This window comes from Telopea speciosissima, chromosome 3 (genome assembly GCF_018873765.1).
Source record: "Telopea speciosissima isolate NSW1024214 ecotype Mountain lineage chromosome 3, Tspe_v1, whole genome shotgun sequence".
NCBI classification, from domain to species: Eukaryota; Viridiplantae; Streptophyta; class Magnoliopsida; order Proteales; family Proteaceae; genus Telopea; species Telopea speciosissima.
The window spans coordinates 72,068,884-72,197,488 of record NC_057918.1 but is presented as its reverse complement, the minus strand read 5'-3'; the positions used below and the strand labels follow the sequence as shown (position 1 = coordinate 72,197,488).

Genomic DNA, 128,605 nt, shown 5'->3' with positions numbered 1-128,605 from the left:
CATGCCAGGAATACCACGTTCCATAGCAGAGCACCGACTACATGTCGACCCAACCAGGAAGCCCATTCAACAGAAGTGGCGTAACTTCACCCTCGACCGACAAGCAGCAATCAAGGAAGAGGTCGAGAAGTTAAGCCAGTCAGGGTTCATCAGAAAGGAAAAGTTCCCAACCTGGCTTGCAAACGTGGTCATGGTACCAAAGCCAAGTGGGAAGTGGACGATGTGTGTCGACTACACCGACCTGAACAAGGCATGCCCAAAAGATGAGTACCCACTGCCCAGAATCGACCTACTGATCGATGCCACCGCCAGCCATGAGATGCTGAGTTTCATGGATGCCTACTCCGGGTACAACCAGATCCTCATGCATGAGGGTGATGAGTCCTACGCCGCATTCTAGACAGACAAAGAGAACTACTGCTACAACGTCATACCGTTCGGGTTGAAGAATGTAGGGGCCACCTATCAGAGGATGGTCAACAAGATGTTCAAGGAGCAGATCGGGCGCAACATGGAGGTATATGTGGATGACATGCTCGTGAAAAGCATCCACGCCAACCAACACCTGACTGACTTAGAGGAAGCATTCACAATACTGAGGAGGAACTAGATGAAGGTAAACCCTACAAAGTATACCTTCGGTGTAACGTCAGGAAAATTCCTAGGGTTCATGGTCTTAGTACACGGAATAGAAGCCAACCCATCCAAGATCAAGGCCATCCAAGAGATGGCACCTCCTCAAACAGTCAGGGAAGTGCAGAGGTTGAATCGAAGGGTCGCCGCCCTATCCAGGCTCGTGTCACGATCAGGTGATAAGTGCTTACCATTCTTCAAAACATTGAAGAACCTCCGAAGCCCTAAAGATTTCACATGGACAGAAGAGTGCCAGAAGGCATTCGAATAATTGAAGGAGTACCTAAAGAGCCCACCACTGCTTGGGCGACCAGAACCTAACGAAGAGTTGCAGCTCTACCTGGCCGCCACCCCTGTCGCGGTCAGCGCAGCACTGCTGAAGGAAGAAGACAAAATCCAGAGGCCTATCTACTACATCAGCCATGTTCTGATCGATGCAGAGACCAGGTACACTAGGATCGAGAAGGTAGCCTATGCATTGGTAATCGCAACTAGGAAGCTACGACCATACTTCCAAGCTCATACCATCACGGTCCTCACAGACCTACCTCTAAAGAAGATACTCCACAAGCCAGACGTCTCCGGACGATTAATAGTATGGGCGGTGGAGTTAAGTGAGCATGACATCAGGTTCTAACCAAGGACAGCCATCAAAGGCCAGGCTCTTGCAGATTTTATTATAGAGTGTACCCTGTCTGAGATCGAACCCGAGATAGGGGAGCCCGAGGAGAAGGATCATGGATCGTGGGACATATTCATGGACGGGTCAAGTAACGCAGCGGGAATCGACGCTAGCCTCATATTAACCAGCCCCGAAGGATTCTGTATCCAATATGCTCTCCGATTCACCTTCCAAGCATCCAATAATGAAGCAGAATACGAAGCACTACTAGCTGGACTCCAGGTGGCCAGAGCTATCCAAGTCACACACCTATCCACCCGCAGCGACTCCCAGCTTGTGGTGAATCAGGTGAATGGAGAGTACGAGGCGAAAGATGATAGGATGGCATCATACCTAGCACATGCCCAAGCATTGATCGAGGGTTTCGTGAAGTTTGAGATGGTTCGAGTTCCCAGGGACGAGAATGCCGCCGCCGACGCCCTATCCAGGCTAGCCAATGAGGAACTCCAAAATTTGGCTAGTGCAGTCTATGTTGAGATCCTGCATGAGCCAACGTATAAGGAAAAGCAGGTTAACGAAATCGAGGAGGGACCTAGCTGGATGGACCCTCTACTCAACTACCTCCAGAACGACGTCTTACCAGAAGACAAGGCAGAGGCAAGGAAGATCAGGATGAGAGCTGTAAAGTACACCGTCCTAGATGGGGTACTGTACAAGCAGAGGGCAACAACACCACTACTCCGGTGCCTAGGACCCAAGGGGGCAGAGTACGCCCTAGTAGAAGTCCATGAGGGGATATGTGGAAGCCACAAGGGGGGATGAGCCCTAGCCTACAAAATCCTCCGCCAGGGACTATACTGGCCACGAATGCAAGAGGAGGCCATCCAATATGCCAAGAAGTGCGAGCAATGTCAGTTGTTCGCCCCAGTACCCCATCTATCGGCCACCAAGCTGACATCAATCCTCAACCCCATACCTTTTGCCATGTGGGGACTGGACATCTTAGGCAACTTCACTGCACCACCAGGAAACAGAAAGTACCTGGTCGTCGCGATTGACTACTTCACCAAGTGGGTCAAAGCTAAACCCTTGGCCAAGATAACAGAGACAGAGATGGAGAAGTTTGTCTGCGATGACGTCATCTACAGGTTTGGGGTACCAAAGATCCTCGTCTCAGACAAAATGGCAAACAATTCAACAACCCCAAATTCTAAGCATTCTATCACAGCTACAACATCGACTATCGGCTTGTATCGGTAGCATACCCATAGGCCAATGGTCAGGTGGAGGTCACCAACAGAATACTACTGGAAGGAGTTAAGAACAGGCTAGAGGGAGCCAAAGGAAAATGGGTCGAAGAGCTACCAAGCATTCTGTGGGCGCACCGAACTACAGTACGGACACCCACAGGAGAGAGCCCATTCCGCCTAGCATATGACACTGAAGCATTGGCGCCAGTAGAGGTCTGCGCCATGTCCCATAGGGTTCTGCACTTCAACGAATGTACCTATATCGACGGACCACGGGCAAACCTAGACTTTATAGATGAGGTCCGTGAGAGAGCACTACTAAGGAACATCTCCTACCAACAACGTACTGCCAGGTACTATAATGCCAGGGTCATGGAAAGGCTATTCCACCAGGGAGATCTAGTCCTACGGAGGGCAAGTGCATCACAACCACAGAAGGCAGGGAAGCTGTCAGCCAACTGGGAAGGACCCTACATAGTCTCCAAGCAGATACGTCCAGGGACCTACCGCTTGAAGACTCCGGGGGGCAAGAAGGTAGACCGTACCTGGAACTCAGAACACCTGAAGAAGTATTACCAGTAGAAGCAAACAGCTCCATCAATAGTAGCAGTCAAGTAGTAGCAGTAGTGGTAGTGGTAACAGCAGTAGTAGCAGTAGACGACATCACTGTTTCAAGGGCAATTTGAAAATTTTTGTTCAAAATAAAGAGGTGTTTCAGGAATACTTGTCTTCTTCTACCACTCAATCGAATCACTGCCACTACACCAAGGCATTACGCCACCATTGAGGCTTTATGCCTAAGGTGTCATGCCACCACTGAGGCTTTATGCCTAAGGCGTCATGCCACCACTGAGGCTTTATGCCTAAGGCGTCATGTCACCACTGAGGCTTTATGCCTAAGGCGTCATGCCACTATCGAGGCTTTATGCCTAAGGCGTCATGCCACCATCGAGGCTTTATGCCTAAGGCGTCATGCCACCACTGAGGCTCCATGCCTAAGGTGTTATGCCACCACTGAGGCTTCATGCCTAAGGCGTCATTCCACCACTGAGGCTTTATGCCTAAGGCGTCATGCCACCACTGAGGCTTTATGCCTAAGGCATCATGCCACCATCGAGGCTTTATGCCTAAGGCGTTATGCCACCACTGAGGCTTCATGCCTAAGGCGTCATGCCACCACTGAGGTTTCATGCCTAAGGCGCCATGCCACCACTGAGGCTTTATGCCTAAGGCGTCATGCCACCACCGAGGCTTTATGCCTAAGGCGTTATGCCACCAAGGTCCGATGACCGCCCAGGCGTAAGGCCACCAAGGTCCGATGACCACCAAGGTGCAACGCCACTACCAAAATCCCATGACTATCAAGGGTCATAGGGCACCAATACGCAATCAACCACCAAGAGATAATGCAATCAAAGAAAAGCAACATCGATCACATAGAGAAGTCATAATAGTTACAACTCAAGTTCAAAAAGGAAAAAGTTCAAGGCGTCTACAAGATCGGTACGGCCATAGGGTCAAGGGACCACGGAGGGGTGGGTCACCTCTGACCCAGCAGGAGACATCATGTCCTCCTCGAGAAGGCGCGCAGCAGCACCCCCCTCAGGCAAGGCAGCCTCCACCTCTGACACTGGAACGCTCTCCACCACCGCTACACCAGGAAGTGCCGTAGTAAACTCAGAGAACCCCAAGACAGAGAAGTCATAATCAAGGGTCACCTCCAGGACACAAGCGGCTAAGTCCCGGACCCCTCCCTCATAGGCAGGCTGAAGCTGTGCCTGATACAGCGCCGAGAACGTCGAGGATGTCTGGAACTCAGCCACAGCTCGCTCGCCTGCAGATGCCAGCTCCGCCTCATGACTCCCCCTCAATGAATGAAGCTCCTCCTCCAAGGCAAGAACCCTGGCCGAGCTCTCGGTCACACCAGCAGAGGTCACACGAAGCTCCTCGGACGCCTCCAGGAGCTTCCCGGACGCCACCGCGAGCTCCTTCGACGCCCTCTGCTCATCGGCCTTGGCCCTCTCACGGGCATCGATCTGTTCCTGGAGCTCCCTCTTCACATCACACAGGGTACGCTGTATCTGCACCTCGCGAGAAGCGTGACCCTCCAGTCGAAGCACCGCCTCAGCAACACGGTGGCGGACCTATAAACAGCATGGCAAGCGATAAACACTCTAAGTATAAGTGGAGCCGCGAACATGACAAAATAAAAAGGAATAACTTACCGAAGCCATATCATGGTAGAGAGTCTGGGCCAGACAAGCATCGCCAAGCCTCTACAAGGCCACCCTCGTGGTAGGAAGCCTACCCTTATCCACCCATTCTGGCGACACGCCGGCTCTGACTAAGGTCAAACCCTCCGGCACGCCCAAGGTAATCACCAGGGACTCATCCATCGCGGGAAGATCAGTGGCAGTACCACCAGAGGAACTCACCCCTTTCCCCTTGGAGAGGGGTAATGCAGAAGACCCGAAAGGGGCGACAGATGGAGGCCAAGGCACAGAGCCCGAAACACCATCATCATCAGGAGAAGTACGAGGAAGGAGGACACGCATACCAGAGCTCGTCACATGGGCATGTCCTGGACCACCCTTTCGCTTCGCTCCAAGAACCACAGGCGCAGAAGGACCACCAACATCTGTCACTCCAGCAGATGGACCACCCTGAGAAGCGGCCTTCCTCCACAGATTGCCATGGAGCAAACTGAAGTTCGGACGCATATCCATTGCATAGACCGCCCAACCAGTCAGATGGCATATATATTCAAATATAAATATGCCAATCAAGTACAAAAGACAGTGCTCTTACCAGGACTCAACTTCCAGAGGGACAGGAAGGCCTCCGAGTCCAACTCCTGGACATGGAACGGATCGCGACCCAGGCACAGCTTGAGGGAGTCACCCTCAAAATCACTCAGCTCAAGTCCCTGGTTGACCCTTTTGAGGTCAATGACTTCCCTAACAGTCCGTAGTGGGCATTGGGGGACCATGGCAAAAAAGAAGCGATCCCTCAAATACTTCACATTGCTAGTGATCCCCGTGAGAAGCTCCACAGAGGCATAGGGCCCCTTGAGCACGCGGCGAGCAAAGTGATAACATCCATGATTCCCTTTCTTCAACAGATAAAAGTGGGAGAATAAGGGAACGGTGGCGGCACGCCCCAGGCGGGCGAAAAAGACATAGAAACCCAAGATCACCCTCCAAGAATTGGGCAACACCTGCTCAGGGGTGAGGTGCCAATGCTCTAACACCAACTCGACAAAGCGAGGGATAGGAAGGCGAAGGCCCTGGAGAAAAAAGGAATGGTAGAGACAAATCTCATCCGCACGGTGAGAGAAGGCATACTCGCCAGGTCCAGGAGTACGTAACATGACCTCAACGGAAATATGGAACTCCTCACGGAGGGAGACCAAGTTAGAAGGGGACAAGATGCTAGCAACATGACCCAACCTATCAGCAGGACCGGCGACTGAGGACGCCGCCCCAGAGGGCCTACGATCCCTACTGGGACCAGAGACACTAGAAGGTCCCACACCCCCATCAATAGCACTGGGGGAGGGTATAGAGGATGGAGTACCCACAGAAGAAGGCGATCCTGGGGAACGCTCCTCTGAAGATCCAACCCCGACTGAAGCAGGGCCAAGGTCACCCAGAAACGATATGAACGACAAGAGAGGAATGGACTACTTACTCGAGAAAGCGATCTCCCAGATAAGAAGCTAACAAGAAAAATGAAATGAAGGCCACCTGCAAAGTATAAACAGCAGATCCATCACAGACAAGAAGAAGAAAAGTGGAGAAGCATGAGGGTCCATCACACCCATGCCGCGGTCACCTTAGGCGCGGCGTCATGCAGGCGCAGTAACCCAGCGGCGTCATGCCCACAGGCGCGGCTCACGCCCTACAAGCGCGGTGACCCAGGTGCGGCCACCTCACGCCCCACAGACGTGGCCACCCAGGCCCGGCCACCCTAGGCGCAACCACACCCGCAGGCGCGGCCTCACCTAGGTGCAGCCCTGTATAAAATAAAAATAAATAAATAAATAAAAAAAGAAAAAGAAAAAGCAAGAGAAGGGGTTGAACTTACCTCAGGGGGAAGGCGATCGCACGGGGAGGCAGGAACACGATGACGCGGCCACACCACTAGCACGATCAAGTGACAGAGACCACCAGAGGTAAGGCACTCAAGCCAAGCACCACTCAATCCCTCCAAGTAAACAAGGCACCAAGTGAGCACCAAGCAAACACAAGGACCCAAAATCAAGCAAAATGGATACTAGTCTAGGTGACCCAAAGACAAGCATATAGTGGGCACCAAAAAGGGGACAAAAGACAAAAGTGCAATGCAAAGGAGAAATTCAAGAAGAGCAAAAGGGGAGACAAAAAGTAAGAAAGAGAAATGAGAAGTGAAAAAAGAGAAAGTGAAGGAGAGGAACATATATCTACAAAAAACAAAAGAAAAAAAAGCGTAGGAGGAAAGGTTTGAACCCCCAACCTCTCCTACCTCACTAATAGATTTACAGGCAAGCCTCACAAAGAAAGCTTATTCGCAGTGGACCCCTCACTATGTAAAGGCATCTACTCTCTTGGACATCCTATCTCAAGAGAGTGGGGGGCAAATGATACATCCAAGATTCACCGGACCAATCAGCGACTGCCATGCGTCACAGAATGACCCACTCCAGAACCAAGGAGAACCAACCGGGGGTCCCACCCGGGCGCGGCCTCACCCAGGCGTGGCCTCACCCAGGCGCGGCCACACCCAGGCGTGGCCTGTACCCAGGCGCGGCCTCTCACTCAGGCGTGGCATCATGGACGCAGACGTGATGTACACGGACACTGGGGCTACTCGTCTATAACCCAATCGTGTCACTACAGACTCATGTCACCACCAGGACTCTAGGCTACCGCTTATAAGTCATGTCACCCAGACGGATTCAAGCACCAATGACGTTATCACCACACCCGGGTATCTATCCACCAAGGATCTTGATACCACTAGGACACTCCCTCCCGTGGGGAGATGGCCAACCAGGATAGAGCCCCATTACCCAGGGCCTCTATCCACTCAACGGCACAATCGCCATCAAACTGGGACTCTCCACACCGCCATACACTACTATAAAAGGCAAGGCACACAACCCCATTGGGGGACATCAAAACTCATATTGAATAATCACTATTCATCTATTTGCTCAGGAGATCTAAGTTTGGCATCGGAGAGCCCTAGGCAGGAACCACACCGGTTCTCTCTGTTGACCCCTTGGTCCACTTGCAGGTGACGGCACTAGCAGGACCGCTCGACAATTTCTTGACGCAACACAACCCTTCCAGGTTTAAAAACTCTGGCTATAATATTTAGTAAGAGTTTAAAGTAGTCAAACAACCATAATTACAAAAAAAAATCTAAGAAAAATGTTGTATTCAGTATACACGATCTCTTATATAAATGCCTTCTCACACATTATCACTTCTCTTTCATCATTAATACATGTGGGCCCTCTATTGTATAGATAGACACTTATCGAAAATGACTTATCCCTCTAATGCGTGTATGATTCTATTACATGTGGGCAGCGTGCCCATACCTCTCCCAAAAAATTATTTTCTTTTATAAAATATAAACTAAAAATAAGGAAAAAGTTTTCATACACGGTCGTGTAAACCATGTATGTGAGAGGGTGGAGTGTATGTGTGTGTGTGTGTGTGTGTGTGTGTGTGTGTGAGAGAGAGAGAGAGAGAGAGAGAGAGAGAGAGAGAGAGAGAGAGAGAGAGAGAGAATCGTTATCCCCTCCAATTCGCTGCCCCCTCCAATTCCTCACATGGGGGTGGAAATGACCACCTTACCCCCTACCCGAAAACACTGCTCAAGGTGGGGTCCATTCCCCCCCTATTAGAGGAATTGGAGGAATTGGAAGTGCCCGCGAATTGAAGGTGATAATTATTCGAGAGAGTAGTGTACATCTTTTTGTTTTCTTTACTTGCAACTAGGTCATGGTATTAGTGATGGTATTGGTCACCGCTGATACCAATACCAATATAGATAATATCGGAGTATATCGGGACATTACAATGACTCAGGACACCTTTTTGGTCTTGTTCATTTTATCAACCAAAAAAATTTTTAAAATATAATTTTTTTAGTCATCGCATGATGACACGTGTTCATCACGCATGTAGCGGATGAAACATACCCATCAAAGAGTGGGTGCATCAATTGGTATCAGCCGATTTGTATCAATAACCAATACCCAATTCTTGATCTAATCAACATAACCCATAGCGACCAAGTATCGAAATACACTTGATACGATAACAATCCCTCAATCCATGATTCATCTTGCAAGATGAAACCTTTGATAATTTTATGGGGAAAAAATGTTGGTTGGTCGTGCACCCCTATGTCTAAACACAGGGTTGGCAAAATGACCACCCCGACCCCATGTTAGATGTCTGAGTGCATGCTTCCATTGGCCCTCTGCTGGTGCAGGGGCTATGTGATCAAGCAACATTTTCTTTTTCTAATTTAGGGAAAGAGAATACTACTTGGGTGCATGCGGTGCGTTGCCCCTATGACCAGACAGGGGTGTGCGATATGACCACCACATCCCCAATGAAAAGGCGGAAAATCACGGGGGTGCAGTGATCATTTTGTGCACCTCTGTGTCTTGGCGTAGGGGCGGTGCACTGGACGCGGCCAGGTAGTATCCAGTCTCCCCCTAATTTTATTTACTTTTGACGGAGAGAAACTTAACATTAATTAATGAGTGATGACTCATGAGTTGGCTTTTCTTTTGGGTACTGTTTGGATAGTTTAAGGAAGAGAATCGAAAGAGGGCGATGTTGTCGTGCTGGTGTTTGGTTGGCGGGATGTTATCCGAAGACCTTAAATGGCAGGAGCCCTATCCAATCACTACCTCGTCGGTGCTTGGAAGCTTAGCTTACCCCTCTCTCTCTCTCTCGTCGTATCTCTTTCTCCTTCCTACCCACCAAATGAGCCTACTAATCATTTGACCACCCCATTTTCCATATCTAGCCGTAGATTTTCCAAATTTCCCAACTTATTCCCTCACCTCTGAGTTGTATGTAATTGGACTCAATTTTTTACCCAAAAAATAAAGGACTCAATTTACTAAAATGTCAATAATAGCCTCCTATTTTATAAGATACACACAAATTTACTACTCTTATTTATATTTCCATTCATAATTTAGGCTACTGTTTTTTTTTTTGGATTAAGAGCTTGTATAATAGGGGGGGGGGAGGAATTAGGGGATGGGGATAGGCCCCAACATGATTTGAACTCATGACCTCTTATTTGAGGAGTTAGTCTTTTGCCAACTGAGTTGACCCCTTGGGGTTTCAGGCTACTGTTTGTATTATACGTAACAACAATGGTTCTATATATATTGAAATTGGTAAAGTTTGTGTTTGTAGTATAATTTTTGAAATTAAATTAAAAGTTACGACATAGCCATCCTATGCTGGATTGGTCAAATCTAATTAAGAACTTTTTTTATTGGTCAAACACGATTAGTTTATTCATAACATAGAAGAAACTAACAATTAGCTTTGTGTTTATGTGTTAAACTTCCAGTTGAGCACAATTGGGTTGAGATAAAAAAAAAAAAGGTACAAGACAAACAAATACCTCACTCATTAATTCGAAATAGAAATCAACTTTTTTAGGTCCACACATAATTAATTTTATTAGATAAATATATTTAAAATAATTTGTATTTATGTTTGATCAATTGGACTGCACATTGGATACACGTTTTATCCATTTAATAGTCATGCACTTCAACATTTTAGGAGACTTGAAGTTTCCTCAAGTGTATAAATTCTTTTTAAATGATTATCATTTGGGATTGAATTAATTTCCTTCATCCCTGGTGAAAAAGGAAATCTTTCATCATGTGCATCGGTAATATTATGTATTTTTGTTCTACTTACATAGTTGTCATGATGTTTAGACGATCCAAAGCATTGAAGGGAATACAAATGCAAAATGACACCAACAAGACGTCCAAAACGCTTCGACGCCTTAGAACTTTGCCTAATAATGATAAGTAAGAGACTTGCTTAGAATAAGAAAAAGTTTCAATAATGGAAACAAACAAAGAGGGGTCAAGGTCAGGGGTATTTTAGTACATAAAAGTATGTGAAGACAACATATCTGCCATATCTTCCTTTTTTGGGCAATAACTTATCTGCCATATATTCAATTTAAAAGAAGGAAGGAGGGTATTTTTGACATTCAACGTAGTGTTAGATACATAAAATCATACGTTCTCCAGCCCAGTTCAACCCGGCTCCTCTCTCTCTCTTTAAAACGCCACCACCACCTCCACCACCACCATCACCACCTTACACAATGAAGGACAAAAGGTGGTAGATGTATAAACCACCACCTCCTTAAGTCCCTTTGCTCACAACCCTCACCACCTTCTGCTTCTATACTCTCCATCTCCTCCGATTTCCTGAGATTTTTCCGATTTACCCCACCTTTTACGCTTCCACCTTGGTCTTCTCTGTTTCTCAGGTATGAACAAGACACCCCTTTGTCTTAGGATCGGTAATTTTGCTTGTTTTCTTGAGCTTATCAAAGTGTGACTCAATGTTTTTTGTCTTTGGGTGATCATGGTACTCTGTGTTGGGTTGGTTGGTTATGGGTGTGTTTGGGGTGGTGGGTAGGGAGAAAGACAGCTTTTTGTCTCATGTGGGTCTATGGGTTTCGATTGATTCTCTGTTTTGAGCCTGTGGAAGTGTTAACTGTTCTTTGTTTGCAGAGTTGGGTCTTTTTTATCTTTGTCGCTTACCATCAGAGGTGGTTGGTTGGTGGGGTTGACTCGTAATTTGAAGGGGATTGGGAATTCTTTCGTATGATGGGTTTGGCTTTATTTATCGCTTCTTCTGATTCCAGATTGTAGTTTAGGGGTTTTAGGCATTCAAGGAGTTATTCGTTTAACTTGTTTGTGCCGTATGGAAGCATCCATGCTATCATCTCTCAGCTCTTTGGACTTCTTCGTGGGGTTTAAGGTGTCTTGTCACCCTTTCCGCTCTGGATAAGAGATTAAATTATGAATACTTGTGAATTGAGTGTTTAATGTTTGTTATCGAATCCAAGTAGCAAATGGGTTTCAGCAAGACCTTGTTGGGCTTGATAATTGAATTTTAAAAATATAATTTGTACTGTAAGCCTGGATGTGAAAACTTACAATCATAAATATCCATCCGTGGTCATCATCTTTAACTCCTTAAGGTCATCTTTTGGTTGGCAGGAGTTCATGCTGGGTCTTTATTCTTTTTTGTTTTTTTTTCTTGTTCTTTTTCTTTTTCTGGTATTGAAACATTGATTTTTGTTGAACTATGTTATCTGTAATAGCTGTATATGAAGTACCCTCAGTTTATACAATTGTGACAATGTTTTAGCATTTGTAGAAGGATACCTTATTTGAATCGCAAGATGGTATTCTTTTTATAATGGTGACCCCAATATCTGAGCTATCGTATATTGGGGCCTTGGCTCTTCTATATCTGTTTTATAGTCAAGCCTGTGAAACTTACCACATAAGTTGGTTTGGGCATGGTTTTCTATCTCTGATTTCTGAACATTAGGCTGGAGCTCCCTGAAAGAGATCGGTGGTGTTCAAATCATAGTTTTCAGAGTGTCTAGGTGATCCTAGGCGTGTGAAGAAGGAAAAATCAAAGTGACACCAACAAGGCGTAGCCTAGACGACCAAGCGCCCTTTGCCTCGGTGACTCCTTGAAAACTATGGTTCAAACTTTTTTGGCCCTATGCAGTAGAACTAAATATGTGCTCTGTATCAGTTGATGGTTTTCCTGTAGTCAATGTGTGTTTCTGTTTATGTTTTTCTTATGTTTTTAAGTTCTGTGACTTCTTGAAGCCATGGTTACGTTCTATTTAAAATTTCAAACTATCTTTGCAGATCTGCTGCAATGTGGCATACTTTGTAATGTTTATAACCAGTAGAGATAGTTATGAATCATTTGATTTGTTGAACTCTGTTGGAGCACCTACCAGGAATTGAGTAGCTTCACTTATATCGAGATTGTAATTTTTCAGTTTTATGATTCAGTGTGGAGGCATTGATTCTTGAGATCATCAACTGAACCATTGCCAGCAGAACCAACCATGGTTAGCATAAGAAGGCGCAGACTCCTTGGATTTTCTACTGGTATACTCAACTTAAAAAATTATTATTTTCCCTAAAAAACAGAATAACATGTTAATATCAGATGATAGAGGACAGTTGTCAGATTTGACTCCTTGTAGGAGGTCTTGTAGGCCTGCTACTGGGGTCTCTCTTACTAGATTCTGTGTTATAGTATCTGTGCTACTATTTTCTCACTCAAACTTTTATTACCCCATAAATATGCTGATTTTTGAGATTAGTTCATCAAAGTCTACATTATGCTTGAATCAGTAGATCATCAGTTTAGTGGGCTTTGCAGGGATATGTCCTTTTATGGTTGAGCTTCCTAAGTATAGTGACAACGGAAATGATTCTGAAAATGCTATCCAGAATACCAGAACAGTTGACGTACATCAAATGCCTTCACAGGATGTGAACCAGCCAAAGGAGGTAAGCTTGGATCTCATCTATCCATGTTCTGTTTATTTCCTTTTGGAATTCTTTGTCCCCCCCCCCCCCCCCCCAAAAAAAAAAAGTATCTGTTCATTGTTTGATGGAAATGCTCTAATTGTTGGTTCCGTCATGTTTGAAGTGCTTTGCTAATCCAAGTATCTATTGATCTGGTCTGAGTGTAAACTTCTTAAACTCACAACCCCTGAAACCAATTCATGTAGTTTAATGTTAAATAAATAGAGGCCCTTGATAAGTCTGAGAACTCAGATTATCTGTACAATTGTCTTCTTTGAAGGAACCAAATGGTAAAGGGCCAATGATGATCTTACTTAAGTTCTTTAGTAGTCCAGTACTAATTCTTGGCTCCAGAATTCATTTCAAGGCAATGATTAAGTGTAACAGCCTAGTAATCATCTATACATACCAACAGCTGAGCATCTCTATTTCCTACTTACAAACTCCCAAAATTAGAAATGCATAAATCAAAATATTGGCATGATCTACGAAAGCTTTAAAATATTGGTCCAAAGAATCCCATTTTAACCACTGATTTGCTTTGTATCTCCACTGGTTGAATGGTTTTGCCAGGGTGGCCACCTATTGTTGTGTGGCTCATGACCAAGAACCCAGTTATTTCCCCCATATTCTTGTTCTGAATTCCTTTCCTGACTCATCCATCTGTTCCAGTGTATAAGACAACTATATTTCACTAATTGACTGATCTCTGGCCCAATCTGACCAGATTGATTTGGATTGGATCTTTGGGTTTCAGTTGTCAAGATATTTAAATTTCGTACCCAGGTGTTTAGAATTTTGTCCGTATCGGAGCTGTCTTTTGACTAGATAATTTTTCTAGTTGCAACACCTACTTCTGTGTCCTCTAGCATATTTGATAAGCTTTAATATGCTCTCGGCATTAAATGCAAAATGAATACCCTAAATGCCTCACATATGCACAACTAAAAGACTAGTTAGGGTGCATTTTTTGTTAATGCAGAATAGTAGAGTCTTTTTTCATTAGTTCTCTCTTAAAATCCTACATTTAACACATTACCTAATTGGTAATGTATTCCTTAATTTTCCCAAATATTGTCAAATTCAGAATTGCACCTTTCTCGAGTTTAACGTCTAATGGTAAAGTGCTCTGAAGAGCAGTCGTATTGCCAGTATGGATACAGAAGAGATTAAGTCATGATTGAGTTCCATGTTCTTGTGAAAGGGTTTGCTCTTCTAGATTTTTAGCGTTCTGTTGTTCTGCTGATATCTTCTTTGTCAACTTTCCTTTGGAACTAACACAATTTAAAGTACAATTCAAAAAAATTAAATTCTTTAGTCACCATTCCTCTGAAGTGATCGGTTAGAACATTTTTTTTCCCAATCCCTGACGTTGCTATTAATAATTACACGTGTATATCTTTACTGAGCGAATATTTTTTCAGCATCTATGTTGATCAACTCTCTTCCGGTATACTATCTACATTCCTAACGCAATTTCATTTATTGAGAGCACACAAGAATAAAAGTATATGTTTAGCCATTCAATTCCCTTCTCTAAGACCAACTTAGACATATGTCTGATTTTCTGTGTCAGGAAAGTCACATGAAACATAACATGGAAGTCAAACTAAACTTAAATTTAAGTTTATTGACTGTAATGGCATAAAATATATTGAACGATATAGCTTATAAGTAAATTGGTCAATCTATAGATTAACAAGCTTGATACATCTGGATTATCTTTAAAATGTATTATACTACAAAGCAACACATGCTTATAGTGGGTCTGCAAAATTTTATTTCTCTGATAAGCCCAGCAGTCTCACCTGGCTTGTACTCTGTGTTGGGCTGGGTCTCAATTCCTATCCTGGATTTACCGACCTGGTTGGCCCTGGCCTGCTTAAACTCTCTAGTAAGCTGTTCAGTGCGGTCCGAATATTATTGTAGTTGCTTGTGTGTTCTTCTGGTTCTAATCATAACCAATAGGAATTTGGACCTTCACATCAAATTATGGAGTTTCAATTCTAATGAGACATCGGAAATATATGGTGGTGGAATCCACCCAATAGCTGATGTTCAACCTCTTCTTAAATTTTCAGAATCCATCCTAAACTGATAGTTGCTTTAGCTCCCACAATCCAAGCAGATTGTAAAGGCATACATATAAACCCTCTCTCTCTCTCTCCCCATACACCTAGACAACTGAGTGCTGTGTTGTTATTTTGGTGTCAGTATTTGTGTCCACTGGTGTTCTTTGGACATTGCTGCAGCTCCTGTTTGAAAGTGTTTACAGATGTATATAAATGTAAATTTTGGATGTCAAAACATACTTCCATGTTTGGTAAGCCGGATTTCTCTTGCCTGTTGACTGGACATGACAAAACCCTGCCATATCTCTGTTGGATGGGAGGTGTATTTGCTTTATTTGCTACTCAATGAGTTGTCAAATATGAAATCTGTCTGTCCTAAATATAGTAGATGGTTGTCTGGGGAGTATGTTTTTCTAGTGTCACTGCTTGGATGCAGCAGGATTGGGGGTTGTGCACATAGTACATTCTTTAAATGTAATGTTCACCATATTTTCTGATGTGCCATCATTAAAGCGGGATCTGTGATATTTATATGATAGTTTGGATTGTTTTATTTGTGCATATATGTTCTTATTGGTTAAGTTGCGCTATTGCAACCTGTTGGTTGCAGGTTCGAAACTTGGAAACAGCCTCTCCTGCGAAATGGGGGGTAAGGCTGCGTACATTCACCCCTCCCAGACCCTGCAATTGCGGGAACCTCGTGCACTGGGACACTCTTTATATGTTCTTATTGTTTAATTTGTTGATGAAGCATATTGGATGGTACATGGTATCAAAATGTAGAACCCATGGGTAGTAAGGCTGCGTACATTCGCCCCTCCCAGACCCTGCAATTGTGGGAACCTCGTGCACTGGGACACTCTTTTTATGCTCTTATTGGTTAATTTGTTGATGAAGCATATTGGATGGTATCAAAATGTAGAACCCATGGGTAGTACATTTACATCTTTCAAACATTCTCGATTTCACAATACCTATCCTCTATGAATTTATAGTGTCTCTCAATAAGTGAGTGGAAGACATTGGTTGTGATTGACATACCTGTTCTTAGAAATGAAATAACTGGAGACTATATTTTAAGCGTTTTCGTTTCCTTGGTTTCCATAGATGTGTATTCTTGGCATGATAATGCATACATTTAATTTCTTGAATTATGATCTTTAAAGTTCAGGCATACTACATTGTTTTTTTTTTTTAATTTAATTTATTAGTATGATGTACATTTGGTTCATCTTATGATTGAGATTGTATTTATGGTACACAATTATGTCTCCCAGATAAATGTATCTGTTTCTAGCTCGTCAAAAGAAGATCAACATCAACAATTTTCAGGTTTGTCTTTATAGAAGAATTATATATAATAGCAATTGTTGTTAGCTGAATTTAAAGTTCTCTTGGCAACTGATGAGTGAAAAGGATTTTTTTTAGTATGAAAAAGGAAGAAAAGCACATGATATCCTTTCTCCTGTTTATTCTTTAAATTATTTCTGTAAATAATAACGAACTGTGTTTCCTCTTTGGAACTAGGTAGCTTGATTATGTGCAAAGGTGTAGGGCTTAAAATATGTGAAATTCGAGTTTCTAGTAATTATTTTGTACTTGCTTGAAAAAAATAAATTGAAAGCTCAGCTGTGGCAGTTATTGTTCCAATGCTGGACTGAGGTTCAATGTCATTTAAGATCTGACTCAAAAAGAAATTTAAAGTTTGACTGACAGCACTAATGGCATATATCCTTATTATTTATATTAAAAAATTTAGAAGTATGTGAGTACTGCAAAAATTAAGGAAAGCCAAAGGATTCAATTAAAAAAAATAAGAAAGAGGGGGTAGAGGGAATAACTTTCACCAAATCTCACCACAGACCCAACATAGACCTTCGTCATCTACTCCACCCCCCCTACCTGATGCTTCAGTTGTTATCCCAAATGCAAAGAAGAATCTGAATAATAGATGGCTAACTTAAAATCATAAATTGAGCTTTGATCTTATCTGTAGCTCCTCTGCCTCAAACTGCATCTTCTTTTTTTCGCTTCAAGCTTTTAAGAAAATACCTGATTGTGAATTTCAAATCATAGGGAGAGAAACATTTGGAAACATGTTTTGTGTAAGTAATTATTAAAATTCATGAAGAAAAATTCAAAAGAAAATGATTTCTTGTATGATATATAAATTGGATAGAACTGTTTGACATACTTTATTATTCACGGGTTTGCAGCCAACATCCAACAAGCTGCCTTCTGTACAGTTGATAATATGTACAGAGTGGGATCTCTCTCTCTCTCTCTCTCTCTCAAAAGGCTTCTCAAAATGGTTATTAGTTTAAAATGTTATAAAAAGGGGTCCTTTTTCACTGGAAATTTTCTCTTTATACCTGTCTGGTTGATGGGTAGTCACCATTTTTTCCTTGTTGCTAATCTGGATCTTACTTAATGCAGTCCCTCTTTCTCTGGATATTTGCTTGGATATCATTTGGAAAATGTTTGTTCCCTTTTTTGTTAAATTTTAATTTAAGTTGATGTGGACTGAGATCCGCCTTCATTTCAGATTTCAAGCTTTTCAGCTTCTTATTCTAATTGTGAGCTTGACCATGGTTGAAGCCACTGCCTTGTGTCCGCAAGATCTTATGTTGTGGCTAAAGGAGTGCTTGGTGGACCCCTCTTGACTGTGGGTGAAGGGCTTAGGCCATCTGCAGTGATTCTGTAGTGTCTACTTGTTACCTTCTAACTTGTTGATCTTGATACATTAAGAATTTAGATGCCATAGATTATTAAGTCAATGTTAGTTCTGGCATGAGGAATGGTGCATATTTCCGAATCGGAGTGATATAGTGATTGAAAGATGTGCATTCCTTGTAACTTATACATAACAGGAAAGGGGGAAAGGAAAAAATAAATAAATGATAACTAAATACACCTTGGGGTTTGGTTTGGAAGTTCTGTCTGACCTCAGTTTACTCGTCAATTAAGCACATGATACTTGATTAAATAGGTTCTGAGTATATCTGTGTCTTTCTCTTCGCTTACACATGCACACTTGCACACATACCTTCCTTGTAAATATATGTGATTTATATGTGAATGTAAACTCAAAAGTGGTGTATTATAAGCTCTTGTGTCTTTGTGTTGCTATCTGGCTGTGCAACTAACCTGCAGTGCTGCTATTTGTAGGGCAAGCAATCAAATGCAGAAAGCGACACCGGAGGAGAAAGCATTTTGAAAATCAAGAGCCATGTATGATGAGAGGTGTATATTTCAAAAATATGAAATGGCAGGCAGCAATAAAAGTTGACAAAAAGCAAATCCACTTGGGAACTGTTGGTTCACAAGAGGAAGCTGCACGTTTATATGACCGGTACTTACATCCTTTTCTGAAGTTACTGTGACTGATAATTTAGCATAAAATTGTTCACTATGTTCCTTTTGAGATTCTCAAGGTCCTAGCTTATTTAGTAATTTTAGCAGTAAATATGCAGATAAATACGATTCTTTATCCCAATTAGCTCTAGATGATCCTGGTTTCCATAGAAGGTGATTATCCTCTTCTGTTGATATATGCCAATGTAGAACTTTTGCAAACATGTTCTTTGTTTTATATATATATATATATATATATATATATATATATATATATATAGATAGATAGATAGATAGATAGATAGATAGGCAGCGGGGCTCGGCACACTCTCACCTGGAAGTAGAACTGCACCTCCTCCAAAAAAAAATGCCACGTGGCAGTTCAGTTGGGGTTGAAATTCTATGTACAGGTGGATCTCAAGGCTCTATGTCAAATTTCAGCCCAATCCGATTTTGCCAAATGGCAAAGCAAGGTCTTGAAAAAATCAGGTGATACCGAGAGATGATTCCAGGGTGCATGGACATACACGGTAGGGTATGCATGTATATGAGAGGATATACTGAATCTCGGATGAATTTGACGTGTGACCAATCCACATCATTTCCTAAACATCCAGCAGTCAGAATTGCCATATCACTTGAACGTGGCAAAAAACACAGGGCATGCTGATATGCTTCCGGGTGAGGGCGTGTTGGAATATTTTTTTCATATATATATATATATATATATATATATATAGAGAGAGAGAGAGAGAGAGAGAGAGAGAGAAAAGAAATTACATATTTATCATACACATCCTTCACAGATCCACTAGTGTCTTCTAAATGAATGCTCGTCACTTCAGAAGGATAATAACAGCAAAAAATGGTCTCTTCATCTATCAGAGATTACAAATACACACAAGAAAGTTGATTTGGCTGGTTTCTTTAGAGGTGTTGAGCAGAAGCATCTAGAAACAGCGCCCCCCAACCCCCCCCCCCCCCGGCGGAGTGAAGGTTGGAGTAAAGGACTCTTCTTGATTTTGATGGGGCATCATCAATTTTTTTATTTTTTTTATCAGACCCTACCCTACGCCCATAGGCCACTAGGGGGTGACAGCCCAAGAGGTTGGCCAGGGTGGCATCCCTGCTCCAAGAGGAGAAGGTGGCCAGGGGGGGGGGAATAAGGATTTTTAACATCCGATGCGGGGGAGAGTCAAACCACCGACTTCTCCCTTGGATTTAGTCCAGCGCCCTGCTGCACTGGCAGCCACCACCATGCCAAGAGGCACTTCCATGCATCATCAAATTTGAAGATACAGAACACCCCCAGCGGGGAATCTGTAGTCACTCTGACCTTCCCGAGGCTTTCAGAAACACCATGTCTGTATCAAAAAAGGAAAAAGTTAGGGGGGGGGTGTGAAGGAACATTTTGGATGGCTTGTAGTTCGGGCTGAATCATTGAGCTTTGGTTCATTCAAGTGTAAAAAATGAGAAGATGTTTCTCTTCATTAAATCTCACCTTTACAAACCTCCAGTTTCATTAAGCAAGGACCCATTGCTAGCAATCATAAATTTAATAACCTACTAGGAGAATCTTCACATGGTTTGGGATTTCATGACAGAACCAAACATCTGCTCCGTGTTTAGAGAACTTCCTGTTAGAAGCATTGTGAGCAGGGAACTGCAGTCAAATACTATTGACAATCTTTTTGGTCAATCTTTCCTACCATACCCTGTAAATGTGGCATGAAGAAGTACCTTTTAATATCGGGAACAACATCAGAACCTCTGAAGTCCTTAAGAACCTATGCAAGCTCCATATCCTTTTTCCTTTTTCATATCTTAGTTCAACATTAGAGACCAGATTTCACTATAGAAACCATGAAAAGTGGTTAGTCATGCGTCTAAGTAGTGAATTTGAATTTGTGTATGGTACCTAAAATTTGCTTATTTTTTAAGAGTGTGAAATGCCAAACAGTCAGAACATTGCAGCCAACTTTGCAGTTTTTGTTTTCAAGAAAACATCGAGTGCAAAAAATACTATGGTTTTAAATTTTCAGGATAAAAACATATATATCAATGTGCCAAATTTTGGCTTTTGAGTTTCTAATGTATATCACATAAATTTGTTATGCATGTCCTCCCTTTCCACCTAGGTGGCTAGGTAACAAGTTAATGCCTCATTCTCATTTTCTTGCTGTGTCATGTGTCTGACACTGACATGCACATCCACAGTAGCAGACAAGAATTAGTGAAAGGAGAGGGCTTGCCTTACATATAATGGTATGCAGAGCAAAATCATAGTTGCTTTTAGGTGATTGCCTAGGGGAAGAAGACAGGTATTAGACATATGTTGAAGTATCCCCATGGCTAGTTCCCGTCCATCCTCTCATTAAAGTGCAATTATCCAAAAAAAATAGTTTCAAATAGTTTGGATGCATGACAGTATGTTACATATTAGTTTTTTGTATCTTTACAGGGCGGCTTTTATGTGCGGGAGAGAACCCAACTTTGAGCTCCCAGAGGAAGAGAAGCAAGAGCTAAGGCAATTCAATTGGGATGAGTTCTTGAGTTATACTCGCAGTGCAATTACTAGTAAAAGTATTCTCTTCTTAGACTTCCTCTATTTAATGTGCTTTTACATGCAGTTTCTTCATTTGAGATATTCAGAAGTAGATTTAACTGGATCTATTGTTTGTTCCCAGAACACCAGAGAAGGGTTGGTCCAGTGCCTGTGAAGAAGTCTGAAATTCCAGTGAAGAACGAAGATTCAGATGGTGAGCGAGGAGCTGAGGGGTTTTCGGCTTCCGAGGATGTGGAGCAAGACACATCAGTGTCTTGATTCTGGTAATGTTAGGGGTGCACATGGAAGGTTCCATAAACCCGTCTTTAGCAATCAGGTTTTAGTCATTTGGCCTCCTTATTTTTTGTATATAAAGGCCCCTATTAGGGCAGTTTATTGTTGACTTTATATCTTTCAGCAGATCTTGATACCTTAATTGAAATAAACAATTATGATTTCTTGCACCATTATCATCAACACATCTTCCATATTTGCATTAAGCTATAGTTTCACTTCCGTTTTCAAATCGCATATACGTTGGTAGAAAATGTCCACACACTGCATTCATAAAATTTTAAACTTAAGCAGTGTTACTTTACTGCCATTTTGTTAGGCAAGGACCATTAGGAAGTGTGGGTTGATTTGTGGTGTTTGGGGTCGGTATGTGCTTAATTTGCATTCTTTAGTTCTTTGTGGCACAGCATGGTGCTAGTGGACAAAGAAGCCATTGATGAGCTAACTGTGACCAAGCTTTATTTTCCTGAAGAGCCATTAGAACGCACCTCTTTTGGCTTGGGCATGCATCCTTTGGAACATTGTTGGATTGTGGATGATGGTGAATGCTGTCCTTGTGTGTGTTTGAATACTTTGAAGGTTTGGGATGGTATTTGCTACTAACAAAAGCATCAATTACAGTATGGTCATAGCAATGTAAGCTAAGCTATCTTGAGACACATTGGTCGATCAGGCGTGGTTGTATGATGCTGTGTGCACAGGGGAACATGAGGTGATCTGGTTGCCACCGTATTTTTAATGAATAAGCACATGTTTCTCTGGATGGACGAGGGCACATCTAGGTGGTATCTCCTAATTATGTGGCCGATTGAACTGTTGGATAGACAGAGCACCCTTGGATTGTCTACATCTTAGTTTGTTGTGGCTCATTTCAACCATTTTTGATCGACTCATCATTTGGTGGCAGCTGCATGCTCATATGATGGGATACATTGAATCTTGGTTTGAAATTTGACATGTGGTGTGATCTTATGAACAAATATTGGGTGATTTGAACATTATGAACTACAAAGAGATGATCATATATATGAACAAATGGACAACACCTTTAATCTAAAGGAACCATGGATTCTTATGCAATGTAGATGCCTTCACATATCATAGGGGGAAAGGGTTCCAAACCTCTGTGTATGTTCATGTGAAGACCAAAAAAAGGTAATCATAATAAATACCTGATGTGGGAACGGTTAAGCTCAGCATTTGCAAGCAAGAGGGTAATTCAGTGAGGCTCCCATGAAAGAACGAACAGGGGGGGGGGGGGTTTGCAGTGCTCTATAGCTTTGTGAGAAGCCAAGAGCATAGTCAATGAACACAATGTTGGCAGTGGGGGATGCCCGATAAAAAATTTGCATTCCGCACCATGGAACGTGTAATATGTTGGACTTATGTGTCCATCAAACCTGGTTTGGTCCGGTTCGGTCATGTTTGCTTTGTATTGAACCTTTTATACATTTTGGTTTAATATTATCACATGCGATATAAACTTTTTGAGCATTATGTGTCCGTAAGTATTACTTAAAATGGTAGTCATGATTAGGGTCTGGGCTAGGCACCCTTATCACATGGTCGTTGCATTGGGTATGCCTAGACATGTGATGTCAGGATACGAATGCGAGTACTCATATGTTTGATGTGTGTATTGGCGAAGAATCTACTTTGTCGATTCCCTCATGTGTTACTGCCAATTGTAGGATGGGATAGACATGAGTCATTGAGACTCTGTACCTAAGAGGACCCTGTCACTACAAAATGTAACCGCATTCTTTGGTTCATCAATGACTCAGACTCAAGTGAGTCAAAGCCAGTGTTCTGGGAATGTGTAAACATTTGATGAGTGAAGGAGTTACTCAACATGGTCACCACTGCCCGATTGGGGAACACCAAGATTGAGGTTGTCTGTGAATGGTCAGATCGAAATCTGGATCCAGTGTTGTTTTGGAAATGGTTTTTGCAAAACCTATTTTACATAAAATGATAGATTATATATAGTTATTTAATTAAAATATTTTATCGAGTTTTGCGAGACCCCACAGACACTCTTATCCAGACATATGTTATGGAATGGGGTTTGACAGTACTAGTGTACATGCCCTAGATTCCATAAATTTATTGGATATGGTGCCTTTTGATTTATCCATTAAATATTAAAAAAATAATTAATTAACTATTCCCCATTGGATTCTGCTTGTTCACCAATTAGAAGCCCATCAGGTTTAAACAGGTTCAAACTAATGAGGAGAGAGAGTGTCAGACTCTCACAGGGACTTTCCAATCAAGGTTTTAGAAACCGTGTCTTTATAAACGCCAAAAAATGCAGAGGGGGGCCAGTGCTCCACGTTTTTGGCAGTGCCCCCCCTCCCACGTTTTTGGCTCTCCCTCTCTCTCTCTCTTGTGATCTCTTCTCTCTCCTTCTTCTTGATCTCTAGTCTTTGAGAGTTAGGGTTTTGGAAACCCAGATTTGTGTTTGAAGAATTGAAGAGACTCTTGGATTGGCTTGGAGAACCTTGGCTGCACCATTGGAGGTTCAGATCTGTTTACCTGACGTGCTCGTTGGAGGAAGAACCACAATCTATTTGAGGAGCAACACTTGAGGCTCATCAGGTTAGCAAGTTCTTGTTAATTCCCCTTGTTATTGATTATTGATTATTCATGGGATACGAAAGAAACTTGAATTGATCTCTTTCCACTGCGCATTTGAGTATGGGATGGATCCCTCTTTCCATGGGATGGAATAGAGATGTGTTTTTCTCTTTGTCATGGATCCCATAATTTTATGGGACAAAGAGAAGGATTTGCATTGGTTTTTTGTACCAATCCCTAATTGAATCACAGTAGGGCACCCATGGGCGACCATGGGAAACCCTAAAATTTAAATAGGGTGCCCTAGGACAACCTGAACTTTCCAATATTTGTGAGCTTAGCTTGATACATGAGTACAATGATCCCATGGACCGTAGCTTGACCTACACAATATAGGTTTAAAGGAATACTTACAATGAGGTTTAGAGTTACCTCAAAGCCCATATATGTTGGTTCTCCAAAGGATTTCAGCATTTTAACTGGCTACTATGAACAGACGACAGAGATCAATGCAGTGATGATGTTCTTCTCAAATTAGGGTTTTACAAACCTTAGGTTTCAAACCTGAAGGGAAAAGAGAGAGAGAGAGATTACTCTCTCTCTGTCTCTCTCTCTCTCTCCCCCTCCCTAGCTATATATTTATAGATTGTCATCTAACCGTCTCTCATACTGAATGTGTCAGGCAAATGGTGTGACCCTATAGGGTCTTTCTACTGAGGTTGTATAAGGTGAATCTTACTCATCTACCGTAATTAGTATTATTTACTTAGTAAATAACACTAATTAACAATAAGTACAACAATAGTTGAAAATTATGTGTAAACCGTACAATAATAGAAAACATTACATTTAAGTCCCTCCACTTTAACAATATCGCATAACGGAATTTCGAGCATGAAAAATACAATCGCAAAAAATCCTAATATGTCGAAATAGTTAGTATAGAGAATCTCGACCATTGGTTGGACATTAAACAAATAGGTTTAAAATATAATTATTTAATAATAATATTTAGGAGAAAAGTTCTCTGTGGGGGAGTGTACCGCCCATGCCTAGACACAGTGGGGGCGGTGACTGCCCCATCCCATATGAAAGGTGGAAATTTAGCCCCCAATGATGTTTTTGCGCGTACTATCATTGGCTCCCACACTTGCGTAGGGGCCACGCTCCCCTTAATATTTAAATGTGTTTGCAAACTCTTTACAAAACTACCATTGAGTTAGGATTTCGTCCAATCATTATTTGTAAATTCTCTCGAATTGGGATATTCTCTCTTATCAGGAAGTATCTTCCATGTTGAGTATCTCTCCACCCGTAGGTACCCATCATGAATTTGGCCTATCAATATATAACTAGTATAGGCATTAACCATTGGCACACCAAGACGTACAAAGTATACTTGCAGTAGTAGGGACCTCTCAGGTATGGGGACAAAACAACTCACTACTCTTAGAGAGTCTTGTTGCATAAACAACTAATGGTGATCCCATACAAGATTCTCATAATGATAATGTTCAATACACATACAATATAAATATTTACGTTTATATTCTTGAATAACATTCCGAGAAATATACAACGTGGTAACGCTGTGAACAGTATGCCCAATATTGTCTCTAGTTGTGAACACTAAGTTATAACTTTAGGACAACACATCACACTTAAAATGATAATGCAAATTAAGAAGCTTAATTAGGGTTTGATGGATAGATATATCCAATAATCTCCCACTTATATATCAAAGCCAATATCTAACTAACTTAATATCTAGGTTCTCAACATGTTTTTAAAATACAATATGTGCTAGTTCATTTGTCAAGATATCTGACAAATTGTCCACAACGTCAACTTTGGTAATACAACTATCACTACATTGTATGATCTCCCTAATGAGATGATACTACAACTCCATGCATTGTGGAGTCAACTGTTGACTTTTGGTTGGCTAGTTTTCATATGACTGTATTCTTTCTAAGCATCCTAAATCCTTTACTGAGAAATTTGAGGGCAGCCACATCTTGACAGATGAAAGCATACCCACATCATTCTTAATCAATTATATGTTATTTACATATAGGACCGGAAAAAGTATTGCACTTCTACTTACTTTCTTATAAATGCATGGTTCATCCATATTTTTCTCAAAGACACATTTTTACTGTCTGATAAAAGCGAATGATCTAACTCCTTGAAGCTTGCTTGAGACCGTATATGGATCTCTATAGCTTCATTCCATTGGTTTGCGTCTACATCCTTTAAGTCCTCAGAGTAATTATTGTTATCCAAATACGAGGATTCGGATACTATTGGCCATTCATTTTGTCACCATGGAGTAGTCTAGGCAATGATGAAACCGATATGTCCCGAAGTTACGTGGGACCTATTATTTATAGTTCGGGAGGTTCCCAGGCCAGCTTCCCAACAACATTCCAAATCCTCATAAAAGTTTAAGATTTTAAAATGTCTAAAGAATGCTTGTTTTTTTTTTTTTTTTTAAATCATGGAAAATGACTTTGTCATGCATAGAAAAGACCTAGCCCAAACCCTCAAGAACCAAGCCCCTTTTGGTTCAGGCTTGAACTAGGACCAGCCTCCAATGTCAGTATTGGGCAGTTATTGAGCTGACTGAGGCTGACGCCAACCAGGCCTCATTGAGTGTTGGCCAGAACACATTTTGTGTTGGATTTTTGGTATTTCCATATTCATGGACTCTTTGACTCAGTGTTTGCAATGGCTCATCTCACCTTCGCCGACCTTAAAACTTACATAGGCACTTCTAGAGACCTTAGAGGATGTGGTGGAGGTTTCCATGAGTGTTGGAGTCCACCACAATCCTTATCTAAGTTGTTTGATGGAGTTTGAATCCATGTCCACCCAAAAACCAACTAATCCCTTTAGAGCCAATGAGTTCTCTAAGAGTTGGGATAAGGAATGCTTGCTTTGGAAGTGGGTAAGAACCATTGGCTATAAATAAGAAACCTCTCAGATGTCTTGAGAGGTTCCCAACAGTTCTAAGAGCTCTCACAAAACCTTAAATAGTCTGAGAAAAGTTCCCGCAAGAGATAGAGAGAGAGATGATTTTTTGCAAGTCTTGCAACAGTCCCGAGTTGAGCTCCTCCAAACCTGAGCCTAGGCTGCTCCAACCCTGTATTATACTTCAGGGAAGGTAACTACAGATGGGTCTTCTTTCTTTTGCCTTTGATTCATTCGATTCCATAAACTATACAGTAAATATCCTCTAATTACTGAGGATGCGTCGCTACTGCCTTTAATGGGGCAACAATGACGTGCCATGTTTCAAAGACTGTTTTCTAGATTAGGGTCTAGAACCCACTAATAAAAACTATTGACTCCACTAAAAACTGATCCAATCAAAGGTCAGGATCGTGTTTGGTTGCGGTTCGAGGAAGGTGTCAGGCACCTCAGCCAACCTGGTTAAACCGGACTTCAACCATAGGTATGCTAAATAAATATAAGCCATCTGCATAATTAATAAAGCTAAGGAAGGGAAAAGAGAGAAGGAACTCACCTTTATCCAGTTACATTGCAAGGTTTGTACTGAAAGTAAAACAAATATATGCAAAACCTTAATATCTAAACCATATGGTAACCCTAAACAAAGGTTAGAAACATACTTAAAATTATGAAAATGCCACTACATATGTGAAATGATTTATTGGCATAGGAAATATGAAGGTTATACTAAAACATGGATTGAAAATATATGCAATAATGAATAGAGAAAAAATATGATAAAAATATAAATAAAACCTTTAAAATTTGTGTACATACAAAAAGACTAAGATACCCCTACGTGTAACACTAACCTAGACATGAGAAAACAAAGGGGAAAGACCCTATATGGAAAACTAACGGCAAAAACCATGAAAACATGATGAAAGGTAGGATAAAAATCGATAGAATGTCAACAAACCAAATCAAACAATGAAAACGAAAGATTGAAAACGAAGAACGTGTGACATGAAAATCGTTGACTAATTAGAGAAACTAAAGGAAAAATAGGAAAAGACCATGGGATATTCCAAAATATTCATGGTTGAAAGATAAGAGAACAATCCAAAATATGGTACAAAAAGCCCTGAATAAAACTAAGGAGACATGCTCTGAATCATGGCACATATCCGTTGCCCTACTATAGGCAACAATAACATATCCGTAGTAAATATAGGATATCTCACAATACTGTTAATGAAATTAAATGAACTAAATTCCAAATGAAGTAAGACTCACCTAGCTTCAACTTTTATGAAGAGGGTAAGGGAGTTGGAGCAGCCCAAGCTCAGGATTGGAGGAGATCAAATGGGGACTTTTGCAAGCGACTTATAGAAAAGCAATGAGACTCTCTCTCTCTTCTTTCATAGGGACGGGTTTTTAGAAGTTCTTTCGATGTTGTGGATCCTTAAAATGCATGAGAAATCTCTTATTTATCGCCTAGGGGTTTGACCACGTCCAAGGTAAATGTTCCTCATCCAAAGTCTTTAAAGATCTCCTTGACTTTAAGGGAATCAAATGGTTATAGGCTAAAAAGGGAGATAGACTCCATTAAGCAACTTGGGACAAGGATGTGGTAGATGCCAACACTTATGGCAGTACCTATCATATCCTCTAGGGTCTTTAGATAGTTAAGACCAAAAAAGGTGTGGTAGAGCCATGGGTCCCACAGACTCAATGAATCCACAATTCTGGAAAAACCTAGAATCTGGTACCAGATAGAATTTTGTTGGCACTCAATAAGGGCTGGTCAGCAACGACCAAAGGAACGACGACACCGGTGGAGGCCCATTAGGTGTCAGCCCAAGTCAATTTATTTGCTGACTTGGGCTGGCACAAAGAGTTGGGTCTAGTTCAAGTTTGACCATGAACCAAAGATGGTCTTGGTTCTTGGGATTTGTACTAGACCTTTTTTATGGATGACAAATTCGTTTTACCATGATTTGTGAACACACACTTTTAGCTGATTTTAATCATAAACCATTATGGGAATTCGGAACACTGTTGGAGGCATGGAGAGCATCTAGGGTTATCAATAATGGATCCTGCAACATTTCAAGACATTTTGATTCATCATGACTTAGATTGCTCCTGGTTACAAAAGGAGGTATCTAAACACACCTTTGGGACAACAAATTCCCATGAACAACCAATCTCCATCCCTCGCCTATGGTGTTAGTTTCACCATCATTATCGATCTCCAAGGGTGCTCCCAAGATGAAACCATTATGGGAATTTGGAACACTGTTGGGGGCATGGAGAGCATCTAGGGTTATCAATAATGGATCCCGCAACATTGTAGGGCATTTTGATTCATCATGGCCTAGATTGCTCCCGGTGACAAAAGGAGGTATCTACACACCTTTGGGACAACAAATTCCCATGAAAAACCAATCTCCATCCCTCGCCTATGGTGTTAGTTTCACCATCATTATCGATCTCCAAGGGTGCTCCCAAGATGAGTTCTCCCCCACCCCCTCCCCGATGGTGGTAAGTCTGGATCATCTAACTTCTAAAGGAGGGAAAAGAAGACTCAGCTACTTTCGCATGTGCTACCATCCTAATTGCTACTAGCTGAGGGTATTGAAAATGAGACCCGATTGAATCAACTAAATCGGATTGACTGAACTCCTTATCAGTTTGGTATGAGTTTTAGTTTTTAGAAAATTGTTAAAAGACCAAAATCAACAAATAAGATCAATTGACACTAAACAATCCCAAGTAGGAAAAAAATTTGATAAATTCAATATGTTTTCACACGCACTAAAAAACTTAAGAGAAAAATAACGCTAATTGGTCGTGTGGTTAGCGTAGTTCCTGCGTCTAGACACAAACCCAATGCCTTTGTGCATGAAAAGACCATTCAGTCCCAATGAAATTGAAAATCACATCCAAACCAATGCCTTTATGCGTACTTTCATTGGTTACCGCATTGGTGCAGGGGCTACATGACTAGTTAGCATTCTCATGCCCATAACTTAAATAAAACATTAAATAATTTTTGGGAATAAAAGAAGGAAAAAAATAAAAAAAGGTTATAATTTTATTATGATTGCATTAAATAATTTTCAATGTTTTGAACACCCCTTTTTACTCCTACATTAAATAACTTTTTCAAATAAGACAAGGGACAAAAAAAATAAGATTATACTCTTATCGTAATTAACCTTAGTGACAACAAGATTTTCCATATACCAACAAGGGGCCGACAAGACAAACAGTTGACAAACTAAAACTGATCGAATCTATAGTTATCGGTTTCGATTTGGCTATTGTACAGCAAACAATTTATCAATCAAGTTTCAGTATGACCTGATATATGAAAAAAATACTGAAAAACCGACTATAATCGAACCAAACCGAACCAACCCTTTAGTACCTCTACCAACTGCCCAAGAGCTCTTCATCTGGGCATAGTAGGAAAGAGGAGAAGAGGGACATACACAACTAGGATAACGAAACTTGTACAGCTTGTCAATTCCATGAAGCGCGAAATTGGATGGGCTGATCCGTATCGATCTAGATCGAATCGTCTAATCCAAAATATACTTTGCATGAATGTTTATAATAGGATTAGGACCACTAATTTTGCATGGGCAATTTTCCCAATCTGGTTTTGATTCCTTAATAGATGGTCGGTTGAGATTTATCATATTAACTAATGCCCCCGCTTTGTTTTGCTTGGAAAGTAGTTTGTAAGGTTTTTAATACAAATGGGGAAGGTATTGGTATACGGTAGATTCCGTGCATCAATGCATTTGAATAGGGGATCGGGGGTATAATGGTCTTTTCAGACGGTACTTCATACAGGCTGTGTACATGCACGATCATGAGCTGAAAATATCCTTCCAGTGAGCTGCAGGGATTAAAATCTTCTGTATTTCAGACATCTTGCGTTGCCTTGTAGTTTGGGGCTGAGAGTTAGACACGTGGAAGATGCTTCATCCAATCATGCGAGCTCAATTGATCCATTTTTATTTTTTTTTATCGAGTTTGGCACCATTGGATGTCGCATCTTTCACGTGCCGAGCTCTTAGGCCCGAACTGCAAGGCACCGCAAGATGCCCACACTACGGATGATTTTTTTCCCTTATTACCCTCCGAAACATTTTTAAGACTTTCTTTTTTTTTTTTTGGGTAAATTATAGATCACCCCTTGGTTTTCAATTGAAACTCAAATCACCCCCTGGTTTAGACCCCAAAATGCCAAATTAGTCCATGACGTTAGTTTTATACTGTTAAGTGATGATGTCACCCAGTTAAATAAATTTAAATCCCTAAACTACCCTTGACTAGTGTAGAGTTACTTTTTTACCCTTGAATCTAAAAATCCTTAAATTATATGTGAGGTCTTATTATTATTTTTTTTAAATTAAAACAAGGAATCGGAGAGGGAATATTCCTTCTCCTTCTTCCCCAAATTGCTAAACCGAGAAGGGAGAACATTAGGGCTGCTAAAGTGATGCATAAAGAGGTTAGGGATCTACAGAGGTATGCGAATTTGGTTTCGGGGCTGGGTAATTGGAAATGGGTTGTGGAGGATTTCGCTGTTATCTCTGAGTCCAGGGAGGTTGCTGGAGATAGGCAGACAATCACCTGAAGACTCATGAAAACTAAGAACAAATGCCCCAAACAGCGAAATTACCTGCGACCCATTAACCAGTTCCGGCTGAAAAATTGATTTCGGCAGCTACCCAGAGGAGATTGTTGCCCCAACCGTCCTAAAAAGGAAAAAGTCATAATCAATCGAAGCACAGTAGTAAAGAACGAGGTCCTTGCAGGAACAGTGAAAGAAGGATGAGGAATAAGAGCGGTTTAATCGGTAATCGGAATAAGAAAGGATTGAAGAGAAGAACGAAAATAAAGGAGGAGATAGAAAAGAAACAGCAGACTCAGATTGCATGGAAGAAACAGGAATTTTTAATTAAAAAAAAAATTTAACGAAACGTTCAGCTTCTCTCTATTAAAAGAGACATGAAGTTGGGAATCACCGGTTCGTCTCTATCTGGAGATGGTTAGTAGAAATCAGATTGTCTCTTCCTCTCTAAAGAACTCTTATTCAATTTCAAGTTTTCTCTAAAACGGAATGAAAAGAGTTAGCAGGTTCGGCAAACGGAAGCTCGAAGACGGAGAAGATGAAGACCGAGTAACCCGACCAACCGTGTGTTTCGAAAACAGTAGGCACGAGGCGCTGCAACAACACGCCTAAACGCTTAAGTTTCTGCAACTGCTTTCTGCTTTGGTTCTTGCGGAACAGGAGTCCGAAGAAGAAGACGAGAGAGAAGAAGATGGAAGAGAGGTTAAATATGTCATTTCACCTTTTGGTTTGATTTAAATTAACAATATTACTTTGAGTTTTTAAAAAAAATAAAAAAGTGATCAAGGGATGATCTGTAGTTTACCCCTTTTTGTTTTAATGTTTAAACTTTAAAAACGATCCGTACATTACAGCTGAAAGGACGAGAAGAGCGGTAGTGTGGCAAAATCCTTTTTTTTTTTGGGTTATTTTCAAATGCCTTTTTTAAAATGGCCAAAACTTATAGTTGTTTCTCTAAACTTTCACTAATTTCATATGCAATTCTATTTTTCAAACTAAGTATCACTATAGTCCCTGCCGTTAGGCAGAGATGTTATAACATAATGGATCCCGATTTTTGAATTTCGATGGACCATTCTACCCTTAAATAGGATAAAATGATCAAAATAACTTTACCGAAAAAATAAAAATAAAAACCTGCAACTCATCTTCCCCAAATCGTTTAGACTTCTTTGGGGAAGATGAGTTCTTGAACAATGGTACTTATCATTCAAGTTAAAGCAATTTAATTCCTATAACCGTCCTCCCCAACTTAACGTGCCACCGCCATTAACATTTAGCAGACCACCACCAACCACCAAAATCCAATACCGTATTTGGTATCAGCTTTCAAGTTTCAATCTTTCTTTTGCAATTTTCAAGATAAAGATTTCCACGGTGGGGGACCCTTCACCCCTTCATGCTTTGTCTCCATTACAACACGACACCTTCCCTTCTTCAGATTATTTCTCTCTCTCACTCTCTGGATTCTCGATAATCGCCAAATTCAAACCCTATAGATGCCATAACAGAAACTCTCTAGTCTCTACCCTTCTTTGATAGGTACTCTTGTTTGCTAACCATTAGTCATTGCCCATTGGGTATTACCATAGCAGATTTTTGAGGCACCCGAACTCTGGAGGAGTATTTGGACGGAACTTTATTTTGGGGATTTACAGAGCAATAGAAAATATTAGAATTTCTTGGGAAGTTGAAAAAGAACAGTTTTTCTATTCTTCTATCAGTTTTTTTTAAGTCATATTAAATCAGAGCTCGAAGAAGAAGTTTCAAAGAAGATGGAACATTGCAGAACCAGAGTTATAAGGTAAGAAACTTCTTAATCTTTTATAAATGGTTTTTGTGGATTCTGCTTTTTCAGAATAATAATCGTTTAGGGTTTGATTCAAAAACTCATCTTCCCCAAACCCTAAATGATTTGGGGAAGATGAATTGCAGGGTTTTTTGTTTTTTTTTTTTCAAGTAAGGTCATTTTGGTCATTTTACCCTATTTAGGGGTAGAATGATCCATCAAAGTTAAAAAATTGGGATCTATTATATTATATGTCTAACGACAGGGACTATAGTGGTACTTAATTTGGAAAACAAGAGTGCACGTGGAATTAGTGAAAATTTAAGGGGGCAACTGTAAGTTTGGCCATTTTTAGGGGCATTTGAAAATAATCCTTTGTTTTTTGAGTAAAATGCACGTAACTCTGAATACACCCAATATTCCCCGTACTCCCTAAGCTTCTGATAAGTCCACGTATCACCCTCAATATTTCATGTACCACCCCTACTTTACCCCCTAAAGCCATTTAAGTCCAAAATGCTAAAATATAACCAAACTATCCTTTTTTCTATCTTTTTTTAAAATTTGAAAAGACATAATTGCCTTGAACTATTTATTAAAATTTGAAAAGACTAAAATGCCCTCATCTTTTCCAAATCATCATTTTCTTTTACGTATCCAATACTACCACCACCCACCATTAACACATCACCACCGTGAAGCCCCACCTCCAACTCCTCCACCTCTACCATTGGAACCACCGATCACCACCACCACTACCACCGTGAAGCCCCACGATGTAATGGTGATTCCATCGTTCAAAATTTGCTAACAAAAAAAAAACCCTAAATCCAGACTTAGAAAACGAACGTCAATCACCAGAATTTCACGGTTCTTCAATCAACAAAACCAACAACCCTCGAAGAAGGGGACAATCAGTAGAACATCGAGGACATCATAGACACAATAAGCGAAACCCAAAACCCTTTCTCCCAAAGTCCAAATTTTGCAATCAATCGAACTTGACAAAAACGAAATTACAAGAAAATATATAACCCAACATCAAGTAACTTCTTAACAAAATCCCAAATTACAAGTTACGAAGAAGAAACAGGAACCAAACACAATAGGACAGGCGATAATCCGGAGAAAAAAATAGAGTAAACCTTGATTGGACAGACAATTTAGTTGTAGTAGAGTTCGGGGCCCATGCCGTCATAAATCTCAGTCTTTTAGGGTGATGTGATCCTTATAGATGTTGTACCACTTTTGAATCCTGATCTTCTCAGCTCTCGTTCCCGTATGAGCAGCAACGAGCTTCTTCAAGTCTCCGATGGTGTCATCGTCGTTGCACTTCACTCTAACTTTCTTTCCCAGACTATCGTTCAACACCACTTCAATCATCTTTCCTGCTCTTCCTTCGCCTCTCTCTCTTCCTCTGCAATTCACCTTGGGAAGCAAGCAATTAGAATTACTCAATCAGACCAAAAGACTAGGTGGGCGCCTAAGGACTTCTTTGGTTCTTATAGGAGTTGGTCAACCAAAACCCGCGTGTGGTGGGTGGTGGTGGTCGTAGGTTCCTGTGGTAGAGGTGGAGGAGTTGGAGGTGGGGCTTCACGGTGGTGATGGTGTTAATGGTGGGTGGTGTTGGTGGTGGTAGTATTGGGTATGTAAAAGAAGACGATGATTTGGGGAAGATGAGGGCATTTTGATCTTTTCAAATTTAGCAAATAGTTCAGGGCAATTATGTCTTTTCAAATTTTAGAAAAGATAGAAGAAAGGGTAGTTTGGTCATATTTTAGTATTTTGGACTTAAATAGCTTTAGGGGGTAAAATAGGGGTGGTACGTGGAATATTGAAGGATGATATGTGGACTTATCAGAAGCTTAGGGGGGTACGATGAATATTGGGTGCATTACAAGGTACGTGTATTTTACCCTTTTTTTTTTTTGGGTAATGGTCTCTCAAAATCTAGAACAGGAAACCAGAATATGGATGTCTTCAACGGAAAATTATCTCCTCTAGTTTGCTGACCGGCCCAGTTCCCTAGTTCTTCCAATAGAGGATGGTGGACTCCACTCGGGCAAAGTGTTTGGGCATGGGTAGAGAGGTCATTTCAGCCCCCTTTGTTAGAGGAACTGGGGAACCGGGCCGGGCAACCAACTGCAAAAATCTCCGCTCCTTGCGTGTGCCTTCCCTAATCTACGTCCCTCTCCTCGTCCACTCCCTGCTTAACCTAAATCTCCTCTGTTTCCCTTCCTCCGCTGAGTATGGCAACCCCCAAGCAGAGTCGTAGCGTGAAAGTCTTCTTCAATTACTACTTCCTTCTTCGAATCTGATGGCGAAAAGTTAAACGAAGGAAAAACCCTTCAACATGGTTCAATTCAAGTCTTCTTCAACTACTACTCCCTTCTTCGAATTTGATGTTCGAAGTCTGAACTTCTGAATCGTGACGGTGGAGGAGGACCAAGATGGAGGATCCTTACAGCAAATGGGTTGAAGATTGCCAATATTCATCCTCTCAAGAAGAAATTTTTGAGAGTATATTGGGTTTACTTCCTGTTAACATTTCATGGTACAATGTACAGGGTTTATCTTCATCCTTGGAGAATCAATCTGGGATGAGTTCAAATTACAAATCTACAACGGACAAGGGTTTGTCATCGCCTAGAATGGATTTTGTCGGTGATGAAGTAGATACTGCTGTTATTGCTGTTGATTCTCTTAGCAAGGTTTCCGAGAGTGAACCAATTGATCATGCTCCAAGAGGGAAGACAAATGCAAAGGACGTTTCATGCTCTGTTCTTCATTGTGCTCAGAATCCTCAAGAAGTTATTCCTGGAGAAATTCCTCCAGACGACTCAGCGAAGAGAGGAGAGCGTTTCGGTCCAGGTAACCCCTCCTCCAATCATCACTTTAATGAGATTTTCAAAACGAGTAGCACCAGTGATCCAAAAAATGTGGATATTTTGAAAATAAGGCAGCAACGGGGTATGAAATTCCCTCGACCCGATGGTTGGTGAATTTGTATGGAGAACTAAACTAACTTCTTTTAATCCATAGCTGCAATTTTTTGTCAAAAGGAATTGAAATGTGAACAGGAGGGTTTGGAACCTAGCTAAAGCCCTAGAAAATAGGAATAGATGATGTTACGAAGGAATTTGGAATCAGGTATAAAGAGGTTCAATTTGAATTTGAAAGCCATTCCCTAGAATATATATGGATGGTTTCATCAAAGCTAAAAGGTTTGAAGTAAGTACAAAGTGGTTTTTTGTATATAAGGGTTCAAAGCAGAAACAAACACAAATTGTTATTTTGTATGAAGCCTAGCTTCTACTTTGTATTTATGGGTTCCAAGCAGAAATATATATGATGTTACACAATCTGTTCTTGTTTGTATCTGTTCTTGCTGTTTATGATGTTACACAATCTGTTCTTGTTTGTATTTGTGGCTTTAAAAGTACTTAGAAAAAGAAAGCAAAACTTAATAATCAAATAAGTTCCTCAATTCTCATAAAAAAAAAAAAAACAAGTTCCGCAATTCTAGTCAATTCTCTTTCTAATACTTAATACTTAAAAAAAAGGTCATACCTAGTGCACGAGGCTCCCGCCACTGCGGAGGTCTGGAGAGGGTCATAATGTACACAGCCTTACCCCTGCTTTCGCAAAGAGAGGCTGTTTTCAGACTTGAACCCGTGACCACTTGGTCGGAATGGAGCATACCGTTGCACCAAGGCCCACACTCCAAGCTATAAGACTGCAAGAACCAAATTCATTGCAAAAAATGACACTACATCAAGCAAGAATTGAAACTCCCACCCATCTGGAGATAGCTAATCACTATAGCCTTGTCTTTAAAAGGATTGATGATGGCAGCTATGAGTTTGATGAAGCCTACTGCTTTGTTCCTCTTTCATTTTGGGGGATGGGGTGGGGTGGGATGGGGGGCTTGGTGTTTTTTTATTCTGAAATTTTATGTTTAAGTAATTGCCATAGCCCCTTAAGCTTAAAGCATTTACAGAGAATGAATGAAGAAAAATTATTTAAGCATGCTCAGGAATATTTTGTATCCCTTGTCAAAAAAAAGAAGAAGCAAGATATCACTATGCCAGAACTTGACAGTTCTGGAAGATCCACAAATTGGAATTTCATTCTATGGTTTCAAGGCATGCGGATAACTAGCAAGAGAACATGGTGAGACAGAGGAATAGGAAATTGAACCATGATGTGTGCAGTGCAATTAATAAGTCCTCTGTTTGAAGCATTTAATATGTAAAATTTTGAAAGAAATATTCAGAGGGGGGGGGGGGACTAGAGAAAAACATGTAGATTAAATAAAATTTGCAAAACGATTTTCTACTTACAAAAAAAACACTACTAATATAAGGTTACTAATGAAAAGAACCTATTAAAGTGATGGCAGAAAAAGCAGCAGAGCTCCAATTTAGCAATCTATGAGATCTCCAGTGATTACACAGTACTATTGATCTCTCTCTGTCTCTTGTGTGATTCCAGGGCTTTTAATTCCTGTTCACAGGTTTTCAATGACATGCTTCATGCCCCATGAGTATTGACCTACGTTTTGAACAAATTTTCCCATCATCTTAGCTGGAAAAAGGGTTGATTATTCTTCAATTGTTCAAACTTGCATTATTTGGAAGAAGGGCCATTTCTGCACTGGTTCAAAACTGGGTTTGGTTTGGTCTTCACTTCCTGTGATAAAATCTGAGCATGAGAGGAGGAGGAATGATTCCATCTTGATTTTCATTTAATCAGAGATGCCCAATTTATTGTCGTACACTACAGCAGAAACTAACTCTAACCACTTACAAGTAATTGGATTTCATACCAACTAACAAGCAAATAACAGAGCCAACTTGCTAAGTAACTGACTAACAAAACCAACTACTGTAGCTGCTGATGTGGAGAGGTTCTAGCTGTCAACACTCCCCCTCAAGCTGAGGTGGAGGATAAACACCCAGCTTGCGAAGGAGAGAATGAAAGAGCCTTAGGATTTTCTTACAGCTAGTGAGACCCACTTTCTTACGAAGTTGAAACAAATCATAGAGCCCATTAAGAAATTATATACTTATAGGTACATGGATGAACACAACCTTTGAGAGGCGATGAAGAAGCTGATTGCATGTCCTCAACATCACAAGCTTCCCTCGCCCAAACAACTCTTGCTGCGCATAATGAATGCAAAACTAGTCATAATTAAGTAGGGAGATACTAATCTTAAACACCACAAAGATGACTAGATACAAAGTATGCAGGGAGATGATAAAATCTAAACCACAGCAAAGATGACTAGATAAAAAGTGTGCAGGGAGATGATAATCTTAACCACAACAAGGATGACTAGATACAAATTGCGGTACAAAGTAAAACAGAAAAAGTTTATGAACCTTCCCCAGTATGTCTTGCTTACTCTCTATATAAGCAAAAACTTCTTTGCAGTCTCTCATAGTAGACATTTCAGTCAAATCTTCTGGCAGTTGGAATATCGTATCACCCTCAACATGGCCTCTCTCTCACAAAGATACAGAACAATGTCTAGAAAAGAAACACAAGAACATCAAAATACAAAAGATGTTATTATAGGAAAAATCTCTCAGAAACTTTAAAAAAGATAGATATGGGAGAAAGAAACATTAACAAAGAAAAGTGTATGATTTCTTGAGACGACATTAATGAGTTGATTCTTTTTGAATAGCCTGAGCCAGTAGTGTTCACTGTCTATAAACACAAAAGAACTGCTAACCCATGTACCTGAAGATACAAAGTGCTCCAAGGGCACTGTTGGCTGTTTGCACACATATACTTTTTGAGGCAACATATCTTCCTGTTCAAAGTGTGAATAGCCTGAGTACTACAACAGCATTCACTGTCTATATACACTACACTAATCATAATTACATGCGCCTGTAGAGACACTCTACAAGTGCATTTGCACCAAATCCCCTACCCTGAATGAAATCAGGCAGGTTGAAGCAAATGTATTGGGGAGAGAATTATGTATGGTCCATATGGTATATAAGATGTATATTTCACTTAGGGGCATTACGGTCTTTTATCATTTAATATGAAATGCATTGAAATGGAGGAGGGAGAGTCAAGCCACTTACTCTGCCTCATCTCTCTCCATCTGTCCATCTCTCATACTCATTTTCTCTTCAGCATAGTGTGAGAGCACCAAGACCCTTTTTCACTCAGTGGTTTGAGAGTATAAGAAGGAATTAGCAGTTCCTCCAGTTCCCATGATTTCACGTATGGGGTAGGAAGCCACAAAATCAGTTTCAGCAAAATGAAGGGCATATTTGAATAGAACTGATGGATTATCAGCATAGTGTGGCATTCTTTATGGATTTTTTTCATCAGAATTCAGAACCAAATTCCCTGAATATATATGATTGGACTCCTGAGTCTCTCATATTCTAAGCTGGAGTCAAGGCCACTTGTGTCTGAATTATTTTAATTCCCTTAACAATTTGAAAGTGATTGTTGTGACTCCCAGAAAGCACAATTCAGTGTCCAGCTAGCAGGTTTGTTATTGTAATTTTACCACCGGTTTCTGGTTTTGTACGAAAATGATGAGTGTCATGGTGCCTGCTTGTTCTAATGTGTATGGTTGACGATGAGAGGCATTTGTTACCTGCTTTGGATTATTCTCTTTGGCTCTTTGCTGCTGCTATTGGTGCTGAGAACCTGGATCAATTCCCAGAAGAATGTGGTGTTGGATGAAGCTAAGACCTGCTTCTAATCTGGTAATATAAAATAGGGTTTTTGACAATGCCCCCCTTGAAAATGCTCATTTGTCTAAATGCCCCTTTACAATTTTTCTAATTGCAAATTCCCCCTTACTTTCAAAAAATTGTAGCGCTTTGGTCCAATCCGTTAAGTTCGGACCTTAGACGTTAGTTTTAGGGAATCTAATGATCAAAATGCCCTTCTGATAAAAGCCTAACAAAATTAAAGAATAAAATGACCAAATTGCTCTCATCTTCCCCAAATCGTTTAGGGTTGCAATTGAAAAAATTTTCCCCAAATTGGTTAGGGTTTGAACTCATCTGGAAAAAATTTAGCCTAAGTTCTAAACCCTCAGTACACTCGGGACAAGGAAAGACCTTCCCTTCACTAGCAAAATAGCAGAAATCCGAACAAAATTTGTTACATAAAACAAGAAGAAGAAAGGACTTGACCAACTTTTTCATTCCGGGGGTCAATCTTTTTCATTCCAGATCTAAAACAAAGGACTTGACCAACTTAGTCTCTCGGGTAAATAATAAACTTGCTAGTTGGAAATCTAACTTCTTGTCTTATGCAGGTTGTCGGGTCATGATTCGATTAGTTCTTACTTCTATCCCAACCTACCTCATGTCGTGCTTCTCATTCCCGATTAAGATTTGCAAAGCCCTCGACTCGATATGCATAAGATTTTGGACAGGGCGTTCAACCTCTACCAGGAAGCCATCACTGATTGCTTGGGACAAGATTTGTCTTCCTACCAAGTTTGGTGGGCTGGGCATTCGCAAAGCGTCAGTCACTAATTCTGCCCTAATCCTCAAGCTTGCTTGGCGTTTAGTTTCACAACCCAATACTCTTTGGGCTTGTGTTCTCAAAGCAAAATACTTTCCTACCAAATCTATCTTCAATCCCAAAGTCATGACTAAGCGAGGATCGTGGACATGGAACAGCATTGCCAATATGCTTCCTTCCTTGAAGAAAATCTCATTCCGATTAATAGGTAATCACCACAATTCTTTCTTCTGGGATGACCCATGGATTCCCAATATTCAGTTGTGTTCTTTACCATCTTCTTTGAATCCAACTCAGGGGAACGAATAGGTTAGTTATTTCTGCACCAATTCTCAATGGAATACTGCTTTACTTACTTCGGCTGTTCCCTACTTGTTTCTCCCAAAAATTACTAATATTCTTTTATCAGTTGATGATGATAGCTGGCGGTGTACTATTGCCAAGGATGGCCGATTCTCTACGCGTCGGGCCTTGCGCTTTTTGATGCTTAATACCTCTCCTGCACTTTTCAATTCAAAGTCTACCAGATGGTGGCAATTTTTTTGGAAGTTGCCAATACACCCTAGGTTTAAAATATTCTTTTGGCGTGTTTTACATGCAGGTATCCCTACTCGCGAGATCATTGCGGAGTGGAGTCCAATCGACTCTGGTTGTTTAATTTGCAGGAATGCTATAGAATCGATTTGGCATATACTCCTGGCATGCAATTGGGCTAGGTACATTTGGGTAGCGGGCCCTTTGGGTTTGAGAACTGAACACTTGTCTTATCCTTCTTTGGAAGTTTTTTGCACTTCTTTTCTTTCTCAAAGTAATCTTGGACATCAATCTCTCACTTGGTTTTTTTCTATTTTCATTATAATTTGCTATTTTATTTGGGATTCAAGAAATAGGGTTGTTGTAGGGAATGCTAAGGTTGATCCTATTAAAACATTGACTCAAATCAATACCTGGATTACTGATCTCAGGCTCAATTTCCCTACTCTTAATGAAATTACTACTGACACATTCATGGCTACTGACACATTCATGGCTACTGATATATCGGCTTCCATAACTGCTTTAACTTTACCTTACTCTGATGTTCCTCTGTTGACTTGTGCAGGAATCTTCCACCCAGGCACAGACTCCTCGGGTTGGGCTTTTTGTGTAGTGTTTCAGGGCCAGCTAGTCGTAGCTCATGTAGGTTTTTTGACGGCGTATTTTGACTTGGAGCCGGCAGCAGTTGCTTTACTTTTTGGTCTACAGCATGCATCATCCAGGGGGATTAAGATCAAGGAAGGTTGGGTTTCAACAAAGGAGCTTCTTCAGCATCTCCCACAACCATCCAACTGCCCATGGCCATGGGAGAGGGTGCCTTTGTTGATTGATCTTAATGGATTTCTCAAAGACAATATACCTCTTTTTGTAATTAAGGACAGTTATATCTTGTTTTGGATAACTAACTTTGCTAGGAAGGTTGTGCAATACCATCAGCTCTTTTTGTATGGCCCTAATGATGTAAACAGTATGCTTATCCTTTAATTTATTCCTTTTTTTTTTTCCAAAAAAAAAAAAAAAAGAGAGAGAGAAAACTAGGAGAAGTAAAAATCTAAGAAGAATAAACTCAAAGGTCAAAACCCTAATTTACAGAGGGAAAAAAGGACCAAACTTCCGCAAATCCGTTTGCAAACCCTAAACGAAAGAAGGATCAAACTGACATATCTGATTCTTTCACACCTCTTATTAAATTGAAATCTCTCTCCATCCCTTATCCCAAAAAAAAATCTCTCTCCATCTCTTTCATGTCAACGTATCTCTATTTCTTTTTTAAAATATCGGGGATTTGGGGGATAGTACCTTGTACGTGTCATCTATTATCAAATTGGAAAACAACGACGAAGAAGGAGTATTGATTTCTTATAAAAGGCTGCCCACCACCTTATAATTCTTGTTTTCCTGTTTATAACTTTCTTCCCCACAGTCAAACCATTGTGAAATCGAAATCGCAAAGTAAAGAAATTTGGTGTGGGTGGTTTGGTTAGAAATCTTTTTGTCTTGAAGCCTGGTCAAGCTCAGCAGGAATGGATGGAATAAAAAATCCATCTTCCCCAATTTGAAGAAACAAAAAAATTAGGGTTTAACAATGAAACGGATTTGGGGAAGATGGTTTTTTGAATGATTTTAAGGTTTTTTTTTTTTTTTAATTTTCATTTCAATCCCTAAACCCTAATTTTTCTGTTTCAACCCTAACCAATTTGGAGAAAATTTTTTCAGTCGCAACCCTAAATGATTTGGGGAAGATGAGGGCAATCTGGTTATTTTATTTTTTAATTTTCGTAGGTTTTTACGTCTAATGTTCCAAACTAACGGACTGGACCAAAGTGCTACAATTTTTTGAAAATAAGGGAAAATTTGCAATTAAAAAAGTTATAAAGGGGCATTTGGACAAATGGAAATTTTTAGGGAGGCATTTGTCAAAAAACCTATAAAATAATTGAATGCTTACTTGAGCCTGTTGTTGGCTATTATTGTGGTATGGAGTGTTTATTCTATGTGGAGTCATGTAGTATGTACTGCAAGGTGGTTGTGTTGGAAAATTCCCAAGGACCCTACCAAGCGTGTGTAAAATGTCAGAAGCAATGTGGGACACTTGTTCCGGACCTTCTAATTGTTAATCAAGTTCTCAGTTCAATCTCAAATTCGGTGGAGAAAAGAAAGAAAGGCAAAATATTAACACAAGAGTCATCCCAAACACAACTTGAAATCTTGCACTGCAACTTAAAAAGTATAATGTCACAACACAATCACTAGAGGCAAATATGCTAAAAGCATGGGAAATTAAGGCTGTGTTTGGTTGCATTCTCGGAATAGATTTTGGGTCTTGAAGGTATTCTAAAACCTAATTCTTCTCTATTTCTCACTTTCACAATGTATTCAAGACCCAAAATCTATTCCGAAAATGCATACCAAACACAGCCTAAGAGATTTTTTTTTTTTTAGGGTGTTCAAGATTCAATTAAGAAACTTTATTTTTCTTTTATGGGATTGAAGGATCCAAGTAATAGACTATTATTCCAGATCATGTCCTTGTACAAATACCGTCCAATGCCCTCTACGGCCAGTCACATGGAATCCACTGTGGGACCTACAGGAAGAGTGGATTCCATGTTACTGGCCTTGGAGGGCATTGAAAGGTACTTATACAAGGACATGATCAGGTCTCATTACTACCTGATAAATCTAATTATTTGACATATGAGCTTTTTGAAGTTTAGACAATATGATCTACTATGTATTGAACTTTGTTTTTTTTTTTTTTTTTTTTTTTGATGATAAAAGGAAAGTATATTAAGCAAAGGTGAAAGATACATTGTTCCTGGACTGACCATATTTGGCCAAATTTAGTGCTATTGTTAAGCAAAATTGATCCACTGTATATTTATAAGTAATGTTAGGACCCAAGTAGTTGATATATAGTAAGTCTTTAATTAGATACCACGGCCAAGGGGAGTGAGTTGGAGAAGGAAGAACATCAGTGACCATGTGATTAGAGCACCATATTTCTTTAATCTCCAACCTAGATTCAAAAGCTTTAGTAAGCCCTGCCTTGATGCTGTAAAGGTCAATCTCCATAGGTAAAGAAACATTAGTGAAACCTGTGGTTAATGCTATAATTCTTCCATTTAACAAAAAGATATTCGACCAGCCCGCAAGACTTAATCCTGGGTCCTAGAAACCTGCACAGATCAAAATAGGATGCTTGAGAACAGGTATAAAAGCGTAACAGACAATAGCTTGTTGTGTAATAGTAGTTTAGGTTACACAGTGGGAAGAAATAGGGGAGGGGGAGGGCACAGTAGGGAGTGGTGAAAGTTGGAGTTCCCCAATCCAATGTTCCACCTGTTTTAGAACCCATAAAGCATTTGGATGTAAATCCTTCATAAAAACATTGTTTCTTGTAGTCCAAATATAATAACAATAAAGTAATGATAAACACCGAAAAAAACCAAGATCTAGACTTTTTATTTAAAACAGTAGAGAAAAGACTCGAGCACAAATCACTGAAAGAAGCGAAAGAGAGGAATTCAGTCCTTAGTCCCAACGGGCCAGCCGCCCAATTATGTTTGACCCAATCGCAAGATAGGAAAAGGTGCCAAATGGATTCAGCACAATTTCCACAAAAACCACAGGTAGGGTCGATCCGGATCCAGTTGGAAATAGTTGCCTTGACGGGGAGACCTGCATTTAGCAAACGCCAAAAAAAGGATTTAAACTTGGGAAGAATCTTAAGCTTCCAAAAAAAATTCCACCAAACGGGCAATAAATTCAAAGAAGAATGTGACTTAGTGGACACAGATCTAGCTGCTATTAGGGAATTTATTTTTAATGAATTAGAAAATGTTTACTCACATGGCACATGTTTGGAAGGCCAAGTAGCACAATGGTCCCCAACCCTTAATGCCAAGGTGTTACATGTGCTCATGTATAAAATTAAGTGTTATGATCCACCATTGAACAGATACAACTAGGGTGGGAAAAATATTGGGGTGTTCAATTATCCAACCAAGAGATCACAAGTTATCAAAAACAAAAAATTAGGCGAAATATTGTTGTCACATAGGTTTGTTTCTTTTCCAAATCTCACAAGACACCTATTGTTTCATGTGGACAAATGATGTCTCCATACTGGCCATTGGATAAAGAGAATATGATCTAAATTTCAATCAAAATAGCTCACGTGTATTGACATTCAGTTCGTGTAACATTTGTCTTTAATACAAGGGTAATTTACACATACCACCCCTGAGGTTTAACAAAAGTATGATTTTACCCCCCAGTTTTAGAAAATTCTACGTACCCCCTGAGGTTTACAAGCATTAACAAATAAACCCATTCCGTCAATTCATGACTAACAGTGTTAAAATCAAGGGGTAAAGTTATAAAAATATCCCTTCAAGAAAAAGAAAAAAAAAAACTCCCAACTCATCTTCCAAATCGATTGGGGAAGATGAGTTGCAGGTATCCTTGAGTCTTGGATGCGCTAGTGGAGCTTTGTCCCTTCGTCTTTATCGGATCAAGATTGTAGTTCATCTTTATTGGATCAAGATTGTAGAAGTAAGAACCCCTGAACTCCAAAACAGGAACTGAAAATTCACAGACGAAGAGGCATCTCTGCGCATTGTCATCGGAAGCCAGGAGGGCAGCATTGAAAGGCCTGGAAGACGTCCTGCTTGAACCGCCACGAGCTTCTTCAGTGAAACAGAGCAACAAGTACTTGAAGAGGACCAAATACCTCCCTGACCTAATGGGTGATTCTTTAGAACAGTACCCTCGTCGCCTATTCATCGATGTTGGCTTACCAGACAAGAACAACAATGGCTGCCCGATCTGGTTCGCACGGAACTACCCAACAAGGAATCGAAATTTTGAAATGTACAAGATAGAGACTCTAATCGAAGAGGTTTTGGATGAGGGAGTTCCACAGATGAGCATGTCTGACTGGTTGAAGAAGAATGTAAGGGAAGAGGAGTATGTAGTTATGAAGGCAGAAGCAGAAATAATAGAGGAGATGGTGAAGAGCAGAGCAATCTGTTTAGTGGATAAGCTGTTTCTAGAATGCGAACACTAGAGCTTAGGAGGAAGGAAGAACAAAAGCAAGAGGGCTTATTGGGAATGCTTGGCTCTCTATGGAAGGTTGAGGGATGAAGGAGTTGCAGTCCATCAATGGTGGGGTTGACGAAGATTTTGACTTTGTCAGAGAAAGCAAAAGAGAAAGAGAAGAAAATCGAAAGCCTTCTTTCTGTGTGGGTAATTGCAGATATGCATTAGCAGCCTACACAGTATGTGAGGGTGTGAGTTATCTTCTTTTCTTTTTTTGTTCCAAGTTAAACATGTTTTCTCGTTCGTGTTCACTTTGTATTCCCTTTATTTTCTCTTTCGTTCAATGTTATCAAATCTGACTCTGTCTGTCGTTAGTGAATTTGTTGTTCAGATGTTACTTGTTCCTCATAGAACTGTGTTTTAATTAGTTTCAAACTCTCAATACTATGGGGATTGTCACTATTTTAGTTTGATTAATCTGCTAGAGATATAATGGTGGAGTACAAGAAGCAGGTGATTAGACATGGGAATGTTTTGTTTGGGTTATTGTCGGAGACGTTGGGACTAAGCCCCCACCACTTGGCAGACATGGGTTGCACCGATGGGCATGTCTTTCTGTGTCGCTCTACCCTGCATGCCCCGAGCCGGAACTGACCATTGGCACTACCAATTTATTATCGGTAAGAATTCATCGATTTGGGGAAAATGAGTTGCAGGTTTTTTTTCTTTCAAAGGCATTTTTGTAACTTTACCCTTTGATTTTAACACTGTTAGTCATGAACTGACGGAATGGGTTCATTTGTTAATATTTGTAAACCTCAGGGGGATACGCAGAATTATCTAAAACTGGGGGGTAAAATCATACTTTCGTTAAACCTCGGGGGTGGTATGTATAAATTACCCTTAATACAATTAGAGAGAAAGTATGAGAAATAAAATACGATTATTTGACACATGTCAACAAGGTTATTGGATAGTGAATTACTAGAAGCAAAATTTAAAGAATGCAATGGGTAAACACTGGAAATGATACCTAAGATCATGTCACTGAAATTAAAACTATTGTTGGGCAACTCCTAAATCTGCTTCCATTTACAACATTTAAGGCTTCAAATTAATGTACTTAATTAAAGATTTAAGATTCCTCAATTAATTCTAGTCAATTAGATCTCCTTCAAATACTAAAATACTCCTCGTGGAATATTGTATGAGACTATTTTATTGATTCTTGCTACTGTGATTGTATGCACGATATATAAACAAGAGTTAATCCCAAACACAATTTACTGTAGTACGAGCACGGATTGTGTCCTTGTACAAGTACAGTCCAAGGTCCTTCAGGGTCACTCACATCGAATCCACTGTGGGACCCACAAGAAGAGTGGATTCCATGTGGATACCGTTCAGCTCTCACTAGAAAATTGTAGTTTGAAATTAGGGTGTCAAAATGGAATTGACCATTTATGATCGAACCAAACCGGATCTCAAGAAATGATTCGATTATGATTTCTTACGTTATCATTCCGGTTCAATTTTGATTTGCATCGGAAAACTGATGGTTCTAAATCAAATAGGATTCTATAAAACTAGACCAAATACAAACTTGTAAATTGGACCGAATAAAATCAATTTTCTATACTTCCTAATGTTTAAGCAAATGTTGGTTCTGTGTTACTGTATTTCTACTTTTTAAGAGAGAGAGAGAGAGAGAGAGAGAGAGAGAGAGAGAGAGAGAGAGAGACGAACTCACCACTAGATGCCTGGAGCTTCCTCGATTTGCAGGTCTTCTCCTCTCCCCCACAAGTCCACGATAGAGAAGCCCTTCTCAACGTCCTAGTAACCACAGGTTTTTTTCCAATTTTTCTCGTCCTTCACTTCATTTTAAGTTGTTTTAAAGAACATTAGATCATGTCTGAGGCGGTCTGTAAAGAATGTTTTTGAGACCTAAAATCCATCCAGTTTGTTCTTAAAGACCAAAAGAACGAACCGAAATGGCAAACATGATTTTTCATTTTTTCGTTCTCAAAGAATGGAAAAACGCCAAAGAACGTTCTTGGAACCGTTACCAAACATAGCCTCAGAGGTGTTTTTTTTGTTATCCAGACCAAATCAAAAGCACAAAATAGACATCCAAACTGGAGAATAACCCGATAAAGAAGGGCTGAATATCGACGAAGGCAACGTGAAGTTGCAGGAGAGAAGAAGAGCTAAAGATCGACTGGGTGGAAGCCAATGTGAGTTCGTGTTGCGTGTGGAAACCTCCGATGCTTGGTTCACCCACGGATGAGCCTGCAAAGACCAAGTGATGAGCACAAGAGAGCCGGTGTGGCTCCGGCCTTGGACTCTCCGATGCTCAAGTTAGATCACTAGTGCAACAGCGTAACAGCTAGTAAAAGTGAGTTGAGCAGTAGAGCTCCATACCTTAGTATTTATAGAGGGAGATGAGGCGGTTGGAGGAGTCCTAATATGGTAAGAGTCCTTGTTTGGTAAAGCTCTTCCCGCGGAGCAGAGTGGAGTGGAGAGTTTCTTTCGGGGTCGGACTCTTGTTAAGGTAAGAGTCCTCATGGGAGTGTGATTCGGTATCGTGATGAGATCGTGACTCGATTCTTATCCCGTGATTCTCGGGTGGTGCTAACGTGGCGCCGAGATCTCCGGTGGGGCATTATGGTAGCCTTCATGGAGAGCTCGGCCTCAGAGCTCGGCCTCGAAGCTCGACCTCAGCCTGTATGACCTGAGGGTCATCATTAGTTGTGTGAGCTTGGCCGCGCTATGGTGCTCCAATCGCGGCCGAGCTGCGTAAGCTCGGATAATGGGGTCGGCGGGCGTGCAGCTCAGCCGTGATGGGGGATCTTTGGGTAAGTATTGATCTGCCGTGCCATGCGGCCAGAGATCGGCTAAAGAGCTCGGCCTACTAGGTCCACCTCATCGAACTCGTACGAGTTCGGCTCAGCGTACGGTTCACTTGGATGTGTCTGACGAGCTTGGCCAAGCAGTAAGGTTTATCGAAGATCGGGTTGGCCTAGTCTTTCGATCAGCTCGATTCGATTCTTAGAATGACCTCGGCTCGGCCATGTGGCAGCTTTTGATTGGTTGCGTGTTTTATGCCTTACCACAGGCCCCCCCACTCTTCAGGGATCGGCTCGGCACTGATGAGTAAAGCTTCCTGGTCTGCTCGTCTGAAAGATTCTTGCGGTCGAGCCGAGCTCATTTTGTCAAGGATTTGACATTGTACGGTCTTACAGTTGGGCGTCAGTGCCATGTCAGCAGAGTCATTATGGCAGGCTCAGGAATTCGAATCGTCTTTTGATCTGGACCGTTGAATTATGCTGAGCTCTCCTTGGTCGTTGGATCAGTTCAGCCCAACAGTTATAAATAGGCGACTCCTCCCTGTTCATTCTTCACTGCTCCAAGTTATTGACTTCTCAGCAAGCTCGGATTTCTCAGCTCTGCAGCACTCGGTGCTTTTCGATTCGTGATCAGCTCGACTTTTGCTTCGTTCGTGTTCAGCTCGTCTTTGGCTCTTCTTCAACCAGTAAGTCCTCTCCGCCCAGTATGTCAGTTGGTAGTAGTCACATGGGCGAGCTGCTCACCGGGCCGGCAGAGGGCACGAGTCCGAGCCGAGAGCTCCCCGCTCGTTCTCCCATAGTAGACTTGTTGGGCTCGACTTCGGACGAGCCCGATGTAGTGGAGCATCGTCAGGCTGAGGTTGCCGAGCCTCCGTTGCCCCTGGAGTCCGGCCTCGTGGCCCAACCAATTGCCGGGGACCGAGCTGAGAGCTCTGGATCGTCCTCGTCTGATGATGAGGAGTCAAGTGAGGGCGATTCTTCAGAAGTGCTGGTTGGTTCGGTCAGCTCATCCGCTGACGCCCCTGAGCCCGAAGAAGGGAGTGTCGGCACTGTCCCAAGCACGATCATGGATGCCGACCTCAATTATCTCAGGACGACCTATGCCATCCCCGAGAACATCCAGCTTCGAGCTCCCAACCCAGGGGAGTTGGTCGGCTACATCAGGCCCGGCAAGGTGGCTTTGTACGAGCTGCCTTTCAAGTACGCGTTCAGGCTCCCCATCCTCGGCTTGGTGGACCAGATCTTGGACCACTTCCACTTGTCCCCAGGTCAGCTGGTGCCGAACTCTTGGCTGGCCGTGTATGGCTTCTATGCCCTGTTTTGAGAGATGGCCAGCTCTTTTTCTTGAAGAAGTCTCCAGAGAAGGGGTGGTACTATTTCAGCCGCCGATCTGGGAAGAGTGCGGCCCTGGGCGGCACAAGTTTTTGGTCGGTACGCTAAGCTTCAATAAGTATTGGAAGCCTCATTTTTTCTATGCTTCCATTCCAAACATCCCTCTCCGAGCCGAGTGGAAGGAGATTAACTTGAACTACGTCAACAGGGTACTGCCCCTGACCGAGAATGAGCCGACCTCGCTCGACCTGATCCCCTAGCGTCAACCCCTCGATGTCCTCCAGCTTCAGGACGAGGGGTTCCTTCAAAGGTGGCATATGACCCCTGGTAGAAGCCCGAGCTGAGCCCATTTCTGTCGCCCGAGCTGACCCCTTTACTTAGTCTTCTTTTCTTTTTTGGTTTATTTTTGACGTTTTGTCTTCCTTGCAGTGGTCGGCCATATTCCCCCAATGGTTTCAGCTCGGCTCAGGGCCGAGACCATTGCGGACCGAAGGAAGAAGAACGCCGAGAAGAAGTCCCGGGGTGAGTCCTCCAAGGCTTCCAAGGGCAAGGTTGTGTTGCTGAGCCCGTCAGACGCCGTGGTCGACCTTGAGGCCGAGAAGAGCATGGACCCAGTGGGGTCTCCAAGGAAGGGAAAAGGTCAGAAAGGCGAGAGGAACCCGCCAAGGGACACCAAACGTCAGAAGCTCTCGATCAATCTGACGAGTGGTGGTCTTCCGCCCGTGGCCTCACACCCCGACATCTCCAGATATGTCTTGGGGAGGGCCTCGGCCAACAACGTTCCGATGAGGCCGACTTGGCGCCTCTTCCCAGGGGACTCGGCATTGACGTCGATCGCGCATGAAAAGGAATAGCTGGATGTAGGTCGGCTGCCGGTCAACAGGGAGAAGCTTGAGGCGCTGTCCGACCCCAAACTCCTCTCCACCTTGTTTCAGGATTTTAATATGGTAAGTTTCCTGTTCGGCTCTTGTAACTAGATCTGACCTGTGTAGTCCGACCTGACTTTTATTCTAATGCTTTCTTGTAGGGCTTTGCAAAGGCGGTGGAGACCATGCTTCATTTTGAGCGGCTCTTGACCAAGAACCACTCCTTGGGCGTCCAGTGTAAAAAGGCTTACCAGGATGCTCAGGAGGCCGTTCAGAGGAGTTGGGAGACTCAAGAGAAGCTCACTGCCGTCGAGGCCGAGGTGAAGAGCTCTAGGGCCAAGGTGACCAGGCAAAAGGAGAAGGTCAAGGCTCTGCAGGCCTAGCTCGACGAGGTGAGGGAGAAGGCCAAGGAGGACCTGGCTCTGGCTCGGGACGAGGTAATCAATGACTACCTCCAATCGAAGGAGTATGCTGACGTATGCCATAAGATCAGGAAGCCTCCTTATACCGATGGTTTTGAGGCAGGCCGGGCTGATCTCTTGGCCGAGATCAAGGCTGCCTATCTCGATCTCAATCTCTCGCGTTTTGACGATGATGCAACCACTGTGGTCGAGGAACTGGGAGATGAGGCTGGGGTGGAGGTTGACCAGGGTGGTCTGGCCGAGATCTCTCCCCGGGACGAGGTCGCCCCCTCCGCCGAGGATGTCGTTTACAAGGAGGTTGCTGTCGAGGACCTTGTCACCGAGAACCCTGACACCGAGGCCCCCCTCCCTGTCGCCGAGCTCTAGGCTCCTTTTTCTTTCCTTGGTGTACATGTCCCCTTGTGCGGGGTTTTGAATACATTTTCCTTTCCTTTTTTTTTTTTTTTTTTTTTTTTTTGTATAGGGCCGAGCTGCCCACTTTTTGTAACCTTGCCGAGGTGTCGGCCTTCAATGAATAGAACGTTCTTTTCTAAATTTGCCCAAGTGTTTGAGCTCGGCAGTTGTTTGCCTTCTTTTCCTTATGTATGTTGTTCCATTTGGTGTTGTGGCCGAGCTGAAGACCTGTTCCGTTAGCCGAGCTTAAGGACTTGGCTGTTTTTAGCTATGCTTTACTGGGTCGTCGGTTCGACCATACCATGTCTGAGGTCAAGATGATTTTCGCCTTGGTTAATTAATTCGTTGTTCCCAGCGATCAGATCAGATCGGCTACCACATAAGCGGCTGTGTGGCCGAGCAGCCTCCATGGCTGTGCGTAATGCCTTAGCTTAGTTTTAGACTTTGTTCGGCTCGGCCATGGGGAGAGTTTGCTCATGTTGGCTCAGACATCGGCCAGTCTTTGTGGGCTGGTCTTATGACTTGATTTTTGACCTATGAGGGTCGATCTTTGAGGTCGGCCAAGTCTATGAGCACTGGTCTTACGACTTGGTTGCCGACCTATGAGGGTCGGTCTTAGAGGTCGGCCAGGTCTATGAGGACCGGTCTTACGACTTGGTTTTCGACCTATGAGGGTCAGCCTTAGAGGTCGGCCAGATCTATGAGGACCAGTCTTATGACTTGGTTACCAACCTATGAGGGTCGGTCTTAGAGGTCGGCCAGGTCTATGAGGACCGGTCTTATGACTTTGATTTTGGAGCTTGCAAATACGTTAAGTGGTGGAGAAAGACTTTGTTTTATTGAATCAAACGTCGGGGCTGAAGCCGAATACAAATATGCTCGTCATAAACCTTGCCGAGCAGGATACTTAAGGAAGTTACTGAAAAAATTTCTTCAAATTTTCCGAGTTCCAAGGTCTCGGTACCTTCTTGCCCCCCGGAGTCTGCAAGCGATACGTCCCTGGGCGAATTTGCTTGGAGACTATGTACCGGCCTTCCCAATTTGGTGCTAACTTTCCTTGCTGCCTTGGCTGGGATGCGCTGAGCTTTCTGAGGATGAGGTCGACGGAAGTGCCGCTCTTTTACTCTTGAGTCATAGTACTTTGCCGTCCTCTGTTGGTATGCCGTGTTCCAGAGTAGGGCATTTTCTCAAACTTCGTCGAGGAAGTCAAGGTTGGCTCTCAGCCCATCTTCATATGTCTTCTCATCGAAGTTGAGCACTCGGTATGACGATGTCATAACTTAGACCTGGGCGAGGGCTTCGATCCCATAAGCGAGGCGAAAAGGGCTCTCCTCGGTTGGTGTTCTTACCGTCGTCTTATATGCCCATAGGATACTTGGGAGCTCTTTCACCCATCTTCCTTTGGCCTCATCTAACCTTCTCTTAATGCCGGCAAATAATGTTCGGTTGGACACTTCTACTTGTCCATTTGCTTGTGGATGAGCTACTGAGACGGGTCGGAAGTCAATGTAGAAGTGCTCGTAGAACTCTCGAAAGGCCGGGTTATTGAATTATGTGCCATTATCTGTGATGAGCACTTTTGGTAATCCGAATCGATAGATGACCTTATCTCGGAAGAACTTCTCCATGTTCTTCTCGGTGATGGTTGCCAGGGGCTCGGCCTCGACCCACTTAGTGAAGTAATCGATCGCCACCACCACGTACTTCCTGTTTCCCGACGTCGGGGTGAAATCTCTGAGAATATCCATCCCCCACATAGCGAAAGGGGATTGGGATCAGCATTGAGGTCGGCTTTGTTGCTGGTCGGCTCAGAATTGGTGCAAACAGCTGGCACTTTTCGCATGTCTTCACATACCTCATTGCCTCTTCTTGCATTCTTAGCCAATAGAATCCTTGCCGAACTATCTTGTATGCCAGAGCTCGACCACCCATGTGACTCTCGCATATTCCCTCATGTACCTCGGCCAAGGCGTACTCGGCTCCCTTCGGTCCAAGGCATCAGAGAAGAGGTACCGAGATTGCTCTTTTGTGGAGCACTCCGTCGATCATGGTGTACTTGGCAGCTCGGATCTTGAACTTTCTTGCTTCGTCTCGGTTCTTCAGGAACTGGTCATTCTCCAAGTAGTTGACAATGGGGTCCAACCAGGTCGGCCCATCCTCTTCAATGTGCTTTACGCTTTCTTCTTGTAAGGATGGCTTCTCCAAGATCTCTATGTACACTGATCGGCTCAGATATTGGAGGTCGGCCTCTGCTAACTTTGACAGGGAGTCAGCCGCGGCATTCTCTTTTCTCGATATTTGGGTCATCTCAAAGTGCTCGAGTTCGAAGATCAGATCTCGTGCTCGCCTCAGGTAAGCTATTATCCTTTCGCCTTTCACCTCATAGTCTCCGTTGACCTAGTTGACCACGAGTTGGGAGTCTCCTCGCCCCTTCAACCGCTTTATGCCAATTGCCTTGCTGACTCAAAGTCCGGCTAGGAGGGCTTCATACTCGGCCTCATTGTTCGAGGCGGGAAACTTGAACGTTAGGGAATATTGAATCCGAAACCCCTCGGGGCTCACCAGGACCAGGCCAGCTCCGGTTCCTCTGGAATTGCTCAAGCTATCAACATTCATGGTCCAGGTCGGGTCGGCCTTAGTCCTCGCCTCTTCTGCTGTCTTCTCTTCTTTGGGTGATGAAGTCGGCTAGGGCTTGTCCTTTCATCATCGTCCTTGGGTGATAGTTTATATCATATTCACTTAGCTTAACTGCCCAGGTGACCAGTCGACCTGACACGTCGGGCTTGTACAATATCTTCTTGAGTGGCTGGTCAGTCAGCACCGCGATCGGATGAGCTTGGAAGTACGGCCTTAGCTTTCTCGTGGCCGTGACAAGAGCGAATGGTACTTTCTCAAACCCAGAGTATCTTGTCTCGGCGTCGACAAGAACATGGCTGACGTAGTATATGGGTTTTTTAGCTTGACTTTCTTCCCTAATCAACACCGCGCTGACCGCCACCGGGGTAGCGGCTAAGTAAACTTGAAGCTCCTCTTTTGGCTCAGGTCGACTGAGAAGAAACGGGTTCTCTAAGTATTTCTTTAGCTCTTCAAAAGCTTGTTGGCATTCGTCCGACCAGACAAAGTCCTTAGGGTTCTGGATGTTCTTCAAGGCCTTAAAGAACGGCAGGCACTTGTCGCCCGACCTCTACATGAATCGTGCCAACGCCGCCACTCACCCGTTTAGCCTTTGTACTTCTTGGATCGTCCTTAGAGGGCTCATCTCTTGGATGGCCTTGATTTTTATGCCTCTGACAGAGACCATGAAGCCGAGGAACTTCCCTGAGGTCACGCCAAATGCACACTTGGCGGGGTTCAGCTTCATTTAGTTCTTCCTCAATACGCCAAAGGCTTCTTCCAGGTCGGCCAGGTGGTGCTCAGCCTTCAAGCTCTTCACTAACATGTCGTCCACGTAGACTTCCATGTTTCTTCCAATCTGCTCGTAGAATATATAGTTCACGAGCCACTGGTATGTCGCTCCGACGTTTTTCAATCCGAATGGCATGACCTTGTAGCAAAAATTTTCTTGGTCAGCTTGGAATGCTGTGTATGGCTCATCCTCTTCGTGCATCATGATTTGGTTATAGCCAGAATATGCGTCCATGAAGCTCAGCATCTTGTGGCCTGCCGTGGCGTCGATCAAGAAGTCGATACGAGGTAGCGGGTACTCATCTTTTGGACAAACCTTGTTGAGGTCGGTGTAGTCGACACACATTCTCCACTTCCCGTTCGGCTTGGGGACCATGACGACGTTAGCCAACCAGGTTGGGAATTTTTCTTCTCGAATGAACCCTGATCGACGGAGCTTCTCCGCCTCTTCTTTGATCGTGGGTTGTCGATAAAGGGTGTAGTTCCTTCTCTTCTGTTGGATCGGCTTTCGGCTCGGATCCACGTGGAGTCGGTGCTCAGCTATATGCCTTGGTATGCCCGACATGTCGGCAGCAGACCAGGCGAAGACATCATCGTTCGCCTTTAAGAAATTTCCTAGCTGATTCCTTTGATCCTCACTCAGCAATGATCCAAGCTGGACCACCTTTGTTGGGTCTTCCTCGCTGAGGGGGAATGGGGTCAGGTCTTCCACGGGTCGCCCTCTCCTTTCGATGAGTTCATCCCGCTGATCCACAGGGAGGTGCTCGACGCACATTGCCATTCCTCGGACATTACCTTTGTTTTACTTGACAAAAGTAGCATAGCACTCCCGTGTCTTCTTCTGGTCACCTCAGACTTCGTCGATACTGTTCTTGGTAGGGAACTTCATCTTCAAGTGTGTCGGTGAGATGATGGCTCAGAGAGTGGTCAATTATGGGAGGCCGAGTATGACGTTGAAAGCTACTACCGATCGTACTACCATGAATTTGACCTGGATCATTGCCTGACATGGAGCTTGTCCGATCGTGACCAGCAGGTCGATTGTGCCCTTGATGGTCGTGGTAGCTCCCGAGAACTCGTGAAGTGAGGTGCCCTCTGGCTTGAGCACTTCATCGCCGAAGCCAAATTATCGGTACGCGTCTAGCGACATAAGGTCCACGAATGCGCCGGTATCGACCAACACTCGATGGACGAGTCTCTTCGGAATTTCTACCTGCACCACTAAAGCATCATCATGAGGCAAACTTATACCTTCGAGGTCGGCCTCGGTGAAGGAGATCGTCGCCGCTGGCTTGAGCTTCTTGGTGGGCATCTCGGCGAGTCCGACGAACCGCGCTTTTGCCTTGGCCTTTCGAGTAGACTCTTGTCCGGGCCCTCCGAGGATAGTGTATATGGGAGCTCCCTTGTCACTGCTAAGCCCGGATCCATCCTCTTTCTTCTCAGCTCGGGCTTTAACCTCGTCTCGCTCTGTTCACCTATTTTTGGGCCTCGGCTCGGCTCTCCTTCGATCGTGATCTTCAGGTCGCCGACCCCCACGTTCTTCACGTCCTCCCTTGACATATCGCTTCAGGTGGCCCACTTTTATCAGCTCTTCGATTTCTCTTTTCAGCTGATAGCAATCCTCGGTGTCATGATCGGTGTCCTTGTGGAATTGATAATACTTGTTGGGATTCTAAGATGACCCAGCTTGCATCGGTCGGGGTCGGCGGATGTACCCATCTTCTTGTATTTGCATCAAAATCTCCTTGCATAAGGTATTCAGTGGGGTATAATCGGGGCTCCGAGCTCGGTCTGATTTCTGGGCTCGACGATCCATCTTGGGTCGGTTGTCCTCCTTGCGGTCATCTATTGTCGGCCTTTTCTTATCGGCTCAATCTTTGTTTCCCTTCCGGGCTTGGAGCACCTCGGCCATATTTGCAAATTCATTACACCTCTCCAAGAGCTCGACCAGGTTTCTGGTTGGCTTTCGGGCCAAGTCTTTAATGAGGTCCATGTCGGCGAGCCCATTGCTCATCGCGGTATGGGCCGTGGCCTCATCCAAATCCTTGATGTCTAAGAATTCCTTATTGAAGCGGGAGACGAATGCTCGGATTGACTCGTCAGACCTTTGCTTCACGCTGAGGAGGTTGATCGTCGTCTTCTTGTGTTTCATACTACTCTGGAAGTGCATGACGAAGGATCGACAGAGCTAAGCGAAACTTGTTACGGAGTTCGGCGACAATTAGGAGAACCATGAGGTCACCGCGCCCTTGAGGGATACGGGGAAAGCCCGACAAGAAACAATCTCGGTTCCCCCGTACATGGTCATCATCGCATTAAAGTAGTTGATATGATCCGTCGGGTCGGTCGTCCCGTCATACCGGTCGAAGGGAGGAGGTTTGAACCCGGTTGACAGTGGCGCGGTCATGATCTCAGGAGGACAAGGGTGTCGCCCGACTAGTGAATAGGCGTCTGGGGTGGACTATTTTTTCAATCCCTCCACCTGCTCTGCCAAGTCTCGTAGCCGCCTTTTCAGTTCGATTTCAGGTGCTCGGCCATTCGGCTCATCCACCCGATACAAATTATCTTATTCGCTCCGCCTAGATCGGCCATTTTGTTCTTTTGCTTGAGGTCGGTATGCTCGATCGTCCCGCTGTGGTCAGCCGTTCTGGTCAGCTCGGTCAACACCATCCCTCCTTATTCTTCTTTCCACCTGGAAATTGGACCCACGGGGGCTCCTCTGTTGCTCTTCTCGAAAAGGCGGTCTTTAACGCCGGGGGCTACGACGAGATCCTTCTCCTTGTCTCGCAACACGTCTCCCATTTGGCTTGTTCCCCTGTTCTCAGATTCCCCTCGGCTGCCCTTCTTCTCTGAGCCGATCAAAAAATACTGACCTTCTCGCTACCGAGCCCGCTGGTTCGATTTCTTGCCCTGCCTCCGGGCTTCGGTGATGCTCTTGTTCATCCCGTCGAGCGCCTCTACTAGGGCGTGGAGGAGGGGTCTTCTGATGACACGGGTGTGATAATGCGGCCTGGCTAGGCTCGGCCTGACGCCGGCCACCATTCTGTTGCACGTTTCTCTCTACACGCACCGGGGCTGGAGGGGGCGCGACCAGTGGTGGGCCCATCAGCCCCCCCGGGCCATATGGTTCATGAAAGTACGCAGCATCTCGTTGGTGTGGAGCATCTACAGCTACAAGTCCATAACTTGTTGGTTATTTATCGGGGCTTCGGGGTCCAAATTCTCCGATAAGGGCGGCGACGCTAGTAGGCTCAGCCCGTTCAAGTTTGGCTCGACCTGTGCCCGATCAGCTGATGCTGTGTCTAGCACACTACCGCCATTCCCCCCCTCTGGCGGGGGAATGGGATTGACCGCGGTGCCCGTGCTGGGCTGCGCACCCCCTGCCTGAGGGGGTCTTCCGGTCACACCCTACCGCGAGGCTTCAGGGGGCGGTGATCGCCTCGCCTGCACAATGGGCTGTAGCTCATCCCCACGGGAAGTCAAGCCATACTGCCCCGATCTTGTGTGCACCATTGTTGTTGCTCTTGAAGTTGGTAGAAACGACGATGGCTTGTAGACGTCGTTCCCACAGATGGCGCCAAATCTGTTGCATGTGGAAACCTCCGATGCTTGGTTCACCCACGGATGAGCCTGCAAAGACCAAGTGATGAGCACAAGAGAGTCGGTGTGGCTCCGGCCTAGGACTCTCCGATGCTCAAGTTAGATCACCAGTGCAACAACGTAACAGCTAGTAAAAGTGAGTTGAGCAGTAGAGCTCCATACCTTAGTATTTATAGAGGGAGATGAGGCGGTTGGAGGAGTCCTAATATGGTAAGAGTCCTTGTTTGGTAAAGCTCTTCCCGAGGAGCAGAGTGGAGTGGAGAGTTTCTTTCGGGGTCGGACTCTTGTTAAGGTAAGAGTCCTCATGGGAGTGTGATTCGGTATCGTGATGAGATCGTGACTCGATTCTTATCCCGTGATTCTCGGGTGGTGCTGACATGGCACCGTGATCTCCGGTGGGGCGTTATGGTAGCCTTCGTGGAGAGCTCAGCCTCAGATCTCAGCTTAGGAGCTCAGCCTCGGCCTGTATGATCTGAGGGTCATCATTAGCTGTGTGAGCTTGGCGACGCTATGGTGCTCCAATCGCGGCTGAGCTGCATAGGCTCGGATCATGGGGTCGGCGGGCGTACAGCTCAGCCGTGATGGGGGATCTTTGGGTAAGTATTGATCTGTCGTGCCGTGCAGCCAGAGATCGGCCGAAGAGCTCGGCCTACTAGGTCGGCCTCATCGGACCCGTACTAGTTCGGCTCAGTGTACGGTTCACTTGGATGTGTCTGGCGAGCTCGGGCAAGCAGTAAGGTTTATCGAAGATCGGGTCGGCCCGGTCTTTCGATGAGCTCGATTCGATTCCCGCGAATGACCTCAGCTCAGCCATGTGGTAGCTTCTGATTGGTTGCGTGTTTTATGCCTTATCAGTTCGTCTCTCACCTTTTCTCTCTCTCTCTCTCTCTCTCGCTCTCTCTGTTTTTTGCCAATAGTCTTTTTCTGCAATTACAAATCCTAAAACACCGAAACCCCAATAATTACCAATGGAATTAGGGTTTTCTCTGTTTCCAACAACGCCACCTGCACACACCTAAATCCCTTCAAACCCCTGAACTCAAACAACTTAAAATTCTGATCCTTTGAAATCAAAACCCTAACTTTTAATCACCAAAACTCTACGCTTCAAATTACAAATTTGTCTTCTTTGAACCGTAAAAACTCTAAAACCCACCTCCGTGTGAGTCCAAAAAAACCCTCATACTTTAGAATTCAACAAAAATAAAAAAAAATTAAGGTGTACCCACAAGTGTTCTATAGACATGTTCTCTTTGTCTCTCTAGTTGCAATTGGAGCGATTAGCAATGAAAGCAAAGCCAAAGAGGAGGTCATATAACTTGATAACCTGATAACTTGATTTGGGGTATTTTTCTTTTCATCATCCAACATTATGATAACTATCAGAGAATTCACGGAACTTCTCTTAAAAAAGAAAAAGAGAAAATTACATGCACCCCCTGGTATTTGAAACAATAACAAAATACCCTCCTAATTTTACCTTTTACGTATAACCCCTGATGACTCACGATGTTAAAGAATTGTTAGTTTTGAAAGTAAAAAAAAAAAACAACTTTACTCTTTATACTTCAGTGACCTAGATTAAGTCCCGTTTTACCCTTCATGACCTTCTCCCTCAAAACGAAAATTCCCTAAATTGATTTAGGGTTTTTTGCCTTCACACCATCTCTGGCGAAGGTTGCAGAAGACACCACGCTAGATCCGCCACAATTCCTGGTTTTGATCAGCTTGAGATCCAAGATTCATAAAACTAAATTGAACAAACAAAACAAATGAACTTTGTTATGATGGTTGTTCTGGAGAATTTGGGTTTTACTTTGTGCGGTACACAGGAATGGATGAATTCCAGTGGTGGGTTTTCTTATTATATCTCAATCCTCAACAGCAAGAACAAAATATCAATCTATTGGGAAATCACAATCTCGGTTTTGATAATAGTCCTCTGGTTTCTTCTTCTTCTTCTCAAAGTAACCCTCTGTCAATGGTGTTTTCCGAGTCTTTAGCTGCTCAGATTGATAAGCAAGCATTGGAGAGTGATTGGTATATTTTATTACAGGTAATAGGACGGATAAATCTAAAATGGGTTTCTTCCTTTTTCCTTCTTGTGATCAATTTTATTGGCTTTCTGATTTGGTTTTTTTTTTCTTGGTGGGTGAAAAACAGAATGAGAGACTCAGATTAGCTCTGCAAGAGCAAAGGAAGCATCAAATGGCTATCCTTCTAAGGAGGATGGAATCAAAGATGGTGAGCTTACTGAGACAGAAGGACGAAGAGATTACAAGAGCGACTAAAAGAACAATGGAGTTGGAAGAGTGCTTGAGAAAGATGGAGATGGAGAACCAAGCATGGCAGAGGGTACCCAAAGAGAAAGAATCCATGGTTATGGCCCTCAGCAACACTTTAGAACAAGTTTTTTTTTTTTTTTTTATGAAAAACTTTATTAACGCTGGAAAAGCATTCCAGACAAATCAGAAAATAGGGGTAGAGTAATACAGGGAAGGGGGGAGTTATGCCAATACAAAGAAGACTAGTCGACGCTCCAAGAGAAGCTAAACAATCTGCCATGGCATTGGCCTCCCTTAAAGAGTGAACAAATGGCAAATGGATAAAGGATAAGCTAAGAGCCTGACAATCAGCGATAATGTGAGTGATTCTCCAAGGCCCGACTCAAGTGGTACCGGTCAGAATATTAATGACTGTCAAGTTATCACTTTCGATGATAAGGTTGGTGAAGCCTCTGCGTAAAGCTATTGTCATGGCTGTGCAAATTGCCAACACCTCTGCTACCAGTGCATAGTTCCACCCTATTCCTTACGAAAAGGCACAAATGAAGGAGGCAGAGTACGGCATGCAGACACCCCCTATGCCCGCAACACCAAGATTACCCCTGCTAGCACCATCAACATTGAATTTAACATTTGGAGGAGAAGGCAGAGTCCACCGAACGAGCCTTGTGTCCCAGTGAGATTGAGGAGTGAACTGTTGCATTTGCTCCCTTGAGTGAGAGATAGCTCGAGTATAATAGCTTTGGGGTTGAAAGGGATTTGCCTAAATATGAGATCCCAGTATGCATTCCAAATGAACCATACAAGGCTACAAAACAGTGACGCCTTGAGGTTTTCATCTCTACCTTGAGTGTTGGAGATAGATGTAGTACATAATATGTTAGACCGTATATCTTGATTGGAGAAGAAGTTGATATGCCTGACATTCTGCTACATAGCTTTAATAACCAGACAGTCAAAGAAGAGGTAAGAGGCCGATATCACTCCAACTTGACAGAGCGAACAAATGGGGTTGAGTTCAAAGCCGCGAGAGTTGAGTAGATCCAGTAAGGGGAGCTTTCCATAAAGCATTTTCGAAATAAGATGATGGATCTTAAGGGAGGTGGGAAGATGCCATAATTTTAACCAGGTTGAGTCTGAAGCAACACCGTTGGCTTTGATGGCTAAATGATAAGCCGAAGAAACAGAAAAGTTGCTAGAGTATGTACCTAACCAACCGATTCGATCTTGACAAGGAAAGATAGGGAGTGGAATGGAGAGGATGGTAAGAGCTGTGTCGGGTGGCCACCATTAGAATATGAGATCTGTCACACCCCCATCCCGATGAAATATAATTTACAATAAAGGGGGTGACTGGGACGACAAGTGTCATCCCACTACTTACCAGGATCACAGATACAGTGTCCCAAGCCACAGTCCACCCTGTCATCAAGTCATGATAACAGCAGGGAACATACCCAATGGAATAAATCACTCCAATTACAGAGTTAGCAGAAGCAAAATTTAATTAAATCATGTGAATATAGAGCATCGGTTCTCTAATAGTACACGTAATACAATTTCAATATCTCGTAACCATTCATTTCTCTCCTTATAGTTAAACATAAAGTTTATACATGAATGAAGATGAATACTAAAATAAATAAATAATCACACCACTAGGGCACCAATCTTGGGTGTACATCGACATCCAAGTCCCAACCACCAGCTCCACTTGATTCGCATCCATAAGTGTGCATCAAGAGACTACCTGCATATCAACTAAAAAGGGGTTGTGCAATAGGGTTAGCTCCACAAACTAGTAAGAGAGCAAAGGGGAATGCACATACACACAAACACACAATTTCAAGCAATTATGATGCATGCTAATGTTAGATTCATTTTCCACCTAGCACACAAATTCTAAGTCAAGTGTATGCTACTGTGATAACTCGGGAGACACTGAGGGTCATTTAACTTATCGCCTCAATGAAACCTTAGTTATCACACGGGAGCCTACGCCGATAGAAGCCATCAGGCCACCCAGTAGCAGACCCCGATAACCATCACTACCCCCGATCTAGCCTCTCTCACCTCCACAGGCAATAAGTGCTCAAACTATCCAACATATAAACCCCTGTTGACAAGGGTCGTAGCATAAGGGAACAAGAATCCTAGCCACATATATACTACATGCAAGTCCTATCATCCCAAGAGGTATTCCGGGTGCATCAACATCCCATTCCATCTAGTACCCGGGTACCAGCACGGTACGACGCATACAGATCAGGATGACAATTAACAAGTTTCATAATTAAATCTGGGGTTTCGATATCGGTACACTCGACACCATAACCCGATACAGAGGTGAGAATAATATCACATCACATTCTTAACAGTTTACATTTGAGATAAATAATGCAATGCGCACAATGCTTGAATTTAATATAATAGCATGGTAATGATTGCTTAATATATATATATATATATATATTCAGGCCCAACAAAATCACCCAAAATCCACTCACCGAACTCGGGTGTCACCCGGCGTGGTTGACATGAATCTCACTAGTGCACCACTATCCATCAAGTTGGGTAGCCTAGAAATACAAAAGCAATCATTAAAAGATGTAAGGAGGGATCCCATATTATGCCCCCAAAGTTAAAACTAAGTTTCAACCAAGACAGCACAAATGGAAGCAACAGGGTGAGTCCGTCCCTGACTCCGTTTAGGCCAATAAGTCAAAACACAAGGGACGGATCCACGGACGAAACTTCTGCTTGGATCCGTTCCTACATCCGTTCGATTTCTGAGACACACCCGAGAGCTAGCGGATCCACGGACGGAAGCGCCATCTAAATCCATCCTTGCATCCGTTCGATCCCTGAGACATTCTCGAGAGGAAACAGACCCTTGTGCGGAGGCAACAGAGTCATCCCGTTCCTTCATTCGTTCAGGTCCAGTCACCGGGATTAAATTGGACGGACTGACTGATGGAACCACGACAGTGAATCTGTTCGTGCGTCCGTCGAAAATCTTTTACGAGATTTCTTAAGGTTTTCCCTCCAGCTTGGAACCTGGAGTTCACATGGCACTCAGAGTCATGGAGGAGTGTCTTAGGTCTCCCTAGGGTCACTAGAACCTAGGCTTACCTCATGGATCCAAGATCACATAAGGGTTTGGCTCCATTTGTCCAAGGGTAGGGTTTGATGGTTCAAAACCAAAGGATCAGCAACCATGGCTGCAAGGCAGCTTATAAAAACCTTAACTAGGGTTTGGTCATTACCATTAGAGCTCCCTTAAAGGGTCAAGCCTCACCTTGAGTCCCAAATGTAACCCTAGGTTAGCTCAAGCTCAAGGAATCTACTTAAATCAAGAATAAGAAATGGAAAAGAGAGATGTACCATGGGTTAGAGCTTACCTTGGTGAGTGGAGCTCCAATTCCAGCGCTAGCCAGCCTTGAAGATCCACCTCCTCTTCCTCCTTCTCTTCCCTTTTTCTTCTTTTCTCCAATCCTTATCCGGACAGCAAAAGGAGGAGAGGTAGGGCAGCCAGCCTTCTTGGCATGCCTTCCATCTTCTTCCCTTCCCCTCTCATTCCTCTCCCTATTTCTACTTCTTCTTCTTTCTTGTCTCTTCTCCTCCACGGTTTGTTTAGAGGGGAAGAGATAAGAGAATATGAGGTTATTTTTAATATCTTAAAGACCAAAAGGGCCTTAGGTCGTATTTGTTTAGGTGCCCCTAAACACAAAATTATCTCTTAGGTTTAAATGGGTTTTAGGACTTGTTTGGCCCAGGTCATAACCTATTAAATCCATCTAGTTAGGACATGTTTGGGTCTATCCTACGTCTTATAAGACATATTAGTCCTTAAAGTTTGTTTGGTTTAAGTTAGAATAGTAAAACTCATTATTTGTTTAAGTTAAGTCTTGTGGGCCCACTTTCATGGCCCAATTGCCATAAGAAGGTAAGGGTGGGAGTCCATCTCGTTCGGGGATCTAGTTATGGTGTCTGAGACATGGGGACGTGGGTCCCATAGAAAAATAAATTAAAAGGGCAAGTAACAACACGGGCGGATCCACAAGCGAAACCAGTCAAGTGAGTCCGTTCGTGACTTTGTTGCTGTTGTCAAGGCCCAAACCTCAAAGAAAGTTACGGGGCTTTGACCCGTACTTCTAGGACTTCAAGGGGGCACTTATAATAGTAATTTAAGTTCAAGGTAACTGGTGTTAACTATTGCTACTGTGGCATTACCCGTTGGTAAAGTCTAATTTGACCCAAGGTATTAGGATATATTTCGGGTGTGGGTGTAACATCCCCCCCAACCTTATTAAAAAATTTCATCCCCGAAATTTGACGCGTCTAGGGGTCTCGATGGGTAAGGACTATTAAATAACAACACCTTTAATTACCCACTACACGGACTAAGTCAAAGATCCGATCAAGGTGGGGCAGTGCCTATATGGCACGACAAGTAAGGTTTTACAATTCCTCTTCCATATAGGGTCACATTACCACTGGAGGTGAGATTCATAGTAACCCTGAGCTCCATTGGATTAAGGACCGATGATTACAATATCCCAAAGGAAATAGGGCTTCAAATACTAGGTTAAGTTACAAGGAACAGAAGGTCCCTCAGATCTTCCAGATCAAGTCGGTATTATATTCTATTATCCTTGAGTTATAGGATTTAACCTTGTATAGTCCTCAATAATAGGGTTCATATTCTGAATGCTTTCACTTCGGGTTATCTCATTACCTAACCCAACTTTAGAATGATTTGGAATATTGATGGGATCTTCTATTGTTCACTCCCAGTACGGAGGGAATGCATTTGGTGATCCGTTACCCCATTCATATTTGTTGTTGGAGAAGGTCTTGTTACATCCATTAGTTTCAGCCTTCACCACCTTATAATTTATAACCCGGTCAGCCTATCAGAGATAGTCTACAATGGTCCTCTTTCGAGAACCAAATGATCTTTTATTAGTTTTGGCCTAACCCAGATCTTTTAAGCAAACCTTAACTATTACCTACCTGGTCATTACTAATTACATTACCCATTAACCTACAATCAACTAAACCAAGGTCGGGGCTCAAACTAGCTAACATAGTAGGGTCGAGGCAAGGTCACATTTATAGTGCTGGAGAAATCATTCTAGCCACACACTTTAAAATTTAAGGGATATGTATATTTATTTTTATTTTAAATTCACACATATACATAAGTATAAGTTCAATAATTACATTCATATCCTTAAGGATGTACCTGTCACCTAGGTAAATTCACAAGAACAAGAAGTTCTTAGGTACAATATACTAGGTCTTTTGGAAGTCTGAACACGACCTGAGACTCCATCTATGAGTCTAAACAAGGTTTGGATAAACCAAGCAAAATTCCAACTAGGGTTGTCACTAGCCTGTGAGATGTCGTAAACGACTTGCACTTGTACAAGGTCTCCATTAGTCGTTCAGACTAAGTTGTCTAGGGTAATAAGCTTGACATTAGGTCTTCACTCTTTTTGCTCTGTCGGGACACAAAATTTGCATTTGGTACTCTTATTAAGGTTTCCACTCCATATAAATTTGGTCCTACTAACTGCTTTAAGCTCAATCACTCACGGGGCTTAGGATTTTCGTCTTCAAGGGTAACTCTTCTTCTCTCACAAAGGAGGGGAGCCACAACATGTACTAGCTCTTGCCATTTCTTATTGTCTGGCCCGACTAGCATAGGCCCTAATAGTTAGACATTGTAGCTTACCATTAGATTAAGCAATAATCACTAATGGGTCAAACAACATGGGTATTAAAACTAGGGTTTAGGTACATAATCATCACATATAGATGTGGCCAAAAGGTCTAAAAAATTTGGGCTTAAAATCCTAAAATAAAATAGAGGGACTCATAGGCGGAATCCATTGCTATGAGTCCGTTCGTGGCTCCATCGCAAAATAGGAAGGACAGACTAACGGACGGATGGGGAATGTGAATCCGTTCGTTCGTCCGTTCTCAGAATAATAGGTTTTCCAAAATACTAAGGCGATCGGATCTTCGGACGGACTCACGAGGGTGGATCCGTTCGATGTTACGCGTAGTTCTAAGAATGAAAATTTATAATTTGTTGCGGATTCACGATGGAGGATCCATTCGTGCATCCATTCGTAGAATTTTATAAAAACAAAGCCACGAGTTTTCAAACTCATTTTGGCTCCAAAAGAGAGGGACACAACCGTAGGGGAAAAGGCTCTCCAAGGATCTTCCGTCCAAGCATTCCTTGCCCCTCTTTGGTGGTTTTTGGCGATCCAAGCCCTAAGATCAATCTCCTCCACTTTCTCAAGGTAAGGTTTTCTCCCCATTTCTCCCTTCCATTTTCTCTTCCTTTCCATTTCTAGGGTTTTTGCTTGTGTCTCTTCATCTTTTCCCCCTTTTCCATGGATTAAGGATAACATCTCAAGTTTGCCATTGTATTTTGCTTTTGATTGTATTTTCCTAGTCATGTACAAACCAAAACGATGCCAAAATCGATTGAGACTAGGGTTTTTTATCGATCCTTGCCCTAATCGATCAATGGCACTATGTTAGTGGGTTTTTTTTTTATGTATATTGTGTCTTTTATTGAATTTAAAAGTCTTTCTAAGGATTTTAGAGATTGGTTGTCATGTTTGCCATGCCTAGTTGAATTACTTGAATTGTTTCTAGGTTTTGGTTGGGGTAAAATTCTCAAATCTTCAATACTTTGGGAAAACTCTTCAAAGGCATGCCTAACTCATTATATGCCCTAAAATTTCATAGATAATAATTCCCCTGACATATCGTCAAGCATATTTCCTTGTTCATGGGTTTGTTAGTGAAACCTTTAAAATTCATCTCCTTCTTCTCTATCATGAATAATTCCTTGTCTCTTGTTGGGGTCTTTCATTCAATCACTTGATTGTTTGGTATTGATTAGGGAATGTAAAATAGCCAAAAGCATAGGTTGCTCATATTGATCTCGTCCCTTCATGCTCATGCTATAGTGTTCTCATATGGATTTGTATATTTATATAAATCTTGTCTCTTTTTCCCTTAATTTAATCATATTTCCAATGGTAATCATGTCTTATTTTCTCATTGTGTAACCTTCTCATCTAACAATTTCCACACCACATAAGCATTTTGCTTCCATAATTTTATTTGCTAATCATATCTCATTTATTCCAGTTTGGCTCACTATTGTTGTCTTTTAGGGTGGTGTTTTGTGTGTAGAAAAATACTCATGGCTCCAAAAAGGAAAAAGAAACTAGCCATAGAGACAGTTGCTCCTACCGCCTACAATGTGGGGAGGTTCATATCAACAAAGACTGAGGGAATCTTTCGAGAGCACCTCCACAACAGGAAAATCTTGGTGGAGAGGGACATGGTGGTAGAAGAGTTACTTGCTTACAAGGTGGGCACCAGATTTAGCCGACTGAACTGGAGTAGCATGTTAACTCATCCGAACTTTTACTACCCCACACTAGTCAGGGAATTTTGCTCAAATTTGGTGTTGGTCAAGGAGGATGAGGAGGGAACCAAGCTAACCTATTTCGTGAAGGGGGGCACCATTGCTTTCAACAAGGTGGAGTTGGGGATCCTTCTAGATGTTCTGCAGAGGGAGACAGGGTCTATCATATCATGCCCCTGGCAGTGATCCCAACAGGTGTTTGTCCCCAGCAGACAATCAGAAATTGTTCAAGACACTCATAAATAACAAGTCTGATGAAACTAAAGATCTTTCAAGGTTTCTTCCTTCTCAGCGGGTTCTCATATTCATAGACAAGACCAATTTGGCTCCTTCCAAAGCACACAACATTCAACCTCCTTTGATGGCAGCAACACTAGCATACTCCCTTTACACTGGCCAACACATTTTCCTCCCATATGTGATCATCCAGCATATGGCCCATGCGATGATAATTCCTTCCCGCAAGAACACTTTGCCATATGGTAGACTGCTCACCCGGATCTTTCTGTATTTTGGAATAGACCTCGATAAAGAGCCCAAGGAAACAAGCTCTGAGGGGCCTTTTGGGTTTAATGTCATACAGAGGATGGGGTTGTATTGTGACCATGACAGTTCTGGGGAGCAGGTCAGATATGGTGAGGGTCAAGGACCCAGAGAGATCGACGACGATGATGATGATGATATTGAGTTCATGGGCTCCGGACCATTTGCTGCAAGGACCTCTAGTGCTCGAGAGGAAAGTGGGAGTGATATCCTCTTGGCCATCAGGCGGATGAACCTAAGGATGATGGAAAGCTTTGAAGATGTCAAGAAACAGTTCTCTTCTAAGGGTCGGTGTCTCGAGGGCATAGAGAAAGGATGGAGCAACATCAACACCTTTCTCGGCCGCGGTGGTGGCGATGGCGCGGAGGATTAGCCCATTTCTCTCTCTCAAAAAATTTAAAGTTATTTTGATCAGTCTTTTCTTTACTTGTCTTCAGATGGATGTTGTCAGAACTATTTCCTTTTAACTTTCCTTTATTTCCTTGCTTTTCTCTTCTTTTTTTTCCAGTTAGTTTGGGAACTTTGGAAATGGTGGATGTATGGAACTATATTTTTGAGTTGGGAGGGTCACAATCACTCCCAAGCAAGAATTTAGAACAATCTGGTGGTTGAACTTGGTTTTATATATATGTATATGTTTATATATTTATCTATTTCCCTCATTTAGATTATTGTTGATAATTTTGGGTTGGTTGTATTTGATTTATCATTGATTATTGTGAATTCTCAATATGTGATTGACCATCTATTACTTACTTAGGACCCAACAAAACATTAACTTGGTTATTACTTAACAGTCTATGTTTCAAGTCCTAAGTTCCATGTTTGCCTATTATCTTCTAGGTTCTCATTTCACCAAATGTCTGCACACAATTATTTATGCTCTTGAGGTTTTTAATTTAAAACCTAATTGTGGAGAATAAATCAAGAAGTTACGTCAGACTGTGGTCAGTGTAGAGCATCGTTGCTCTGCTACCACTCTATCACGCCCCCATCCCAATGAAATATAATTTACAATAAAAGGGGTGATTGGGATGACAAGTGTCATCCCACTACCTACCAGGATCATAGATACAGTGTCCCAAGCCACAGTCTACCCTGTCATCAAGTCATGATAACAATAGGGAACGTACCCAATGGAATAAATCGTTCTAATTACAGAGTTAGCGGAAGCGAAATTTAATTAAATCATGTGAATATAGAGCATCGGTTCTCTAATAGTACACGTAATACAATTTCAATAGCTCGTAACCATTCATTTCTCTCCTTATAGTTAAACATAAAGTTTATACATGAATGAAGATGAATACTGAAATAAATAAATAATCACGCCACTAGGGCATCAATCTTGGGTGTATATCGACATCCAAGTCTCAACCACCAGCTCCACTTGATTCGCATCCATAAGTGCGCATCAAAAGACTACCTGCATATCAAGTAAAAAGGGGTTGCCCAACGGGGTTAGCTCCACAAGCTAGTAAGAGAGCAAAGGGGAATGCACATACACACAAACACACAATTTCAAGCAATTATGATGCATGCTAATGTTAGATTCATTTTCCACCTAGCACACAAATTCTAAGTTAAGTGTATGCTACTGTGATAACTCGAGAGACACTGAGGGTCACTTAACTTATGGCCCCAATGAAACCTCAGTTATCACATGGGAGCCTACGCCGGTAGAAGCCATTAGACCACCCAATGTCAAACCCCGATAGCCATCACTACCCCTGACCTGGCCTCTCTCACCTCCACAGGCAACAAGTGCTCAGACTATCCAACACATAAACCCCTGTTAACAAGGGTCATAGCATAAGGGAACAAGAATCCTAGCCACAGATATACTATATGCAAGTCCTATCGTCCCGAGAGGTATTCCGGGTGCATCAACGTCCCATTCCATCTAGTACCCGGGTACCAGCATGGCACAACGCATACAGATCAGGATGACAATTAACAAGTTTCATAATTAAATTTGGGGTTCCGGTACCAGTACACCCGGCACCGTAACCCGATACAAAGGTGAGAATAATATCACATCACATTCTTAACAGTTTACATTTGAGATAAATAATGCAATGCGCACAATGCTTGTATTTTATATAATAGCATGGTAATGATTGCTTAATATATATATTCATGCCCAACAAAATCACCCAAAACCCACTCACCGAACTCGGGTGTCACCCGGAGTGGTTGACATGAATCTCACTGGTGCACCAGCTATTCATTGAGTTGGGTAGCCTAGAAATACAAAAGCAATCATTAAAAGATGTAAGGAGGGGTCCCATGTTATGTCCCCAAAGTTAACTAAGTTTCAACCAAGACAACACGAACGGACTTACGGACGGAAGCAACAGGGTGAGTCCATTCCTGACTTCATTCAGGCCAATAGGTCAAAACACAAGGGATGGATCCACGAACGGAACTTCTACTTGGATCCGTTCATACATCCGTTCGATTTGTGAGACACACCTGAGAGCAAGCGGATCCACAGATGGAAGCGCCATCTAAATCCGTCCTTGCATCCGTTCGATCCCTGAGACATTCCCAAGAGGAAATGGACCCGCGGGCAGAGGCAATAGTGCCATCCCGTTCCTTCATCCGTTCAGGTCCAGTCACTGGGATTATCCATTCTGAGATTTCTTAGGGTTTTCCCTCCAGCTTGGAACCTGGAGTTGACATGGCACTCAGAGTCATGGAGGGGTGTCTTAGGTCTTCCTAGGGCACTAGAACCTAGGCTTACCTCATGGATCCAAGATCACATAAGGGTTTGGCTCCATTGGTCTAAGGGTAGGGTTTGATAGTTCAAAACCAAAGGATCAGCAACCATGGCTGCAAGGCAGCTTATGGAAACCTTAACTAGGGTTTGGTCATTACCATTAGAACTCCCTTAAAGGGTCAAGCCTCACCTTGAGTCCCAACTGGAACCCTAGGTTAGCTCAAGCTCAAGGAATCTACTGAAATCAAGAATAGAAAATGGAAAAGAGAGATGTACCAAGGGTTAGAGCTTACCTTGGTGAGTGGAGCTCTAATTTCAGCCCTAGTCAGCCTTGAAGATCCACCTCCTCTTCCTCCTTCTCTTCCCTTTTTCTTCTTTTCTTCAATCCTTGTCCGGACAGCAAGAGGAAGAGAGGTAGGGCAGCCAGCCTTCTTGGCATGCCTTGCATCTTCTTCCCTTCCTCTCTCATTCCTCTCCCTGCTTCTACTTCTTCTTCTTTCTTGTCTCTTCTCCTCCACGGTATGTTTGGAGGGAAAGAGATAAGAGAATATGAGGTTATGTTTTATCTCTTAAAGACCAAAAGGGCGTTAGGTCTTGTTTGTTTAGGTGCCCCTAAACATAAAATAGTCTCTTAGGTTTAAATGGATTTTAGGGCTTGTTTGGCCCAGGTCATAATCTATTAAGTCCATCTAGTTATGACATGTTTGGGTCTACCTTAAGTCATAACATATTAGCCCTTAAGGTTTGTTTGATTTAAGTTAGAATAGTAAAACTCATTATTTGTTTAAGTTAAGTCTTGTGGGCCCACTTTCATGGCCCAAATTACCATAAGAAGGTAAGGGTGTGTAGACACTCAAAATTTGCTTGCAAAATAGTAAAAATAAATAAATAAATAAAAGATCCAGGGGATCAAAAGTTAATACAAAATGGAACCAGTCCAAAGCCTAACCAGTCTAGGCCGAGTCAGCCCATATCCAAACCGGTCTGATGCCCAAACCAATTTCTTTTTTATATAAACCGAGACCAATTAGAAGGGTATCTTAAGAATTAAAAAGAGAAAATCAATTTTAATAGAGAAATATCCAATTAAAAGGGTACTTTAGGAATTAAAAAAAAAACAGAAAACCAACTTTAATAAAGAAGAATCCAATTAGAAGGGTAAACCGTTTTTAAGAAAGGAGGGGTAGTTTGGGAAGAAGAATCAAAAGCTAAAAAGTTTTAAAAAAAAGAAAAAAGAAGAGATTTAGATACTTAAAGGGGTGATTCGGGGAAACAGAAATAAAAAAGAAGCAAGAAAGACAAAAAAACAAAAAATATATATGTAAAGCAAAACCTAAAACGTGGAGGGGGGATTCTCATTTTTCAGATTTTTTCTTCTCTTCGTTCTGGAGAAAAGCTAGAAAACAGAGAGAGAAGACAGAAGAAAAGGAGATTTTCTTTTCATTTTTAGAAACCCTTTTATTTCGTTTTGGAAAAGGTGAGGATTTGTGTTGTTTTTTTTTTTTTTTTTTTGATGATAAAGAAAAACAGTATACACCAAAGACCTCATACAAACTGTCCATTGACACCTAAACAAGCATTACGAGCCATATTTTTAACTAAAGCCCTGCACATATCGTCATCTACCCTTTTATATACTACATCCTGAGTACGCCTAGATAGAAACAACAACTTTTTAAACCAAAGTAGCAGCCAAGCACATCGGGTTGGAAAAGGCAGCAATTCCGGCACTTTATCATTGTCTATCAAGATTTCCTTGACAGTCAACCCCAAGTCCAGCACTCGATCATAGCCTTTGCGGATCGCAAAAAGAACAGATACTAAATCTTTAGTACTAGAAATAGTTCCTGTATCAAAAAACTTAAGTCTACCATGCATCAAAAACACATAAGCCCATCCTGCAGTCGTCAATCCTGAATTAGTAAATCCTGCACAGATCAACACAGTAGAGTTAATCGTTGGCAGAGGATGAGGAAACCCCAACATAGCAACTTGAGGAGTATTATCAAAAACATCCAGGGAAATGGTGGGAGGGGAAATATGGAGTTCAGAGAGCCATCTGTTCAGCATACCCACAACCCAGCCAGGATCAAGTTTCGGTAGGGCCGGGACTGCCTTATTCCTAGCAGCCCAAATAAAATACCAAGTGATACAAAACACACTAAAAATCCAACGTAGCATAGCCTTGTCAGTTTTAAACGAGATAAAGAAAAACCTACATACAGTTATAGGATTATCCAATTCCAAATGTTCAGTTCTTAATCCCAAAGGGCCTCCTGCCCAAACATGTTTGACCCAATCACAATGAAAACACAGATGTTGTAAAGATTCAGTACCAGTACCGCAAAAAGTACAGGTCAAATCAATCTGGATCCATTTTGAAAGGGTAGTCTTGGTATGTAATCCAGCATTGAGTAATCGCCAAGTGAAAATCTTAAATTTCGGATGAATGGGAATTTTCCAAAAGAATTTCCACCAAGCGAAGTCAGAACCACATGTATTAGCACAAAAGGTCGAATCAAGAGACCGGGCTGCAATTTGGGTTGTGAGAATGCCATTCTTGGCTTTAATGCAAGACCAACGGTCTTCCCTGACAGAGCCCAGAATAGAGTCCCGGAATTTTAACAAGTACTGTTGTATTTCAGGCTTAAACTGGGAAATAACACAAGGATCCCAATTGAGAAAAGACCGTACCATAGCTGTCTTATTAGGGAGGGAAAAATTATGTGGATGTAAAGAAAAAAGATTACCTGACAGATGGGGGATCCACTTATCGTACCAAAAGAAAGTAGTTAACCCGTTACCTACTTATTTGACAACTAACTTTTCCAGATTGGCAAGCTTGTTTTTGGCTTTGTTGTCCATCTTTTTTGGATGGAGAGGAATCTTAGGAGATGGACTTCCAAATCTAGATCTTTCGACTTGATTTGGAAAGACATCTCCTTCGAAGTTTTTTCTAAGATCAACACTATTCCTCACCGGTCCCTCATGGATACCCCAAGGAACAGGCACATTGTTGTTACCTGGGGTCTGGATAGTAGTATGTTGCAGTCCCCTTCTAGTTTAAGGAGGACTTGACTCTGGTTTCCTTCTCCCCCCCCCCTCTCTCTCTCTGTCTTTGTACATTCCCCCCCCCCTCTTTTCTCCTTCCAGCCCCTCCTGGGGTTTGGTTATACATAATTATTCACCAAAAAAAACTTTTCCAAATCGGGAATGACCGATGCGATGCTATTCCACACCCAGGATCCCTTCCTGGTTCTTATAGAAGGATTGAAAAAACGAGCGTTTATGAAAGTACTTTCCCTAAAGAACCTTTGCCCATAGAGACTCAGGCTCAGTCAACAACCTCCATCCAAGCTTGACTAATAAAGCCTTATTATGGGTTTCCGCCTTTCGAAAACCCAGACCATCTTTTGCTTTTGGTTTTCACATCTTATCCCAAGAGATAAATGTACCTTTCTTTTTTGGCCCGTTGATATCCCCCATCCAAAACCTTAGGCACAAAGAGTCAATTTGATGACAGGTTTTCTGAGGAAAACGGAAACAATTCATCAGGAATGCCGGGGTTGAAGCTAGAACTGATTTAATTAACACACTCCTCCCTGCATAAGAAAGAAGATTAGTCTTCCAAGAGGCGAGAGTTTTTGAATTCTATTGATCGCCCCTGCCAACTCCTTATGCTTGGACCTGCCATGGAAGAGATTAGTACCCAAATAGATTGAATTGGATGACATTTCCTTTATTCTTATAAGGGAACCAAGATCTGTTTTAAGAGAGTTCGAGACATTTCTGCTGAAATGAATACTACTCTTGGCCAGATTAATCTCTTGGCCGGAAAGGTCTTAGAAGAGGTCAAGCACCGCCTGCCTTAATTGTTAGAATATCTTCCGGCTCAGCTCTGCAAAATATGAAGATGTCATCAGCAAAGAGTAAGTGGGTTATTTATGGTGCAAACCAAGAAACCTTTATACCTCTAAAGAGATTCAACTCCTGATAGGTTGAGAGGAGACGTGTTATACCCGCACCCCGGGAGTATAATTAATTATTAATTCTTCCCTGTGACGTGTAGTTATCACTGCCACGTATGCCGATGAGTTGTTCTCACTGGTGGTCAAACCCAGCTATATTGACCATAGTACGAGGTTGCCTGTGGAAACTAGTCGGGACCACGGAGGTTGCACCTTGACGTGTCAAGGGTAAGTGGTTGACCAAATTTTGTTGTGTGCTTACTGCCCTCTCAAAGCCCTCGAAGTGTGGTCCAAAGGCCCTGACCTCTTATGGTGGGAACCACCTTCCTACTCGCATCGAATGCAAGGTTTCTGGCTGCCTCCGACCCTGCATCCAATGCTGCTGACAAGGACTCTTGTGGGTGAGACCCTATGGCTAAGGTGCTATGGGTGTCCTGCCATATTTGACCCTACCCAAATAGACCCTAGGTTACACTTATGAGGCCTTATCCAAACAGGCCATTAAAAGTGATTTTCTATATGAGAGAGAGGGGTAAGACTATTCCTTAGTCTTTCTTTTTTTTTTTCTTTCCTAACCTAACCGTGAAAGGAGAGGAGAGCTTTGAAGAGAGGAGGCGGCAAGGAGGAGAAGAAGGAGAAGGAAGGGAAGAAGAAGAAGGAAACGACTGCTGGGTTTGGAGCTTTAAAGAGGGCACATCGTGTGTACCTCAAACCAGGTAAGCCAAGTGCCCTTTTCCCCCATTTTTCTCTCTTCCCCCTTGCTCGTTTGAGCTTGGGTGGTTCGTTGGTTGCAGCCCCAAGATGGGGATTTCTTTTTTTGGAAACCCAAAGGGTTAGCTCGAGCCATGTGTAGTTTCCCCTTGTAGGATGCTATCCCATTTTCATTACAATCCTATAGAGACCTCTATTTGACCTCTTGCTGAATCTACTTGATTCTAAAGCTTCAACCACCAAAGAAAACCCCAAATCTGGATTTTTGAGCTTTTGATCCTTTAAACCCCCTTAAATCTTTGAATGTTGGGTGTTTCTAAGACCCAAATAGACTCCAAGACACCCCTCCCTAGTCCCTTGAGGCTTAGAGAACCAAATGGGACAACTCTGGGCTTTTAAAGACCTTGAAATCACACTTGGGTTGCATTGGAGGCAAGGCTGCGTGAGTCCGATGTTTGCCTCCGATGTGTCCCGAGCTGCAGGGAAGGTCGGAGGCAAGGTCGGAGGCAAGACTGCGTGAGTCCGATGTTTACCTCCGATGTGGCCTGAGCTCGGGAATCGGAGGAAGGTCGGAGGCAAGCCTCTTGAGTCCGACGTTGCCTCCGATGCAGTTTTTAAGGCTTATAACTTATGTAAACGTGGGGTTTCTCTATGAGGCCTCCCCTACACTCTCTCACACTCTTATTCACTTCTATAGGCGCCAACATATGTGTAATGGAGTGATTTTGAGCGGGAATCGTTACGCTTATACAAATTCTATTTGAAGTAATTGGTGAGTGGGTTTGGGTGACTGTTTGAGTTTGTTTACTATTGCTTATTCATGCATTTATGAATTATATTGTGACATTATCATTAAAGCATGATTGCATATTTGCATTTATTCTTATTCGATGATGATGATTTGGATGATATGGATTGTGTTGGGTTACGGTCTGGAAGTCTGCACCGGAACCCCGGATACGTGGAATTGTATCTTGCATCTCATTCTTACCTGTATGCGTCATGTTGTCTGGTACCCGGGGGTTAGATGGAATGGGACTTTGACACACCCGGATGTACCTCTCAACACGATAGGATTCATGTAGTATATCTATGGTTAGGCTCAGTTCCCTATGCTACGACCCTTACCAACAGGGGTTTAGGTGTTGGGTAGTCAGAGCACCTGCTGCCTGTGGAGAGTTAGAGAGGCCAGGCCAGGGGTAGTAATGGTTATCGGGGTCTGCCTCAGGGTGGTGATGACTACGACCGGCGCGGGCTCCATAGTAATAATTGAGGTTGCATTGTGGTGAGAATAGAAGGATCCACAATGTCTTCCCGAGTTATTGCAGTAGCATATACCCATTGACTTAGCATTGTGTGTTAGGTGGTAAATGAATTAATAATGGCATGCACCATGGACTATTTGTGATTGTGTGATTGTTCATCCCCTTTTCTCTCTCACTAGCTCGATGGAGCTAACCCCCGTGTACACATTCTTTTTAGATTTTGATGCAGATGATTACTGTGGAGCCAGAGACCGTGACTGAGGATCATGGCGATGGTTGCCCATGATGATTGTGCCTACGGGCTGTATTGATACTTGGGACTTGTTCCCTTCTTTTGTTTTTTTTTTGGGGCCACGTGCCTTGTATAAATATTTATTGTTATACTTGTTTTGGGTTAGTTATGCTATGGTCATTCGGGATATCCATCCAAACTATTTATGTATCACTTAGCCGTGTGAACATGAGGTAACTACTGTAAATACTTCCGCTTATTTTATGATCGTTGGAAATGTAATATTCCTTTGTCTTTCGCACTCTGATATTATTGTATTGTAATATTTGTTTATGACTGTGAGTTGGCCACTGCATCGAGATCCTGGCGGTGAGGTGGGATGACGCGTGTCACTCCAATCATACCCTGATATTGTATTTTATCCCTTGTCGGGATAGGGGTGTGACAACATGGTATCAGAGCAATGATGCTCTGCACCGACCACAGTCTTGCGGACTCTTGATTTACTCTCCACAATTAGGTTCTAAACTAAAAATCTTCAAGAACATAAATGATTGTGTGCAGACATAGGAGAAGACTGATTGTGGTGAAACAAGGACTTAGAAGATAATAGGTAACATGGAACTTAGGACTTGAACCATAGGCTGTTAAGCTACAACAATGTAATTGCTTGGTTGAGTCTTAAGTAGGTCATAGATGGGAAATTATATGCTATAATTCATTAACACTAATGAATCAATCATAACTAAGCACAATTATCAGCAATGATTTCAACAAGAGAGAATTAAGCAAATACATCGAGATACATATAAGATTAATTACAAATATCTAATTATTCCAAATCTTTTTGGGAGGCAATCATATCCTTCCCATTTCAACATTCATGATTTCATCCATTCCAACAAAAACATATGACTCCATCCTGCTCAATCAAAAGATACCAATCTAAACACTATAATTGTTTCAGATTCTCTATTTGGGCATAACTGTGCCTTTCCTAACTCAGAATGTAAGACCCCATTTGTTTCAATTCGAAACTTTTGATTCTGGTTATCTCAGATTAAATATACAAGTCTACCATTTTTAAAAGTTCCTAGTTGTTCATCCTAAGACAAGAACTAGAAGAACTGACCCGGGATAACTTCAATTTGTTGAGAGAAAGCTGGGCTAGTCATTTGCACCACTGCCACCACCGCGACCAAGAAAGGTGTTGATGTCATCTACCCCTCTCTCGATACCCTCTAGGCGCCGAGTCTGATCGAAGAGTTGCTTCGTGACCTAATCGAAGCCATCCACCACTCGTAGGTTCAGCCGCCTGATGGCCGACAGAATGTCACTACCTCTCGCCTGATGAAGGAGTAGGGATTCCTTCCAGGTGAATAGTAGGTCTTCTCTTCCCCAATGGAGACATTGATAATGCCGGCCAACTATGCTGCAGTGAAGGCTATAGGAACCCCCCTTACATATGAAACAACCCGATAGTTTTGTGTGCCCGGGTTCCCGGTGTTCAGATTTGCATAGAAATATCCGATGAGTTTTGGGTAATATGGTTCAGGGAGGTTGAGAATGTCGATCCACCCCAATGCCTCGAATCTCTATTCCACCTTATATGCTTTGAGATCATCCAACACTACATTCCGCCCCTTCCACTAGATTTTTGAAGCGGAAGTAGTCTTGGTAAAGCTCTTGGTCCTCTATCTTTTGAAACCATAGTGGATCTAGGACAGTTGGTGCAACTTGTTCCACGCATGCACGCCGTGTTCTTGGAGCCATTGATTGTTTTAACCTGCAGCTAAAAGCCAAGTAGATAGCAAATTAATACCTTGAATGCTAAGGCCTAAGTAGATGATCAATGTAAGGTTATGAGGTTTAAAATCTAGCCTTTGATTCTTTTCCCAAAGCAAATTAAATTACAACAATATTCTTATGCTAGAAATTTCTGATTTTTATCAAATTGTGATCTAAGAAGTTGGGGAAAAAGGAAAGGCATGGCCATTATGTGAATGACATGATAAATAATGAAGATTCATGGTCATAATATGCCTAGAAAGTAATATTTTATACAAAATAGTGGGTTCAAGCAAGAAATGGGTTTATTCAATCATGGAGCATGCCGAAATTTTTTCAGATTTTGTGGTTGGAAGTTTGAATCTTGGAAAACAAGTAAATATGGTTTGTGACAACTCAGAGAATGTAAGCTAAGCCCTATCTAGTAAGACCGAATCAAATATGGCAAAAGAGAAGATAAAATATTCTAAGGATTTTATCAACAATCATGTATACAAAAAAATATGTTTGAAGATAAGACAATATGATAATTTTCTATGAGATTTTATGGCATATAAAAAAATTAGATTTGAACTTGGAGAGTTTTCCCAAAATATTGTGAATTGAGGACTTTACCATAACCAAAACCTAAACATAATCCTAGTAAAATTCAACTAGACATGACAAACATAGCAACAATCTCTAAAATGCTTGCAAAGACTTGAAAATTTATAAAAGATGCAATAATCAAACAAGGATCCAACAACTTAGTGTCATCGATCAAATAGGGCTTGATTTACACCTAAAAACCCTAGTTCCGGCCAATCGATTTGGTATGAATTTGGTGTACAAGCCCATGGGATTACAAGCAAAATTAAGACATGATCACAACTTGAGATGATTCATCCCAAATCCAAGAAAGAAAAAGTAGGAATGAGAAGAAAACCATATCTTGAGCAACTGAGAGTTGAACCTTGAGGCTTAGGATTACAAGAAAACCACCTAAAGAGAGCTTGAACGGAAGTCCCTGTAGAGCTTTTTCTCCCTGCGGTTATGTCCTTTTCTTTGGAGCCAAAAGTGAGTTTTAAAAAAACTCGCAGCTCTGTTTTGTTAAAATTCTGCGAACATACAAACGAACGGATCCACTTGTCGTGAATTCGCTCCGCATAAAACTTGAAATTATCATTTTAAAACTGTGCAGATCAACGAACGGATCCACACTCATGCGTCTATCCGTAGATTCGTTTGACTTCAACTCTCTCGGCCTTTGAGACTTCTGAGATCAGACGAACGAACGGATTTGCATTCCACATCCGCCCCGTTAGTCCGCTCTACCTATTTTCACAGAGGAGCCATGAACGCACCCGGAGTGCTGACGTCGCTTGTGAGTCCACCCGATTTCTTTTAAGATTTTGAGCCTATTTTGGAGACCTTTTGACCACACCTATATGTGATGATCATGTGCCTATACCCTAGATCGACCACCCCTGTTGTGTGACCCATTTGTGGGGACCACTTAAGTCTAGTTAATACCTTTAAATTGAAAGAGGTTAGGACTTGTACCCGACTGGGCCTGCTAATAAGAACTAGCAGGCATTGGTAATCGCTGTGACTCCTCTCTTACATGAAAGGAGAAAATTTACCTTTGAGGATGAAGACCTTTGACCCTATGAATGTAAGGACTCAAACCTTATGGATAGGAAAACCTAAATTTATGCGGGTAGAGACCCTGAATGGGGTGCGTAGAATCTAAACCTGTGGGTAGGTACTAGGAAAGAAAAGTAATAGGCTGGTTTGGGCTGGTCTATGTGATTGAGCCATGAAGGTCATGTGTATTTGGAAGTCATTCATAACACCTCAAGCTAGTGACGACTCTATTTGAACTTTACTTGGTTTATCTAACCTTGTTTAGACTCATAGAGGGAGTCCTACACAGTGATTTGATTTTCCAAAAAAAAAGGGGACTTAGCGAACCGTACCTGAGAACTTCTTGTTCTTGTGAATTGACCTAGATGACAGATATGTCCATAGGGATTTGAATGTAATTATTGAATCTATGCCTACATATTGGTGTGATAAATATATATATAGATATCCCTTAGAACCTTGGACTTGTGTGACTACAGTGATTCTCTAGTACTACAAGTATGACCTTACCTCGACCTTGCTGTGAAACTAGTTGGAGCCCTGACCTTGGTTGACCAAACCTTAGGGTAATGAATAATGAATTTAATGACCGAGTAGGTTAATTTATTGAGACCTGCTTGAAGAGTTGACTTGGACCAAAACTATTAAAGGGTTATTGGTTCTCGAAAGAGGACTGATGTGGACTCTTCCTTGTGGGATAACTGTGTAGTAGGTTTAAAGGTTGTGAAAGCTAAAACTGAAGGATGTAACAAGACCTTCTCCAACGATAGATATGAATGGGGTAATGGATCACCAAATGCGTTCCCTCCGTACTGGGAGTGAACAATAGGAGATTCCATCAATATTCCAAATCATTCTAAAGTTGGGTTAGGTAATGAGACAACCAGATGTAAAAGCCTTCAGAATGTAAATCCTATGTTGGGTCATGGACAGGTTTAATCCTGTAACCCAAGAATGACCAGAGTAGTGAAGGCTAGAGTGGTATCACCTGATCTGGAAGATCTAGGGAACCTTTGGTCCTTGAGACTTAACTTAGTAGTTGGAACCCTGTTTTCCTAGGTTATTGTGAACCACACCCCGTGGTAATGTGACCCTGTAAGGAAAAGAGAATTGTGGAACGACTTGCTTGTGACATGTAGGCCTGCCTCATCTTGATCCGACCTTTGACTTAGTTTAAGATGTGGGTGACTTGGGATGTTGTTATCCAACAGCCCTTATCACTTGAGACCCTAGCTGCCTCAAATTTCGGGGACGAAATTTCTTGTAAGGTGGGGAGAATGTTATACCCGCACCCCGGGAGTATAATTAATTATTAATTCTTCCCTGTTACGTGTAGTTATCACTGCCACGTATGCCGGTGAGTTGTTCTCACTGGTGGTCAAACCCAGCTATATTGACCATAGTACGAGATTGCCTGTGGAAACTAGTCGGGACCACGGAGGTTGCACCTTGACGTGTCAGGGGTAAGTAGTTGACCAAATTTTGTTGTGTGCTTACTGCCCTCTCAAAGCCCTCGAAGTGTGGTCCAAGGGCCCTGACCTCTTATGGTGGGAACCACCTTCCTACTCGCATCGGATGCAAGGTTTCTGGCTGCCTCCGACCCTGCATCCAATGCTGCTGACAAGGACTCTTGTGGGTGAGACCCTATGGCTAAGGTGTTATGGGTGTCCTGCCATGTTTGACCCTACCCAAATAGACCCTAGGTTACACTTATGAGGCCTTATCCAAACAGGCCATTAAAAGTGATTTTCTATATGAGAGAGAGGGGTAAGACTATTCCTTAGTCTTTCTTTTTTTTTTTCTTTCCTAACCTAATCGTGAAAGGAGAGGAGAGCTTTGAAGAGAGGAGGCGGCAAGGAGGAGAAGAAGGAGAAGGAAGGGAAGAAGAAGAAGGAAACGGCTGCTGGGTTTGGAGCTTTAAAGAGGGTACATCGTGTGTACCTCAAACCAGGTAAGCCAAGTGCCCTTTTCCCCCATTTTTCTCTCTTCCCCCTTGCTCGTTTGAGCTTGGGTGGTTCGTTGGTTGCAGCCCCAAGATGGGGATTTCTTTTTTTGGAAACCCAAAGGGTTAGCTCGAGCCATGTGTAGTTTTCCCTTGTAGGATGCTATCCCATTTTCATTACAATCCTATAAAGACCTCTATTTGACCTCTTGCTGAATCTACTTGATTCTAAAGCTTCAACCACCAAAGAAAACCCCAAATCTGGATTTTTGAGCTTTTGATCCTTTAAACCCCCTTAAATCTTTGAATGTTGGGTGTTTCTAAGACCCAAATAGACTCCAAGACACCCCTCCCTAGTCCCTTGAGGCTTAGAGAACCAAATGGGACAACTCTGGGCTTTTAAAGACCTTGAAATCACACTTGGGTTGCATCGGAGGCAAGACTGCGTGAGTCCGATGTTTGCCTCCGATGTGTCTTGAGCCTGCAGGGAAGGTCGGAGGCAAGGTCGGAGGCAAGACTGCGTGAGTCCGATGTTTGCCTCCGATGTGTCCTGAGCCTGCAGGGAAGGTCAGAGGCAAGGTCGGAGGCAAGACTGCGTGAGTCCGATGTTTGCCTCCGATGTGGCCTGAGCCTGCAGAAAGGTCGGAGGCAAGCCTGTTGAGTCCGACGTTGCCTCCGATGCAGTTTTTAAGGCTTATAACTTATGTAAACTGTGGGGTTTCTCTATGAGGCCTCCCCTACACTCTCTCACACTCTTATTCACTTCTATAGGCGCCAACATATGTGCAATGGAGTGATTTTGAGCGGGAATCGTTGCGCTTATACAAATTCTATTTGAAGTAATTGGTGAGTGGGTTTGGGTGACTGTTTGAGCTTGTTTACTATTGCTTATTCATGCATTTATGAATTATATTATGACATTATCATTAAAGCATGATTGCATATTTGCATTTATTCTTATTCGATGATGATGATTTGGATGATATGGATTGTGTTGGGTTACGGTGCTGGGAAATCGCGCACCGAACCCCGGATTACGTGGAATTGTATCTTGCATCTCATTCTTACCTGTATGCGCCGTGTTGTGCTGGTACCCGGGGGTTAGATGGAATGGGACTTTGACACACCCGGATGTACCTCTCAACACGATAGGATTCATGTAGTATATCTGTGGTTAGGCTCAGTTCCCTATGCTACGACCCTTACCAACAGGGGTTTAGGTGTTGGGTAGCCAGAGCACCTGCTGCCTGTGGAGAGTTAGAGAGGCCAGGCCAGGGGTAGTAATGGTTATCGGGGTCTGCCTCTGGGTGGTGATGACTACGACCGGCGCGGGCTCCATAGTAATAATTGAGGTTGCATTGTGGTGAGATTGGAAGGATCCACAGTGTCTTCCCGAGTTATTGCAGTAGCATATACCCATTGACTTAGCATTGTGTGTTAGGTGGTAAATGAATTAATAATGGCATGCACCATGGACTATTTGTGATTGTGTGATTGTGCATCCCCTTTTCTCTCTCACTAGCTCGATGGAGCTAACCCCCGTGTACACATTCTTTTTAGATTTTGATGCAGATGATTACTGTGGAGCCAGAGACCATGACTGAGGATCATGGCGATGGTTGCCCATAATGATTGTGCCTACGGGCTGTATTGATACTTGGGACTTGTTCCCTTCTTTTGTTTTTTTTTTGGGGCCACGTGCCTTGTATAAATATTTATTGTTATACTTGTTTTGGGTTAGTTATGCTATGGTCATTCGAGATATCCATCCAAACTATTTATGTATCACTTAGCTATGTGAACATGAGGTAAATACTGTAAACGCTTCCGCTTATTTTATGATCGTTGGAAATGTAATATTCCTTTGTCTTTCGCACTCTGATATTATTGTATTGTAATATTGGTTTATGACTGTGAGTTGGCCACTGCATCGAGATCCTGGCGGTGAGGTGGGATGACGCGTGTCACCCCAATCATACCCTGATATTGTATTTTATCCCTTGTTGGGATAGGGGTGTGACAAGACGGGAGAGGACTTCCCTCGCTATGAGGAAGAGATATGGGCTTAGTGGGCAGCCTTGTCTCAAGCCTCTAGATGCCTTAAAGTATTCAAACGGGCTTCCATCAAGTTTAATAGAAAAGGAAGTTGTAGAAATCAAAGTTTCTACGAGGGAAACCCACCTATCATTGAACCCTAGGAATTTGCAGATGGATAGGAGCAGGGACCATTCAATTCTGTCATAGGCTTTAGACATTTCAATTTTGAAGGCTACAAACCTAGATTTACCTCGAGTGTGATCAAGGAACTGGAAAATCTCCTAGGCTATTATTATGTTATTGGTGATTTGCCTACCAGGGATGAAAGCTGCTTGAAAAGGTGATATAAAGGAGGGGAGGAAGTTTTTAAGGCGCGAGGCAAGAAGTTTAGCCAAAATTTTGTACGTGACATTGCACAGACTTATTGGTCGAAACTCACCTACTTTAGAGGCCTCTTCCATTTTAGGGATTAAACAGATAAGGGTGTGATTGATACCAGGTGGTAGATACCCATGTTCAAAGAAATTTCTTACAAAAAGGAAAATATCAGCCTGAACGAGGTCCCAAAAATTTTGAAAAAAAGCCGCCAGGAACCCATCCATACCAGGTGCCTTAAGAGCACCAATAGAAAAAACAATGGTACGCACCTCAACCGGTGAAGGAATATGACAAAGAGATTCAATGTCATCAGATCTTACCACAAGTAGGAATAAGCATTCGACAAAGCTAGCTTCCAAGGGATTTGAAGTAGTGAAAAGACTTTGCAGGCTATTCGCAAAAGTCTTTGCCATAGCCTTAGGGTCTTCCACCTTGTTGCCATCCTCGTCGCAAATAAAATTAATTCTTCACTTGCGGATGTGTGCTCTAGTCATAGTGTGATAGTACCTGATGTTCCGATCACCATCTTTAATGTACATGTGTCTAGACTTCTGTAGCCAAAAACTCTCCTCCGCATAAAAAATCCACCTCATCAACCTACTTGTATCTCGTAAAGTCTCATTGTGGGGGTTGTTGGCTTCAGATTGAATGTGGTATAAGGAGAACAAAGAGTCTTTTAGGTGAACCAATGTAAGTAGAGAGTTGGAGAGGGTAGATAATTTACTGCTGAAATGGTTTGAGGCATTAGAAGACCAAATTGAATGGCAAAAAGTGGCAAATTCAGGATGATGTAGCCAAGCATTTTGAAAATGGAACAGTTTCTTATAAGTGCGTCTCGTACCAGAGGTGTTGAGAAGCAAGGGATTATGGTCGGATCCGAGGGAGGAGAGTTTGGTTAGGGAGGTTAAAGGAAATAAATTGAACCAATGTAAGTTAGCAATTGCTCGGTCAAGGCGTTCTTTGACCAGCAGGGGGGTTTTTGTTTATTGGTCCAAGTGAATTTGGAACCCGCAATGTCAATTTCCTCACAATGCAAGTCAGACATGAGACTTTTTAAGACAAGAGCAGAAGAGGAGATGACAAAATTGGAGCCCCCCAACTTCTCACATTTATGAAGGACTTCATTAAAATCACCAATCAGACAAAAAGGATGCTCCAACGTTTTGAGGAAACCACCCAGCTGTTCCCAGAAAATTGACCGTTCAGAAGTCCGCGGTGGGCCATAGACGCAAACAATCCAAATTAAATCTTCACTTCCATGTGAGAGTAAAACACCAATAAAATTATCATCCACTTGACACTATTCAACACGAATATGAGGTGAAACTAGCACCCACGAACCACCACTCTTCCCATGCACCCATGTACTATTCTTGAAACCGACAGAAGTGTAGGATTTAAACGAGCGCTTCTGGCGTAGGAAGTCATGGTTCAAACACTTGGTTTCGCAGAGAAAGATTACATCAGGTTTAATTTTATCTAAATGGAATTCGAGACATTTACAAGAAAAGCGATTATTTATCCCACGAATATTCCTGGAGAATAGTAACATGATTATAAAAGGCAAAATAAAGAGGACGAAGTACATACAGCAACGAGAGTTCCTACGTGGTATAAAAGCTCTTCAAGTAATAGTTGTAATGTGATCCATTAGATTATCTTCTCCCAATAGGGAGTATATATACATAGTACAAGGAATAGAATCCTAACTGTTCCAGTCTAGGAAAGAGATACAAAATGGTACAATCAAATATTGCATCACCCTGTACAAAGGGATTGTGTCTCAATCAGATATTATGTTACCCTATGTAGAGAGATTGCTTCTCAATCAAATATTGTGTTACCTTGTGAATAGAGATTGTGCTTCACAAGGTAAGAACTTATAATCACATGTGCATGGACAAGAAAGGAAGGGAGATCATAACCGATATCTCTCAATACACCCCCTCAAGGTGGAGAATCGGTAGGCCGAATCTTCAGCTTGTCCCTCAAGAAATTGAAGCCCGGCAAAGCAAGCGGCTTGGTTAGTGTATCTGCGAGCTGATCATGAGTAGATATGAACTAAACCTGCAATTGTTTTTGTGAAACACGATCACGCACAAAATGGAAATCAATTTCTACGTGCTTCGTACGCGCATGAAAAACCGGATTGGCAGACAAGTAAGTGGCACCGATATTGTCGCACCACAATATTGGCAGGCCAGTCAAGGGATAGCCAATTTCACGCATTAGAGATTCCAACCACACTAGTTCGGCTGAGGCATCTGCTAAGGCCTTATATTCGGCCTCTGTACTGGAACGGGCCACAGTCCTTTGCTTTCTCGAGGTCCACGAAATCAGATTGGGCCCTAGGAAAATGGCATATCCACCTATGGATTTGCGATCCACACTATCACCTGCCCAATCAGCATCAGAGAACGCCTGAAGAAATTTTTGGGAGGAGCATCCAATAAGAAGACCATGAGACTGGGTGCTGTGTAGGTAGCAGAGGATCCGTTTAACAAGCTGCCAGTGATCCTCCGTTGGAACATGCATATATTGACAAGCCTTATTAACAGAAAAACTGACATCGGGCCTAGTTAATGTCACATATTGCAAAGTCCCAACAACTGACCGATATTTAGTAGGGTTAGACATAAGTGTATCCCCTGTATCTGATAGTTTAGCAGTAGTAGCCATAGGTGTCTTGACTGGCTTGCAATCTGTCATCCTGGTTCACTTCAACAAATCAGAGATGTACCGAGACTATGTCAAAACAATTCCGCGAGATTGTTTTACAACTTCAATTCCCAAGAAAAAGTGTAAGGGACCCAGATCCTTGATGGAGAACTCGCTAGAGAGTTGATGCATAATAGAGGTGATCATAGTGTTGTCATTGCCTGTGATGATGATGTCGTCGACATAAATGAGAATATAGCATATGTGACCACCTGAGTGACGAATAAATAAGGAGGTGTCTGTCTTGGACCCGTGGAAATCAAGAGTGCAAAGGAAGGTTGATAGGCGGGCAAACCAAGCCCGGGGCGCCTGTTTCAAACCATACAGCGCCTTATGTAACTTGCAAACCGAATCGGGTTGAGTCTGATCAACAAACCCCTGAAGCTGTGTCATGTAGACTTCCTCAGATAAAACGCCATGTAGGAAAGCGTTACTCACATCTAGTTGTCTCATAGACCAGCCTTGGGACACAGCAATAGAGAGGACAAGTCTGATGGTGGTGGGCTTGATGACTGGGCTAAAAGTCTCACCGTAATCAAGCCCATGTTGCTGATGAAAACCTTTAGCAACCAAACGCGCTTTGTAGCGCTCAAGAGACCCATCGGCTTTTCTTTTGATCCGATACACCCACTTACAACCAATAATATTCATGCCCATAATTTTTGGAACAAGGGACCACGTCCCATTCCGAAGTAGAGTATTAAATTCCTCGATCCTAGCAACCCGCCATTCTGGTAATTTATTTCCCTGCGAAAAACAAGTCGGTTCAGTAGCAACAGTCACTGCATTTAAGGCATGGGGTATGGTGTTGGGTGGGTATAGTTCATGTAGAGGCCGGGTTCGAAGAAGTGGTGAGTCCTGAGAAGGGCTTGCATGATGAGGAATTGTGGACTATGGGCCAGGTTCGACCTGCGGACTTGGAGCTAAAGGAGAACCTGTGATGGGGGTGGTACCCCCCACCGGTGATTGTGGTGCCGGATGTTGCACCATTGGTAATGGGTTGGTCATAGAAGGAACCCGAAGAGGGGCCGAAGCCCAAGGAGAGTTAGTACTGGGCATGGGAAGTGGTGGTCCCAAGATAGAGTCAGAGAAAGGGAATCTTTCCTCATCAAAACGAACATGCCTAGAAATAATAATGCGGTGTGTGGAAAGATTTAGACAGCGGTACCCAAAATGAGAGGGACTATAGCCTAGGAACACGCATGGAGCAGATCTATAATCCATCTTATGTTGATTAAATGGTCGCATAAAAGGGAAACAAAGACAGCCAAAAACTTTTACGAACGAATAATCAGGACTTTTATGAAAAACCAACTCGTATGGAGTCACCCCAAGGGAAACAGATGTAGGCATTCTATTAATCAAATAAACGGCTGTGTCAAAAGCAAAATGCCAGTAGGACCTTGGAACAGACCCATGAGCCAAGAGGGAGAGTCCTGTTTCAATGATGTGTCTATGACGTCGTTCAACAAAACCCTGCTGCTCATGAGTATGTGGGATAGAGAGTCGATGTGAAATCCCAATTTTTGAAAAATATGATGGTAAAGTCTTATACTCTCCACCCCAGTCCGTTTGGATTGACTTAATTTTTCTATCAAATAACCGTTCAACATGTGCTTGAAATTTAATAAAAATATCAAAAACATCCGATTTACGTACTAAGGGATAAAACCAAATGAACTTGGTGTTATCATCGACGAAAATCACATAAAACCTATGCCCATCAACAGAAACTATGGGGGAAGGACCCTAAACGTCGCTAAAAATAAGATCTAATGGAAATAAGCTTTTATGATAGGTAGGAGATAAAGATAAACGGCTGGCCTTTCCTAGTTGGCAGGCCTTACAAATATTAAAACGCGATGATGAAGAAAATAAATTATTAGTTTTTAACATAAGACGTAAAACTTGCTCATGTGGGTGTCCTAGGCGACAATGCCAAACATCAAGGGAACTGCGAACGGCATGGTGAGCAGTGGGAGAACTGGAAGAAGGACAAAGCTCATATAAACCACCTTTACTCGGACCGGAAAGAAGGGTTGCCTTGGTGACCTGATCCTTCACAAGAAAGTAAGAAGGGTGAAATTCAAAAAACACATTATTGTCAAGACAAAACTTTTGAACAAAAAGAAGGGATTTAGAAATGGAAGGAACATGTAAAACATTTTGCAAAGTAAATAATCTAGAATTATTGGAAGGGAATAAAGAAGAACCAATGTGAGAAATCTTTAAACCATTACCATTACCAACATGCAACTGATCCTGACCGTTATACTCATCATAATGTGATAGAGAATGCAGATCAGGCATGACGTGATGGCTAGCATCGGTATCAGGGTACCAAGGGAGAGGGGAAGGAGATGGGTTGGGTAATAATGGTGGGTTGGGATGATGGTAAGGTGATGGTTGGGCTGTATATGCCGAATGGGTAGGGAATGTGTAGTTAACCGCAGGAATGGGTGAATAAGAAGGCTGATTGGTTGGTGCAAATGCAGGCTGTTGCCGATAGTAACACCGATCGGTTGAGTGGTTTGTTCGTCGGCAAATAGAACACCAAAAACGACCAGATTGGGCATTCGGAAATCCACGGGCATTCGAAAATCCACGACCACGACCACCACGACCCCACCTTCCCCTACCACTACGACCACCAAGTTGAGAGGGTGATGAGCCGTTAGGGCCAGGAGAGGAAGAGCGTTGAACATTGTTGGCCGAAGGGGAGGATCCGCTAGGTGGAGAGTCAGCCACTGTAGACTTGTGCAAAGACGTGCCATGCAAAAACTCATGGCTCAGTAACATTGCGTGCAGATCATCATATGATATAGGATCAGTCCTGGTCAATAGAGATGAGACCATAGCCTGAAATTCAGGTTTAAGGCCCTTATAAATATGTAGATTAAAAGCACTGGGTCGAAGAGAGTGTCCAGCAGCATTTAGTTCGGCTGCAATGGACTTGGCTTGCTGTAAGAACTGGGACACAGGTTCATCCGAATTTTGTTTGATTTCTTGGAGGGCCATGGTAAGTGACATAATGTGGCTCTCTGATGGAGACGAAAAAGCTGTAGTAAGAGTTTGCCATATTTCTTGGCTTGTGCGTTTGCCAAGGATGAGTGGAAAGACCTCCTCCGATAGGGAGGCTATGAGAAAGCTGTGGATCATGGAGTCCTGGCGTCGCCAGGATGCTGCTGCAGAAGCGTCAGTGGGGCACGATGTAGTGCCATCTAGGTAACCAAGTAAGTCCTGCCCATTGAGAAAGGGCTCAATCTGAGTTTGCCAAAAGAGAAAATTTTTGGAATTTAACTTTAAAGAGATGTAATGATGTGCATTATGAAAAGAGGGACCAGAACCAGTAGTAAGAGAAGGAAGAGAAGGGGAGTTTTCAGCCGTGGAGTGAGGGCTGGAAGATCCGTCCCCCATTGAAAAGAAGAGAAAAAAAAAATAAAGGGAGGAGGGAGAACTCGTTGGAGTTTCTATGCTCTTGATACCATAATAGTTGTAATGTGATCCATTAAATTATCTTCTCCCAATAGGGAGTATATATACATAGTACAAGGAATAGAATCCTAGCTGTTCCAGTCTAGGAAAGAGATACAAAATGGTTACAATCAAATATTGCATCACCCTGTACAAAGGGATTGTGTCCCAATCAAATATTATGTTACCCTATGTAGAGAGATTGCTTCTCAATCAAATATTGTGTTACCTTGTGTGAATAGAGATTGTGCTTCACAAGGTAAGAACTTATAATCACATGTGCATGGACAAGAAAGGAAGGGAGATCATAACCGATATCTCTCAATATCGAGCAGCGCGGTAGTTTAGATTCCACAAGAAAAAAGCCAGAGCTAAACAAATAATGAAGAAAACACAATATAGGTTGTAAAGATGAAGAACAAGATTGGGACTTACCGGGGAAGTCGAACCTGGAAGCTCCATAGAAACTTGATTGGACTCAGGCACCGTAGCAGGTATAGCAATGTGAAACGAAGAATCCTTGGGCAAGAAAGGCCTCTCTTCAAGGAACTAGTCACGAACCAAAATGGATAGGGACACAGGATCAGAAGATCGAGCAATGGCTGACTCAACGCTAGCGTGGAGATTCATAAATTCGGAAGATAGGGAACGAGGAACAGCAGGAGGACAAAACTTGCGTTTCTTAGAAGCCGACCCATCAAAGGGGTGCTCTCGAAAAGAGTCGTGTTGGTCTGCAACCCCTACATTCGTCGCAGGATCTGAACCTACACCAAAGGAGGGGTCGAGGTCCAACTGAGCAGAAGAGATAACCCCATCACGACGATCAAAACCAGGTATAAAGGCCACAATGGATAAGTCCTCAGGTAATACCCCTGGACCACTCTCCGCTAATAAAGAATCAAAGAACTCCTCAGGGGGTGAAGCGATGTTTCCTACTACAAGGTCATCTGCGGGCAACTGGATTAGAGACATCGAAACCTCAGATTGAAAGCAACCTGCATTTAGTCCAAATCCGGGCCTCTCGTGATCAGAACACTCCCATTCCATCTCTGAGATGATCAACCCCTGATCGATGTTTAAGAACCCCAATTCGTCATCCACTTCAGTGATGAGAGGTTCGGCCGCCCTATGATGAGATGAGCTAGCCTCCAGACACAGCGTACCCACACCAAACTGCTCAAGGATATTAGGAGGCACATCCTCCAAACTTGTCGAATTTAACAGCAACGGAGTGGTGATTGCATTCTCAAACATACCCATAAATGGGTCAGCAGCAGACACCCTTAGCTCGGCAAGGAAGGGGCATATCCCCGCAAAATGACTTCGTCTTCCACACAATCCACATATCTGGAAGGCTTTGTACTTGAGACTAACCGGTAGCAAATCACCTCTGTTATTTCGGATCTTTGAGTTAGGACACACCGGTCTCTTCCATTTTAGGCTAACTTTCACCCTCGCGACAGTACGAGCGAGCCCCAGATCGTGGCGCATACACATCTTTAAAAGTTTCCCAACACAAGAAATATCCTGCTTAAGGGAAACAGAGGAGTAAGCATCCGCAGGAACAGGACTCACTTGCACCCACACCGCTATGTTCTCACGTTCAGAAGTGAAGAGACTGTTATCCAGTGCATGGGGTACTAGGTGAATGAGCGTTCTTGCACACCACCAGGGGGACATAGACAGTAATAGATCACGAGCAGCAGAATGAGAGACATGCACGACAAACAGTCCTTCTCCAACCCAGTCAATATCCGTAACTCCTAAGGGAGCCCATTGCTTGGAAAATTGGTGACAAAGCAAATCTTGTGAAGGCTTGGGCATCCCCACTGAGAAGCCAAAAAGAACAGGATGATCCAACACGTAGAGGCTGGATAATTTTACTCCATTCAACCCTTTCTTGTTATTTCCCCTCTGCCTGTGCGACACATGGCACAATCAAATCCAACGGTTATAATTCAAACCCCTAGTTTTATCTAAAAGTTAACGTTAGTTACACCAACTCAGGTGCTAACCCGGGTTGGTGTAACCAAACCAACCCCTAAACCCAGGTTAAGCCAAATTCAAACTCACAACCTAATACCCCTGTTCCTCTTTCTCTAACTCATTCACGCTAATCTCTCAACCCTAACGAACTTTGCCCCCAGCTTGCCGGAGAGGTTCGCCGGAGACGTCGAGGGTAAGCCGAGAGTCTCTTGTCTTGCCTCTACAACTTCAGGCGACGAATCTCACGCAGCCTCCTCTGCAACTTCAGGCCACCTGCGACGAAACTCTTGTCTTGACTCTGCAACTTCAGGCCAATCCTTAGGTGGTGAGTGCGAATCCGAATCCTTTCCCCCGATTTTTTTTTCTTTAAGGGAGCAACACCTTTACTTAATCTCACGCAGCCTCTCTTTGAATCTGAATTTTTCTTTTCTTTCAGAAAGGGAGCAGCACCTTTACTTAATCTCACGCAACCTCTCTTTGATAAGATCCTCAGGAAATTTCTTGGAAACCAGCATACAGATTCTGGGATGATTTGGAAACACACCAGCCTTCCAAAATGCATCAGAAAACACATTTGAAACTGAATCTGGTTAATCCAAAATTTGGTTCAATCTATACATCTGGGCCAGTAAACCTTCAGCAACGTCAGTGAGTTGTACCACCTATTGCATGTTCAAACCCTTCTGAGCAACTCCCGAATTCAATGGCTGTTCTTCAAAGCCAGCAGGCTTCCTTCCGGAAGGGAGAAGGCATTTCAGAATTAAATTTTTCATTCCATTTAGATGAGCCATCCCACTCCCTCGATCTAGGTGACTCAGCTTGAGCAGAAAATTGCTGTCTATAATTTGCCATGAGTAAGCCCTTCAAAATCTCTGCAACTGCAAATGCAAATGATGCTAGGTTAACAGTTGAATAAAATATTAATTTGAAAATGGAAAAAAACAAAACCACAAAATATTCCATCCTTCTCTCCTACTACTTGCATCAACTTCCAAATTTTAATCCATTTTCCGCTCCAGTTCTTCCAAGTCTATGTAAATGCTGAAGTGAATTAACATGAATCAACATGATCGTAGAAACAGAGTTCCAACATGCATTGACTGTACTCTAGTGCAGCAAAAAATCAAAGAAGGAAATAAAAGAACTAAAACTAAAACAGAAATAAGAAGAAGAAGAAGAGTACCACAATAGTAAGAGATCAATTGAGAAGCTCCATCCCTATTAAAATTCTCAAAATCGATTAATTGAAAGCAAAAGCTTCGGAACTGAGAAAGGGAACCTGAATTGGGGGTTCTAGTTTATCTGGAAAAGAAGTTTGTTGAAAAACAAATTTGCGATCTTTATGTGAAACCTTAGCTCAAAATGGGAGAGCACCTGGGAATTACCCAGGTTATGATGGTTCGAATCCATCAGGGTTCATACATTTAACATGATTGTGAGAGAATGGTTTCAATAAGAAGGCAATTCTTTGCTTTGGAGGTGCATGTGAATGCCTTTATATTTAATATATATTATAACTAAGATTGTAGCTTTCTTGAGCTGTATTTTTCTTGTTTTTAATTTTGAAAGATTTTGGCAATGGAGCCATGATGGAATCCTCTTGAGGATAGTCAGGTTAGCCTGTTTTACTGGAATCTTTTGTCTAGGGGATCATTTAGATAGGAGAGGCAGCTCTATGATGTCCAATCCCATAAGAGTTGGTACATTGAGGATCTTCCCACCATATCACTGGTTTAATTTTGCAGCATAGTTCTGAAAATTAGAGCAAGCATTGGAAAGGTTAAAAAGAGCTACTGGAAGAAACACCATTCTGAAAATGGTAATGTTGGACCATCAAACCACTACTGGAAGAAACACCATTCTGAATAGACTCAATTAAAGTCTTAGTTACATGCATATACAAACAATGAGGGCACTGCTTTCCACCAATTCCTTTTCAATCTAAAGGAGAAAAAGAATAACTACAATAATGACTTTGAATGACTAATAAAGACACCTAATCCTCTCAAGATAGCTAAAGTCATGTGAAAGCTGGACAGCTACCTAAATCAGAACTTATCCAGTTTCATTCATCCCATCTTTTTGACATTCACATTGTCATGTTTTATGAACCAAAACTCCAGCAGAGAAATAATCAGCCATATCATAGCCAACAAAAACATAGAAAACTTAAGTTGGTTCACAAAAAACAAGATCTGAAATATGTGTGTGACAACGTACAAGGCCTCATAAAGAACAAGCTCTGATTTTCAGATTCAGTTTGCTTTGATTTAACAGCAAAAATGACCATACTTGCTCTGATTTTTAGCTTCAGAATTGCTGATGGGGAACAGTTCCCCAACTGCGGAAATATGATGAATGTGAGGAAGGTTAGAAACAATAAAATTTAATACTTTCAGTAAGTTTGTAAGCTCTTAATTGTGAGGAAGGTTAGAAACAACAAAATTTAGCCGTTTTTTTTTAACATCAAATTTATTTCTATATGAATCCTAATGGATTCGAACCATCATAACCTGGATAATTCCCAGGTGCTCTTCCATTTTGAGCTAATGACTCAACCTGTAAAACAAATACATGTCTTTCTTCATTTTTCTCTTATGGGTATTTCTCTAATGGAAGATTAAGCTCAATTTGCAAGCATAAATATTGCTCCAATGGAAGATTAAGCTGAATTTGCAAGAATAAATGTTGCTTAAATGACACATTAACATGACCAGAAAGCAAATGGTAGAACTAGACAGTAGTCGCAGATTTTCTTAACACTATTTGCTTATATTTGATTTCAAATGGACAATAGGAAGTGAATGATTCACTTGATCAGGAACTCTCAGTAAGACAAATGGTAAATGGAGGCACATATCACAACTTCAAAATATACTAAAATATGTCTAGGACCAGCCAAAATGCCATATCTTCTGCTAATCCTGAGTTCTGCTACTTCACACCACATCCTCACTTGCCCTTCTCTGATCAATCTCCAATCTCAAATCAAGTATACCAAAAAAAAAAAAAAAAAGCTCAAATCAAGAGTGCTTTACTGAGGCTGGAAAGAAGGGCTATAACAGTATAACCAGACTGGGTCAGCCTTATTAGTTCTAGGCAAACTCCCCACTCCACCCAACCGATGGGGCTGAAACTACTGTTTAACGGAGGTCCCAATAGATTTTTTTTTTTTGGTCTACCCACTCTAGGGCCCATAGACCAACTACAAGCTAAGGGGTGCAACACATATATGGAGATAAGAATAAACTAACATATTATTGGAGAGAATAAGATAACAGAATAAAAGATAAACAGGCCTGGAATCCACCGTGAGAAATTTCAAACCTTCAACAGTAAAGTAAAGGTGCCCCGTAAAGATAAACAGGCCTAGAATCCACCTGAAAAGTGAAAACCCCTTGGAATTCACCAAGTTGAACTTGAGAAATTTCAAACCTTCTACAGTAAAGTAAAGGTGCCCCGTACAGATAAAAAGGCCTAGAATCCACCTGGCCTCAAACTCATACGATCATGGATCTTAGTAAGCCATTTAGCAGTAATTTTTGTAGAAAACTTCCCATTCTTACTAACAGAGCAAAACCAATAACCATTTATGTTGTTTCTTCCCCTCCCCTCTCCAAAATTTAGCATTAATAGCATCCAACTTAGATCATAAAGACTGCAGAATCAAAAAACAAGACATAAAAAATGTAGGTATAGAATTGAGAACTGATTTGATTAAAAGAGAATTTTCAGGTTCCAAACTTTAGATATCCCCAAACTTCCTTTCGAAGAGGGGAAACAATTCAGGGGAAAAGGGGGATTTTGTAGACAAGGGAGCTTTTTAGAGGATTCTTGAGGTGTCGTGCTCTGATTAAAGAGGCAGAAGCGAGGTGATTGAGCTTCAGCAACGGAACTGAAGATGGGTTATTGTTGAATTTTGAGAGGGAGAGTGTTACAACGATGGATTTGTTATCTGCTAACGAGGAAAGGGAAAAGGGAGAGCAGAGAGAAAAGACAGAGGAGCCCAGAAAGATAAGAAGCCATGGTTTTCTGTGGAGAGAATAGTTTAAGAGTAACACTCATCACTAATCACTCATCACTGTCATCAGTGCTCGTTTTATATGCTGTTGTTAGCCAGACATAATACAAAACCGGAAATTTCAAACCTTCTACAGTAAAGTAAAAGTGCCCCGGATTTTCTTACAGAAAAAAAGTTTTCAAAAGGTCGCCCATCTTGCGAGAGATGAAAAGCAAAAAAACAAAAGGTTTTTTACAATTATCACCCCAAAATCTTTCATATTTATTATTACCCTCTCAAAAATTTTGAAACATCTATTACCCTTCCCTATTCCCTGTTGCATACTAATAACTATCTGGCCCCCACCGTTACAGACCCATAACGAAGGGGATTAATCGTGACAATGTGCCGTTGTCATAAATTTTTTAAAACCAAAATGCCTTTTTTTGGATGGTAATTATAAAAAACTCCTACCCCATCACCGTCCCTTCTCCTCCTCCTCCTTCTTCTTCTCCTCTGCAACCCCAACCGCCCCGATCGCTGACACCATCACCACCTGACGTACAACCTACAATCACCCATCAATCCCTAAAATCAAACCCTAAAACCAGTATGCATGATTTTGGGGAAGATGAACCCTATAATCACCCATCAATCCCATCGTAATTTCTTCTGCAAATCGAAAAATCGAAGAGAGATGGGAAGATGATAGAGATTGGGTTGGCCTTCGAATCCGACTTCTTCAACTGTAATTTTTTTGTTTAAATGATTCAGAAATTATGAAAGAAGACGATAAGAATTAAGAAGATAATTAAACGAAGAGCTTACCAGTGTCAAGGTTCGCAATAATTGTATCTTCCCCAAATCTGTCCTTTTCCCAGATCGATCCAGATTTAACTACACCATTTGTCTCTAATCCAAGAAAATCCCATGACCTTGTCGTATGCAATTGTCTTCTTCTGTTTGGAAAGACTGAAACAACACTGGAATGCTCTGCATTGATTGAAGAGAAAAACCAATTCGTTAAGTTGAAACAGGGGATGAGAAGAGGAAGATTTATTTATCTTTCTTAAATTTGCCCTTTATCATGGTGATAATTAAAAAATTATAGAAGATTCGATGATTGCTGCTTTGAATACAACAATTCCCCCACTACTTTCCGTTATTGAAAAGATTTTCCATCCCAAAGGATTAGGGAGCTTCTGATCAGAGCTTTTAAAAACAGGGGAAAGAGGAATTTCATTTTACTCTTCTAACAGAGGAAGCAAAGCAAAGCAAAGCTGCAGAGAAGCTAGCGATGGGGTTTTTGAGGCTTATTTCTCTTTTCATTGTTCCTTTATTGCTTTTCTCCATGTTGCAGAAACCCACTTTTGCTATTAAAAAGGCAAGCAAGCATTCTGTATTATTTTTTCCATTTTTCTTTTTGAATGTGGATGGCGTCATCGATCGGGGCGTTTGGGTTGCAGAGGAGGAAGAAGAAGAAGGAGAAGAAGGAAGAGGGACGGTGATGGGGTGGGAGTTTTTTTACAATTATCACCCCCAAAAAAGGTATTTTGATCTTAAAAAAATCCGTGACAACGGCACATTGTCACGATTAATCCCCTCCGTTACGGGTCTATAACAGTGACGCCAGTTAGTTATTAAGTATGCAACAGAGGAGGGTAACAATTGTTTCAAAGATTTTGAGGGTAATAGTAAATATGAAAGATTTTGGAATGGTAATTGTAAAAAACCCAAAAAAACAAAGAAAAAAAAATTCAGGGGAAAGGATTCGGATTCGCACCCACCACCTCAGGATTGGCCTGAAGTTGCAGAGTCAAGACAAGAGATTCGTCGCAGGTCGCCTGAAGTTGTAGAGGAGGCTGCGTGAGATTCGTCGCAGGTCGCCTGAAGTTGCAGAAGCTGCGTGAGATTCATCGCCTGAAGATGTCGCCTGAAGTTGCAGAGGCAAGACAAGAGATTCTTGGCTTACCTCGACGTTTCCGGCGAACCTCTCCGGCAAACTGGGGGCAAAGTTCGTTAGGGTTGAGAGATTAACGTGAATGAATTAGAGAAAGGAGGACCACGGGTTTTAGGTTGTGAGTTTGAATCTGGCTTAACCATGGGTTTAGGGGTTGGTTTGGTTACACCAAGAGCAAGAACAGCGCAAACCAAAAGAGATTAAAAAATACCAAAAGGCGAGAACCCTTGGCAGGTATCAGTCCAAGCCGAACAAAAGCAACAGAGAGCAAGGAATAAAAAAACTAGCAGCAAGATTCTAGGGCCCAGAATCAAGCAAAACAAGAAAGTGCAAACCCCACATGAACCCTTCCCAAGGAAGCATGGAGCAGAGCAACCAGAAACCGTACAGGCAACCCAGAAGGGCAACCAGACAAAAAGGAAGTCCAAAAAAAGAAAAAGAAGGACCAAGAGGAGCCAAACAGAAGCAAGGATCCCAGTGCCACAGTCCAATCAGTTCCACGCAGCTCCAACTTCGACAACCCCACTAAAGGAAAAGGAGAGGAGAGAAAGGGTAGGTAGCCTTAAAGACACCAAAGCGCCATGATTTGTGTTGTTTTTTGGATTTTTCTTTGGCTTTTAGGTTTCCCTTCTTCGTTCTTGAGGAGAGAAAAAGGCAGAGATTTCAGGAGAGAAGAAGAAGAGATTCTAGGTTTTGGGATATTTCTTGGTTCTGGATTTTCGGAGATCTCAGACGATTCTCATAGTTCTTTTAGAAGTTTTACCTCAGATTAGCTCGATTGGTGGTTCGCTCATTCTTCTGCCACTGGAGATCAAAGCTTTTGAGCCAGAGAAGATCGTTGCAGGCTTGTCGATCAAGAATCGCGAGATTCATCTTCTTATCGTTTTGTTCTTGCATATTTTTCTCTGTAATTTCTTGGATCTGTTATAATAAATCGCCCACCCCCTGCTGTGGCTGAGTTTGGTATTCTTGTAATTGGAAACCGAGAGCAGCGATCAATGAAGGCGCCCGGACCTCCGCAAGCCTCGATCGATCTCAGGTAAACCTCTATCTTTGATTCTTGTTTTAATCGATTACATGCTTTCTTTATTTCGATTTCATTACAGATCTGTGTTGAAACAAAGTTCATGTAATCTCTATTACCTAGTCTTCTATTCCGTTCTATTTCCGTATCTTGTGAACAGTTGCGTTGGGCTTAGTTTGGTCAAACATCATTTTCTAATTTCTTGTGTATAAACTACCATATTTTGGGAATCGATGCTTACTGTCATTTGTAATATGCTCGGATATGTGGTGATTATTTGTGTCGACGGATTCTAACTATTTGTGCTTCCATTAAATTCCTGACTTGCTGAAGAATGTTTGCTGGTAGTCGATCCTCCTTCATTTTCTTTTAAATCGTTTCTTGATAGGTCTGGTTCTACTTTTCTTTCTCGAAATCTGGTAGGTCTGGGTTCATTTCTAGATCTAGTTTCTTTTTTTATTGAATGATTTTTGCTACTGTTCTTGAACTGATTTCTGTCGACTGCCTTTGCTAATTTTTTTTTGTAACATTTTTGTTGGAATCTTATTTCTTTATTGTCAATAGTGATGTTTAATCTCTGTGTTTGATCTTAGATTCAAGAATGCCTACCTTTAATCTTCTGTTATGATCACTCTCAGTGAATTATCTAGACATGTCATTGTTAGTCTCTGTGAATGATGTCAAATGCAAGATTGCACTTCAGTTCGGTTTCTGAGCAACCTCAGATCCGAAAATGTATCTCTTGATTAGCTTCTGTGTTTGGTGTTTTTTTTAGTCTTTGAAAGCATGTTCCCTATGATCCATGTCTTGATTAACTTTAAACTAGAGATTACATATATCAGTGGTATCCTTGGCTAATTTTTTAAATCTAAAAAGAAATGTGTGATTGCTGTCTATTTCTCATAACCTCAGTGAATGTCCATTCTTAATCTCTTGATCTTATATCTTTGAGAATAATGAACATGATCCCTAGTCTGTGGATGATGAGCATACATTTTATTTCAAGAAACATATCATATCAAAGTCTAAATAGATTCCCTGTGTTATGTTCCATGGAATGAAACCTATTTCTTCTTTTTTTTTAATTGGATAAATCTTATGCCTCTGTTCCATGAGTTATAACATGTACCTTTGCATTTCATTTGTCTCATAAACCAGAATCCATTCCTATAAAATCCGAGTGGGTATAATATGCGCTATGTCCTCTGATTTCTAAATTTATCTCTTTCTCATATGATCTATATGATGAATGGAATGAGGTTGATCCCTTTTATTTTTTATCCGTATTCTTGTAAGCCCATATAGCTGCATCTAATCCTAAGATTTCGGATCTATATTACTAAGGCCAATAGTGGATGAGGAAAGCCGATTCACAGGCTCCAATGCATATTATTTGGGTTTATCCAATTTTAATGGTCCTCATATTTGTACAGCCGGGCCCATTCCCATTTAAACCAAATGGACTTCATGTAATAATCGATCAGGCCCATGACAATAAGGCAAGCCCATCAATATTTGTATTGGCTTGACCCATTCCCTCATAAACCAAATGGATTCCATATAATCAGGCCTATGGTGATTAGGCAGACCCATAAACAGATCTTGATATATTTGTATAGTCAGGCCCATTTCATTTGAATTAAATGGCTAAGGCCCATTATATAAATGGATCTCATCGTTAAATGCTAATCTCATAGTTTAATCTGATTAGGCCCATTAATAATTCCCTACAGCCCATGAAGAAGAGTAATCCTCTTATCATTTCATCTAGTCCACTTAAAGCCCAGTCAGGCCCATAATGGATCCATTTAGAGACTATCCCTCAAATCCACTTTCAATTTAGTCTAGGCCCAGTCGGCCCACCATTTAGAGATTATCCCCTAAGTCCACTTTCGTTTTAGTCAGGCCCAGTCCGGCCCACCATTTAGGGGTTATCCCTCAAATCCACTTTCATTTTAGTCTAGGCCTAGTCCGGCCCATTTCAAAAAATAAAGCTTTGTTTTGGTTTTCATTTTGGTTTTCTTTTGTTTTCCAAAACCATTTTCTATTATTGATTTCGAAATGATTTTTTTTTTCATTGCCATAGACGGACGGTTTGGATCTAATCATGATCTTTGGCCCAAGTCATTAGACATACATCAACCGGCCCTAGGAAATCGCTTTTAATCGATTACATCTTGAGTCAAGCTCGTTGGAACTTGGGATTCCATATCCCTAAGACATGCATACGGGTTTCAATCAAAACCCATCGTCAGTAAATCATCCGAGTCCCCACCTAATCATTTAGCTTTCAAACAAAGCCTATCAAATAAATGGGTTTGAATCCGAACTCAATTAGGTCTTTATTTTCTATAAGCCTCCTCCCTAAAGCATATCATTTGGTGGCAGTCCATATGACGAGCTATGTAACGATTGAGTCATTTTCTCTTGCATACCAAAACACTCTATATTGGCTAGTTCGGTATATGGGTATCCCTAGGGCCGTACATCCCTAATTTATCAATATAAGTTTGGATTTCTATCTTCGAATATATTTTATCTTATCTAATATCTATTCTTTAGTTTCATTCATCCTTCTTAAGTCTGCATCCAAAATAAATCAAAAGATCAAAATGACAATATCCCATGGGACTTAGGCTTTAATTCATGATCCAGTATCGAGAATCATAATAGGCATAGGACAATCTTCGATCAATCCTTCCGAATCAATTAAATTGGATCTTGCGACCGATATGTCTGGCCTATATTCTCGTATCTTAAATATTTAATTATTCATCATTATTTGATTATTCCCATTATGTGTCTTTGATTTTTTTTTAATCTATTGTCATATGATTCATTTATTTATCTATTCATTTCTATTTGAACACATCATTGTCATCAGAACAGTAAACATAGAAATCTGGCTTAGGATAATATATGTCGTAGTGTATGCCTAGCGTAGGAAAGTGACCATTATAGAAAGTTGTTTAAGGTATAGTATAATAGGGAGACCGATCTCTTTGATTGGGCAGATCAGGTGCCTAACACCTTCCTGATCTGTAAATTGACACCTGCTCAAAATTTTGGGAATAGTCCGATGCCTTGTCCAATGATTGAAGTTTAGATATTTTCTTCTCTTAAAGAGAAATACTTTTGGGTCCTAGGCCCTTCACCTAGGTGGCGACTTCTCCTTTTGGTTCGATGAGTCCTCTTATGGTATCAGTGTGACTCATTACCTAGGCCATCCCATTTATACACCGCGTATGACCATGCGGTTCGATCCCGGTCCATCCATTCCGGACCCGAGAGACCCCTGTTGTCTCTACAGGGTGGGAGTCCATCTGGTTAGGGGATCTAGTTATGGTGTCCGGGACACGAGGACGTGGGTCCCACAGGAAAATAAATCAAAAGGGCAAGTAACAGCACAGACGGATCCACGAGCGAAACCAGTCAAGTGAGTCCGTTCGTGACTCCGTTGCTGCTGTCAGGGCCCAAACCTCGAGGAAAGTTACAGGGCTTTGACCCGTACTTCCAGGACTTCGAAGGGACACTTATAATAGTAATTTAAGTTCAAGGTAACTGGTGTTAACCATTGCCACCGTGACATTACCCGTTGGTAAAGTCTAATTTGACCCAGGGTATTAGGATATATTTTGGGTGCGGGTGTAACAATCTCTCTTCTCCAGGAACCTGACTGATGGTCAATAAAATAATCCACCGATGAGGGGGCTTTAAGGGGGAGAGGGAATGGCGCCAGAAGAGGAGGGATATTGGGAATCCAGTAATCGAGCCATGGATTGATAGAATGACTGTTTCCAATCTGGAAGAAGGAACCTTTCTTGAGGAGGTCCCTAGTTGAGCAGACCGATTTCTAGCCCCAGGAAGAGGTAGAAGGACAAGCAGCCTGAAGGAAGTTGGTGTAGGGGAAATATTTTTCTTTCATCAGCCTTGCTCATAGCGAGGAGGAAGAGGATAGCAGTTCCCACCCTTTTTTTGCTAGGAGAGTAATGCTCATCGGGGCTGATAATTTGACATTGAGACTGCCCCTTCTTTTTGGTAGGCAGATGGTGTTCCACGAGACTGTTGGCACAAGTGATTTGGTTCCACTTGACCAGAAAAAACTCCGACTAGTGTTGTCCAACACTGTTTGCACAAAAAATAGAATCTAGAAGCACGACATAGTGTAGAGAGGCATAGCTGAGTGGGTGTTGGATGAGCACTATCTTTCCAGCTGGGCTTAGAAACTGAGTTTTCCAATGTTGTAACTTCTTTGTGACCTGATCTATCAAATTGTTGTAGTGGTGTTTGGAAAGCTTCCCATTTATAAATGGAATGCCAAAGTAAGTATCCAGTGAAGTGGTGGGGATAATCTGGAAAAATTTACGTAGTTGTCTCTTAGTTGCAGAAGAGACATTGGGGCTGAATTGGGCTCTAGTTTTGTGTAGTTTTAAAGCTTGACCTGAAAATTTGCAGTAGGTATCAAGGACTTCACTTAGAGCTCGCGCCTCGGACATAGAGGCTTCCCCGAACAAGATAAGATCATCTGCAAAGGCCATATGAGACGCATGTTCCCCACCTCTACACAGTTGAATTCTTTAATTTTGTTTTCTTGATGGGCCACTGCCAATTTAGTGGATAGAAGCTCAGTACACAGATGAACAAATAGGAAGAAAGGGGATCTCCTTGTCTAAGACCTTTGGAGGGCTTGAAAAAAGTGAGTGGAGTGCCATTGAGAAGAATACTTAGTAGGGTGCTCTCCACACAGAACATGATTTTTTGGATCCACCCTGGGTCGAATCCGAAGTGCGGCGTGCTGCGTAAAAAAAGCCCATTCAACTCTATCGTACACTTTCTGCATGTCAATCTTCAGAGAGAAGAAACCTTTATTACCTCTTCTTGTCTTTTTTGTTTTATGGAGCAATTCATGAGAAATAAGAACATTGTCTTGGATGTGATGCCCCTTGATAAATCCATTTTGACTAAAGGAGATAATTCTGTTTAGGATAGGGCGTAGCCTATTGACTAATATCCTGGAGATGATCTTATAAATGAAGTTGCAGAGACTGATCGGCCTGTGTTCCGAGAAAGAGGAGGGGTGATCTACCTTGGGGATGAGTAATATATATGTTTGAGAGACAGACTGAAGGTTCCTTGTGTGAAGAATTTCTTGATGTAGGTGATAACCTCTTCACTAACAGTTGTCCAGGCATTTTGAAAGAACATTCCCGAAAAACCATCCTGACCCGGGGCTTTATCTGAAGGCATGTGCTTGACTATAAGATGATTTCCTCATCGGTAACCGGTCTGGTGAGTCTTTGATTATCCTCCCTTGTAACTCTGCCCCTGATATGCTCAAAATATGAATCGTCCTATGAGGGAGAAGAAGACGCGTAGACATTCTTGAAATAGTCAGTGAAAGCAATGCCTAGTTGCTCCTCATCTGTAATAGTGTTACCCCCCAGATTTATGAACCTGATCTTATTTCTGGCCCTCCTTCTCATTGTCTTGAGGTGGAAGAACTTAGTATTTCTGCCACCCTACGGATTCCAATTGGATCTAGATTTTTGTTGCCACAAAACCTCCTGTTGGTGAGCAGATTTCCTCAAGCAAGCAAGCCAGTACTTTTCATCCATGAACTATTGATCAGTCCTTTGAATAGGGTGAATGTTGTACAGTAGAGATAACTCCCTCTGAGCTTGCTTCATATTGTGGAAGATGTTTCCCACTTGGAATCTGTTCCAGTCCTTAAGGACGTGTTGTAAAGCTTTGAGCTTGCTGCAAATCTTATATGATGGAGATCCCTGAGGATTGACAAAGGACCAGCAGGTTCAGTAAACCAAAAAGCTTCAAATCGAAAAGGTCTAGCCAATCTGATTGTGTCTCGTTCCGTGTGAAGAATAATGGCCCTGTGATCCGAAGAAGCATGAATCTCCGAAATAACAGTTGCATTGGGGTATAGATCAAACCATTCGGCATTAGAGAAATATCTATCCAGCTTAGCTTCGATTTTTCGTTCCCCATATTTGCGATTATCCCAAGTGAAAGGATAATCCACCTGGTGGATTTCTGAGATGCATGCTTGGTTGATGAAGTTATTTAGAATCTGGACCTGAGATAGAGAAATCGGCCTACCACCCATTTTGTCCTCTCTGCTGAGATAAGAATTCCAATCTCCAACTATGAGCCATGGTTTGTTAATGAAGAGGGAGATATTAACAAGAGAATTCAATTGGGATCTTTTCACATGCTCAGAACAGCTAATGTAGACAAAAGTCAACGTCCAATGTTGATTGATATCACTGAAATCCATATCGACATGAATACACCAATCAGATTTCTATAAAACATTACATTGGATGTTGTTGGACCACATGACGGCGAGGCCTCCTGCACTATTGGAAGCTGGGTAGCTATCATAATTTGAGAACTTGAGGGAACGACAAAAGTGGAGCAAGGAATGGCCAGCGTGCTTAGTTTCAGACAGAAAGCAAACTTCAGGTCTTTGTTTATGTACAAGATTGCGGATCTCCCGCTTTGTCAAGGGGTGACCAATCCCCCGACAGTTAAGGGCCATTAATTTCATTTTCTCCTGGGTGACTGGTTGTGGCCAGTCACCGTCGCCTCAGTATCAACTACCAAACCAGTATCCTTGTCTTGCCTTGCTTTCTTTGTATGCTCTCCTTGGTTTGGGCTGCAGAGTTGTAAAGCCAAAAAGTCCTCCGGTTCAGTTAGAACAACTCTCTTTTTAGGTGGGAGGGGCATGAACTCGCTTTTGAAATGGCCCTGTTGCAGAGGAAAACCCTGGATTGTAACTGCCCCAGCGTTGGGAGCCCATGTGCTAGCGCTACTTTGATTTTGGAAGGCAAAAGCCGGAATGCAGGCCAGAGTACCCGATTCTAGCACATTTGTGTTCTTTTGCAACTGGAAAGCTCCAAGCTTAGGAGGTGGGAGATTTGGACTTCTCACGAACATAGGGTAAAAGCTGATTGCAGTGTTGGGCTGAGAGGGTTGTGAGGTTGGCTGGGGCTTGGGGGGGCGGACTTGTGAGCAGAATTCTTGAGAAGGTCTGTCATGACCTTACGAGTATTACTTGAGGTGAGAGGTAACTCAATGCCGAGAGTGTGAGCAATGTTAATGATTGCTTTCAACAGTTCTATTTTACACTTTTGGGTAGAGGAATTATGGTGACCGGGGTGCGCTTCCTCCTTTTTCTTCCAAGTTCACAGGGAAGAACTCATCATATACACCACAAACCTCTGCAAGAAGGTTCAATCGGCGAGGGGGTATGGCTGCAACCGGAATCAGAGAAAGCTCGGCATTAGGGTTGGCTTGTGTCGTTGCAGCTAAATACTCCGATCTTGGCTTGAAGGGACAGTTATCCACGATATGTCCGATCTGAACACAATTTGGGCAGATGATAGAGGGTCTATATTCATAGGCTAAAACAACTTCTGATGACATTGCTGGTCCCAGATTCACTGTAACTTTGGTGGGTAGAGGGTGAGAGAGGGGAATGATCACCCTTGCTGCAGGATTATTGGTAGAACTGATGGAGCCCGTGGGGCGTTCTATCTCCAAGCATTGCCTAGCTTTCGTAAAGATGGAAGTGATGATGTCATTGCCGAAGAATTTCCAGTGCAGCTTCTCTATCTAAATCCAAGAAATAGCCATGGTGAAGACAACTTTCTCCGCTAGAATTTTGGAATCCCATTTTTGCAGGGCGACAAGGTGTCTTTGGTAGGTCCAAGGCTGTGAGAAGAGGAGAACATGCATGTCTCTTGCGCACTTCAATTTGATGATAAATCGATTTGGGGCATGATCCACAAGGTGGATTTCATCCACACGCACAGCTTTTGAATGCCCAGCACGGTTAAACATTGAGCGCACTTCCAAGGCTGAAACACGAACCTTGTTGAATACCCAACCAATGATGGAGAACTGAAAGTTCAGCTTGGCCTCAAGTAGGGCTTGCTTAGTAACATCAACAGAGGGAGTTTGCATATTAGGAAGGTTGACTTTGGCTGAGAACTCTGCAGCCAGCTTATCTTCGAAAACCTTGGTGCCAGAACACTCTCCAAAGGAGAAGGAAGAAGCGAGGAAGTGGTTGAGAGGAAGGCCATGGGAGCAAAGGTAGTATTACACGACTTAACCACAAAGGCAGTCACTGGCAATAGGAGTGTCTCAGGGTGAATAGAAGGTTTAACAACCCTCCCATTTATACCCAACAACCTGGGGGGGAAGCAGCAGACAATAGGTTTGCCAACGAGGATTTCTAGATAAGATGGCCAACGATCTCATGATGGCGGTTGGAAGATGGAATAGGGTTATGATGATAACATGCAAACAAGATCTGAGCCAAATCAAGGTGAATCTTAAGAGATCAACCATCAATAGGTTGGATCTTCTCGAGGGGTTCGAGTTTCATTTAATACAATTCAAAAACCACATGCAAAACCAAGAGGAGCAAACGAGACTTAATGATTATGAGCAACTTGTGGGAATAAATAATGATTGGTGCGAAGCCTGTGGACGAATCCCGGACGAACTTGTTGGTGCAATAACTCCGGCGTGGTAGAGATCGTATCAATGGCTTGTGGAGCGGCTACTTGTAGGAGGGGGATCCAACTTGATAATCATGTATATCTTCTTCTCTGAGAATTCATTGCGGGGGGGGAGATAGATGACCCTCATTGGGGGGGGAAAATAGATGACCCAAATCGCAATTGCTTTCAGGCGACGGCTAAAGTCAGGACCGTATCTTGGAAAGAGAACTTCGAACGAAGTAGCTACTCATCCATTGGGAGGAAAAGACTTTGCTACAGAGAATAAAAGATTACCGATATGCAGGTGGTGATGAAGAAAGGGAAAGCTCCAGAATCAGGTGATTCCGATGAGGGACGATGAACAACCGATCAGCTTTGGTTGCTCCGCAAGATCCTTTGTGAGTTCCGTCTTCTGTGTGCTCTCAAAAGTGCAATTTTCGACTCTATCCACTATTACTTTTTGCACTTTAGAATAGGTCAAAGAGAACGTTTGTTACTTTCCATCTGCCAGAGCAGAGGATGTAGAGTCTTGTTGCGACATCTCTCAGGCGCATCCAATATTGAGAAAGATGGCTTGCAAGGCCTTCAATTCTCGAAGATCGTGCGTTCTTTTCCTTCCTTGTAGGCATTTCTATTCGTGCAAGTCTTGTGAAACCTTTCTCGATTCTTGCCCATCTTATAATTCTCCACAAAAGGGGAGCATAGAAGTCTTAATGTTGTAGAGAAAAACAAAAATAGAGAAATAAAAATCTTTCTGCAACTCCTCTTTACTTTGGGAAATGGGTCCTCTTCTATTCTCTGGCAGCACTGGCGGTTGATTCTCCTCTTCGCAGTTCGTCGGAGAAAAAAGGGAAAGGTAAAGAAAGATGAAAATGGAACGTTATTTGGGAGAGATGAGTTTGGGCTACCCTTATGTCTCATAAGGGTAAAATTGTCCATGGGAAAAATTGAAGGGTAATATATGGTTTCTCAAAAGTTTAACTACAATTGAAGGGAACCTAGAGGGGTGTTTTGTTATTGTTTCATATACCAGGGGTGCATGTAATTTGCTCAAGAAAAAAAAAAGAAAACTCAAACCGGGGGGTCATATAATTTGCTCAAGAAAAATAGAAAAATCACTTATGTACAGTATGAACAAATTGGGGTTTGGGCAGAGAGAATTCGGATTTCAGTTCATCTTGAATTCATCTAGTTCACAACAGGGCATCCCTATTAAACTCATCTTCGTTCCTCAATTGCTTGTGTTCGATGTTTGAACCCGACCTCTTCAGGCGACACATACATCCTGCATGGAGGACACGTCTCCTTCTCCCTTTTCAACCACTGATCTGACCCCTCCATGGGGCATGGGTCCCACACCCTAGAGGTGGGTCCTGCACCCCCATGGAGGGTTCAGATCTGTCCCCACCTGTCCCCATGTGGGTAGCAGATCTGAACTCGATGATCATATCACCACCTTCCATTCTTGTCAAACACACCGCAGATTAATGGCGCCTCAGAAGCCATGAAACAGGGGGGGTTTGAAGGGAATAAAATAAGGTATCTTCCGATAAAACCCATCCTCGCCCAACTCATGCTCGGCCTCTCTCACAGCTGAAACTCCTCTGCAGGTCGACTCCTCTGAAGCACGACTCCAGGCAAATCGATTCCTCTGAAGCTCGATTCCATTTTCCAAGCTACGCACGCATAGTTTAAGCTTGTCGCTCTCTCTGCAACTCAATCGCCTAGTCGTGTAAATAGGTAACTTCAATACTCTTGCTCTTCTCTCGCTCGCTCGCTGTCTGTTAACCAACGATTGGCCATAAACCCTACATTTCACATTTGAAGCTCGTCTCTCTCTCCGTGTAACCGTTGCTTCGCCCTATACCTATTCCACAAACCAGAGGCTTTTTTTCAACCCCAAACCCTAAAATCCCCAAAATGTCATACGATTCCCATCTTCTTATTATTTCTTGCAATGTTTTTTTGTAACTTTAATCACTTGAACTTAATAGATTTCATTTTTGTAATGGGTTGATCAAGTTTTAATATTTTCCTACCTGTTTTCTTTTTCTTCCTCAAATGTGTGTGTGCATATTGTGCTAATTGATTTGTACCTTGAATAAACTAATCAGAGGTACAATATTATAAGAAATATTAACGGCCATTGGAAAAATGAGGATTCTAATCTGCAGCATCCGCTATTTTAATGGCTACTACATCTTCAGATTAGCTGGGATGTCCATCTGTTTACAATATATGAGCTTTCGAGATTTGTTCAATTGAAAATTATGGATTCTCTTCTTCTTTTCTTTTGCTAATTTATTTATAATTAATTGTTATACCGGGTGAATAATGTTATTCTAATATCTGGTTGTGTTTTTGCAGCCTCTGTTTTGAGGGAAAAAAAAACAGTGATATTTTGGAAATTCACAGTTGAAAGCCTAGAACTTTAGAAGGTCCTAGGAAGCTACCATCTGTCTAAATCTTATGTTTAACACTCTTCAACATGGTTTGGTCATTAGAGCTAAGGTGGACCCATGTGGGATTCTCTTAAAAGCCTTTTTACTGCTACATACTTGGGCCATATGGTTTCTTCCTTGTCAAGCTGTTTTGAAAGATTCTCAGTTGCTGTCCTCTATGATGCAGTGGCAGTGGACACCCACTAGTAAATTTTCTAATATATAATTAACTACCAACTTACTAGACTCAAAATTTCAAAAGTCAGCCGCTCTATTTCTTTCTCTCTAATTTAATACGGCCAGTTACTAAACTGTTGTCCTTTTCAGGTCATGGAGGTTCCCAGATCTATGATGAGGTTTAAAGGGTTCAGCAGCACCAGAATCAAACTGTACCCGCTTGAGCATCTTCCTAGGAGAAGTTTTTCAGACTTGAAGGAAAATTTTAGCTGCAATGATGAAGTTCTTCCCGTTTTGATTGTTGGTGCGGGTCCTGTTGGGCTCGTTCTCTCCATTCTTCTTACAAAATTAGGTATTCTGCGACTTGTTTTTTTCCTCTTAATTTTTGTGCTTTTGAAGGATTGGTTTGGTGGTTGATTTTGTATTCTCATTGAACATCTGATTTAAATGCTTTTCATTCTTCTTTCCTATCTTGTTTCCTTATGGGATAACCTAGAGGCCCTATTTGTTTGGCAGGCAAAACAGGGTGGGAACGAAAAATTCGTAGGTTCCACATATAATGGGATCAATGTGGAGAAAGGAAAAGGGAAACGGTAGTAAAGGATGTGGTGGAATAATAAAATAATAATATAATCAACAACAACAACAACTCAGCCTTATCCCAACTAAATGGGGTCGGCTACATGGATCCTTGCCTTCCAATCAGTTCTATTCGAGGTCATATTTGAAACAAACCCTAAGCTATGCATGTCTTTCCTCGTCACTTCTCCTAAGGCCATTTTGGGTCTACCCCTGGCTCTTTTAGTTCCTTCAATCTAAATCAAATCACTCCTCCGGACTGGAGCATCCAAAGGCCTCCGTTAAACATGGCCATGTCTCCTCAAACGACTTTCTCGTAGCTTATCATGTATCGGAGCTCCTCCCAAACCAGCTCTATGATCATTCCTTACTTTGTCCTTCGTAGTTTTTTCACTCATCCATCTCAACATCCTCATCTCAGCCACGCTGAATTTATATATATGGTGCTTCTTAACAATCCAACATTCCGCACCATACATCATAGCCAGTTGTATGATTGTCCTATAAAATTTTCCTTCAAGTTTTAAAGGAATATGTCGATCACATAACATTCTGAACGCACTTCTCCGCTTAATCCATCCTATTTTAATTCTTTGTTAAACATCATCCTTTATATCACCTTCTTTTTTTTATGATTGAATCAAGTTATCTAAAATAATCACTTGGCAGAATTTCCCTCTCATCAAGTTTCATCACCTCATTATTTGTCCTAGTGTAACCAAAGTTATACATCATATACTTCGTTTTTGTTCTACTTATCTTAAAACCTTTTGATTTCAAGGTTGATCTCCATAACTTTAATTTGACGTTAATTCCTGCTTTTGTCTCATCCACCAAAACACTATCATAAAAAAAAGCATACACCAAGGAATCTCATCTTGAATGTCTTTGGTTATTTGGTTAAATCATCCATGTTAAGCGCAAACAAATAAGGTGTTAAAGCTGAACCTTGATGTAATTCAATTGTAATTGAGAATTCACTACCTTGTCCGCCTACAGGTCTTACACTTGTCACTGCTCCATCATACATATTTTTTATTATGTCCACATATTTACTTGAAACACTTTTCTTCTCTAGTACTTGCCAGATTAACTCTATAGGGGCTCTGTTATAAGCTTTTTTTTTTATGTCAATAAAGACCATATGAAGATCCTTCTTGCAATCTCTATATCTTTCCATAAGTCTCCTAATTAGGTAAATAGCTTTCGTAATAATAAGAATAAGGAAATAAAATCCAAAAATAATCTAGCCTGAACAGTAATATGTGAATAGTACATATGCCAGTTCGAAATCAGAGAACTTGTTAATTGAACCAGACAAAACCAATCCAACCCATAGGAACTGGTTTTCTTTCTCTTTTCTAGCATAATACTGCATTACTACTGCATCAGGATGCTCAGATAGATTACTAACTTAACCTGGCTAAAACTTAAGGATTTCCATTTCTAAACTTTCAGCATTCATTTTCCACAAACTAATGTAATTTAGTATTAGATGGCATGGTTTATCTCACTGTTCAGACCAGTTGGTTCAGCCATTTTCATGAAGGGTAAGCGACCAGTTTCTTACCCGCATACCATTGGGGGACCAAAATCCATTAATTTGCATTTTGATATGCAATTTGAATGATAAGATGAATCTGAATTGGAACGCTTGAGTAGTCCCAACAGTTCACTTGCCTCAACATATATATCCTAAATTTGTCAGAGTTTTTCACTTGCCCCAACCTATATATCATATATTTGTCGGAATTTAAATATTTAGGCAGATCTTCATGGCTTGGATTTTTGACTTGTTGGTCAAACCATTGGACTTCCCGTAGTAATCCTGCCTCCACTCACTCTCTATTTCTCTCTATTTGTGTGTCTGTTCATCTTTGTCAAGGGTTTCTGATCTTGAAGTACTTGTATGTGAGATTTCTTTGCTTGTGTGCTTTGTATTTGAAGTGCCTATCTGGGACAAAATTACGAGAATATGAAAGAACATAATTTTCAACCCTTTTTTTTTTTTTTTTAATTTATATTGTTACAACTTACAACCGCTTATCCCAAAAGCTCGAGCTGGTTAAGTAAGGGTTACAACAATATATATCAACACACAACACCCCCTCCTCCACACGTGTCGCCCCCCCCCCCCCCACCCACACACACACACACACACACACACACACACACACACGGGGCTTTGCACGTGGCACCAAGGGGCATATTGCGTTGCGGAACAATAACACATAACATAAACCCCCCACACTTAACAAGTATCGAATATCCGACATCTTGACTCTGATACCATGTTGCAACCGCTTATGAGCTGTTAAGTAAGGGTTACAACAATGCATATCAGCACACAACAACATATATAACTCAACTTAAGAAGTAAACCTGATCATAATATATGATAAGTAAGTTTGTGCATTATTTATTGGTGTCTTCAATCTCACTCAAGAAAATTACTCTAATCTTTTAAGGCTTTAATAATAAGCTTTCTATTCTGAGGGCAGGCTAAGTTTGTGTAAAATTACAACTTCTATTTAGGATCTTAACTCTTCTAGCCTGCCAAGTAAATAACCTATTAAATAATCTCTTTTTGTTTTCAGTTAAGGTGGAAGTAATGCTAGAAATTTTGCTTTGGTATATTAATCTTTTGACTTCTGCAGGTGTCAAGTGTGCGGTTTTAGAGAAAAGCAAAACCTTTTCACAACATCCACAAGCGCACTTTATAAATAATCGATCTATGGAGGTTTTGTTCTTATCTGAGGATTGATTAAGATTGGCTTTCGTATTAGTAATAAATTTCTTCAAATTTTTAATTCTGCTTCAACTTAGAGTCCCTCATCAGGTGTTCCGCAAATTGAATGGCCTGGCAAAGGAGATCCAAAAGTTGCAGCCACCAGTAGATTCATGGAGGAAGTACATATACTGCACCTCGCTTTCGGGTTATATTCTTGGGTCAGTAGATCAGATGCAACCTCAAGGTATGGTTACTTCATCATACTAATAACCTCACTTCTGAATCCATCAATTCTAATGGTTGCTTAAGAATAAGGGCTTTCTGGGTTTTAGTTCTTTTAATTTTCTGTGAGAGGCATTTCTGCATCCCTAAAGGGAGACATAAAAGCTCAAAAGGACACTTTCTCATAAAAGTATTTTTTAAATACACGATTTTATTCATATTCTGCTTATAGGGGGCACAATAAATGTTTATCATTCACATGTAATTTGTTTTGTCAGGTACTAGGTTCATAACAAGAAAAGGGGATTTATTGCATTCTGTTAGATGTTTAATTTGAAAAAAATGTTGGTAGTAATCAATATGCATGTGGATTATCATAAATTGCTTCCACCAAAACCAAAAAGCGAAAAGATAGTAATGTAGTTCTAGATTGGTAGGAGACCAACTAGAAGCCAATAACCAGGATCTGCTATGAACTAGGCAATTCGGCTAGGTCAAAATAGGTGAAAATTGTGAAATTAGGGTTAGGGTTTGAAGGTACAGTTAGGTCAAGTCAATGTTGGGGAGTCTATCAGTGAAGGTGTTGTTAAGTTTTAACAAGTCTAGGTTTGTTAATTAGAATCGGTAGCAAGGTTAGGTTTAGGGTTTAGGGTTTTCGAAAAGAAGAAGATAATGGAATCTAGGGTTTAGGATGGGTTGACTCGGGCAACAATTTGGATCGAGTTCTCCTATGGGGCAGGGGAGTATTCGATCCAAATATGGGCATGTTTTGATGGTTGGTTTGGTCTGGACTGAAAATTAGGTTATGGGAAAAAAGTTTGGAGATGGGGGAATGCTAGGGTAGGTGGTTTAAAAGATTAGGAGAAGAAAGGTTGGGGTTTGGTAGGGGTGTCAATACCCAACCCGAACCGATGAAACATGCCCGAACGAGCCCGGACCACACCGGACCGAACTCTTAATGGTTCGGTTCGGTTTGTGGATCCAGAGAGGCAAACGGTTTGGTTTGGTTTGGGCTAGCCCGATGGTGCACCGGTAGCCCGAACCGTTAGGCCCGAACCCAAACCGAACCGACCTAACCCGATAAATGAGTAAATTAGTAAATGCCTAATGCCCCATTGCCCCTAAATGTGTTGTGATAGTTTCTCACTTTATCTCATATCCTTTGTTAGTGATTACCCAACCAATTGTATCCATAGGCCATAGGACATAGGATACAAAAATGCATTATATTTGAAATATTTTATGTACTTATAAGAGAAAGAGAAGAAAAATTAGCACTAACCGGACCTTAATAGTTATATAAAACCGGTACCAAACCGAATCCAAACCGATATCAACCCGTTATCATAAACCGAAACCGACACGAAACCAAACCGCACCGAAACCGAAACCGAACATTTCTTAATGGTTTGGTTTCGGTTTCTATAAAAGTCACACCGAAACCGGCCCGAACCAGCCCGTTGACACCCCTAGGGTTTGGGATGATTCTGGCTTACTGTTGTTGTAGAGAATCCTTGGCAGCAGCTTGTTTGAATGGAGAAACTTGAATAAATATTGAATCTTGCACGAAGAATACCAAAAGAAGCTTCAAAAGAACCACCCGGAGCTCACACTGCAAGGTGTCGATTGGATCAAACACCAATCCCACCAGCTTTGATCAAACACAAGTCAAAAATCTTCAATGGAGAAGAAGAGCAGCAAAAAAGCTTTTCATAATTATCAAAATTCGTGTTCAATTCTTGCCCCCCCTTACAACCTGATATAAAAGACTTAAAAAATAGACTCCTACACTAAAAAGGAAAGACCTAACTCAATCCTTAACCCATTAGGTAACCTAAACTGACTAGGAAACTGAAATAGACTCAAAACAGAGTCCTAATCCAGTGCAGCTAAACACTTAAAAGAAAAACTACTAAAGTCACTTAAATTTAACCACTGGTTGAACCGGTTCAATTTAAGAGCAAAAACACCAAAATAAAACTAAGTATAGAACTAAAACATCTAATCTCGTAGGAAAACCCTATTACCCATACTTTAGGTCCATAAAGTGACCTATTACATTGAAACGTGGAATCAAAGGCCCAACATGTATAGAACCCAACCCTAAACCTATTCCTAATAAAACAAGCCTATTTTGATGATGAATCTGCATCATATAGAGTGCGTACAATTAGGTATGAATCACATGACTTATTCATTTTTTCAGATGACTTATCCAGAAATATGAGAATGTGTAATTACGTTCTATATGACTTGAGTAAACATAAAATAAAAAGAAAATGCAATGAGAAATGAAAATGAGAGGAACTGTAGTAAAATAGGGTAAGATTTTATACGAGAATGACTTATCTGTTGTGTTGATGCGGTAGGGGAGAGTGTCAAATTGAAGTTGATGTTCTAAGAATACCAAAAGAAGCTTCAAAAGAACCACCCGGAGCTCACACCGCAAGGTGTCGATTGGATCAAACACCAATCCCACCAGCTTTGATCAAACACAAGTCAAAAATCTTCAATGGAGAAGAAGAGCAGCAAAAAAGCTTTTCATAATTATCAAAATTCGTGTTCAATACTTGCCCCCCCCCCCTTACAACCTTATATAAAAGACTCAAAAAATAGACTCCTACACTAAAAAGGAAAGACCTAACTCAATCCTTAACCCATTAGGTAACCTAAACTGACTAGGAAACTGAAATAGACTCAAAACAGAGTCCTAATCCAGCGCAGCTAAACACTTAAAAGAAAAACTACTAAAGTCACTTAAATTTAACCACTGGTTGAACCGGTTCAATTTAAGAGCAAAAACACCAAAATAAAACTTAGTATGGAACTAAAACATCTAATCTCGTAGGAAAACCCTATTACCCATACTTTAGGTCCATAAAGTGACCTATTACATTGAAACGTGGAATCAAAGGCCCAACATGTATAGAACCCAACCCTAGACCTATTCCTAATAAAATAAGCCTATTTTGATGATGAATCTGCATCATATAGATTGCGTACAATTAGGTATGAATCACATGACTTATCCATTTTTTCAGATGACTTATCCAGAAATATGAGAATGTGTAATTGCGTTCTATATGACTTGAGTAAACATAAAATAAAAAGAAAATGCAGTGAGAAATGAAAATGAGAGGAACTGTAGTAAAATAGGGTAAGATTTTATACGAGAATGACTTATCTGTTGTGTTGATGCGGTAGGAGAGTGTCAAATTAAAGTTGATGTTCTAAGATGTTAATGAAGGCTGAGATGTGCCACTAAGACACTCTCCTAAAGTAGAGAGAGAGAGAGAGATGGGATGGGCTGGGCCACCCCGCTCCGACCCAGCCCGGCTTGGCATGCGTGTGTGAAAAAGCACCCAAACCCCCACCCCCGGCGCAAGGGAGGAGGGATACGTTCCTTTAAGAACTCTTGTCCCTTATAATTCCCATAACTATTTATATACTTCTCTCCTTTCTCATCCACTTCCAATGTGGGAGTGGGACTAAACATCCCATACAAAAGTGCATTGCCCAAAAGAATATCCCATGAAAACAAAAGTGCAAGCTTTGTGGGAGGGAAAACCATATTTCAGAAGTTAGAAAAGATATTTTGAAACTCATTTATTAAAACCATTTAATGCAACAGGAAATACTTCAATCCGGGTAACATGCTCATTAGGTAGATGGATCTTACCTGATATATAAAGAAACTCTGTGCCTCAGTTAATGCTACTCCTCATCCTTGCATCAGTGCTTGGGCCTTGGCCTTGGAGTGTTTCCCTACTCCTTTGTCCTTCTGTTTTGCTTCAGGCCCCTTTGAAATCTGACCCAGGGAAATCCTTTGGAGTGGTCAATCAATGGCTCATCAGTAGAAGGAATGCACCTTCAAGGGTATCCCCATAGGATCTTCAACTTTGGTCCAATTGGTATGTTGGTTCAAATGGTAATATAACACACCATGACTAAGAATGTGGCTTTTTGTCATGCCATTGCTTTCGGTTTATCTTGTGTAGAAAATGACCCAAGTGGACTGATCTTCACTCTCACACTACATACATAAGAACCATCCTCCACCTCTATTTTTTTTTCCTTTTCTGGTAGACCTTCCTGCGGATATGTTTGTCATAATCCTTGGGACCTAGTTTTGACCAACCATGAAGCATAAAGATCCATCCTAATATTTCTTATTTCCAGACTTTGAACAGGTAGTCAGTCCAGTATCTGTTGCACATTTTTCACAGTACAAACTTACTAGGTTACTACTTAAGCAGCTAGAGAATCTTGAATTTCACATTTCTAATGGTGATGGAATTGAAGAACTTAATCATAGACTTCTTCGGGAAAGGATGGTATTGATGGGACATGAGTGTGTTTCGATCAAAGCTTCTGATCATTGTCTTACAGTGGGTGCTTCCTTTATCAAGGAAGGGAAGAAAACAGAAAGAAATATCCTCTGTAAAATTCTTGTTGGTGCTGATGGTGCTGGAAGCATTGTTAGAAAGCTGATGGGTATAGGTATGCAAGGTGAAAGGGAGTTACAAAAATTTCTCAGCATCCATTTCTTGAGCCAAGACCTTGGACAATACCTACTTCATGAGAGGCCAGGAATGATTTTCTTTATTTTCAATAAGGATGCTATGGGGGTTCTTGTTGCACATGATCTCAGCCAAGGTGAATTTGTATTACAGGTAGTACGTCTGACCTTGAATGTTGATTGGCTTGGAAGTTATAAATGCTGGGTTGGTGTTCTCATAATAATAATTGTCTTCCTTTTCCCTGCAGATGCCCTTCTATCCTCCTCAGCAGAACCTAAGGGATTTCAATTCCAAGGTATTTTCATTCTGTTCACAATGTGTAAGCAGCATGGAAATATGGTCCATGGTGATATGCAGTGTTCTTTGCATTGTAAAATATCAAATGGAACTGCTTGTAGTCTGATGGGAGTGTTGGGACTAACATGTTCATAATTAACCCTACCAGCACTAAAGTGTGGTAGACATCTAGGGAATTCGGAGGAATAGCTAATAACACATTACTGCCCCCCCCCCTAAGGGTGTCAATTTGGAACCGAAACCGTATACCGAAACCGAAACTGCCCGCGTAAAAACTTTACCAAACTGTACCGCTGTAAAAACAGTATGGTCAAACGGTATTGACCACGGTACGGTACGGTATCGGTATTAGGTACAATACCGTTGGTATATACCGAAACCGTACCGTTTTGGAGTGTATAGTTGTAAAATTAAATAAATAAAACGGTAGTTCAGCACGCAATACCAATTCATGATGTAAAGGCAGCGACGGACTTGACCAAACAATTTGAAACAATAAACAATCGACCCATTGTGCAGATCGAGAAATTATATCTGGCCTTTTTTATATTTATACGTTGGGCAACCAACTTATTAGGACTTTTTTTTTATTGGGTAATAACTTATTAGGACTGAAGACTGCTTTTTCAGTAGAATGAAGACTTTTTCTGTCAAACTGTCACATGTCATTAATAACTAAAAGGACGATAAGGTCACGGATCCCCCTGCAGTTTTACTAGTTATGCCCATGGTACTAAATCTTGTTTCGTTTCGGTGTTTCGGTCTGACCGAAATTTCTGAGATACCGAAATTTCGTCGAAATATGGTATTTTTCTGTGGGTGTAAAATGCCAAAATGACCGAGATTTCCGAAATTTTCAAAACGAGATTACCGAAATATTCGAAATATTGCACGTGACTTTTTCAATATTTCGTCGATATCTCACAAGATATCGTCGAAATATGGTATTTTTCCATTTCCGATTGGTATCGTATCTCGGACAGCTCGAGATATACGAAATTTGGCAAAATATCGCAGAAATTTCGCGAGATTTTGAACTATGGTTATGCCTTTATAAATATCCATGCATTCAACTCTCAGACTTCACACACCACATACCGTTTTCCATACCGTTTTTATACCGTACCAAAACCGTACCGAAATGGTACGGTATCGGTATTGGGTACTTATTTTTGATACCGTACCAAAACCGTACCGGTTGACAAGCCTACCCCCCCCCCCACCCCTCTTTTCCCTGAAATGAGGGGTTGGCCTCTCTACTGTTGTAGCTGTTGAAAGCAGTCTACCTTTTGTAGGCATGTGAGGAGTTAATCTCCAAAATAGTTGGCTGGGAGCTTGGGGACTTAAATGTGATTGACATAAAGCCATGGGTGATGCATGCTGAAGTTGCTGAGAAGTTTGTTGCCTGTGATAATCGAGTAATACTTGCTGGTGATGCAGCTCATCGTTTTCCTCCTGTTGGTGGTTTTGGTAAGGGACTTCTCATGAACATACCTGGAAGCCTTTCTGTTTGTAGCTTCTTTTTTTTTTTAAATATATTCTACATGATTGATGCAGGAATGAACACTGGTGTCCAGGATGCTCATAACGTGGCATGGAAAATAGCTTCTGTGTTGCAGGATATATCTCCACATTCAATTCTCCAGACTTATGAAATGGAACGCAAGCCGGTATAGCTTCTTTTATCATAAGAGTACTAGTGTTCATCATTATTTTCAGAAGGGTCCTTGACACACATCTTCAACTATTAGCTGATTGTTATTTTCAATACTAGACTTGATACCCATCTTTGACTATTAGCAGATTGCTATTTTCAATGCTAGACTAAGTGTTCAGAACTTTAAAGGCTCCATGGCAGTTCCTACTGCTCTTGGTATTAACCCAGCTGCTGCAAATTCTGGTAAAATAGAACTGACAACTTCCATTCTATTTCCAGTTTTTAGCGTAGAATGCACAGCTCTATTTAACTTTTGTTATTTGTTGCTGGTTTGACAGTACATCGAATAATCAACAGTGGGATGGGTTCCATTCTACCATCTGGCGTACAGAGAGCAATCTTGGCTGGAATCTTTGCTGCTGGTCGTGCACAAATTTCAAAATCTCTTCTGAATGACAATAACCCTCTTGGTTCTTTGAGGCTTGCCAAAGTGAGGCGTATATTTGATGAAGGAAAGAGCCTCCGGCTTCAGTTTCCTGCCGAAGATCTTGGTTTCAGGTCTCAGTGGCTTTTTTATTTTAAATCACCAAAAGATCTCCTTTGCTATGCTGCAGAATGTGTTCTGGCTAACTTGGTACCTAAACTGTAAAGTTACAGTGTAAATGCACCTCCTTGTGGAAGGGGGTTTTATTCACCTTGGTACCCAGATACCTGATCAAGTTGATGCGACAAGTTCAGGTGGGAGTGGTGCGGGCTAAACCTGGCACTCCCCCAAATGGTTGACCTACTTAATGCAACTAATACTAACCTGAGTTTATAGAGTTATGCTATAGCTTCATGCAATGGTGGAAGGGTTCCCTCTGCTAAGCCAATTTTGCTCTAAAATTCAATTTGACTCTATCTGGCTGCAAGTGACAGGAATGGAAATGAAATGAAACAATTGTAAAACAGAAACTTTTGTAATCGTTACCAACAATGATTGTGAAACGATTTCAAAAAATTTATATTTCTAGTAAACTTTTGGGAAAAAGGACAGTCTGGGAGCATGGCTCTTGTGCCTAGACACATGATGGGGTGACATGACCGGCCCTGCCCACATGTAAGGTGGAAATTTCACCTTTGTTGATGCTCCTGCATGCGCTCTCATTGGCCCCTGCGCTGGTGCAGAGGCCACGCTTCCGGACAGAAAACTCTTCTCCTTACTTTTTTACATTACTTTTTGTCCAACTCCTTGGAGTTGAATGGGAACATAAAGATTTCATTTGAAAAGTTTAGTTACCATATTTGGTAAGAATGTATAATCATGATTACAAAGTACTCAGATTTTCTTTTTTAAATTAGTTTCACTTCCTTTTGCTTGCCTTCACTTGCAATCAAACAGAGTCGTAGTGGATCACTGTCTTAGACTGTTTAATAAACATGGCCTGCTTTTATTAGTAGTCCACCTTGCTTGCTGATTAGACTCATTGAATTATATAAATTCTCATAACTTCTGATGTTTGGAGTACTAGTATCAGCTTCAGGTGAAAACCTGGGTAATTACGATGTATTTACTGAACTCACTAAGCTCTTCACTGTTCTAACTCCATATATTGATATTAGGTATCTTGAAGGAGCGCTTGTTCCTGGGAATTATAAAGCATCACATGCATCTGAAGCACCTAATGGTAGTAAGAGGGACTATGTTCCCTCTGCAGAGCCAGGTTTGCGGTTGCCTCATATGAATGTCAGAATGTTGCCGAAGTTATCAAGTGAGGTATGTATTTGTTTTGTTTTATGAATCAAGGGTCCAACCATCTGCAAATGGTTCGACAGGTGGTTTTCATGTGAGTGGGTTGTACATATTATTTGACGATGTACTGCCTAGGAACTGTTTAACAAAGATAACCGGGTGATATGATTGTCAACATCTGATATTTTATGTTTATTTGGACATTCAGATATTATATGTTGTGGGGTATGTACAGAGAAAATGTCTGATGATTAGATGGTTATAATCATCCAACTGGGTTCATTTTGGCATAAGATGCCTAGATTTGGGCTTACAAATGAGATGATCATCTAACTGGGTACCTTTGCCTTTGTTAGTATTGTTTTGGTAATTTGTCATTACCCTGGCTTCTTGTAGGAGGTTTTTTCTACTTTGGATCTGGTGTCTGGAGATAAAGTTGAGTTTCTTCTCATTATAGCACCAAAGAATGAGTCTTACAACCTTGCTCAAGCTGCTCTCAAGGTGGTAGATGGATTCGGAGTTTCTCTGAAGATATGTGTCATGTGGCCACCTGGTTCTGTAAAGGAAATAGATGCAAATAAAACTGCTTTAATGTCAAGCAAGGATTGTATTCATGTTGAGGAGATTAGGAGAGCATCACCATCACCATCACCATCCCCATCATGGTGGGACATCTGTCAGATGACAGACAGAGGAGCCATTTTAGTTAGACCTGACGAGCACATTGCTTGGCGGACAAAGTCAGAAGTTTCTGATCCTACATCTGAGATGGAAAATGTATTTTCCTTGGTTTTAATGGGTAAAAAGACCTGTCTTTAGCATGGCTTAGAAACAAAGCTTCAACAGGAATAATTATGCCAGATAGTGTATGGCTTGATGTAGCAAATAAAAGATGTGGACCTACTGAAGGAATCTCAGAAGTGAAACATGATGTTAGGGGGGAATGGGTCTTCCCAACACTGTAGATTGCAAACTATAGATGCAGCAGCTGTATCTCCCATTTATTATTATTATTATTATGTACATTAATAGGATACATGCATGGATAGATGGATGAGCCATTCACCATGAGTGTATAAATTTTATACAAGTCTATATTTAATATTGGTGTCAATGTTTCTTTTAGGTTTTTATATATTACTGCTAAAAATATTATGATGAACTTCCAATTTATGTCACTGTTGTTGGCCTGTTAGATCCTTGGGTTAGTGATTGTCACTAGGCAAGGCATCATCTTTTAAAGATATGACTTTTTTTTTTTTTTTATTTATTGATATTATAGCAGTTCCCAGGTTCCACTTAACATGTTCCAGCTGGGTACGACTTGTATGCATGTAATATTCTTGATTAGATCGAGATGTTGTCTCAGGAAAAACATAGAAGGTCTTGGATGTTGGTTTCACTGCCCTCGTTGGAAAAAAGGTTGGGGTATTGAGTTCTCAATGGCAAGCACCTTCACCTCTGTATTTGGTTAGATTCATTGCAATTAATAGCGTTTTGCTGTGTGTAGCCACGGTTGGTTACATTGAGCTTGAACAATACCAGAATTGCACTCCTTCATGCAGAAGAGGTGGGGTGGAGTAACGTGCTAGTCATTGAAGAAGACGAGAGAGAGAGAGAGAGAGAGAGAGTAAATTCTTATATCCTTTAGGTACTCAGCCTTTCCTATTTTATAGTAATTCCCAGTACATGCCGTTATGCTCATATTCCCCTACAGTTGATCATAGCCCTACACGTAATCCTTTAATGCTAATGGTTGTCGTTTCTGCCTTACACTCCTTCTAGAAATAAAAGTCGTTGGGGATTCCTTATCCAGATCAGCTTCCTCAATCCCACCACTTGTTCCACCTTCTGGCCCACTGCGCATGACATTACCTTCTCCTAGGGGAGGAACCTTGTCCTCAAGGTTCAAATCTGGAAACAGGTGGCGCAAAGTCGTGAGGTCTTCCCATGATGTCTCTTCCAGTGGAAGGCCAGCCCATTGAACTAAGGCTTGTGCCACCCAAGTGCCTTGGCGTTGGAGGTGTCGATAGTTCAGGACTGCTAGTGGGGATAACGTGGTTGTAGCAGTAGGCAATGCCGGAAAGGAGCTCGGTTGAACCGCTGGAGAACCCCTATATTTGTGTAGGGCTGAGACGTGGAAGAATGGATGGATTTTCGCAGAGTCTGGAAGCTCAAGCCTGTAAGCAACGGCCCCTATGCGTTCAATAATACGAAAAGGCCCAAAAAATCGCCGCCCCAACTTCTGGTTAATGCGCAAAGCCACAGATTGCTGTTGGTAAGGCTGGAGGCGCAACAGGACCCAGTCATTAACTTCAAACTGGACCTCAGTCCTGTGTTTGTCAGCCTGGAATTTCATTCGGGCTTGTGCGCGAGTGAGGTTAAGCTTGAGCTGCTGCAGAATGGCATCACGATCCTGTAGCTCAGTATCCAGTGCTTCAATGGGCGATGAACTACGGAGATAGTGAACTATAGTTGGAGGCGAGCGACCGTAGAGTGCGTGGAAGGGGTTCATGCCGGCTGCCGTATGAAAAGAAGTATTGTACCAATACTCGGCCCAATGTAGATATTTCATCCAGTGCTTAGGTTCATCCAAAACGAAACTGCGGAGGTACATCTCAAGGCATTTGTTCAAGGCCTCGGACTCGCTGTCGGTTTGCGGGTGGTATGCACTGCTCATTGCCAGGGTGATGCCTTGTAAGCGAAATAATTCCCTCCAAAAGGAACTGGTGAATACTGGGTCACGGTCACTAACGATGGACCGAGGGATCCCATGGAGCTTTACAATCTCTGAAGTAAAAACGGCAGCGACTTTACTGCTGGTGAATGTCCCTGGGAGCGCGCAAAAATGCCCATATTTGGTCAGCCTATCGACAACACCAAAATGGTTGATTTTCCAGCCGAGGGTGGTAAGCCTGTGATAAAATCCATGGCAAGACTTGAGTTGGAATGGGTAAGGTCTGCAGCAGACCGGCTGGGGACGTGTTGGATGCCTTAATCTGTTGGCACACGTGGCATCGAGACACAAAATCACGTACGTCGGAACGTAGACCTTTCCAGAAAAATGTGGCTGATATGCAAGCAAGAGTACGAACAGAGACAGCATGACCTCCGCAGGGCGTAGAATGAAATTCTCGCAAGAAGATCTCCCGCAGTGGGGAATCTGCCACCAAGACGAGACGCTGACGAAAATATAGGAGGCCATCTCTGAGTGTGTAACCTTCATAGGCAGTGGGGTCCGAAGTCAACCCTGTGCATATTAGTTGTAACTCAGGACTAGAGGAGACCTCTATGCGCAACTGTTGGAGGAAATCGCAGGAAGAAGCCGAGAAGCCAAGGAACGACATGGAAGAGCGTGAGAGGGTATTAGCAACAATGTTATCTCGGTCTGGCTTGTATGTGATATCGAAAACGTATCCCAAGAGCTTGGAAAGCCAACGCTGTTGCTTGGGGGTCTGAATCACCTGCTCGCTGAGGTTCTTTAGGCTGCGTTGATCCGTGGGAATACAAAACCGGCGTCCCAGCAGATACTGACGCCATTTGGCCACGACCTCTATAATGGCGAACATCTCATGTACATAAGTAGAAGCTTGTTGCATTTTTGGGTAAAGCTTTCTACTGTAGTAGGCCACTGGATGTCCATTTTGGGACAGTACGGCCCCTCTACCAACCCCGGAAGCGTCAGTCTCCAATGTAAAAGGGTCAGTAAAATCCGGGAGGACCAAAACTGGTGTCGTAGTGACGGCCTGTTGGAGAGCCGTGAAAGCCATTTGGGCCTCTGTAGTCCATGCAAATGCCCCCTTTTTAAGCAAATCGGTGAGTGGTGCAGCGATGTGGGCGTAGTGACGAATGAAGCATCTGTAATAGCCCGTAAGCCCCAAAAACCCAAGTAAGGCGCGTAGGGTGGTGGGAACAGGCCACTCTAAAATTCTTGTAACCTTGGACTTGTCCATTGAGACACCCTGGGTAGAGACTACATGCCCCAAATATTCTATAGACGTCTGGCCAAAAGAACATTTAGATAATTTAGCATAAAGAGAATTGGCACAAAGAAGCTGTAATACCTGTGCAAGGTGATGCAAGTGGGTCGCCCATGTGCTACTATAGACCAATAGATCATCAAAAAATATCAACACAAACTTGTAGAGAAATGGCCGAAAAATGGTGTTCATAGTAGCTTGGCAGGTAGAGGGGGCGTTCGTGAGGCCGAAGGGCATTACAAGGAATTCGTAATGGCCATCATGAGTGCGGAATGCTATTTTATGG

General features: G+C 42.0%; 3 protein-coding genes and 1 pseudogene across 3 annotated transcripts; 3 read left to right on the top strand and 1 right to left on the bottom strand.

Moving 5' to 3' along the window:
• The first annotated feature begins 10,808 nt into the window (after nt 1-10,808).
• LOC122653649 (ethylene-responsive transcription factor-like protein At4g13040) lies at nt 10,809-21,567 on the top strand. Its single transcript, XM_043847557.1, has 7 exons — nt 10,809-11,049; nt 12,595-12,706; nt 12,984-13,114; nt 16,482-16,536; nt 18,373-18,556; nt 21,020-21,141; nt 21,246-21,567. Exons 2-7 carry the CDS (start codon nt 12,664-12,666, stop codon nt 21,380-21,382), a joined length of 672 nt encoding a protein of 223 aa, XP_043703492.1. The 5' UTR covers nt 10,809-11,049; nt 12,595-12,663; the 3' UTR covers nt 21,383-21,567.
• Nucleotides 21,568-34,264: 12,697 nt separating this feature from the next.
• On the bottom strand, nt 34,265-34,828 carry LOC122653650 (annotated as a pseudogene).
• A 26,411-nt stretch (nt 34,829-61,239) lies between these two features.
• LOC122656377 (probable BOI-related E3 ubiquitin-protein ligase 3) lies at nt 61,240-110,721 on the top strand. The gene is made up of 3 exons (XM_043850868.1): nt 61,240-61,393; nt 61,501-61,746; nt 110,460-110,721. Exons 1-3 carry the CDS (start codon nt 61,319-61,321, stop codon nt 110,703-110,705), a joined length of 567 nt encoding a protein of 188 aa, XP_043706803.1. The 5' UTR covers nt 61,240-61,318; the 3' UTR covers nt 110,706-110,721.
• Nucleotides 110,722-112,739: 2,018 nt separating this feature from the next.
• On the top strand, nt 112,740-125,199 carry LOC122654258 (2,4-dichlorophenol 6-monooxygenase-like). The gene is made up of 11 exons (XM_043848258.1): nt 112,740-112,953; nt 115,838-115,920; nt 116,020-116,155; nt 120,313-120,806; nt 120,901-120,948; nt 122,246-122,420; nt 122,508-122,620; nt 122,754-122,850; nt 122,946-123,165; nt 124,210-124,363; nt 124,736-125,199. Exons 1-11 carry the CDS (start codon nt 112,755-112,757, stop codon nt 125,156-125,158), a joined length of 2,142 nt encoding a protein of 713 aa, XP_043704193.1. The 5' UTR covers nt 112,740-112,754; the 3' UTR covers nt 125,159-125,199.
• The last annotated feature ends 3,406 nt before the right edge of the window (nt 125,200-128,605 follow it).

Bases quoted from the DNA above. Each gene is read 5' to 3' on its own strand.
- LOC122653649 (XM_043847557.1), top strand. From the start codon at position 12,664: ATGGTTAGCATAAGAAGGCGCAGACTCCTTGGATTTTCTACTG. The intron at 12,707-12,983 runs GTATACTCAACT...TGGGCTTTGCAG, and splicing joins ACTCCTTGGATTTTCTACTG to GGATATGTCCTTTTATGGTT. The intron at 13,115-16,481 runs GTAAGCTTGGAT...TATGTCTCCCAG, and splicing joins ATGTGAACCAGCCAAAGGAG to ATAAATGTATCTGTTTCTAG.
- LOC122656377 (XM_043850868.1), top strand. From the start codon at position 61,319: ATGGTGTTTTCCGAGTCTTTAGCTGCTCAGATTGATAAGCAAGCATTG. The intron at 61,394-61,500 runs GTAATAGGACGG...GGTGAAAAACAG, and splicing joins ATTGGTATATTTTATTACAG to AATGAGAGACTCAGATTAGC. The intron at 61,747-110,459 runs GTTTTTTTTTTT...ACTTTAGAATAG, and splicing joins TCAGCAACACTTTAGAACAA to GTCAAAGAGAACGTTTGTTA.
- LOC122654258 (XM_043848258.1), top strand. From the start codon at position 112,755: ATGGAGGTTCCCAGATCTATGATGAGGTTTAAAGGGTTCAGCAGCACC. The intron at 112,954-115,837 runs GTATTCTGCGAC...TGACTTCTGCAG, and splicing joins CATTCTTCTTACAAAATTAG to GTGTCAAGTGTGCGGTTTTA. The intron at 122,851-122,945 runs GTAAAATAGAAC...CTGGTTTGACAG, and splicing joins CCCAGCTGCTGCAAATTCTG to TACATCGAATAATCAACAGT.